This window comes from Papio anubis, chromosome 9 (genome assembly GCF_008728515.1).
Source record: "Papio anubis isolate 15944 chromosome 9, Panubis1.0, whole genome shotgun sequence".
NCBI lineage: Eukaryota > Metazoa > Chordata > Mammalia > Primates > Cercopithecidae > Papio > Papio anubis.
The window spans coordinates 24,573,691-24,717,869 of NC_044984.1; the positions used below are offsets into that span (position 1 = coordinate 24,573,691).

General features: G+C 38.2%; 2 long non-coding RNA genes across 2 annotated transcripts; both read right to left on the bottom strand.

Annotated features, from left to right (window-relative positions):
• Nucleotides 1-28,804: 28,804 nt before the first annotated feature.
• On the bottom strand, nt 28,805-69,453 carry LOC116268847. The gene is made up of 3 exons (XR_004176024.1): nt 65,414-69,453; nt 32,625-33,027; nt 28,805-29,027 (listed from the first exon to the last, which is right to left on the bottom strand). It is a non-coding gene; the product is annotated as an uncharacterized LOC116268847 (long non-coding RNA).
• A 140-nt stretch (nt 69,454-69,593) lies between these two features.
• LOC103875686 lies at nt 69,594-115,814 on the bottom strand. The gene is made up of 4 exons (XR_634575.3): nt 115,764-115,814; nt 113,111-113,288; nt 83,676-83,797; nt 69,594-69,632 (listed from the first exon to the last, which is right to left on the bottom strand). It is a non-coding gene; the product is annotated as an uncharacterized LOC103875686 (long non-coding RNA).
• Nucleotides 115,815-144,179: the final 28,365 nt, after the last annotated feature.

The following is a 144,179-nucleotide window of genomic DNA, read 5'->3' on the forward strand; positions in this document are numbered from 1 at the left end:
AGACATGATTCCTTACACTCAGGTGAGGAGCAGAGCCTAACACTTACACAACACTACAGTTAGAGGGATGGGTAAGTTTCAGAAATGGCAAACTTTGGTCCTCTCTATCTCCTCTCCAACAAAGGAAGACAAGGAACTCAGGAGCAAAGAATAATCAGGAGTATTTAAGAAGTTATTAGAGGATATAGAAAATCTGAAATGCCAGAAAATTCATGGGAAGAAGAGGTTCAAAGATGAAGTCCCAATTGGTTTTGTATCAATTTTCTCCTTTGGCTTCTGAATCTGGATCTCTGTCAGTGTCATTTACATCTCAGTTTTCTAATCGAAAGCATCTGTATGACTTAGGAGTATGATACGGGACCTGTGCTTTCCATACTTTATTTAGTTATGTTCTTTAGCATCTGATCTGAACAGATTCAGGGATTCATTTGACAGCATCTTGATTTCATTTTGCTTTCTCCTTCTCTCACCTCCGTTTTTTACTTTTTGATTCAGTTCTTAGATCTCAATCAGCCACTGTTCTGTCTTCTCAACAACCACAACTAAAGATCTTTTTCTCAATGTTCCAAGGGCCCCCAAATTGAATTTTACTGGATTTTATTACATTATATGGCTTCCTTGAATCAATCATTGTATTAAGAGAGGGATAATTGACCAAACATAGGTCATGTGCTCACAGACGGAATGAATTGATGGGTCGATGACATCCACAGTTCATGAAGCTTAGTGAAAAAGAGTAGTTTTCCTAGACAAAAGTAAGTGTGCTGTTAGCCACAAGAGAGGAGATGTTGGGCACAGAAATGGCAGCTGTCCACTGTACTCACTCAATCTAGTTCAGGTAAAAGTGGATTTCTTCCGAGGAAACATGTTGATTAGAACTGGGCCTGGACTACTGTTTTCAGGAATGAGACAACTCTAAAGACCATGCTCCCCTGCCCTTCCTTCTTTGCCTAGTTCCCCGTATCCTTTCTGTTTTTTTTTTTTTTTTCTAGAAGGTTCTTTTAGCTTAAGCACAGTTTTTTTGCTTTCTCCTACTTTAGTGTGGCACGGACCCAGCTCTCTCTAGTGGCATCTCTCATTGCACTCTTTCAGTTTCTGCATTGTCTTCTCATTGCCTCATTCTCTCCATTTCCTAATTCCAAATTTAAGAACAGAAAGCTGGTGGTTTAGGTTCATTGTATGTCCATGTCGGAGGTAATATGCCACACACTAGATATGGCAATCTGTGGCTTGCCTACCAAGTCCAGTGCTAATTCTTGTTCTAATCAGCTTGGTGGTGATAGATGCAGGAGGCAGATAAGGGGGAAGGTCCTCAGAGAATCTCCCACCGGTCTTCGCAGTGGGAGGATAGGGTGGAACCTCAGGAAGTTCACTCTGTTTACAGCAGGGAGGAGCCTGGCCTCTCCTGTTCCTGGGTGGTAACCTGGGATTCAATCAGTGAGGTGGAGAGCCCATTAGCAGGACTCCATCTTACTTTGCTCAGTTGTTTTTCCTTTTTCCTTTTTGCCCAATAAATTCCCCTTCTCACCCTTCTGTGTGTCCACAAGCCTACTCTTTCCTGGTCATGTGACAAGAACCTGCTTTTTCCCTACAACAGTGGGAATGGAAGGGAGATGTTCTTAACCCCCTTGGCCAGACCATGGGCTGTAATATTTCTTTCAGCAAGGGGTGTTGGAAGGACAGCTTTTGTTGAATAACCTCTCACAGGTGAAGTCCCAAGCACAGTATCAACGACATTTCCCTAATAACTTTACATTCCCACACTCCAAATCAATTACTTCCCACCTTCCAGGATCCTCTCAGCACCCACCCTCCCTTCATTCTTCCCAGGGAAAGCATATGCACTCTGAAAGGAACCACTCTATTCTCCTGTCCCTAAATCTACCAGCCCACGTTCTTATCTAAAAGCTGTCTACATCACCTTGGCTCTGAATTCTACCCCATTCCGTTTCCCAAGGTTTTCTCTCCAGCCATTATCAGTTTCCTAAGATATGTTACATGTTTCTCCCTGTATTCATTATCTGTGCCTTCCCACTTATGCCTGTCCACTAGAAAACAAGATCCTCGAGGCACGAATGCAGTATGTTTCATTTAACAAGACTCCCGGTCCCTGGATCAGCAGCCTGACACATACTAGGCTCTCGATTAATTTTTGTGGTCTGTTTGACTAATTTGAGTGTGGTAGTTCCTTAATAAATAACACTACCCCACTCATATTCCCTTCCTTTAACTTTGTTCAGTGTTTGAGAAATTTTCTGTTTAAAGAAACTTTCCTATAAACAAAATGTGAATATCAATCCTTTTGGTAGAAAAGCATCCTTACTTTGTTGGTACTGAAGATCAGTAACACATTGATTTGCATATGTTTTCCAGAAATATGAATGTGTTCTTCTAATGTCTCTTTCATGACTCATTCAGTTTAATTTATTAAGAATTCCAGAATGCCTTCCAACTGATGATGCATTTCATGGTACGTATATAGCAGAAATAAAATGCTTTGCTCTCAGAAAGCTTCAATCTATTAAGATAACAAAGATTGCATCTGCAAGGATGTTTATCACACTTTGGTTTATAACAGGAAAACTCTGAAGTAACCCGAATGCCTTTATCAACAAAGTAGTCAAATAAATTGTAACTGGCAAAGAAGGCTGCTTATTGCAGCAGTTCTGAAATAGCAAAACACTAGGAAGATTCCAAATGCCCACCAATTGTGGACAAGGTGAATAAACTAAGGTTATACCAACAAAGGGAGCACTATGCACCTGTAATCACAGATATATTGTTAAATGAGAAAAGCCATTTGTATTGTGTGTGTATGCTATGTCATCTTCCAGCTAAGGAAGAGGGACGCTACAGATAGTTACACACACACACACACACACACACACACACACACACATACACACACACACCACACACACACACAGCGGCTTACTTTAAAAATGCCGAGATAGGCTGGGCGCGGTGGCTCAAGCCTGTAATCCCAGCACTTTGGGAGGCCGAGATGGGCGGATCACGAGGTCAGGAGATCGAGACCACGGTGAAACCCCGTCTCTACTAAAAATACAAAAAATTAGCCGGGCGAGGTGGTGGGCGCCTGTAGTCCCAGCTACTCGGGAGGCTGAGGCAGGAGAATGGCGTGAACCCGGGAGGCGGAGCTTGCCGTGAGCTGAGATCCGGCCACTGCACTCCAGCCTGGGCGGCAGAGCGAGACTCCATCTCAAAAAAAAAAAAAAAAAAATGCCGAGATAAACTAAAAACTGAAAGCATGGGCTACCTTTAGGTCAGAATGAGAATTGGATGAGGGGATGAATATGACAGTTTTAAAAAATATTTTGTAGCTTTTACTCTGGAAATATATGTACATCATCAAAAAAATATGAACTTAAAAATCAATTCTTAGAATAAGAAAGCTAAAAGAAAATAATAAACCTAACTATTTTTGAGTTGGTGACTTAACCACTCAGAGAAGGCTTATTTCAAAGTGACTTTAAAACAGTAATGTTACCATATATCACTAGTGGGTTACATTCTAAGAACAAAAGAAGTGCAAAAAAGTCTCCTCAGTAATCGAGACTCTTCTCAGTAATCATAAAGTTAGTTTTAATATATTGTCATTCTGATACTATTATAATAAAAAGTAAATAAATATTTATATTATTTCATTTAGGAACAAAGGCATTCAGTGAAAGAAGGAAAAGATACAAATATAAGTTAAATAAGTAAAAGTCCTGCAACCAAAATTGGTGTTGGAAGTATTAGTACAGACTCCTGAACTATTTTTCTACCTTTGACCACTGAAAAGGTCTAGAGACGTTGATCAACTCAGCAACTAGACGAGGGATTCTAAATACCATTCTCCATTAAAAAGGAACTTTGTAGAAGGTCCTGATTCCAGATCTGGGGCTTCCAAAGACAGAACAATTTGATTATATAAAGGAATAATAACAGCAGAGGACTTAGCCTATTAAATATGTTTAAAATCATTTGCTTACCCTAATAATAATTTTAAAAAGCTCATTGGTGAATTTTGCCAGTTGTTAAGGAATAAGTTCATTATTCTAAAATTTTATTGTCAAAACTCAAGCATTTATACACCTTTTCTGTACAAAGAGCACTTCAAGGTAACCAAATAGTTAATGTAGGAAAGCCATTTTTTTCTAGAAGAATTCCAGCTGATATATGAAGAAGAAATTATAGAATTGGACTATCTCATTTTACGTGGTGAACAGCTACTAAAATTATTAGGTAAAAAGCTGATGAGGAACTTTATAAGGAAAGATTTGGCTGACATTACCCATCAAAAATTGATCGCTCTTAACATCATAAACAGGGAGACAACTTGTATTATGTTCCTCCTGATGTGATAAAATAGGAAGAATTATGTTCCTCCTGATGCAATGCAATATTGTGATCCAATAAGAAGTACACAACATCTATGAAATATTCTTGCAGACATTTTAAAAAATCAAACTTAAATCTGATTAATTTATAGAAATACAAGGGACTGAGAACATAATAAATGACACCACAGGGGTATAAACAAATCAGCAAAACCCACAATGTGATATATACTCCACAAGAATTTTTTCAATAAATAAATTGCAAAAAAAAAAAAAAAAAAAAAGGAAAAAATGAACCTGTATATTACAAGAATACTAGAGATATAACAACAAAATGTAATGTGTGAACTTGCTAGGGTCCTGATTTATGCACACTAACTTTTTAAAAAGAAGAGAGAAGCACATAATATTCTCAATACCATCATTACTTTTTTCAAGCATGATAATAAGTTTGGGCATATGTTTTTTAGAAAATCTCGTAACTTGCACAGGTTCATAATGAAGTATTTACAGATATGAGAGATGATGTTTGAGATTTACTCAAAAGGACCCAGTGTGTACAGGGGAAGGGAGATGAGGGTGGAGGTGGAGATTAAAGACTGGCTGTGTGCGGGTAACTGCTGAAGTTAAGTGACGGTCCCATGGACGATCACAATAGTATTATCTCTACTCTTTTAATACATGTGACATTTCTATAATAGACATTTTTAAAAGCTGGCTATATCTTTATTCCATTTTCTTTCAGTTCTTTCTGGAAAACTCTAAGATGACTTATGGAAACAATGAACTATAAAAATTCTTCTTCACAACAGTGTAAAATAATAATGAATTCAAAGGCATTAAATCTCTACTCTTCATCAGTTATTTTAAAAGAAGACTATTTCTCACATCAGCTGACATGATGTATTTATGTAATGGACTCCTGACTAGTAGGTTTTTATTTCATATGAAGGGATTACAATGTTTGAGTCAGAAAAATATATGCATTTTAAAAAAACACAAATTGTTTGAAATTATTTTCCCTTACAGTAACATTCCATTCGTTTGACATTCAGTAGGACTAAGTTCTATTTTCCAATTTGCCAATCAAAATTGCAATCAAAACAATAGAGCATCTTTCTCTAGACCAAAATCAATCCTCCAAATCTTTTTAATCTTGTTTTCCACAATGAACCTGTCATCAATCCTGTGCCTAAGCTGACAAGTTTTCACAAGGGTTTGGCCATCTCCCCAATCAAATGGACTGACAGCCCCGTCTTGAATCATGGCTAGATCTCAACTGTCCTAGGTAGCTGTAGGAATAAAGTGCTTCAGAAGAAGGAATGGATTGCAGCAAATAGCTCACGTGAAATAAACTTTACACAGTTCCATGTTTCTAGTAATCAGAAAAATAAAGACAACACTTAACAAATGAAACATGAGGTAGAAGAAGGATGGCACCAACATCTAAGTGTAAGTGTTGATAGCAAGTCTTGAAAATTGCCTATCATGTCCAAATGAAAGCAGAGATGTTAATTTTTTCACATACATGTGTACGTCTGTGTGAGCCTAATAAAGGCAACATCACAGAATCCCTGAGAGTTATGCCATAGTTTATGCTGGAAAATTCTTGGAAAGGCGATGCTCCCATTCTGCTCCACTGGCAACACAGGAATATGGTTACTAGCATATGTTTAGCAATCTGACTGCCTGGGTTCAATCACCAGCTTCACTATGAGCTATGTAAAGAATACAGTACCTTAGTTACTATAAACTAATTGCATGGCTTTATCCAGTATGTACTTCAGTCTTGTCATCTATGAAATGGACCTATTTAGCCTTGACACATAATAGTAGCACCTTCTTCCTGGGTTTTCATGAGGATTTTATGACGAAGCACTTAACACAGCACCTGGTACACTGTTACCAGAGGGGAATGTCCACACCACACTGACGTCTTAAATCACTGGATCTGGATTGAGGCTCTTCTTGCCAAAGCCCGAGGTGGGCTCCGCAGTAGATGCTGATCATTGTCTAGTCCATCATTTAGTGATTCCTTTCTCCACGATAACAGAATATTTGTTTTTAGTAGACCACATTGTCACCTGGAGTAAAAGATGACACTTTCCAGACTCCCTTGAGTCTGGGAGTGGCCATGTATCTAGTCCCAGCCAATGAGAATCAACTAGAAATGTTGTGTGGAACTTCTAGGAAATTTCTTTGAAAGAGGTGAATCTGCCCTACTCCCATCTCCTCCTCCACTCAGCTTCCTGGAATGTGGATGTCGTGACGGAAACTAGGGCAACCCAGCAGACCATGAGGCTGGGAAAGCGTCCATGGCCATCGTAACACTAGAGCTGCCTAGCCAGCCCCGATCTTTCCACTTCCAGACCACTTGCAGGTGGGAGATCAAGTTCCAGCTTATTTAATCACAGGGTTTTTGCTTTGATTTGTCTTGTTATTGTTGTTGTTTTGTTTTGTTCATGCAGTCAACCAAGTCCTTTAGATCTGGTCAGAGACAATAAACATTGACTGAAAAATACATGTTTCATTTACGAGTGTCTGTGCTGTTCCATGTATAAGTGAGAGGAGAAATACGACTTACAGAACCAAGTAGAGGGACATAGAAACCAAGTAGAGGAACAAAGTCACACAGTTTTGGAAGGATCACAAGAATCAATACATGGCTATGAATCATCGTTAATATATTGCAGTATATAAACAGCGTACAGAAATTTCTAGGGGACTCAAGACAAAAGCAGTAGATAAAATAAGAAGAAAAGACAACTAGAGTTATTGTTAATGGCTCTGGAGCAGGAGGAGAGGAAAAATTTATGCAATTGCTGGGGTTTGAGAATGAGCCAAAGTATTTTGGCAGCCAAGCCCTGCAAGTTGGTAATCTATAATAAATGAGACCCACTACACCAAAATTGTTCCTAGAATGAATCCATCCTGAATTTAATAAAGGAAACAGCTTCATCCATACTGAGAATTGTTAGTTCAATGGCAACTTCTAAAAATTTTCTTCATTTCTCCAGTCACGGGTCAAGGCACGCGCAATGATTTATGTTCTAAGAAATTGTCGGTTGTCGTCTTTCGTAATAGCAAATGCAAATCCAATGCAATCAGCACTAAAAATCCAGTCAGTCTGGCTGACCTGGAATTGTCTGTTAAAAGCTGATTGATGGGTTTCATGTTGTGCTCTGTGAACAACCAGAGCATGCCAAAATACTCATCTCTGCATGGTGGCTGACCCATCTCTTCAGTAATTGTTTAACAGATTTTAAATTGTGCAACATATCTTCCATACACAGTGCCTTGCTCTTTTCCAGTTATATTTCAAAGCTACAAAGAACCTTCACATTCATCTACCACAGCCCCTGGCTTCAGGTAGATGCCAAATCGAAAATAGCCAGGACTGGTGATTATATACAAAGCTTAAGTCAAAACTCCCACCAAATTTCCTAGAACCTCTTCTTTATACAAAGTAAAAAGGTACACGATTTCAATGTAATCATTTCCCTTTGTTTGATCCTCTGTGAACGCAGGAATAGTGAATTGGAATCTTCCCAGAAAACCTTTGCTATTCTTGAAAATGAACCAGTTTATCCTGGTCCTTCTAAACAATTTCAATTCTTTTGACTTTTCGTCATGTCAGTATTTGCATATTTGTAGTTCCCTTTTCTGAATCTGTTCCAGTGCCTCCACACTTTTTTTAAAGGTTTGAGCCAGGCACTGGTGGCTCACACTTGTAATCCCAGCACTTTGGGAGGCCAAAGCAGGAGGATCACTTGAGCCCAGGAGTTGGAGAGCAGCCAGGGCAACATGGCGAGACCCCATCTCTATAAAATTGCTTAGTTAGCCATGCATAGTGGCATGCACCTGTGGTCTCAGCTACTTGAGAGAATGAGGCAGGAGATTCACTTGAGCCCAGCAGGTTGAGGAGGCTGCAGTGAGCCCTCTTTGCACCACTGTACTCCAACCTGGGCAACAGAGCAAGAATTTGTCTCAAAAAAAAAAAAAAAAAAAGGTCTCATGACCTAAACTGCACACATTAATCTGATAAGTATCTGACTAACATGAATTCATGTGTGAAGGAAAAATCATTTCCTATATATGACACATAAACTTTTAACATATTTTCGTATCATCTCATTTGTAGAGCACACACACACATGCACACAGACAAACACATACACACCATGTGGTCATTGATGGAGCCAAATTTACTACTATACTTCTATCTAGCTGGTGGTCCCTGACTTGTGTCTGTGTGGTTTGGGGTCTGAGAACATAATTGAGACCTCATCTCTTTTCACTTCCGTTCTGCTTTCGTGCACGACTACAGTATTCAGATATGTTGTAATAAGATGGTTGTGAGCAGTAGCTGTGGTTTAGAAGCCTTCAAACTAGTGTGGATATGATTTCCAGGGAAAGATCAGGAACACATAACATAAAATTGGCTTTGGTGAAAGTGATAAATTGTGGTGGAGAGCAGCATGATGATTGCTAGCTTACTATGTGCCTAAGCACAGTGCTCTCCTAAACCTTGCAACAAATGCAAGGGGTAGATATTTTATTCCATTATGCAGATGAGAGAAATGACCTCCTTTAATTAGCCTAACTACAGGAGATAGGATTTCAGCCCACAACTGTCTGAAACCTAGACTTGTGCTCTTAATCATTAAGTTAAAATGGTTACCTATAAATATGGATATGTCCACATAAAGTAGAATTTGGGTGAGATTTCTCATACTAAAGAAACTGAGAAAAGCTGGAACATCTTCAAGAACCAAGCAATGGTAACTGCTTAGTCAATATGAGAGTTTTCATAGAACGCTTGCCCTTCGCTTGAAATGGTTTTAGCATCAATTCTAGAAGGGTGGTGCTCAGAGGCCTCTTGATTATTGTTTCACTGGTGACAGCATCTGGCTTTCTGATATAAGAGTTGAAGCGTTTTTGTAATTACATCATGGTTGTGCACTTGAAACTAGCCAAAATCTAGGCAGGGGTGGGGAATTAGTGCTATATAATAACCAATGGAAAAATACAGTTTTGAGTACTAGATGAAAAAAACCAAGGCAGACAATTCTGCTTCATATACACATATGAAACCTTCTGTGATTTTATTTTTAAAGTCTTCCCCAGATGGTTTGGCAAAGGAAAAGTATATGTAGAGAAAAGACTGGAATGAGTGAGGCCAGATGTTAGCAGTTAAGTTAGGGCTGTCAGATTCACCAAAGAAAAACACAGGATACTCAGTTAAATTTGAATCTCAGATAGACAACAAATAATTTTTCAATATAAGTAGGTACAAAATATTGTATGCATACATAACTTTAAAAATTATTTGGCTTTTTACTTGAAATTCAAATTTAACTGGGAGTCCTATATTTTATCTGTTTAACATTACAGTAGGTGAACCCAGATAGGTGTATATGAGTGTTCAGTGTTATTCATTGAACTCTGTGACTTTGAAAGCTTTTAAAATAAAAATATTAAAGTGATTTTCAAATGTTTATTTGTGTAATGATATTTTCACGGTTCTTAATATTAATTATAAATTTTATTGTGTAGAAAAGGAGAATGATTTATATTTTAAAACTCTATTTAGGCCGGGTGCGGTGGCTTATGCCTGCAATCTCAGCACTTTGGGAGACCCAGGTGGGTGGATCATGAGGTCAGAAGTTCAAGACCAACCTGGCCAAGATAGTGAAACTCTGTCTCTACTAAAAATATAAAAAATTAGCCGGGCGTGGTGGCGAGCGCCTGTAGTCCCACCTACTGGGGAGGTTGAGGCAGGAGAATGGCTTGAACCCAGGAGGCGGAGCTTGCAGTGAGCCAAGATTTCGCCACTGCACTCCAACCTGGGCAACAGAGCGAGACTCCGTCTCAAAAAAATATATATATAAATTAGCCAGGTGTGTTGGCGGGCACCCGTAATCCCAGCTACTCGGGAGGCTGAGGCATGTAATTGCTTGAACCCGGAAGGCAGAGGTTGCAGTAAGCTGAGATCGCACCACTGCACTTAAAAAAAAAAAAAAAAAGAAATAAAAAACAAAATCCCTATTTATAGCCCAGAGACATTCGGGTGAAGGTGGGAGGGTTGAAATTGGTCAGAGAGACCCAGCTATGGCAAGCAGCCTGACCTGGGAAGGCTGTGTTCCCGCAGGCTCCAGACTCTCCTTCCCTGTCCAGAGAGGAAATCCCGCTAGGCCTCTTCCAGACCAGGAGACACACAGCGGCTTAGCCTAGGGAAACCTCTTAACCCTCTCAGGAAGCACCTGTAGGGACCATTGAGAACCCCATTGACACCAGATAAACCAAGTCGACCAAAATAATGCCTTGAAGGCTCTGAGAATTAAAGTGTATCATACAAAGCACAACACAAAAGTAGATCAAGGCCGGGCACAGTGGCTAACGCCTGTAATCCCAGAACTTTGGGAGGCCGAGGCAGGTGGATCACCTGAGGTCAGGAGTTCCAGACCAGCCTGGCCAACCTGGTGAAACCCCATCTCTACTTCTCTACTAAAAATACAAAGATTAGGTGGGCGTGGTGGTGGGAGGCTGAGGCAGGAGAATCACTTGAATCTGGAGGCGGAGGTTGCAGTGAGCTGAGACTGCGCCATTGTACTCCAGACTGGGCAACAGCCAAGACTCTGTCTCAAAAAAAAAAAAAAAAAAAAAAAAAGTAGGTCAAGATCCATGTGCTAAACCTAAACGGGGTGATTTCCTGCTAAAATTAAAAGATTTCAATAGGATCCAGAGTCTCCGAACATAAGAGACAATACGTTTAGGACACAACAAAAAATCACCCGTCATACTAAGAACCAAGAAAATTGTGACTTGAATGAGCAAAGACAATCAGTTGACACCAATTCAACATGAATCAGATGTTGGAATTATGTGATGAAGGTTTAAATCAGCCATAAGAAAAATGCTTCAACAACTGAGTACAAATTCTCTTGAAACAAATGAAAAAAGAAAATCCCAGCAAAGATAATGTCAGTTCTCTCTAGGAATGTATCAGTGCATAATTTCCATTTCTTAAAGAAAAATATTTGAAGTAAATATAATGAGTAAATATAGCCAAAGTAATGTGATATAAACACTTAATCAAGTGTAATCAATGTCCAGAATAAAAGAAATGATGACTGAAAAGGCGAGCAAGACATACAAACTGTGCTTGCACGGAATTTCTATTTTTAGAGTACTAGTGCTAGGAACAGAGGAATAACTTCAAAGTTATACCAATCTAAGCAACTCAATTCTTACTTGCCTTAAGGCTGTTGCCAAGAATTTCACAAAAAGATTAAATATTAGAAGTCTAACACTAAAGAGCTTGGCTTTCCACATGTTGTTCCACAGCGGAATTGAAGCATTGCGGAGTTATGTAAATGATTCCCCAAGCCGTATTTTTTGTAGGCTCATGCCCTGTTGAAGTGAAATGATGTGAGTCAAGGGCAACATAGTTGTAGTCTCTAGGCCCCCGACGGCTGAGAAGGCATGTGCTTTGATGTGGGCTCAATTGAACTGAACAGCACTTATTCCAGAGAAGCATACGGTAACTGTAAATATGATTAAAACAAATATTTGCGCTTAAGAAATGTTCATAGCCCAAATAGGTGTTCCAATAACAATAAATCTAGCAGAAATTTACTGTGCACTTGCTATGTGCCAGACACTTGATAAGTTTTGATTTGTGTTATGTAATGCATATAGCATTCTTCATGATAAGTATTATTATTCTCATTTTACACATGAGGGAATTACAATTCAGAGAGGTTAAATAACTTGTCCAAGGCCACACAGCTTTGTCATACTTGCTTAGTAAAACCCCAACTCCCCTTTGAATCAAACTGTCTGTTTACTCTATAACTGCACTGCCTCCTTCCAGCTGAACATGGTACCACTTTAAATTCACATAGTGAACTTCATGTGTTCCTTTGATCTGCCAACATTCAGACTACATTTTCCTAAATTCCTAATGTTTTCACTTGTAGGTAACCATTCACAACCTCTCCTTTAATTTCAACCCCTCCCTCCCATCTTCACTCTTGGTTTATCTTTTTGCTTCCTGCTTTACTGAGAAAATACAATCAGAAGAGAAATTAGAATCCTCACACTGTGCCTTCCTGCTTGTTACTGTAGGTGAACCGTCTGTACCCTGTGCTCTACCTCAGGCAATCTCCCCACTCCTTTGTGCCTTAGGTCCCACCCTTTCCTATTCGACAGCATCCTCCAGCAATTCTCCCATTTCTCACTTGCATTATTATTTTTCCCTTTCTACTGAATCATGTCTGTCAGCATACAAACATGCAGTTATTTCTCCCATCTTAATAAAACAAAATGAACACAAAAACAGAATTTCTCTTTCCTCCTCGGCCATTGCCCATGCACTGGCCCCTTTGTAGCAACATTCAAGACTTGTTTATACTTGCTCACTCCAGTTCTTGTTCTCTTTAAAACCGACTCTAAATAGGCTTTTCTCTATCTTCCCTCATTCCCGAGGTGATCTCATCAAGTCTTCTGGTTCTATCTTCTTTCTGCCAGTGACTCCTAAATTCCTGTCTTTAGGCCTCTTTCCTGCATTCCAGACTCAAATATCCCACTGCCCATTCTCATCTCTTCCTTAACATCTCAGTAATTCCAAAACCAAATTTCTGATCTTCCTTTCATACCAGTCCTAATCCTGGCAAGAGAAACGAATGGTACACTTTAATTGGCTAATTTGAGGACAGTTTATAAAGAGGCTATTTACAGGGTGAGGAGAAACCACAGAGGGCAGTGCAGTGCCCCAGTGCTTAATAAAGGTGGTTATTGTCGCATCAATCTTGGAGGGGAAAGAAGTGAAGAGGGGAAGCGGTTGTCACTGATAGAGAGAGAGAAAGAGAGAGAGGTATGGAAGTAATTGACAGGAGCTGTGACTCCTGTAGGAGTGTAACCAGCTTAAAGCAACTCTTCCTTCCTTTGAATCTCATACCAGTGCCCCTCATTGGCTGAACATACACTGGAGACCCAGAGAGCACAACATCAGTAATGTACTCCACAGTAGGCTTACCGGGGTACAGAACAGAATGAGGACGGGTAGAGTGCCCGCACAGTGGTAAATAAAAGATATCCTGCACACTCCCAAAACAACTCCACCTAGGATCTTTCCCCTGTCAGTTGATGGAAAAGCTATACTGTTTGTTCTTCTAGGAAAAAAACAAGGAGTCATCTTTGACTCCCTCTTACATTTGACCTGTCAGATCTCATTGGTCCTCCCTTCCAAGTATATCCAGATTGACCACTTCTCACCAGGTCCAGTGCTAACCTTCTCACTGAGCCACCATCCTTTCTTGCCATTCACAGCTAACAGGTCTAACTATTTCCACTACCATGCCTGAACTATAAACACAGTAACCAGAAGACACTTTCATGTCTTTCTAGGACTTTATCCAGTTCATCTAAGTTGTTTAATTTATTGACATACAATTGTTCATAGTGTTCCTTTAGAATCCTTTTTATTTCTTTAAGGTTGGTAGTAATGTTCTGTCTTTCATTTCTGATTCCAGTAATTTCAGTCTTCTCTGTTTTGTTTTGTTTGTTTTTTTCTTGGTCAATTTAGCTAAAGTTTGGCCGATTTTGCTAATCTTTTCAAAGAATCAGCTTTTGTTTTCATTGATTTTTCTCTATTGTTTTTCTATTCTTTATAAAATTAATTTCCTCTCTAATCTCTATTGTTTCCTTTCTTCTGCTTGCTTTAGGATTAGTTTGATTTTCTTTTTTCAGTTTTCAGGTAGATTACATTTATGATTTGAGGTTTATTTTTTTTTTAAACATAGACATTCACAGCTATACATTTCCTACTAAGCACTGCTTTAGCTTCATTCTGTAAGTTTTTTATTTGCTGTCTTCATTTTTATTTCAAAGTATTTTGTAATTTCTCTTCTGATTCTTAATTGAATCATTATTTAGGAGTATGTTGTTTAATTTTTACGTATCTGTAGATTTCCCAAATTTCTTTCTGTTATCAATTTCTAATTCTGTTCCATTCGGTCAGAGAACACATTTGGTATTTTTAAGTTATTTCTATTCTTTTAAATTATTTCTATTCTTTTAAATTTATTGAGTTTTGTTTTGTGACCTAGTATATGGTGTATCCTGAGAAATGTTCCATATACACTTGAGAAGAATATATATATTCTGCTGTTGTTGGACGAAACGTTCTATTGAAGTCTGTTAGGTATAATTGGTTTAGACTGTGGTTCAAGTCTTCTATTTCCTTGTTGATTTTTAGCCTAGTTGCTCTATCCATTATTGAAAGTGGGCTACTGAAGTTTCCAACTACTATTGTTGAATTTTCTGTTTGAGTTTACACTTCATGTATTGTGGTGCTATATATATATACACACACACACACACACACATATATATATAAAAAATTGTGTTATCTTCCTGATAGGTTGACTCTTTTATGATTACAAAAGTTCCCCTTTATCTCTACTAATATTTTTGTTTTGAAATCTATTTTGTCTTGCACTCCAGATTTCTTGTGGTTGCTGCTTGCATGATATATCTCTTTCATCCTTTTAACTTTAATCTATTTGTATCTTTGAATCTAAAGTATGTCTCCTATAGGCAGCACATAGTTGAAACATTCTCATTTAAGGTAATTATTGATGTAGTTGGATTTACATTTGACATTTTACTTTTTGTTTTCTATATGTCTCATTTTTTTAATATATTCTATTCCTCCTGTACTGCTCCCTTTGGCATTTAGTGAATATTTTCTCATGCAGCATTTTAATTTCTTTAATAATTTTTTGATACATTTTTAAAAATTTTAAAATTATGCCTTTACTGATTGCTCTAGAACTTAACTTTTCAAAAATAGCTTCAGATTTATATTAACTTAATTACAGGTGTTACTTCTAATCCCTTTCCACGTTTTTCTTGTATTATTGTTATTCATTTTACATCTACAAATGTTGTAAATCCAAAATTACGTTGTTATGATTTTTTTATACATTTTGTCTTTTAAAAAATCGAGAGAAAAAGTACATAGTTACATATATATACATGTATATATACTTACAGCTTTTGTTATATTGACCTTCTTATTCATCATCCTCAGTTTTCTTTATTTATTCCTATGAATTTGTGTTACTAAATGGAGTCATTTCTTGAGCCCAAAACAGTTTTGTTCCTACTGTCCTTGGTGTTATTATTGGCAAGTATATTACAGTTCTATATGTTATAGGCCCCCAAATACATTATATGTGTATTATATAAAAGCTTTTTAATTAGTTAAGAAAAGAAAGGGGAAGAAATATGCATTTATACTGTCTTTTATAATTCATAATTATCTTTACCAGTGTTCTTTCCTTTTTTTAAATGTGGATTTGAATTGCCATATGATTTTGCTTGCTTTAAAATTGAAGCACTACGTTTAGTATTTCTTGTAAAGTAATTCTGCCAGCAATTCAATTCAATTTCACTTGAATTTTGTTTATCTGGGAATGTCTTTATTTCCATGTTCATTTAAAAAAAAAAACTGCTGGATACAGGATTCTTGAACAACAGTGTTTTCATTGAACATTTTGCATATATCATTCTACTGTCTTCTGGCCTCCACTGATTCTGATATGTCAGCTTTTAATCTTATTGGGGTTCCATCATAAATTACAAGTCATTTTTCTCTTGCTGCTTTCAAGATTTTCTCCATGTCTTTGGCTTTTGGCATTTTTACTATGACATGTCTGTTTGTAGATCTCTTTATCTTACTTGGAATTAATTGAGTTTCCTGGATTTATAAATTAGTGTTTTAAAATAAATTTCGTCAGTTTTCAGCCATTATTTATTTAAATATTTTAAAATCTCCTTTCTCTCTTTTCTCTCCTCCTGGCACTCTCCTTACATGTATGTTGGTGCACTCAATGATATCCCGTATTTCCCTGAGGCCCATGGTTACTCTGGGATGACACTGGTTCTGGTGGGGTATCCTTTAACTCTCTGTTCAACACCCAGCTTTTCACTCCCACTAGAAGCAGAATGTAATGAGAGACGTATTTGATAAGTGTGTGTTGGGCATCTGAATAATGTCAAGACACAAAATCTATTGAGTATGACTGATTAAGATACTTGTTTCAGTTAATGTTCCCCTTTTCAATGAAAACGCATTAGGCAGTGATTCTTCACGCCTCAGTGTAAATTGCTTTAACCCACAAAATATCTCAATTTTATTATTTTGTGTATCACTCTACTATATCAACTTTGGAAACAAAAGACAGCATTCTATTTATGGCATTCTGTTTTTAGTTGTGGTATTTCAATTTACAAAATGTAATGATTCTCTGTTGCTGAAAATGTCAAATCCTAGAAAGCATACCATTCCTATGTGTGATGTTAACATTGTTCTCAAACAGTTGTTGGCTGAAGATTCATTTGATTAATCCAAGTTTTCCAAAATAGATGATTCTGGTGTAGTTCTGTTTAGAAATAACTCCAATAGCAGTTTTTATATTTTATTTTCACATTGAAAATCCGTCAGATTTGCTTCAACCTCAGAGTGTGTTTATGTCAAATTAAATGAGGATGGACAGCGAGCTGCATTTTTTTCCTCAATGGGAAAAGAGTTAATGGACTTTCTATTCCTCTTATCCCTTATCCACTTACACAAGTGTTGACCTGTATAGAAGGCGTGGTGAGGCATCTGACTTCTGGAGTGGTATTTGCTTTTGGGAGTCTGTAGAGTATCAGAGATCAATGGTTCTCAGGGAGGTAAAGGAAAAGAAGCAGGAAGTGAGAGAGGAATTTACTCCAGGTACACACACCTCCTATCTGTCCCTTGATCTTACCAAGTTTAAGGCATCTGCTCACCCTGATGTTCGTGTGGCTGGTCCTTCTTGTCATTCAGATCTCAGCTTAGGTATCACCTCCCCCCACCACCAAACAGGCTTTCTCTGATCTCCCAAACTGAAGTGATTAGCAGTCACAACATTTTATTATATTTTAATTTAATTATAATAATTATAATAATTAGATTATTATAATTTAAATATATTATTATATTTTAATTCTCAAAAATACTTCTTATCTGATGTTTTTCTATATACAGTAGTTTGCTTAGTCTTTTCTCCCATTATAAGAAAACATTTTTATCTTGTTTACCTCTTTATCTCTAGCATCTAGAACAAAGATACATGCAAAATATTTAATAAATATTTGCTGAATCAAATTATCCTTTCTTCTCTTCTTGGGCTTCTCATCTCCTTCCACTTGCTCCTCATTAGAAGTGTTAAAAGAAATGAGCACAAAGTTATCATCATGATCACAGGCTTTTTCTATTTCTAGAACCTTCAGAACATTGTTCCTAGAGAACCATAAAGGTCAGTGGTGTAAGGGCACAGGAGAGAAATGGGACAGACATGTTACCAGCTCACAGAGAGGTTGATAGTGAAAGGAATGAAGAAGGATTGGTAACAAAAAAGAAAAGAGGAATTTAATGCAGTATCAATTGAAAGCTTTTATTTTAAGCTTAACTTCAGCTATTCATTTATATTCAATAACTCCTTGTTAGTCATCTGCTATGTGACAGAAAATGAATATTCTCCCATTTCTTCAAAAAGGAACAGCCTCTTTTCTATACATTCTGTGCTGGGCATGGAAGAATACTGTTTGGATCTGACATTTAAAGAAATAAGAGACTAAATGTATCAGAGGCACAGAATGCATTCAAACACATTTAGGCAACTGTGCCTATGTTGAAAGGCACTGAACAAATTGACTCAATATGAGAAAAAAAACAAGGCTTTTTTGTGTTACTTTCCAACATATAGGGCACTCAATATATATTTATTAAATGAATAAATTTGCAAGAAGAAGAAACAAATATTTGATGGTTCAAGGACTCAGGGAACTAAATGCCTTTTACCTTGCTCATGAATATTAGGATTAATGTTGTAAAGAATGTGATGATTCAGGTTTTATGTTTGTTTGGTTTTAGTAGTAAAAGAGTTGACAAAGAAAATCATAGAACTTATTTAGTGCTTTCAGCACATTAAGTTGATTTTATAGAATAAAATAAATGATAGAAGCTATATTGTCTTCTGTAGAAATAAGTCTGAATTCCTGAGAATGAGGAGAATGTGATTATCGTTGTTGATATGTTGAGTTTTGCTTTTCTTTTATGATTGATTGCATAATAAATGTCCAAAGAAATGATATCCAGGAAAAGAGAATTGAACAGTGGTTACACAAGCATCAGTGACACAAAGGAGGAGAAAAAAGAGCAGCCCTAGATGAGAAACACAACCAATTCAGATGAATGGACGCCCTCAAAGGGACTTGTTCTAATCAAGAAGCACAGATCTGCTTCTAATAGGTCCCATGGATGCCAGGGCAGGCCTCTGATTTATGAGCTGGTGCATTCATATTTGCATATTACATATATAAGTAACCGGCAGTGCAGGGAACAGATAACGGGAAAATAGGAACAGGACATTGAAAGGGCATGTTTATCCAGTTATAAACTAGTTGGAACACAACCAGATGTGAGTGTGTATAGACAAAGAAATATCTTTTTGTAGCTGGGCTCAATTCCCAAACCAGATCAATGCACAGCCCTTACCTGACCAGTCCAACACCTATTGCTGGAAGGTAACTTCCAAGCATCTTGTGTAACTATCTCCTTCACTCTCAGAGAAGTAACTAAGGCAGTTCAGACTTACTCAGCTGACATTTACCAAGTATATGCTATAAACTGTGCTATGATATGTAAGTGATAAAGGAAACATGGTATATTGTTCAAGGACTTTACCATTTAGAGTGGAAAGGAGACAGATAACTAGTTAAATTCTCTGTAATGTGGTAAGTGAAGAGATACAGGTTTGTACAGAATGCTGTGGGAGCCCAGAGGAGGTATGGCAGAGATGTAGACTATAGGAGAAGGAGGTTTCCTGGTACCCAGTTGCAAATCGTAGATACATAATCCAAGACAGCTTAATTTTCCGTGCCTACACCTGATATGGAGGAGATGTGAGGGGATTTGTTATTTCACTCTATGTTTTGGTTCTGTGTCTGCATTGCTCCCTTTAGAGTTGGTAAACTGGTGCTGAATTTCCTATTTTGTGATTAACTGAGAAACTCCATAAAAAGCCACTCCAAGAAATTTTTGCAAGACTTCATGCAGAATCTGCCTTGGGGCCACACAGCGTGTTTCCCCATCTGGATTTCTGGAGCAGCCCTGGCTAGGCCCCTGTCTTCAGTTACTCTTGAAACAAGAGATTGGGCTCTGTCCTTTCTATAAAGTGGGAAAGTGAAAGGTTTGCTTCTCTGTTTATAGAAAATAAAACAAGGTCATGTTGTCATATAACGAAGTTTATTCACACAAACTTCAACAATCATTAATTGAGCCAAGTCCTGTGGGAGGTGCTGGGGGTAGATACAATGGCACATAGGACAGGTAAGTTCTCTCCTTTGGAAAGGACTTTGTTGGAAGGAGGCTTTGCCTAGTGGTTACAGATAGATGTTGGAGCCAGACTGCCAAGGCTGGAATCCTGGCACCATCTCTGCACTTTAGGCAAGTTACTTCATCTCTCTACACTTCAGTTCCTTTAATTATTAAATGAAAATTTAATAGTACTTATCCCATAAAATGATTGTAAAGGTTGAATAAAGTAATCTACAAAGAGTACTTAAAAGAATGTTAGGCTCCTAGTAAGTCTAGTAACTATTATTATTATGGAGTTTAAAAGAAAGAAAATTAGCAACTAAATAAGTAAGATAGTTTTAGAGAGTTATAAGTGCTGTGAATAAAATAAAACAGGATTATGAAAGATAGCATAATTGGTATATTAGGGCATTTTCATGCTGCTGATAAAAACTTACACAAGGCTGCCTAATTTATGCAGGAAAAAGGGTTTAATAGACTTACAGTTCCACGTTGCTGGAGAGGCCTCACAATCATGGTGGAAGTCAAGGAGGAGCAAGTCATGTCTTACATGGATGGCAGCAGGTGAAGAAAAAAAGAGAGAGAGCTTGTGTAGGCAAATTCCTGTTTTTAAAACCATCAGATCTCATAAGACTTATTCACTACCATGAGAACAGCACGGGAAAGATCCGCCCCCATGATTCGATTACGTCCCACCGGGGTCCTCCCACGACACATAGGAATTGTGGGAACTGCAGTTCAAGATGAGATTTGGGTAGGGATACAGCCAAACCATATCAACCGGGAAAGCCGCTTTAGGTTGGGTCCTTAGGAAAGGCCTCCCACAGAGGTCACATTTAAGCTGAGTCCAGCAAATGAGGGGATCAGCATTCCACGCAGAAGGAATCATAAATGCAAAGGCCCTGAGGCATGATCACACTTGGGATATTCTAGAAAGAAAAGGGAGGCAATGTACCCAGTCAAGAAAGAGAGTGAAAGGTAAGCAAGTCAGAGAGGTAGGCAGAAGTCAGATGATCGAAGTCTGATTATGGACTAGAGATAGGTTCTTGTTTCTCTCGATAAATGGACTTTTTACAGAGAACAAGGCCTCAGAGGGCATGGGTGTGTACTCCACAAACAAGGTTCAATCCCAGCTTCCATTTTCCTCATCCCTAATAGAGGAAAGAAGGGATATCCCTCAGCCAAAAAGGGAGTCAAATGGGAAAACTCAACACTCCAGGTGGGGTATGCACAGAGAGGGAAGAGGAATTGCTAGGATTGCTGAAGGTTCTCAGGGACAATGCCCTCTCCCTGCCTGATGGAAGTAGGGCCCACAGTCCACCAGTGGGGTTGCAGGTCACCACAGCAGTGTGGCCTGGAGAGGAGGCTGTGCTGCAGAAATGGCCAAGCCCCTCTATCAAGAAGACAAGACTCAGGGCCAGGGCTGAGTAACACAGCAATTATTTTTAAATACAGCTAAAAGCCAGTCAAACTAAATCTAACTTTCTGCATTATAATCAAATTGCTTCAAGCTTTGCATTTGAGGCTTATCAACTTTAATTAAATTAGCAGGTGTTTCTCTCTTGCTATAAAAATTCAAAAAATTTTATTACCAAATTATATTGTTAGTATTTACTTAGGGTGGGAATGCTCCAGGTCACTTAAGTAGGGCAATTACATAATTTATCATCTGTTGGACACTTTTGAGAGTGAAAGGGGTGCTATTAATAATAATCTTAGAAAAACAGTATAAGCCAGGACTGTCCTGGACAATCTAGGACTCTATTAAGAAATTATCTTTCCATTATTAAAAGAAGTTCTTGAGATTTTACTTCAGTGAAATTGGAAGCTGTTGGCAGGTTTACTCAGGGGAGTTACCTGATCTGATTTATATTTTCAAAGGAATATAAATTGGTACAGTCATTATGTAAATCGTTTCTTCAAAAAATTAAAAATAAACCTCAATACCATCCAGCAATCCCACTTCTGGGTGTGTTATACAAAGGAAATGAAATCAGTATCTTGAAGAGATATCTGCATCCTCATGTTTATTAGAGTGTTATTCACAGTAGCCACAATATGGAAACAATCTGCGTGTCCTTCAACAAATGAATGGATAAAGAAAATACAGTGTATATATACAATACAATATTATTCATCCATTAAAAAGAAGGAAATTCTGCCTTTTGTGACAACATGGATGAACCTGGAGAACATTAGGCTAAGTGAAATAAGCCGGACACAGAAAGACAAATACTATATAATCTCAGTTATATGTAAAATTTTAAAAATCACATTTATAGAAGCAGAGAATAGAATGATGGTTGCCAGGGGCTGGGGGGTGGAAGGATAACGTGAAATGTTGGTCAAACGGTACAGACTTTCAGTTATAAGATGAAAAACTTCTGAGGATCTAATGTGGTGCCTATAGTCAATAATACCATAGTGTTTGAAATCTACTAAGAGACTAGATATTAAGTGTCCTCACTGCACACTCACACACACACACACACACACACACACATACACAAACAATGGTGACCATGTGTAGTGATGAATGTGGTAATTAATTTGATTGTGGTAATCATTTCACAATGTATATGTATAGATGTATATTAACTCATCATGGTGTATACTCTTTTTTTTGGAGACAGAGTCTTGTTCTTTCGCCTAGGCTGGAGTGCAGTGGAGCGATACCTCCGCCTCTGGGGTTCAAGCGATTCTACTGCCTCACCCTTATGAGTAGCTGGGGTTAAAGGTGTGCACTACCACCACTGGCTAATTTTTGTATATTTTTAATAGAGATGGGGTTTCACCATGTTGGCCAGGCTGATCTTGAACTCCTGACCTCAGGTGATCCTCCTGCCTCAGCCTCCCAAAATGCTGGGATTACAGGGCATGCGCCACTATGCCTTGCCTAGACACAGTTTTTTTGTTTGTTTGTCTTTTGTTTTGTCAATCATACCTCAATAAAACTAGAAAAGGAAAAGATCACTCTTGCTTCTGGGTGGAGACTGGATTGTAGGGGGCACAAGAAGAAGCAAGGAAACTTTTAAATGGTTTTTGCAGTAGTCTAAGCAAGAGATGAAAGACGCTTGAACTAGGGAAAAGGAGGGAAAATGAAAGGAAAAAATATAATAAATACATTGGAGGTAGAGCTAGCAGGACTTACTGATGGATTGGATTTTGGGAATGAGGGAGGATGGCATCCAATCGCTTGAGCTATTGAGTAGATGAAGTTGCTATTTACTGAGCTGATTTTCTTTAAGTGTCAGCAAAAATATATACTATGTTTTTAGCTTGATCAGATGCCAGTAAACAACAATAACAACAGTAAAAAGCAACCTCCTTTGATTGCTTATGTGTCAGATACCATTCTAAGTACTTCACATGTGTTAATGTAGCCCCATAATAGCCCTGTGAGGTAGGTGTTATCATTATCAACATTTTACACATGAGTAAGCTACAGAATGGAGAGATTAAGTGGCCCAAAGTCACACAGTCGGAGAACAGCATAGCCAGGGTTGCGTTTTACTGGTTCAGGAGTTTTGATTCCAGAGTCTGCCTTTTAACCCAATGCCACACTGCCTGTCTGTTAGTTTGACTCCACGACCCAGTCTAGATCCTCAGTTCTAACCATTTGCCTCCACGGATTCCTGCTGTTGGAAACAGGCATCTCAGATGATAGAGTGTGGGTTGGCTCAGTCTAGAATACTGACGGAGATCAGAGCACACATACCACTTCCTCAAGGATGTTCAGAAAGAGATACACTGAGATCAGAGCATCACACATTTATCCTAAATAGGGTTGAAATTCCATGGAGTAAATGAACACGAATCCTGTGTCTGCTACATTTTGTGAACTAGGAAGAGTTCATAAAACTCTTCCTTGCCTCATTTTACTCATTTGAAGTAATGGGGAGTACCATGCATTATTTCTCGGCGAGGAACCCTTGTACCATGGTTAAAAATGCTGTTCTAGAGTCAGATTCCTGGGATCAGATTTTAGCTTACCACTAGCTGGGTGACTTTGTATTTAACCTCTTTATGACTCAGTTTTCCTATTAGTAATGTGAAGATCATAACACTATGCCAGAGATTGGCTCATTTTTCACTAAATCCAATTCCCTTTCCTTCTGACCACAAAGATAGACTGGATTTCCCAGCTTATCTTGCAATTCAGCCTGGCTAGAGGATTCTGGCTATTAGGACAAGGGCAGAAGTAGTGGATGCTGCCTTCAGATCTAGCCTATACAGACCCTCCAAGTGACACTCCACACTCTCTCTTCCCTGTCTGCTGGCTGCATATTGAGGATCTAGCAGAGGACTCCAAGGCCCCAGGGGAAAGCAGAGCCACAGACTGGAAAGAATTTGAATCTCTGAATGACTGTGTGGTCCCACCAAGTAGGATCATCCACCTTGCGCTGCATAAACCAAAAGTAAATGTTCATTTGCTAAATCAGTAAGAGTTAGGAGTTTGTTTATTAGAGAGCGTGAATTTCTTATCCCAACTAGTATAATAAATACATACTTGGTAGGGGTACTTGGCATTAATGTATCTGTAAAGTGTCTGTGTAAATGTGCTCTCAACATAGGGAAAAAAAGTGTCTCCATGATTCTTTATTTCCAAATTCTTTGTTACGACTAGAGAAGAGTGTAATACTTCTTCAAGAATACATGAAATCATGGTTCCCCACATGAGGCATCTTACTGTGATTAACAACACAGCTTATTTGTATACAAAGATGGGTATAAACAAATTATATAAAATAAGCAGAACACAAGAGGTGGACAAATGTGACTTAAGAGAGTTCAAAAGATTGTTGTCTTAGTCCATTTGTGCTGCTATAACAAAATATCTGAGACTAGGTAATTTGTAAACAACAGAGTTTATTTCTCACCATTGGAGGGGCTAGGAAGTCCAAGATCAAGGAGCTGGCATGTTCAATGTCTGGTGAGGGCCTGGTATCTGCTTCACATATAACATCTTGAGCGTTGCATCCTTGAGAGGAGATGGACACTGTGCCCTCACATGGAAGAGGGCCAGTAAGACAAAGGATCTAGCTAGTCACCTCCAGCCTTCCTATGAGATTGCTAATCATGTTCATGAGGGATCTACCTCCATGACTTAATCACCTCCTAAAGGCCCCACTTCTTAATACTATCATGTTAGCCATTGTGATAAATTGCACCATAAAAATTTGCAGCGACACATTCGGCTGTGCTCTAAAGGTTTCTCTGATCCTTCCCAGAATCCCTATGACCTTAGTCTGCAGTTAGGCCTATAGGATCTGTGTAGCTGAGTCTTCCCAACATGATTGCACAGCCTCACTGGAGATTAAAATTAATAGCTTTATTGCAACCCAGTATCTCATCTTCAGACTCATCTTCAGGCTTGTCATGCTGTAGCACCCTGTGCCTCCTAAAGCAAGTGGACAGGAAAGGAGACTTTAAAAGTTAGAAAATTAGTTAATTAGTTAAATCATGTAGAATCAGGAATGCATGTTTAGAAAAGGAAATCATTCTTGAGAAATGCTTAGCTTTCCTTTTGAAAATCTTTTATTATTGCTGTATAGTCAAAGTCCCAGAAAACTTCAGAGATTCAAGAAAACATTCAGCAAGTGATCAGGGTCCTACCCACTAGAAATATTTTAAACAAAAAGAAATCTTAAGCCACTAGGTATCTCACTTCTGTATTTACTAGTTTCTACACATTCTGCCAAATTTTTTCTAGACTTATGTTGCCAAATAAATCTCTTGAAACTTGATTTTAATTTTTTCCAGTTCACCTTCAGGCTCTTAAGATGCTGTACTCTGTGATCATCACTCACCATCTTGTATCTCCAACAATATCACACATCTTATTTTATGATGTAGCACTGTCAGCAGATATACCACTCGGGTAACACAGAGAATATCTGTATTATGAGTATCTAAAATGGCCTTGTAGATAAATAAGTCTATCGGTTCAAATATATTCAGGTACTCACAGAAACCTATCATTATTGGCAATTTTCCAATGTTTCAAAATGTGTCTGAAGCAAGAAGCACCAGCAGAAAATTCTCATTATAAAAGCTTATAACTATCATGCTGATGTAATCCCCAGGAAGTCCTGATCATGTGGCTCAGTCCCAGAGAGCTGCTAACATTCAGAGAAGTACCATCCAGACAGGACATCCAATATTTATGTACATATTTCAACATCCTTAAAGAGGTTGCAACAAACCATTAAAATTCTCTCTTCTCAATTTTATAACGTCCCATCGCCAGGGAGTTTCTCACTTTTCTATCCCAGAATTGCTTATGCTTTCACATCATTGCATCGTCCAGATTTCTCTCTTCATGAAGTTCATCGTTTGTTCCCAGAGCCCCCCAGCAAAATATGTGCCTTGCCTATAGACCTCGGGACATTATAGTTTTTGGGTTTTTTCCATGCTTTTTGATTTTCTGTCAAAAATATATCTGCCTTGCTTTTTGGTTTTTTATCTTTGCCTCATTCCACCAATTTTGCATCACAAAAGCTCAAAGAATTGCCTGGAAATGGTGAAGCCTTCCTCTGTGTGCAGGATGGGGTAGGGAATGAGCTGGCCAAACCAGAGCTTTCCTCATGTTACTTAGTTTTATTTCATCACACCTATTAAGTATAACGCCAGCCAAAAAGTGTCCTAAATGTGTGCACGTTTACTGTACAGGCTCACATCCAAAGAACATTTCAGTTCAACAGCAACAGCAATGCTTTGTGGAAAATGAAGACAGCCATTTGCCTCTGGTAAAAGATTCAAGAAAGTTCAACACGATAGCACCATCTCTCAAAGGCTTCACACAGCTAAGCTTTAAGTAACATAAAAAGTCCTCTTCTGTTGCCTAGTAAAAGAAGAATAGCTTATTCTCCTAGCGGGACTAAATTAAAAGATGCATCTGATCTGTCATATTTAGCAGCATTCTCATAATGCACAAAAGCTTTTGTGGCACTGATTAAAAAGAGAACATATCATGTGGCTGGTAGAGAAGATCTGTGACTAAAACAAAAGTATTCTCACCCTTGACTAAACATTGACTGTCAACCATCTGTCTTCTGCATGTGACTGGAAAACAACACTACCAAATACACACACACACACACACACAAACACAAATGGTCTATTCACGATAAATCTGTTTCAAAGAACAATTACACAGGAATAATTTTCTTTGGCTTTTAAACTAAATGCTTTGCAAATGAACATCCGGATTAAATGTGCCTTCTCCCGTCAAGAAGGTTCACAGGCCACTTGTGCTAGTTTTCAACAGAAAAAAAGAGAGATTATTTTCTTAGCACATTATGATCATTATATTGCTCATTATTTCCACAAATAGGTTTCATTAATCCAAATTAACTGTCTGGGATCTCTACCCTATGCTTCGATTGACTGAAGGGCACAGACCTAATTTTTTTGTGTGTATGTGAAATATTCTTGCTGCAGACAAGGAATCTCTCTGTACCTTGATCTTCAAAAACTGGAGTGAGTTCATCCTAACAAAGTCATGATTTACAACAGTGTAGATTCTCTTTCTTGGGTTTTTAGTCTCATTTAAGTGAGATCCAAGTATTCAGTGACCTTGGATTAAAGACTTCTTTATTCTTTGTGACAACATAGATAAAATATTTCTTTGAACAATAGAAGACCTTATTTTGTTTTACTTCCTGTTAGAAATTCCTATCTAAAATATGTTAATGTTTTCACTATTCAGGAAGCTGTCATTATAATGTGTAATTATAATGATTTCAGTTTAAACCTTCTTATACATTGATGAAGTGTTTTCCTTGTGAAATAAATTAGAAGCAGAAAAGATCATGATAAACCAGTTTCATGAATATTGCTCCAATTTTCTTATTTTCCAATGGCTTAAGACAGTATTTCAAATATCATTCTTTCTTATTAATATGAATTATCCCTATACAAAGCAGGAAAATTATGTGTTACAGGTAGACAAGAAATATGTAATTACATATTATACTTAATATCAATAATTTCTTGATTGAGGGGTTTGCTACTCTATAACCTTCTATACCATTTAAAATTTCTCATTACTTTTTTCTGGGGCTCTTAAATCACACCATCTGATTTATTTTTGCTTCTCAGAAAGGAGGTTTTTAATGCATTTATTTGTTAGTATTGCCCCAGCATATGCAAATGACACCTGCAGATGCTTAATAAAATTATCTGAAGATAAATCTCAAACCATATCTGCTGCTCACATTGTAATGAGATGCATATAGGAATAAAGACAGACTATTCCTCCAAGACCTATATTTAGAATTTAGAGAGGCTCCCGTTAGAATAGTGGAGACAGTCTGGAACCTCACATTCAAAGAAGAGGGAGGTCTGGAAGCAATCCCAAAGGAAAATGACAAACATTTTCAATTATTGGGAAGTGGATCAGATGGGGAAAGCAACTGCTCTTGCTTAGCTTAGAAAAGAAACGACTTGCTCACACATGGTTCCCAAGCATGTAAAATGAAGTGTAGTTGTAAGGAGAAAGATGACTAGTTGTTTTTTTCTCTCTTTCTTTTTCTCTGTCTCTCTGTATTGAGAATAGACACAAGGAAATATCAATAGAAAATAACTACATTAAAATCGTTTTAAAGAGATACACTCAAGTTAGATGTGTCATAAAGAAAGGTAGGCAGTAATGCCGGCCCTACAGAAAATTGTCCAGTGAAAAGTTTATTTCTATTCTTTGGCTTTTTGTGCTTCATTACCAATTCAATAACCATTTTTCCCATTCTGCAAGGCACCAGAGACACTTGTTATTTTTTTCCCTTCCCTATCAAATCTACCTCAATAAAATATCCGATAAAGTAATCCACATTATGATATGTGACATGGATTGTTAACACTTTAAACACAGTAAATATTCAACACAATAAATATTTCTTGAGTTCCCACTGAGTATCAGGCTTTGTATGTCACTGCTATCCAAAATCTTCGGAAACAAATGAGCAATTCTGGGGGGCAAACATACTTACATTTGAAAAAGAGGGTAAAAATTATTGAGTCAAAGGATATAACCTTGGTTGTTATGTGACATTTTTATATAATGGTCTTAAAACTACTGACTATTAAACATTTGTTTCCCCACATACAAACGAGTATTCTTAGCTTCACAGATGAAATGATTAAATGAAATGATGCATGCCACATGTTGATTTTGCTATTGTTAGCATTACTTCTTCTTTACACCACTTTCTAGGTCCAGAGAAACTTGGAAAGGATCTGGGAATCTTTTCTGCCCCCAAAGTCAGAACCTGGGAAGGGAAAGAGAACAATGCAAGCATAGGTAAGTTTTCCTAACAGAGAGAGTGGCGGTACAAAAATAAATAAAACAATAACATTAATAGGAACTACCATTTTAAGTACTTGCAATGCACTAGACATTATGCTAATGACTTAATGTTTTCTTCTTTAACCTTCACAAAATTTTGGGAAAGGAATGTTATTATCATTCCCCTTTTTACAAATGAGGTAACCTTGGCTCAAAGAGATTAATTCATTCCCCAGGGTTACATAGCTAGTAACTAATGGGACTGGCATTGAACCCAGATGATCTGGGTGCCTAGCCTACACTTAAATATACAGCTTCCTTTTCCTGGACCTAATACTCAGTAAGCATGTATCAATTTCTGTTTCTACTCATCTTTGATGAGATTTAACTAATTGGGTTAAAATACATGAACTCGCTGGGCACTGGACTTTGAATACTATGAACAAGTTTAATTAAAATAATTTATCTTGATTGTATTCACGTTATCTCTTTGAGTATTAGACCTTATTTTATTAATTACTTTTCCAACAACCTGAAACTTAGAGAAAAACTGCAAAAACAATACAAAACCTTTTTTCGTGAACCAGTTTGAGAATTAGAGAGAATGTCCGATCACTCTCACGTGTTATATTGTATATTTATCTAAGAAAGGATATTCTCCTATATACAACCACGACAAACCATCCAACTCAGGAAATTCACAGTGATACATTACTAGCACTAATCCTCAGACCCCACTGGAGTTTTTGCAAATTGTCCCAATAATGTCTTTTATAGAAGAAAGATCCAGTCCAGAATCACATGTTGCCTTTAGTTATCATTTTATCTTGAACATTTTCTCAGTATTTCCTGGACTTTCATAATTTTGACAATTTCACAGATTACAAATGGTTGGTTATTGTAGAATGCCCCTCAATCTGGGTATATCCAATGTTTCCTCATAATTAGATTCAGATTATTTGGCAGGAATGTCACAATTCTTGTTTGTCTCATCACTGATGGTGACGAGTAAATACGTTGAGTAAAGTGTCTGTCAGGTTTCACCACTGTAGACCTATTTTTTTCCCCTTTGAAATAAGTAAGCATTTTGTGGGAAGATACTTTGACACTATGTAAATATCCCATTCTTCATCTAACTATCAACTTCATTTTTTTATTTATATCAATATGGACTCATAGATTTATATGCTATTCATTAGTTTTAATCCATTACTATAATTATTTCTTTTAAAGCTTAAATTGTCACAGATTGGGCCAGCAGGAGCCTCTTCAATCTGATCTCTGTGTCCTTTTGACATGTCTCCATCATTCTTTGAACAAGTCTTTGTTTCTGGCACAAAACTGTGTTCCAGAATCATGTAATACTTTTCCTGCGTTAAACTGGGGATTGGATATTTTTCCAAGGTGCCCTTTGTGCTAGGTGTGCTCTTTGTGAATACATATACATATATTTCTCTCTCTGTTTCTATATATTGAAAACAATGAGTCCAAACAGGCAATTCTAATTCCACTTCAAAGCCATAGATTTCTCTTATTTAATAGTAAGGAAGCTGGCTCTCATTATCTTTAATATATTTACTTATTGGATTAGTTCTGCATATGTAATCAATTTCTCACCGCTGCCCCTCCTCTCTGCTGACACAGATGTTCTCACTCCAAAACCCTAAATCCGGCTGCCCCCATGCAATTCCCTCCTCATCCTATTTGGATGACAATTCCATGCCTGGACCATCCTACCACTTGCCTACTTCAATCCCCTAAGCCTACTTTGCTCAGCCCAGTTTAATGGAATTGACTCAATTGTTCAAGAAGATGAAGAAAGTGAATGCAGCATTTTTGGATATTTATACTAAATCATGTAATTCTTTTTTATTTGTGGGTCGACTGAAAACAATTAGTAGCTCTAATGTAAGGTGCTGCTTGAGTTAGTCTGTAATCTACTATCTACATTAGGCTACTATGTACTATCTACATCCTAAATTAGAATAATTGATGCTGGGCTAGAGTAAGAGAAATTGATTTTATTCTCACTTTTCTAATTCCAACAGGTAAAATATTCCACTGTATCTTTTAACTTATCCTATGAAGATAACCCATAAAGCCAGTCAGGAGGCAATTTGCAAAAATATGAATAATCCTCCTTCAGGAAAGTTCACATTCATGTTTGCATCCAAGAACCTTGACCTGGCTGGTAGCTTATCATATTCTGATTGTATACTATGAATGCTCTGAAACTGCTAGATGTTTAGTCTACAACAGTCTGAAAGTAATATGAGAGAGTTCAAAAGCAACGTGTTATAAATTTCTTTATGAAAAGTCTACTGGAATGCTTAAAGACGACTTCATCTTATAAGGATTTCTACAAGATTCAGGGTGAATTGCTTGCACATTGAGTCAGTCATGCTATTTATGTAGAAAGGGCAAGTCTTAAAATATCAGCAACTAAATTACGGATGGGCAATAAACATATGAAAACATACTTAACCTCATGAGTAATCAGAGAAATGCACCTTAAAATAAAAATGAGATACTGCTACTGACAATGCCAATCTTAGCAAGATTGTAGACCAATGAAAACTCTTTATATGCTCTTTGTGAGAGTATAAATTGGTACAACTTTTGAAAACAATTTGACATTTTCAGTAATTATGAAGTTATATAAACTATAAACCAGCAACTTCATTCCTGGATATATACCCTAAAGAAAAATCACAAGATTATATAAGAACACACATAGTTGCATTGTTTACATTGGCAAAATAATGGAAACAAACCAAATGTTTATCAATAGAAGAATGGATAAATAAATGGTAGTTATATGATGAAATAACATAAAGTCATTAAAATGACTGCTTTGCAGCTGAACAACATGGAGGAATCTCACAAATACAATGTTGAGTCAAAAAAGTCAGAGTTCACGTAGTAAAAATCCATTAGTATAACAGTTTTTGAAACTAAACTATATCATTTGATAATACTGTATATGTAGTTAAAGAGAGAACCTCTAAATTCACATTACAGTTACCTTATAGGAAGAGGGTGAGAAGGGATTGGGTACAGTCTCATAGGAGACCCCAAAGATGTTTGTAATGTGATTAGCTAGTACACAGATGTCCATCTTATTCTATTTTTTTAAGAGACACGGTCTGGTTCTGTCACCCAACCTGGAATGCAATGGCACGATCATATCTCCCTGCAGTCTCAAACTTCTGAGCTCAAATGATTTTCCCAAGTAGCTGGGACACATCCATGCCACCAAGCCTGACTAATTTTTAATATTTTTTTGTAAAGACAAGGTCTCACTATGTTGCCCAGGTGGTAATGAACTCCTAGCCTCAAGCAATCCTCCTATCTTAGCCTCCCAAAGTACTGGGATTACACAGGCATCAGCCACTGCTCCCAGTCTGTTATTCTTAATATTTTACACAAATGTGGAATATTATTCTCTTGTTATTAATTATTTAATTTTAAAAAGTTTTTAAAAAGGAGCTGTCTCTTCGAGGCTCCTTGTACCATTATAACTCTATGGGTGACTATTTTGTTGTTAGGAGGAGTGAATTTTCTGAGGCCAAATACATACCAGGAGTTTTCAGATGTTATTCTTCTTACCCACTTTTAAGGTAGATACTTTACTGTCTTCTACAGATGAAGAAATAGATCCACAATGTGTAAATTATTTCCCCAGCATCTTGTGGCTGAGTAGAGATGGGATAAGAATTTGAAACAATGTCTCTCTGATTCCAAAGTGTGGGTGCTTCCTGCTTCACCAAATGATACCAACTTTTCTCACACAAATTATCTCATTTAGTTTTCTGAATAACTCTCTGGGGCAGGGTGGAATTAACATCTTCATTTTTAAGATGAAGAAGGGTCGAATGGCTTTTCCATGGCCTTGGCATACAAAAACTTAACTCCAAGTCTTTTGATTCCCAAATTCAGTGATTTACCCATCAAGAACGTTGTCATCTTCCCAATCACAAATCCTAAAATAAGTCAGGGGGAGAGTAGGATTTCATATTTAAATCAACATCCAATACATATTAGAAACACTAGAGTTATCTCATTAAAAATCTTCATCATGTTTTCAGTCTTTTTCCTCTAATGTACATAACCAAAGTAACATTTATAATTATTTTATATTCTGATAGCTTCAGAAGTGCTAATTTTCCTAGTCCCCATATTCCTAACTCACATGTCCTATTTCTTAGAATGGGAAACTCAGGCAGGAAGGGTAAATGAATTGCTCAAGGTCACAGAGAGACCTTGCAGCAGAGCTTCACCTTCCAACAGCCAGATCCAAGCCCTTATCATCTACATTGATTTCACTCAGCTGGGAAGGAATATTTCTACATATTTCTTCATGTCCACCTCAACCTTTAGTTTATTTACTTTATTTCACACAACATCTAGTACTTTATTCTGTCAGTCTTAAGAAACTCTTGATCTCTGATGACCAGAGAGCAGGAATACAGAATACACTCTGTACACTCTCTACCCTGGAATGCTATTTTGATTCCACTTAAACTGTGAGAGATTGCAAAGGTTGTGGCTGCTGTGACTCTCACTTTTCGATAATTTATTTTTAACACAAAATAATTCACATAAACAAAAATAAAATGTACCCCATCTTAGAACTGAGGTACAGTCATGGAAATTACATTTTCTTCTCTCTAGGACACTGGTGACTTCAAGTCAGTAAATGACAAGAAAGTGACACTGGGCACTTCAAGTCCAAAAAGTATAAACCTTAAAATTTGAGAGATTTTGACTTTCTTCTTATTTTGACTTAATTTGTATAAATGCAGAGGAATTCAAAGTCCCTGTCTCCATAGTTCTGGAAAGCAGGAAGGACACTTTGTGAGGTCTGAGGTGTGGAGAAGTGCAACATGGGAGATGCAGAAAGCTCACGGGAATTGGTTGGGAGCATTAGAATATAAGCCTCTGTTGGTCAACTGATCAGTTCATTAACATATATGCAGATATAAAGTATGCAAATATTCACATACGAAGAGTAGCTACAGACATGTGCTGGTGTATAGCAATGGAAAATGAAACACAAATCTCTCATTTTTCACACTGCAATCTAAGTGAAGGTGTTGCTTGAATTAGTCTGGAATCTACTATCTACACGACGCTTTACTTTAAATGTCTCATGTTTAGAAGTCTGAGCTCTTATTCTAATGTTGAAAGTGAACATTTTAAATGAGATTCTGTGCCATGTACTCAGTACGTTTTACAACATTCTCTTATTTAACCCTCATGACTTTCATAGGCGATAAGTACTGCTATTATCCCCGGCATTTATTCAGCAGAGCATCTGAAACTTGGAAAGGTTCAATGCCCAGGGTCAGAGAGCTGGTGAGTGGTGGAACCAGGTTGAAATACTTGTTCTTCTGGCTTCTCCATTGAAGTTCTTCCCCATTGTGCAGCACGGACACTCTGCTTTTACACCCAACAATCTGATTCTATTCTAGTTGGCCTACGGCTTTCCTGTTTCCATGTGGAAAGTACTCTGTACTTTGCAGGGAAGGAATAGTGATGTTGAGGAAGAGAAGAGGCTCTGCCTCTGAAAAATTGCTTAGATATTTTCCAGACTGTGTCATGAGGACAGCTTAGGCCCAGACCCAAAAGGCACTTAGGTGAGCCAGGATATCAGGGTCCTGGGAGAGGGAAGAGTCAGGCAAATGTTCCATATGTGAGTTACGGTCATTCTTCTTATGTATTTTCTGGCCTTAGAGAGCACAGAACAATAAGGTCAGCCAACCAGAAGTGGAGGCAAAGCTCACCAGGTGCTAACTTTCTCCAGACACCAAAATGAACATCAAAGGCAGCTTTGAAGTTCAAAAGAAGTCATCAAGACAGCCTGAAGAGCTGTGAACCTGGGAAGAGCACTATTTCCCTGGCAGTAGTGCTAGTTTTGAAAGGGGAGAATAAAGGGAGAGGTTATTGAGAAAAATGAGCATATTAGGCTTCGTTGTCTAATTCTCACATCCTTGATCATCTTACAAGATGATAAACTCCAAATCATAGCCAGAATCTAGAACTTCTGGTTTTATACTGTCTACCTATTTCAGAGCAGGTGCTAAATAAATAATAATTCATTCATACTTTGTTATATTTATTAACATTGATTGATCAATTGATAGAGCACCTCCTATGTGCTTCTGTCCTAACTTGGAGATGTGAAAATAGATAAACCAAAGTCCCTGCTCTTGTGGAATAAACTAATCAATATAAATATATAGCATGTTAGGTATTATAAGTGCTCATAAGAAAAATAAAACAGAGAAACGAGAAAGAATGAAAACTAACACAGAGCCAGGAGCTAAACAGAGAAAGATAGTGATAAAGACAGTTATCTAGAGAGACAGAGATAGATATGGAGAGAGCAATAGAGATAGAAAGTGATCAAGAAAGACCTCTATTAAGGAGGCGTTTAGGCAAAGAGAGCTGAAAAAAATGGAAGGAGTGACAGGGCAGATATGGAATAACAATCTAACATAATCAATTAATAATCTCAATTTCCTAATCCTAATGCCTCCAACCCCTACTTACTTGAGTGCAAGAAGTCCAAAGTCTGCCAATCAGGAATGTCCAGGAATCATCGGGTGCATTGTCATTTGTTCATAAATTAGACTTGGTCACTGGCTTAGTAACCTGCTACCTACTACATGCAACTATATGTCATGGTTTTTGATATCAACTAGTGAATACATTTCCATCTCTGCTTGTTGGCCATTTTCCTAAAAGGTGAATGGAAATACTATTTCCCGTTTCTTACATCTAAGGGAGCTACTACACTATTGCATATAACTGAAAAGAAGTTTGAAGTCTTTACTTCCACTTGATGAACTGTTTCAAGCTGTTCTAATGGAGTATTAGAGAAGTTTTAAGTCATAATAATCCAGTGTTGAACAATACTTTTTGGCTGCCGCTGATCAGGTATTTAACTTTTACTCTGATTTTTGAAACAATTTTGCTCTAAGGGTCAAAAGTAGAATGCCCTAAGGCACAGGAGTAACAGTTGTTCAGTAGAGCCACCACCTGGACAGTCAGTAGGCAAGTGGTCAAGTTCTCCCTATGTTTCCCAAAAAAAGCGTATTATTCCTGGGTATGACCAAGCTCTATTTGATTCAAATCTAGTGGATCTTTATTTAGTGCTTTCTCTATGTAAGGTGCTATGCCAGGTGCTGTCACACAATTTTTCCCATTTATTCCTCATAGGAACATGCAGATCTACCAAGATGTCTTAAGGACACAGAGGTTTAATATTTTAACAGAATAGAGTGAATACCCTATTTTAGAATGTTTTGTACCCATTTTCCATTTCCATTTCATACTTTTCTTTAAAGGAACAGAATTTAAATGATTAAAAGTTTTATTCTTTCCTCAGTGATTCTCATTGTTCTTAAGAATTACTAGGTTGGGTCTGGTGGCTCACACTTGTAATCCTAGTACTTTGGGGGGCTGAGGCAGGCAGATTGCTTGAGACTAGGAGTTCAAGACCAGCCTGGGCAATATGGCAAAACCCTGCCCCTACAAAAATACAAAAATTAGCTGGGCTTAGTGACATGTGTCTGGTAGTCCCAGCTACTAGGGAGTCTGAAGCAGGAGGATCCACTGAGCCCAGGAGATCAAGGCTGCAGTGAGCCATAAACATACTACTGCACTCCAGCCTGGGCAACAGAGAAAGATCCTGTCTCCCTCCATCCTCTCCCCCTCCCCTACACACTAAAAAAGAATTACTAATTACTATACAGGGTTGTATTTACAAAACCATTTACATTGTACTTTGTGGATGATTTAAGGAATTTCTCCAGGGCAATTTTGATTATAATTAATTATTGGCTTGCTGGCTAACTTAAGACTTTATACTCTTAGGTAAGATGTGACTCGACTCTACATTTGAAGTTAAAAACAGATCCAATTAAAGATATCTGGTCAAAATTAGAAGATAAGAAAAAAGACCCAATTAAAACTTTCTGGTCAGAAAAAGTATACACATTCCCTTTGGACCCACTCACAGACATTTGAAGATCTGTAATTTTAATGAATGAAACCTGTGATCCCACTGCAACTCTGGGCTGCTGCTGCTGTCCTTTCCTGGAGCTCACTCATGCCACGGATTTTATCATGCAGATGTAATGGACAAGTATTGTTTGAATTAGGCAAACAATTGCATTTATACATCAGGAATGTTGTTGAGAGAAAACTAGCCCTTAATAAATAATTCCCAACTCTCTTCTTTAGTGTTGAAAGTTTCCACATTATACTTGACCCACATCCTGTGTTCAATAGCTCCCCACCCATCCCCAAATGGCATGTTTTTAAGTGCCAGATGTAGAGGCACTCAGCTATAAGGGAAGGTATAAAAGTCAGTATATAAATGACTAGCACACGCGATATCTTTGTTCACTAAATTAAATATTCAAGTAAGATTTTGTTTATCTAGAAAAAATTTACTAGCACTTGTTTGACAACCATCCAAGTTATCAAGAATTCTTCTCAATGTTTCTCACCTTCAGATGATAAGTAGATAAGGACAACATTTAAATTTCAGGAATGTCTCACTTCAATAGATAGTGAGAGGAAACGATGTCCAGGCTTTGCCTCATGGGTGGAAAGGTATATGAGAGAACAAAGGGGACCCAGGTCATGTTTCACAGCATGATGATAGAGAAGAACCAGTTTCTGGTGAGGAAAATATACCACCAGAAAAACTATGATGAACCAGAGAGAGCTCTGATATTCTATAGTAACTCAGTGGCTCTACCTCACTCATGAGTCATTCTACAAGGCCAAACCCTGTGTCTGCCCTGTGGGAGTACAGGGCTACCATGATAAGGGAAATGCAATTATAAAATACATTCTTAGGTGATCATAAATCCAGGAACATTTGATCCAGAGATTATTTGGAACAGTCATGATCCTGACATCTCTTCCATTAAATGGCACCTAAGACATCTATCATGCCACTTTGATTTCTGACAAAAAATGGACACATTGACTATGAAGTAAAAATTCCGTATAGCATACCAACAAGAATGTCTGTGCTGGACACTCTACATAAAAATGATGTATGCGAGCTGTTGAATATAGAGATGGTGCTAGTAAAGCATCGTCAGTAGGAAATGGGTTTTGACTATTTATTTATTTATTTATTTGTTGGTCAGCCGGAGATATATTGCGATCTCTTACTCATCCTTTCTGTAGGACCAGTGTGAGATGTTGAGCATAATTAGGAAAATCATATATTACACAAGCTCCTTTCACAGGTGCCAATAGAATTCTGTTTGATGGTAGGCTAGTAAATAAGCTTTTAAGGAGACAAATTCATTAGAGAAGTCTGTATGGAATGTTTAGTATGAGGATGCCTTTCCAAAGAAAACAGTTTGGACTGTGCCAACAGATGGAGCTTTAAATCTCAGCTCTACTATTTACTAGCTGTATGACTTGTATGAACTAGCCTGGGCTCTGTCTTAACTACAAATCAAGTTCATAGTATTAATCTCACTTGGTGGTTGAGACAATGATAACAGGATATAGTGCCTAAAACATGGAAGCCCTCAATAAGTGTCAGTTTCTACTTTCCTTTGAAGATCTATTTGTCATAATATTTCTAAATATAGTTAATTCTGACTTTCCTGGCTAGCCAAGGTGAAGTAAAAGGATATGGATTTACCATCCCACCTAAAACAACTTTGAAAATGGATGCAATATACGAAACAATGTCGTGGAAAAAATAACCCTCAAGAGAAGAAAAACAAGCAAGGTGAGCCCTCTGATTGCCACAGCAATTGCTTGGAGAACATGGCCTGTCCACAACACAGGGAAGCAAAATCCAGGCAGGGGCTGGCAGTCTCCCTGAGGTAAGGAGACAGAGCTGAGGGTCTGGGGATGTCAAGGTGGAGCTTCTCGGAACACAGTACAGGAGAGGGAGACAGCTTCACAGAGACAGAACTCTGGAGAACTGTAGAAGGCCCCTGTAAGTATTCAGTAAGTATTCAGCTGAGTACTGATTAGCCGTGTGTGTAAATCAACTATCAAGGCTGGGTAAAGATCCAGTAGAAATTATTAGGGGAACAGTGTCGGAAGCTCACACAGGGGCAGGAAGAGTGCTTAATTCCAACAGCCAAAATGGAAAACTTCATGATTCATGGGGCCTCAGTTGGAATACTAACCAGGGTTTTGACTCAACAGTAGGGAAAATAATTAACATTAGACTAAACATTGCACTGGTCCCTCTTAATAAAGTTTAAAGGCATGATCCAGGAGGATTAACTATTCCTAAGTAACTTAACCATGTCTCAGAACAAAGCTCAACAACTATTATGGGAATACAAAAACACCCAGCACCCCACAGGGCAAATTACACAATGTCTAGCACCCAATTTTTAAAAAATCACAAGGCAGACAATGGAGGAGAAAAATAAAATGCACAATGAGAAGAAATGTCCATCAAAATTGACCCCCAAATGACATGGGTGATAGAAATAGTAGACAGGAGCATTAAATCAGTTATTATAATGATACCGCATATGTTAAAAAAAGCTAGCAGAAAGACTGAACATAAAAAAAAATTATATATTAATATAATTTATATTATATTAATATATATAAAACATATAATATTAAATAATGTATAATATAAAATAATATGAAATATAAAATATATAATATAAAATAATATATAAATATATATCATAATATATAAATTATATTAAAAAGACAAAATAGAATATTTAGAAAGGAGATCTATAATTTTGAGATAAAAAAATACTCTAAATGAAATTAAGAGAGAAAAGATGAGTGAACTTGAAAACACAGCTATAGAAACTATCCAAAATGAAACACAGAGGGACAAGAAAGCCATCAGTGAACTATGTGGTAATTTTAAGTAGCCAAATATATGTGTAATTGGAGTCTCCAATACAGTAGGAGAAAATATTTGGAGAAATAATAGCCAAAGTTTTCCAAATTTGATAAAAATTATAAACACACAGATTTAAGAATTTCAACAAACTCCTAGAATAATTAATGAAAAGAAAACTACTCCAAGATGAATTTTAATAAAATTCCTTGAAGACAAAGAGATAAATCTTAAAAGCCACTTTTGTGTATGTGATGCAGAGTGGGGAAGGAATGCTACATAAAGAATAAAGACAAAAAGAAAAGCAGATTTCTTATTGAAACAACACAAGCTGGAAGGTAGCGGAGCAACATCTTTAAAATATTAAAGGAAAAAAGTTGCCAACATAGAATTTGTTAGCCAGTGAAAATATTTTATAGAAACAAAGATGAAATAAAGAATTTTTCAGACACATAAAAGAAGAATAAATAACCAGACCACATATCTATAAAATATGTCAAGAGGAACCCTTCAGGCAAAATGAAACTATACTGATAAAAACCTGGACATACAAAAAAGAAAAAGAAAAAACCAAAAGTGGTAACTGTCTTGTAAATATAAAGAATGTTTTTCTTGGCAGGGCGTGGTGGCTCACGCCTGTAATCCCAGCACTTTGGGAGGCCGAGGTGGGCAGATCACGAGGTCAGGAGAGAGAGACCATCCTGGCCAACATGGTAAAATCACATCTCTATTAAAACTACAAAAATTAGCTGGGCGTGGTAGTGCATGCCTGTAGTCCCAGCTACTTGGGAGGTAGGAGAATCTACCTGAGATTCTCTGAGGCAGGAGAATCGCTTAAACCCGGGAGGTAGAGGTTGCAGTGAGCCGAGTTTGTGCCACTGCACTCCTGCCTGGGCGACAGAGTGAGAATCCATTTCAAACAAAACAAAACAAAAATAATAAGTTAATCAACAGATTGAAGCAAAATATTACTAATACATCATGGAGTTTATAACCCATATAGAAGTAAAATGTATGAAGACAATGGCACAAAGACCAGAAGAGGAGAAAAGGAAGTGTATTTTGTAGGGGTCTTATACTTGAAGTAATGTAATAGTGCTGGAAGTTAAACTGTGATCAACTAAAGATGTATAATATAATCCCCCAAACAATAACTAAACTAGCACAAAAAATTATTTACAGCCAATGCACAAACAATGGAGATGAACTAGAACCATAAAAAATACTGAAGAGAAAGAGAAAATGGAAGTACATGTGTGACAATAGAAAATAAACAGTAAGATGGTAGATTATAATAATCACATTGAATGTAAAAGGTCTGAACATACCAACTAAAGGCAGAGCTTGTCAGATTAAATAAAACTGACCCAATTATATACTTTGTTAGAAGATACAAATAAGTTCAAAGTAAAGGATACAAAAAGATATAGTATGCTAATGTGAATAAAAAGCAAGCTGGAGTAGCTACATTAACATCAGAGTAAACAATGTAACAGACAAAGAGAGGCATTTCATAATGAAAAAGAGGGTAAATTCATCAGGAGGATATAACAATCTTAAACATTAAGACCTCCAATAACAGATCTTCAAAATATCTGAATCAGGAATAGATGGACTGCAAGGAGAAAGAGATAAATCTATAATTACAATTAGATATTGTTTATGAACTCTAATAGTTTTTTGTGGGTTACTTAGGTAGACAATTGATTGACATGTGTATAAAGGCAATCCAGTGGATAAAACAGAGATTTTTCCACGAGTGGTTTTGGAAAAATGGAACATTAGCATCCAAAAACAAAGCAAAATAAAAACTCCAATCTATTCTTCGTACAACATGTACAAAACCAAAAAAAAAAAAAAAAAAAACAGTCCAATGGACTTCATCAAAATTAAACATTTTTGCTCTCTGAAAGACACTGTGAAGAAAATGAAAGGATAAATCACCAACCGGGTGACAATGTCTTCACATGACATATGTGGTAACGAACTCGTATCTCAAATATTTAAGGGACTCTCTAACAACCCAATGCCTTGAAAATGGACAAAAGATTTGAACAGACATTCCTCGAAGAAAATATACAAGTGGCAAATAAGCACATGAAAAGATGCTCAATGTCATTAGTCATTGAGGAATGGAAATTTTTGAAAATGAGATACCACTACACAACTAGTAAAATGAATAAAATTACCAAGACTTAGCATACCAAGTATTGACAAGAATGTGGAAGAACTGCAACCCTTATACCCTGCTTGTGAGACTATAGCATGGTACAATTACTTTGGAAAACAGTCTGTAGTTTCTTCAAAAGTTAAACACACATCTACTATATGATTCAGCTTTTCTACTACTATGTGTTTAAGAGAAATGAAAGCATATATGTATACAAAAACTTACACATGACTGTCATAGCAGCTTTATTATAAAAGCCAAGGACCAGAGACAATCTAAATGCCTGTTAACATGTTAATGGATATGAAAATAATCGTATATCCATAAAATGGAATCTAGTCAGCAATGAAAAAGAATGAACTACATATGCAACGGCATGGATGAACCTCAAAATAGTTATGTTGGGTGAAAGAAGCCAGAACAAAAAGAGTACATGCTTTATGTTACTCAGTTCAAACTACTGTAACGAGTTATCATAGACTGGGTGTCTTAAACAATGAACATTTATTTGTTATAGTTCTGGAGGCTATGAAGTCTAAGATTAAGGCACCATGAGATCTGATGTCTTGAGAGGGCCCATTTACTGATTTGCAGATGGCTGTCTTCATATTGCATCTTCACACATAGAAAACAGAGCAGAGAGAGCAAGCTTCGGTATTTCCTCTGATTCAAACATTGATCCCATTATCTAATTACTTCCCAAAAACCCCCGTTCCCAATACTATCACATTGGGGATCGGGATTTCAACCTATCAATTTTAGGGGAACACAAACACTCGGCATATAACATACTATATAATTCCATTTATAAAATATTCTAGAAACGTAAACAAATCTATGGTTGTAGAAAGTTCCCTGGGAATAAGGTTAAGGAAGAATGGAAAAGAAGACTTGCAAAGTGATATAAAGAAATTTGGGGGGGTTGATGGATGTGTTCATTATCTTGGCTGGGATGATGGTTTCACAAATGTATAAATAGGTGTCATTAAATTATCCACTTTAAACATGTGTGATTTATGGTAAATTAACATTTTCAATAAAGCTATAAACAAAGTTGGATCCTATTTGTTAGAAATAAAACATTCTATAATTGCATTACGCAGCACTTTTCTAAGCATGTTACTCAGAAGTAATGTTCCACAGATTTTCATAGGTTTTACTGAAAAAGAAGATTCTGTGGTTTAATAATTGAAATAGGCTGGATTAAACACAGTTAATAGATTTGTTTTGGACAGGACTTCTGGGAGATTTTAATATGCCAATATGCATTGTGAAATTTCAATAAGGGACTATTATTGAGTACCGTATTTCCCTAATTTGACCAGAAACTTTCTTCCAAGATGACTTTACAGGATTAACATTCCTCGGGCTTTTTATTTGGAAAATGCTGGCATAAAGACATTGCAACGACTTAACAGTAAATACAGTCGATGTGGTAAGAACTTTGGCCTCTCTTTTCACAAACTATTAAAATGTATGACTAGGCCGAGTGTGGGGGCTTGCACCTATAATTCCAGCACTTTGGGAGGCTGAGGTGGGAGGATTGCTTGCTTCAGCCCAGGAGTTCAAGACCAGCCCGGGCAACACAGGGAGACCCTGTCTCTAAAAAAAAAACAACAATATGACTTATGATTAGACAATATAACCTTCATCTAAATTCAAGCATTCGAGCAAATTGCAAATTTTAGAAAGACTTTAAAAATTTGTCCACCAAATTAGTAACTGATTGCTCTCCAATGAATGTTTTGCATGGGATCTTTTTTCTTTTTTTAATTAATAGACTTCTTTATTTTTTTTTCTTTTGGCAGTTTTAGGCTTACAGAAGAAATGAGTAGAAATGTAAAAAGAATTCTTATATCTCCTTTACCCCTTCCCCGATTTCCTGTATTTATTAACAGCTTGCATTTTGTAGTACATTTGTTGTAATTGATGAACCAATATAGATACATTATTATTAACTAAAGCTCACAGACTACATTAAAGTTCACTCTGTGTTATACATTCTACAGGTTTGGGCAAATATATAATGACATGTGGCCAGGTGCTCACGTTTGTAATCCCAACAATTTGGGAGGTTGAAACAGGAGGATCCCTTGAGTTCAGGAGTTCAAGACTAGCCTGGGCAACATAGCAAGGCCATGTCTTTACAAAAACAACAACAAAAAAGAAAAATTAGCCAGGCACGCTGATGTGCAACTGTAGTCCTAGCTGCTCAGGGGGCTGAAGCAGTAGGATCATCTGAGCCCAGGAGTTTGAGGTTGCAGTGAACCATGATGGCACCATTGCACTCCAGCCTGTGCAACAGAGTGAGACCCTGTCTCTAAAAACTCAAAACAACAAACAAAATTACATGTGTCCACCATTACAGTGTCATGCAGAATAGTTTCCTTGCCCTAAAAATTCCATGTATCCCACTTTTTCATCTCTTCCTGCCTCCCCCAACCCCTGACCTGTTTCACTGTCTCTGTAGTTTTCCCTTTTCTACAATGTCATATAGTTGGAATCATTCAATATATAACCTTTCAGATTGGCTTTTTTCATTTAGCAACATGCATTTAAGTTGTCTCCATGTTTTTTCATGACTTGCTGGCTTGTTTCCTTTTATTGCTGAATAATATTTCATTATATAGATGAACCACAGTTTCTTTATCCATTCATCTGCTGAAGGAAATATTGGTGGCTTCCAAGATTTGGCAATTATGAATATGGCTGTTATAAACATTTATGTACAGGTTTTTCTGTGAACGTACGTTTTTAACTCATTTGGGTAAATACCAAGGAATGCAAATTGCTGGATCATATGGTATAAATATATTTAGTTATGTAAGAAATTGCCAAATTGTCTTCCAAAGTGGCTGTACCATTTTGCATTTCCACCAGCAATGAATGAGAGTTCTTGTTGTTCCACATTCTTGTCTACATTTGTTGTTGTCAGTGTTCTGAATTTTAGCCATTCTGATAGGTGTGTACTGGTGTCTCCTTGTTTTCATTTGCAATTCTTTAATAATATATAATGATAAGCATCTGTTCATAGGCTTTTTGCCATTTGTATATCCTCTGTTAAGGTGTCTGTTCGTATCTTTTGGCCATTTTTAAATTGGGTTATTTTCTTATTGTTGAGTTTTAAAAGCTCTTTATATACTTTAGATACTAGTCCTTTATTAGACATCTGTTTCGCAAATATTTTTTCCTACTCTTGGCTTGTCTTTTCATTTTTTTAACAGTGTCTTTTGCAGAGCAGAAGTTTTAGATTTGAGTTAAATCTAACATCAATTTTTCCTTTGATGGTTCATGTTTTTGTGGGATATCTAAAAAGCCATTACCAAATCTACATTTTGTCCTATGTTATCTTCAAGGAGTTTCATAGTTTTGGGTTTCCATTTAGGTCTAATGATCCATTTTGAGTTAAATTTGGGGAAGGGTATAATGGCTGTAGGTAGATTGACTTTTTTTTTTTTTTTTGTCCATGTATATGTCCAGTTATTCTAACACCATTTGTTGAAATGACTATGCTTTTTCCATTGAATTGCCTTTGCTCCTTTGTCAAAGATCAGTTAAATATATTTTTCTATTTCTGAGCTCTCTATTCCATTTCATTGATTTCTTTGTTGATTCTTTCACCAATACCACACTTTCTTGATTACCGTAGCTTTATGGTAAGTTTTGAAGTCAGTAGTGTCAGTTCTCTGATTTTTTTTCTTCAGTATTCTGTTAGTCATTCTGGGTCTTTTGCTTTTCCATATAAATGTTAGAATAACTCTGTTGATATCCATAATAACTTCCTGGGGTTTTTTTTGTTGTTGTTCTTTTTGTTGTTGTTGTTTTGTTTTTAGAGAGGGTCTCACTCTGTCACCCAGGCTGGGAATGCAGTGTGTGATCTTGACTCACTGCAACCCCTGCCTCCTGGTTTCAAGCGGTTCTCCAGCCTCAGTCTCCTGAGTAGCTGGGACCACAGGTGCATGCTACTACACCCAGTTAATTTTTGTACTTTTTGTAGAGATGGGGTTTTTCCATGTTGCCCAGGCTGGTCTCAAACTCCTGGCCTCAAGCTATCCACTCGCCTCAGTCTCCCAAAGTGCCGGGATTACAGGTGTGAGCCACCGTGCCTGGCCAACTTACCGGGATTTTGATGTTGAACCTAAAGATCAAGATGGAAAGAACTGGCGTCTTGACAATATTGTCTTAAATATAGGATCATTAAATAAATGAATCATGCTAAGTACCATAACTTCCTTCTTGTAGTTTTTATTGTCCTACTTTCATTCTTTCTCTCTCTACCAAGACTTTTTCCAATATGTTCTTTTTCCTCCCATCATTTGCCTTTTTGCACTTTAAAACATGATTCCTGCCCAGAAATTAGACAGATTTCTCATTAAGTCAAACAAATGAGAAGGTCAGGGATCAGATAGAGAGAATCGAGGTAGTAAGGATATGAAGGAATATTGTGGAATGAATAATAGGTGCTCCATTACCTATACAAAGCCTTAGCATCTGGCATAATGCCTTGCCAAGGGACTTAGTCAATATTACTTGAATAAATGTGTGAGTAACTTGTAAATATGACATGTTAAACATCCATCAGTGACAGAATAGATGGTATTTTGATGACATAATTACTATATGATATCTGTGGGTGGATCTATGACTTAGGGATTAGATTTTCTTCTCACTCAAGGAGTTTTTGATGAGATCTCTTAAAACTTTGCAATGATTTTCTCATTTTGATTAATTATTTTCCTTTGTAATATACTAAGGATCCATCTTTTTTTCCTACTAAGTGGTAAAGTTGGGCCATCCAGGATGATGTTCTTGTAAAAAATCCTAAAGAAAACTTAGAGGTAAAGGAGGAAGATGCACAATAGACAAAACCTTCCAGTAATGTAAAAAAGGCATCAACCTTTCAGCAGGCACATTTATTGAGTTAATAACAAAACTAACATCTTAAAATTGTACAATGCTATCTATTTTCCAAGGTACTTTTCACGGATGTAATTTTACTTAATAGTTGCAAAAAACCTGTGAAGGAGAGACTAAGTGAGCCCAAAATCACAAAGTGGCTGACACTATCTCAAGCCTAATTCCCATGTATTCTTTTCCCTACCTTTGAGCCTTCAAATTACGTAGCTATCACAAAGTCATGCATCTAGTAGATAAGAACTATATAAAGATCCCAGATGAAAATGTTAATTTTGAACTATTCTCATATTATTTCCTCTCTTATGCCAAGAAAAGTTATGTGTTTCTCCATTTGGTTGGCAATTAAACTTCTTACAACTTCAAAGTAGTGAAAGAAGAATTAACCATCCTGTGCAATGAAACAGAACAGGACTCGTCTTTCTATTTTTGAGACGAACGAGGCTTATGTAAATAAGAAATTTTGAGATCTAGGGGGAAAAAAAGCATGTATTTCTCCCATATGACTTGCCCTCCCATGATCCTCAACTCTGCACTGAGCTTTATTGCTAGAGTGAATCATGGTTCAAAATTATGGGAAATCCCAACTACAAGAAGTGAAATGTGCTCAACAAACATATGTGTAAGTATTTGTATCTGTGTGAACACACGACACGTAGCACTAAGTTCTAATACTGAGAAGGCTGTGCTGGAGCAGAAAAAATAAACAACTATAGATAGTTGTGTATTAACTGTTCAAAGTCAAATGGAGGGGAACTATAAACATAGAATGTCTAAGTACTTAAAAAAATTAAGCCAGGTGTAAGCTTTAATGCTTTGAGATTGAGCTGACTTCTACTCTTTTCACATTATGGGACAAAAACAATTGATATCTTTGGGCAAAGTGTTATAAAAATGGTATACTGGTTCTTGAGAACTGGATGTTAGGCCTGGATCCACTACTAAGAAACACTTTGTAATTAGGTACAACATCCAATATTTCTCAGCCTTAGCATCCTCACTTGCAAAATGGTCAGTTGTGACTAAGGTTTTTTTCATCTCTGATTTTCTATCATTCCAAATTACTTTTTAAGGCATTCCAACTAGTAATAGAACCACGCCTGATGTGCAAAGAACTTTTTCATTAGAGTGTGGTGCTCTCTCCTTCCTACCATGCTGAAACTGTGAATTATGTACATAAATAACATATTGTGAAACAGAGAATACTTGATCTAGAAAGATTAGATATCAATAATGCAAACTCTCATTTCACATACAAGCAAATCAAGACCCAGAAAGGGCAAGTGATTTTTCCTTATTACGAATATGTTTTCTCCTTTTCACACTTATTTTAAATGTTTAAACACCTTCACTTCATGTATGTGAATAGGCACTAGGTAGAGATCTATCTTATAGTTGATCCTTTCACTATAAGGAAATGTAACTTATTGTTTTTCCATTGATTCCTTAATATTATGTGTTCTACTAAAAATGTTTTCAAATAATGAAACACTGTATTACACTAAGTTTACAAGGCACTTTTTATGTACAATATCTCATTTAATCTTATTCTAGCAATGGTGAACTAGGATAGGCACATATGGAGAATCATGCCTATCTTCTATCTCTACTAAGACTGAGAAAAATGCATATTCATGACCTTTCAGTATTGCTGGTAAAGAAAAGTTATAAAATTAATGTTCCTTGACCCCAGGGAGCTATGTCTCAGATATACAGCTAGATAGGGAAGAGAGTAAATCAAGGTACATTGAATGAAATAGGTCTTTGAAATCTCCAGGATAATTTCAATGTAATGGAAAAAGCTCACAACTCTTGAATCATAAATGTGCTGAATCAATTAAAAATTTTCTGAAAAAAGGTAGGACCAATTTGCATATAAATTTAGATCGCATTCTTTGGATGCCATCTGTTCAGTTTCTTGACTTTGACACTACCACATTTCTTAAATTTTGTATTGAAGTGTAACACACATACAGAGAAGTTCATAAATAACAAGTGTATAGCTGGATGAGCTTTCACGAGGTGTACAGCTCACGTACCTGGCACCCAATCAAGAAACAGAACATGTGTAGCATCCCAGAATTGCACTTCTGTGCCCTCTTCTGGTTATCAGACCCTCCCAAAACAATCACTGCCTGTTTTTTAATTTTATGTAAATAGAATAATCCAGTAACTCCTTCTTTTGCTCAACATGATATTAATATTTCCGAGCTTCATCTATATTGTGTGTGTGTGGTAGTTTGTGTAGTCTCATTGCTGTGCAGTGTTCAATTGCTATGTAGTTTCAATCTACTTGTCCATTCTAATGTTGATGGGCGTTTGAATAGTTTCCAGTTTCGGGCTAGTAGGAAGAGTGCCCTTATGAACATTCGTATACATGCTTTTTGTGGATGTATATGCATTTTTATCCTTGCTGTATCAGTGGTATGTATATATTAATTCAGCTTTAGTACATAATGAAAAGTGGTTTTCTGAAATGGCATTCCCACCAGCAGCATATGACAGTTCCAGTTGTTCTATAACCTTGCCAGGACCTGTTATTACCAAAACACTTAATGATGTTGTTTTTATTTATATTGCATACCTGTAGTTTTTAAAAAGTGACTTCGAAACAGTGAGCTTTTATATAAAAAAGGGAAAAAATTAAGTAGGGGGTGAGAAAAAATAAAAAGTGAAATAATCCAATTAATCTTTGCAGTACGGCTAGATATGCTAAATCTGTCCTGACTCAAAGAAAATTTTGAGAAAGATGCAAAACATATGGAACCACTCTAAGTATGCTGTTTGTATGAGAAAGCACTGAGTAATATAATTGGTTTAATGTGTGAGTCAGAATCAATGTATAATTTTTAGCTGAAGAGTTCTGATACTGGTTTGGAAGATATGTGAGTTCAGGAGCATGAGGAAAGTTTGGATACTTTGAAGGTATGAGAAATAATTTCTCTACATTGGGTAAATGAAGCCCAGGAAGGACTCATTTTTTGAGATGTTCACAGTTAGGATTTCTATGTACTTTATAATGTGAAAATAAATGGGCAATATTAGCCTATTAAGCTATCAAATGTTGATTGTTTGTGACCCCAGATGCCACAATTCTTTCCTACTTCACTAATAGAAATACAAACAATGAAATTTACAAGGAAAATCAGTAAAACAAAAGATACATCTGCAGCTCATGTTATATTTTGGTTTATAGAAAAATTACAATAATTATGGGTCATTTACATTTCTGTTTTAAATTTAGAAATGATGAAAACCTGTAGTTGACATAAGAATGATTCCTCCCTCAAAGTGGGCAGCCCAGAGGTATGAAAATCCAAAGAGCTATTTGGTAGTGGTGGTGGTAGGAAACCTCATCCTTGCAAACCCAAACCTACTCTTTTCTTTTCTTTTTTTCTTTCCTTTTCTTTTCTTTTTTCTCTTCTCTTTTCTTTCTCTCTTTTTTTCTGTCTTTCCTTCCTTCCTTCATCTTTCTTTCTTTTCTTTCTTTCTCTCTTTCTTTCTCTTTCTTTCTTTCTTTCTTTCTTTCTTTCTTTCTTTCTTTCTTTGAGACAGGGTCTCACTCTGTTGCCCAGGCTGGAGTGCAGTGGCACAATATAGCTGACTTCACCATCAAACTCCTGGGCTCCAGCAATCCTCCTGCCTCAGCCTCCTGGGTTCCTAGGACCCCTAGGCACACATCAACATGCCCAGCTACTTTTTTTTTCTTGTAGAGATGGGGTCTCACTATGTTGTCTAGGCTGGTCTCAAAGTCCTGGGCTCGAGCAATCCTCCCCCCTTAGCCTCTCGAAGTGCTGAGATTACAGGCATGAGCTACTGCACTTGGCCTTTGCAAACCCTTTCTAACTGGCTCCATCAGTTCTCTGTTTTTCCTATCAGCTGATCTCTAATCACCTTGTATCTGGATTGTTACCAACATCAACTTCTCCCTCTCTTACCTATTGCTGTAAAATTTTTCTTCAGAAAAAACTATGCAAAGATATGCCCATATATTTTGTCACCTATAAATCACCAACTTCTTTTAGTCATGCATTTTTTTTTTTTTTTTTTTTTGAGATGGAGTCTTGCTCTGTGGCCCAGGCTGGAGTGCAGTGGCACGATCTCGGCTCACTGCAAGCTCCGCCTCCCAGGTTCACGCCATTCTCCTGCCTCAGCCTCCCGAGTAGCTAGGAATGCAGGTGCGCACCACTACACCCAGCTAATTTTTTTTATATTTTTAGTAGAGACAGGGTTTCACCGTGTTACCAAAGATGGTCTCGATCTCCTGACCTCATGATCTTCCCCCTTCAGCCTCCCAAAGTGCTGGGATTACAGGCATGAGCCACTACACCTTTAGTCATGCATTCTTTTATGCAAAAAACAATTGTTGATTCCTATATAGAAAAGTCTGAAGATAACAATATTTTATAATCACCAATGTAATCTGATGAATAAAATGCCCTCATATAAAATTAACATGAAGCTTTTAAAACAGCTCTTTCTGCATGTCTCTCCTTATAGATTAAACTTCTATCTGATGGGAAAAGTTGTGTGATATACGACATCTGAATTTCTTGAGAGTATGAAGATTTAGTGAGCCAAATAAGAAAATCATTCTCCTCCCTTGTGTACAGAGAAGTGACTCATGTCTGCCTCGCATTAAGATTGTAAACTCCTAGTGGAAACTAACCTCCTGTGTATTAATCATCTCACAATATCCAATAAAATGATACACATATAAAGTTATATAATGATAATCGTCTGATTATTTGTTAACAAATAAACTTAAAAAGATAACAATAATAGCTGACTTTGACTATGTTCAGGGTATCAATCACTACGTACACATTTTTTTTTCACATTTATTGTTAACAATATCCCTAGATAATGACTCCAGGGGATCTTTATCCCCAAATACAGATGAGGGAGCTGAGGATCTGATAAGACAACTTGTCCAAGGCCACTTGAACCCAGTTCCGTCTGTGCCCTTAGTCACCATGCTTTCCCGAAAGAAAGTGCCTTTGGCAAAAAATTTAAAAATTAAAAACAGGGAAGAGTGTTATCACAAGAGCTGACTGATCATCAACAAAAGACATTTTTCAATTTCCACCTCAACCACTGGCCACTGAAAGCCCCGCAGTAAATTAGACACCCACTTTGAGGCATTCTCCCGACCACATTATCATGATAACAGAGTTGTTTTCTTTCATCTCCCATCATTTCAGGAAGAAGTCATGTTCTGCAAAGAAAAGCTTTGTTGAAAAGATATACAGCACTAGGCTTTCTCAGTGAGAATTTATGTCCTATAAGGACTAAGGCCAAAAATGGAGATGACAGCCTACATTCTGCGCCTAAACCTGGGGACCTAGATTATGCATTGGCAGGAAGGTCCATCTTTGCATTCAGAACAACAAATATTTAAAATGCAAAATGCCCACAGTAAATTCCACAAATATAGGGGCAGGAGGCATTAGTACACAATCCATCACAATCTTAAAATGTGAGTCCCCATAATGAATCCAAACAAAATTTTATGGCAGTTCAAACAAGGAAAATACTATTTGAGCAGGTGTTCAACCTTCAAGCACCCAGCTTAGGCACTCCTTTGTAACACTGTGTCCCTAGGCTTTAGGTCTATTTCGGAAAAGTGATTAAAGACAAGTTCTTCCCTGAAATTAGGGCCTGGGGATCACAGCCAGTGAGGCCTTCTGTCCCATGAGCAAAGACTGGGTGATGAAGCCTCAGCTGTTTCACCAAATTGTAGAATCGGAGTTGTTATTTTACTGATTAATGACAGTTTCCTATTTCCATCAAAGTCAGTCAGAAGGAAGTAGATTTAAACTGCAAGAGGAGTGATTAGGTACTTAAGTGAAAACAAAAAAAAGTCCTAAAATTAGCAACTAATGAAAATAGTCACCATTTATTGAGCACTTGCTGTTGGTCCAGCACCACTTAGGCACTTTTTTTTTTCCTCCTTTTTTTTTTTTTTTTTTTTTTTATAGACAGGATCTCACTCTGTCACCAGGCTGGGATGCAGTGGTGTGATCCTAGCTCACTGCAGCCTTGACCTTCTGGGCTTAAGCAATTCTCCCACCTCAGCCTCCTGAAGGATTGCTTGAGCTCAGAAGGCTGGAATTACAAGCACACACCACCACACCTGGCTAATTTTTAAAAATTTAAATTTATTTATTTATTTATTGTAGAGATGGGGGTCTCACTATTTTGCCAGGGCTGGTCTCGAACTCCTGGCCTCAAGCAATTCTCCCACCTCAGCCTCTGAAAGTGCTGGGATTATAGGCATGAGCTACTGTACCTGGCCTGTTAAGCACTTTCTAAGACATACGTTAATACTCATAAGACTCTGCATGAGTAAGTAATTCTCCTTTTTTTGGATGAGGACATTGAAACTTGAAACAGTAAGAATTTTGTTCAAGCTCAGACTTGCCACTCAAATTGGTCAAAAAGTCATATTCTTTTTACCACAGGAAATGTGTCAAGTGGTAGACTTTGGAACACTGGCTTTATACAAAAATAAAAGATATTGTATTTGAGGCTGTGCGTGATGGCTCACACTTGTAATCCTAGCACTTCGGGAGGCCCAGGCAGTTGAATCATTGAGCCCAGGAGTTTGAGACCAGCGTGGGCAACACAGTGAAACTCGTCTCTAAAAAAAAAAAAAAAATTTGTCAGGTATAGTGGCATGCACCTGTAGTCCCAGCTACTCAGGAATCTTATGTGGGAGGATGGGTTGAGCCCAGTGGACAGAGGTTACAATGAGCCCAGATCATGCCACTGCACTCTAGCCTGGGTGAGACAGTCAGACCTTGTCTCAAAAAGAAAAAAAAAAATTACATTTGGAATAAATATGTTTGAGAAATACTGGGTTAAACAAAGTTTAAACAAATTACTTCACTATCAACTTTTTCAAAATGTCCTGGTAATGTACATCATGAATCCCCAAGGGAGGATTCTACTGTCTAACACCTCACATTTTCCAAAACTATTTTTGTTACAGAACACCTTTATTTCTGCTATAACTTAAATCTCTAAAAATTCATATTGTGTAGGACAGAATTTAGGAAAATCTGTACTACACAAACCTGCCTTGAATTTTCCTTCAGTAAAAACCTTCTGAAAAGTAAGATCATTGGTTCACAGAATCACAGAAACATGACAGCTCAAATTCTCAGTGGCTGCGTGATCTCCCACATTCCCAACGTGTAGTAACACATTCCTGGTTTGTCTGAGCTGGTGAACACCCCGATGGGTGACTGATACCATGACCACACAATTCCTGAATGTTGGGAAACTCTCTACTTGCTAACCTGTCTCCTTTCCCCTCCAAGTTATTTCCTGAAGTCAATTCTTGCCACCAAAGAACAGTGAAACAAGTCCCTCACTACAACTAAGCCACCGTGTATTGCATTTGCTGACTCTGCACATTGAAGCCATTCTTCACTAGCTTGAAGGTTGCAGGTTGTAGCTACTCAATTTCTGGATGTAGTTAGGTGTGAAAAATAGGAGGGTGAGGAAATTCTAGATTAAGGATTCTTTGTCCACACCCCAAGGGCACAGTAAATGACTCTATCCAGTGTCACAGTGTCCCGGACCCTCTGCCCTTGGATATCTCTCACACCCGTCTTTGTATGCATGAAAGGAAGACTTGGTGTAGTCACTGTGGAGGTAAGTAGCATGGCTCCCACACCTGTGCGAGTGTTCCCTTCAGCTGCTTTGTGATGCAACCTTCAAAAGCAATGCTGACATGAATGATGCCCAAGGATTAAGGGAGGATGTGTTGCAAAATAGACATGATTTGCATTGTATCAACCAAAAGAAGACTGCAGGTTCCCCGCTGCGCCACACAAACTTTCTTTTTAGTGGTAAAGTGTTTCCCTACAAAAATGCTCTACAGATGCTCCTCCACTTACCATGGGGCCACATCCCATAAACGCATTATAAGTTAAAAATACCGTAAGTCGAAAATGCAGTTCCCACATCAAAGCTACAGAACATCATAGCTTAGCCTACCCTATCTTTAAATGTGCTCAGAACACTTACAATTAGCCTGCAGTTGGGTAAATCGTTTACCACAAAGCCTAGTTTATAATAAAGTGTTGAATAGCTCATGTAATTTATCTAATACTGTACTGAAAGTGAAAAACAGAATGGTTGTACAGGTACCATGATAAAGTCCAAAAATCGTAAGTCCAACCATCTTAAGTTGCGATCATCTGTATACTTCATTACGCTTTTTTCTTTTGTGAGACAGAATCTTGCTCTGTGGCTCCCAGGCTGGAGTACGGTGGCATGATCTGGGCTCACTGCAACCTCCATCTCCTGAGTTCAAGGGAGTCTTGTACCTCAAACTCCTGAGGAGCTGGGATTACAGATATGCACCACCACGTCTGGCTAATTATTTTTGTATTTTTAGTAGAGACGGAGTTTTGCCATGTTGGGCAGGCTGGTCTCAAACTCCTGGCCTTATGTGATCCGCCTGCTGTGGCCTCCCAAAGTGCTGAGATTACAGGCATGATCCACCACTCCTGGCCTTGTCTATATATTTCCCCTCTTTGATAATAAGGTAATTGCAGAAAGGAAACAAACAAATGAAACATAATGTAGAAATAACTGATGTAATTTGTTCTTTGCATGTCTGAAACCTGGAAGCCTATAAGTATAATCCTACACTTGTCCATAGCAATTTCCCAGAGGTCAGTAGTTTTGTCATTTATGTCTCTAATCCTTGCAGTTTCCAACTCAGTAATTGGCACTTAGTAGGCACTCAGAAAAGGTGAAAATGAGTAAATGAATTAAATTACCCCAATTGCTTGATTCAAAAGTAAAAAGTAGAAAAAAATAATTGTTTAATAAATAGGCTTTCACCAATTTCAAATAAGACCTCTTCTTGGATACAATTTAGGTATTCTATAAAATCTAGCATGACTATTAGTGCTGTGGAAATACAATATTCCATTTAAGATTCTTAAGTAGGAATTTAGTAAAAGTGACTTTCTGCCTTCAATACAGAACTTGCCCAAATTATCCTACACCTATGTTCTCTTTTTTTTTTTTTTTTTTTTTGAGACGGAGTCTCGCTGTGTCGCCCAGGCTGGAGTGCAGTGGCCAGATCTCGGCTCACTGCAAGCTCCGCCTCCCGGGTTCACGCCATTCTCCCGCCTCAGCCTCCGAGTAGCTGGGACTACAGGCGCCCGCCACCACGCCCGGCTAGTTTTTTGTATTTTTAGTAGAGACGGGGTTTCACCATGTTAGCCAGGATAGTCTCGATCTCCTGACCTCGTGATCCACCCGTCTCGGTCTCCCAAAGTGCTGGGATTACAGGCTTGAGCCACCGCGCCCGGCCCTGTTCTCTTTCTTAGAACTAAAAATATATTGACACTCTAATTCATGATTATTTTTAAATAAGCAGAGAAAAAAGAAACACACTTATGCACACATGGCATCATCCCAAACATACTTACATGAGGATGTGAAAGGTATTTCCAATTAATATTAAACAATATTTCTGACATAGGTGTTCATGATATTTCAAGGGCAATCTGAGGCCATGAGATTTTAGGCTGGCAACTTCCATGAAGATCCACTCATAAGCCCTCTCCCTCTTCATTTAATAAGCAAGGGAACGGTAACCTTCAGGGGTACACTAACAAGCTAAGGCGACACAAGAACTTACTGGGAAATTCAGGACTGAAACCGAGTTTCCTAGTTTCCAGCACAGAACCCCAAGTTGTTTATCTCCAGAGTTGACCTTCCAGCTTTTCCAGACCAAATCAACTCCACTCCTGTTGACCTTAGGAGCCACTTCCAGTGGATCAAAGAATCAGTCTTATTAGAAACAGAGCATTTTTGTTGTGGTTTGGTTTGGTTTTTCCTGAAAACCCATTGCTTCATGGCATTCCTTCTTGGAGCTTTGGCCGTAATACATTTGCCTCTAGCAAACAGAGATCTTATTTCTGTCCACAAGAAGCAAGACCACAAGGCAACTCTTTGAAAGTGAACCTTGAAAGGAAGGTTTGCCTGATAACCACATGTGGATAATGAATAGAGTAGTAGCTTTAATAGTGAATTAATCCTTCAAGAATCTCACTAGAAGCACACCAGGCTTTTCTTCTATTATTTAAATAACTTTTAAAGGTTTAACTAAATCATTTATAGAACATTTCCCATTATGTTTTAGCATGATAAAATATCTTAAACAGGCAACTCAACAGAGCTAATCAAATTAGATGGTCTTAAAAGGCAGAGTAACGAAGTTATGGCAATAAGGAAGAAAACAAAATGCTTCATCCAGGACCCAGACTCCAACTATAGCTGTATTTTTTCTTTTTTTTTTTTTTTGAGACGGAGTGCAATGGTGCAGTATCGGCTCACCGCAAACTCCGCCTCCTGGGTTCAAGCGATTCTCCTGCCTCAGCCTCCTGAGTAGCTGGGATTACAGGCATGTGCCACCACGCCCAGCTAATTTTGTATTTTTAGTAGAGACGGGGTTTCTCCACATGGGTCAGGCTGATCTCGAACTCCCAACCTCAGGTGATCCACCCGCCTTGGCCTCCGAAAGTGCTGGGATTACAGGCGTGAGCCACCACGCCTGGCCAGCTGTATTCTTAATAACAGTTCACTTGGTGGTGACTTTAATAGTACAGTAACTTACAGAGAATCGTAAGGTGGTGCATGATGAGAATATTGGGTTTAATGTACCCATTAAACAAGCTTTATTTATTTTATTAACATATTTATTTGGTTTATTTTTGCCACATACTGTGGTATTTTATCAGAATTGTTTTTGCCAGAATAAAGACAGCCCTAAAATAATCTAAGTAACATCCTTAGTGAGGAAAAAAGAATTTTTCTTGAATTATAGTATTTCCTGGCACAAAACAAGTTAATGCCAGGGATCTACTGCTTCAGAGATATTTTCCACCTCTTCAGGTTTAAAGGAATCAACAGATGGAGGGAAAAGAGAAGTGTGGCCAGAAGTCCCCAAGTCACACCAGACCTGCATTCGGAGCCCTGGCGTCCCTTCCTACCTGGGAAAGAAGGATGGGCTTGGCTGATGCAGCGGGACAGGTCAGTTCTTCGTCCGGTCACTTAATGTCTGCCAGCTGGGGCAGGACTCCAGAGCCAGCAGTTTATCAGCCATGAGGCTCTTGGGAGCTCTCACCATTGAGGAATGGGCCCTGAGGGAACAGAACACTATCAACTCCACCCTCTGACTTCTGCTTCCTATTAGGACTCCTTTTAACAGGAGAAATGACTTCCTAGCGGTTGGGCATGTTCTAATTTATTCTTTATTTGCTGGCTGTTGAATTGAATGGGAAAATCCACCATGAGAACACCGTAGCAACACTGAAAGGTCATCTGTCTCATCAAAGTCTGTTCTTTCATACACTCTCTCTACCTAGAATTTCTCTAATTATTACTTAATAATCCTAGCATTTGGTCTCTGCATGAAGCACCTGTTTTGGCAAAGTTCAAAAGGCCTCTGTCCTCACTAAAAAGTGATCCATTTGGAGGGGTTCATTTCTGGTAATTACAAAGTTGTTATTTCCATTGTCAGCATACTCAATTTAAGCAATTGTGAAACATGCATATACATTTTAAGAGTCCAGATCTCCAAGGGTCACTTTGAAGAAATTTTTCAGCAGAACTGCATAATTTCCATTGAAGCAGAAGAATACCTTTTCAATAATAGAGTACATACAATCGTATATTTTTTTCCTGAGGAATAATGTTTATTTTGATAACTACACATGATTATGGATAGTATTATGATTACTATCCATATAAAGCTACATTGATTTTAAAATCTGATTCTAAACAATAGTCAAAGTTTTAGTTGCAGAATAGATCATATGTATTCAGATGCATTTCTTAATGTTCATTTAATTCCTAAGACCTTCAATATTTATATTATGTCTGTCGTCTTATTATTATAAATATATCTAGTTTGACTTTATCTTTTTACTCCATCACTCATGTTTATGGTTATTCGCACATTTTAACTCATTTTGAAATATGGCGGTCAGCTCTGTATTGTATAGGATGTGGACCCCATGAGGGGTCACCGTGGCACAAAGTTAACAGATTCAGATTTACAGCTGGACCGGTCTGCAGGTACTTTTAGGCAGAAGTCCTTCTCTGGTCCCTACCACTGCTTTAGCATCCTGTGAGGATCCTTGACTAGATGCCAACAGCCTAATAAACTGCAGGTGCCAGTATGTGACACAGGTATTTGGCAACATCTCAGATGAAGGGAGCAAAGCACAGTGGAATATGACTTTGAAGTCAGACTCAGGTTTAAATCCTGCTCTGACACAATCTGCAAAAGAACCTTGGGCAGGTTATTTTACAGTTCTCTGACTTCCTGAGATAAAATTAATCATAAAGAGTTATAGTTGGATTTAATATGGGTGGCTGTACAGGGCAGTGGTGAAAGACCTCGCTTCCTAAGTTCCAGTCCTGCTTTCCCATTTTCTAGTTGCTTCACCTTGGGCAAATTAACATAAATCACTCTCAGTCTTGGTTTCTTCATCTGCAACATGGGGATAGTAAATGTTACTTCTCATAGTGTTTTAGAAAGATAAAATTTTTTAAATGAAGGAAAACCATGTTTCACATGGCACATAGTAAGCACTCAATATTGGCTATTTATCTTTTACAAACAATTATCTTAAGTGTCTAGTGTTAGTAGCTATGCAATACCCTGGCGTCCAGTGTCTCTTTCATGACCCTACGGTGTCTCAGTTCTCTATCTGTTTTCTAAGACCAGGAAGACATAATTACAAGGATAAGAATAATTGCAGAGCTGATGAAAGGGATTTATATTTATAAAATGTTTTAGAAATACACTTTATTGTTCAACTACATAGGTCTTATTTTTAAGCCTTTAAAATTATTTCTATATTTGAAATATTAAATCCTTAGGCCATGTATTCTGAAAAAAGTGTACTTAAGTTATTTTCTCTACCTAAATATCTATGTTTATTTTTTACTGAAAGAGTTGTAGCTGGTATAAACACTTAGCAATCAAGCTACTTTGAAAACGTTTTCTATTTTCATTAAATAGTGTTTATCCTAAAGAGAAATGCTTAATGCCTTCAGCATTACTTTTAGAATAATACATATTTATGACATAATAGTATGCCACTTTTGGAACTTTTTTACATTTATGTTTCCAAAAAATGCTATTTACATAATTTTTCCTCAAGCATTTGTGTAATTCTCTAAAGCACATTCTTTGATGATTTTACATGTACATATTCCTTTCATCTTCTAATAGCAGATTTGTTTATCTCTTCATTCAATCAGAATATTTTAGATGAATATTGAAATAATTATTGGCTTTAAAAAAAATCATGTAATCAACAGCAGGGTATGGCTGCAAATTATATCCATATTTCATCAGTTTTAAAATATACTCATTCTTTATAGCAAATTTCATACAGATAGCTTTTTAAATTACCTTTGACACGTAATTTAAGTTTATAAATGACACATAGTTTAAGTTTATAAATAAAGGTGGCTTAACTCTGCTACTATATAAAGAAAACTTATCACCATTTTCTAAACTTCAGAAATATGGAGGACATTTCTATTTACTATGGTACATGATTTATGTATTATATATATTACTTGTGCATATTATATATATATTATATATTAAATTAGCATCAGGATATGTTATTAATGTCTTCAAGGTACCATCTTTCTTTGATCCATGTTCAAATCATCATCTCTTTTCATCCTCTCCCTTCTGCCATCATCACTACTGGCCATGGTTCTTGTACCATTCATAACCCTTCAATAATTATTATAGAAGACACTAAGGCATTCTGTGCTTCTGTGCTCTGCATCCCTTCTCAAAGTCTCTCTACCCTGTCCTAGCCTCCATCCTTATCCCAACACACACACATACACAGCATTTCCTCACGTCCATGGCTACTGTGAGGGTTGCCTTAACCATATTTAAAAATGTATGTGTTGGCCAGGTGTGGTGGCTCACACCTCTGATCCCAGCACTTTGGGAGGCTAAGGTGGGAGGATCGCTTGAGCCCAGGAGTTTGAAACCAGCTTGAGCAACATAGTGAGACCCCATCTTTCCAAACACTTTAAAAATTAGCCAGGTGTGGTGGTGCCTATCCATGGTCCCAGCTACTTGGGAGGCTGAGACGGGAGGATTGCGTAAGCCTGGGAGATAGAGGCTGCAGTGTGCTGTTACTGCACCATTGCACTCCAGCCGGGGCAACAGAGTGAGACCCTTGTCTCAAAAAAAATATATGTTATTTGGTGTTGTGTTTACACATAGGTAAATTACACATATATAATAAAATATATACATATTAGTTTACACACACATAGATCTTGTTGGGAGGTCCTAGCCAGACAGCAGAAAGGCTTACATACCCTTGACTGAAGAATGATCCTTCTCTATCAGGAAAGGCCATCCTCTTTGACCAAGCAGCCTCAAGAGAGATACGCATGGAGCTGTGAGAAAGGGGACACCCGCCTAGCCGGCCAGATCTGCTGAATCAACCCTGGCCATCAAATGGGTGACAGATGTCTCAGCCAGATGACTCTCACATCCACATCCACATACATCTTTCCATATGTTCATGTGAAATAATGTAATCATATGATATACACACAATTTTGTTCCCTTCTCTTTGGTCAAAAATTGTATTCCTTCCAGATATTAATATGGTACTAGAGGAAGCTAAATGCCCTTTTCTCAATGACCACTGCAGCCTGAGAGCAAATTGATGTTGTTCACAGACACTTTTTTGTGTACATATTTAGTTGGTGTAAATACTTTTGCACCAACCTAATAGTATTTTCCAGAACATAACTTGGAGCAGGGCAGGAGATGGAAATAGAGGAAGGGCACACACTCTCTTGGGTATTTCTTTATATGTACAGCTTCAGCCTCCATAGATGTTAGGTTTGAATGTTCTTCTCCACTGCATTTAGATTATGTCAAAGGGAGTCAAAGTTAGTAAACATAGACTGTGAGAAAGTCAATCTCTTTTAAACATAAGTGCAGAAACCATTTTATCCCTAGTTCCCCAGATAATCAGCACTCAATAAATATAGATCAGGTGACTGACTGGATGAATGAATATAGTGCAATTTTGGTCCAGGTAAAAATGAAAAGTGGAGAGGGAGAAATTGTTCTTCATTTTCAGAGATGCATGGCTATGTATTCTGAAGACCGAGAAGACAATCTGGTAGCCTAGAAATTGACAATCATGAAAAAAGGGAACTTGACAACTTTTCCATTAGGGACTCAGCATCGCGATCTGGTTTCAGAACCCTAGACAGGGGCTGAGATCAAATAAATCAGTTCAGGAGAGATCAGTGACTCTAAACATACTCCTACTCCTTAATCAGTAAGCTTGCAAACCAATGAAAATTTTGTGCTTAACTGTGACCTCAGTCTACAGAGAAAGCTGCAGGCTCCACAGAAAATGTGTAAGAAATGGGTCTTGTAATGGTATTATCAATATTCCACTGATCACAGTGACCTTACCTTGTATTAATGATTGCTTATGATGAATGACATACTAAAGGTCAATAAAAACATCTTCCATGTATAAACTTCATTGGGAGCTACTATCACCTTTAAAGAAAGTGTCATTCAGCAATCTAACCTTCTTTGTAGTCCTTCTGGAAGTGGGTGGCCACTTAAGACTATCTGGACACAGGAAGCTTAGGATACAATTGACCAGGCAGCTCTTTAGAAAATAGAAATCTGGCTGACCTTCCTGATCTCCGTTGACTCTGAGTTTGTTTAGACTGATGCATTTGCATACATTCCATGCAGCTTACTTTTTTCCCCCTAACTTGGTAATAAAAACATGGCAAGATGGAAAACACACTACATTCATGCATTTTAATGTCCTAATATTTGTTAACTTGGAATGAAATATAAAATATATCCAGTTTTAGCACCCTAGCAAGCTGAATGCCTTGGCCATCTGTTCATTTCTTGCTTTTATACATCTTAGCCATTTCACTTCTGCTTCTAATTGTAACTGCCACTTTTATGCTGATGGCACAAATCCTGAGACCCTTTTAATGCCACTTTCAGGCCTCCTTGGCTCATCTAAAATGATGGCTTAATCTCAATTGCTTTTAAATTTATTTTAAACCCAAGGGGTTGATCTAAATAAACAGGTGTTCTTGAATAACACAATTCCATTTTCTTTATCTGACTTCTTGTTTTATTTTTCACATTGGCTACCCAAGTCCATGATATAGTCCATGGTCCTCAGGACTATATCATTTTTCTTTCATGTCTTACTCTCTCCATTCCACTGCAGCTGAAGCTTTCAATCACATTATCCTATTGCACATTATAATTTTGCTTTCACACTGCCATGTACTCTGTTTAATTAAATAATTTGTTGACACACTCAGATTTCTATTTACCCTAGTCTGCGAGTTCCAGCCAAGATAATTACATCCAGGGCTTCAGGACCTCCCTACGGTAAAATGTTGAAGTAGGGAACATTTGTCTTTAGCTGTCTCCCACAGGATTTACCAACTTGGTATCTTCTCTTCTCTCCTCACGTTCCCTCCTCCCTCCTTCCCAGCATGTGAAGTGATTATCCATTTTGGCTCTTCCTATCCATTCCTGATTTTAAATCCTTTTCCCCATTATCTTTAAACCTAATTGTAAGTCTATGTCTCTATCCAGCTTAAAAATACAGGAAAATTAGCAAAACTCCAATCCTCTGATTCCCACTAACATATCAGTAAATAAGAAAACTGTTGGTTCTTAAGCATTTGAGCTAGTTCGACCATGTTGAGGGAAAAAAGTACTTACCAAGTGCTAACTATATTCAAGGCACCATGGTAGGTGCTAGGAGTGTGGCAAGGGATAAGGCGCCAGTCCCTGAACTCCCAAAGTGTGGAGTCTCCTAGAGAAAACAGACACAGGCCAGGCACAGTGGCTCACACCTGTAATCCCAGCAGTTTGGGAGGCCGAGGTGGGCAGATCACCTGAGGTCAAGCATTTGAGACCAGCCTGGCCAACACGGTGAAACCTCATCATCACCAAAAAATACAAAAAATAGCTGGTTGTGGTGGCGCGTGCCTGTATTCCTAGCCCCTGGGGAAGTTGAGGTGGGAGGATTGCTTAAACCCGTGAAGCGGAGGTTGCAGTGAGCTAAGATCGTGCCACTGCACACCAGCCTGGGCAACAGAGCAAGACTCTGTCTAAAAAAAAAGAAAAGAAAAGAAAAAGAAGAGAAAACAGATACAGACAACGAATATTACAATATTGCATGATGAGTTCCGTGACAACACATACACCAACTTTGGATGCATAGACAATGGCCAACTGCTCTCAGCCACCCTCCATTCATCTATCTAGTCTGTTTTCTTTTTGAAGTGGGTATTTTTTTTTTATTAAGACTTCAATGAATAGCAATTGCTAACAGTTACTGAGAAAATATTATGTACCAGGGATTAATCTAAATATACTTCATATATTAACTCATCTAATTCTCATAAATTAGCCCAGTAAGTTGATGCTTATACCCTCATTTTGTAGATAATAAAACCAAGGCACAGAAAGAGTAAATTGCTTTCTCAAAGTTAGACAGTGAGTGTTAAAGATATAACTCAACTTCAGGCCAGGTGCAGTGGCTCATGCCTGTAATCCCAGTACTTTGGGTGGCCAAGGTGAGCAGATCATTTGAGGTCAGGAGTTCTAGACCAGCCTGGCCAACATGGTGAAACCCCGTGTCTACTAAAAATACAAAAATTAGCCGGGCACAGTGGCGCGTGACTGTAATACTAGCTACTCGGGAGGCTGAAGCAGGATAACTGCGTGAACCCGGGAGGTGGAGATTGCAGTGAGCTGAGATGGCACCACTGCACTCCAGCTTGGGCAATACAGCGATCACTCATTCCATTTGACTCTAGAACAGTGCTGTCCAAAAAAACTTTTGAGTGATGGTCAAAATTTTCCAAATCTGTTTTGCCTAATACAGGGGCCATTAGTGTGAACATCTGAAATGTGGTTATTGGCAACTGAGGACCAGAATGTTTAATTTTATGTAATCTTTGCTGATTTTTTTTTTTTTTTTTTTTTTTTTGTGACGGAGTCTTGCTCTGTCGCCCAGGCTGGAGTGCAGTGGCACGATCTCAGCTCACTGCAAGTTCCACCTCCTGGGTTCACGCCATTCTCCTGCCTCAGCCTCCCGAGTAGCTGGGACTACAGGCGCCCGCCACTGCGCCCGGCTAATTTTTTGTATTTTTAGCAGAGACGGGGTTTCACCCTGTTAGCCAGGATGGTCTCAATCTCCTGACCTTGTGATCTGCCCACCTCGGCCTCCCAAAGTGCTGGGATTACAGGCGTGAACCAACGCGCCCGGCCTAATCTTTGCTAATTTTAATGGACATAGCTCCTAACCTGCAGGTCTCCTCCTGGTCACTAGGCTCTACTCCTCTGCAGGGCATAAGATGAGGTGAAAAAGAAGGAAAAGTCCAGGCAAAGACATCTAGTGGGGCTTTCCATCAGAGATGTCAACAGCAGAATGGTCTGGTCTAGAAAACACTTTAAGACCTGAAAAAATAAAAGGTGGCATAATGAGTATGGACTTGAAATTTAAAGGATGACACCTCATATCAGTGACCTTTCATCAAGGCACTTTCATCTACCAACAAAAGATACAAGTTAACATCAGCCTTGTTCCTTCTGACACTTAAGAGAAATCATGGTAAGGCTCTATAATTAGACCTTAAGAGTGGAATTTAAATACTATATTTTATTTTAAGCACTGTGAATTCCCAGGCAAACAGAGACAAATCCAAAATACAAGTTTAAAAAGAAGATAGATGAAGCTCTCAATATGGGCATAATAATAAGATTGATCCTGATAATATCATTTATCAAACATCTATAAGTCTAGTAAGCAACTTCAATACATATTGTATTAAATTATCATTTTGTCCCTACAAGTCTGTAAGATGGGAATTACTGTTTTCATTTTGCAGATAGAAACATAAAGGCACAGGGAGGTTATGGCATTTATGCAAGGTCACATGTCCTGTAAGTAGTGGAACCATGATTTGAGCCTTATCAGTCTGGGTCCAAAGTCTATGCTTTCTCCTCTGTGTAAATAATCTTTTTGCTAAAATTGCCTCACAAAGCATTGATATCTGGGTGTCCAATCTCAGTCTCTAGTCTCAGCTTCAGTATCTGTCGCCTGGCTTACATGGTAATACTAATAGAAGACATTGAAAAGATTACCCAGGAGGTGCTCTATAAATGCTAATTTTCCTTTATAGCTCATTTTCAATACCCCAGATCGACCTCCTTGTTACAAGGTTTCATCCTTGTCACTGAAAAATTCTAAAGAGTGCTGGTAGGATCAGGCGTAAATGCCCCAATCTGTCACAGAAGTAATCTGATTCCACCAGTTCGCAGAGGTGCATTGAGTGGTCAGTGTCAATGTAAAACCTCCACTGCCATTCTGCTGCCTCCCTCACCACCCGCAGGCATGGGCAGACCCCTGCCTTATGCCCTTCTTGGGTCTGGAGTTCCCTCATTTCTCTCCACCTATCCAAAGTCCATTTGTCTGACAAAATCCAGGTCAAATCCCTTCTTCCACAAAGCCCCTCTGACTACTCCAGCACCCACACTCTCTCTCAGGCGAGGACCCTGTCACTAGTTAGGGTCATCGTCACACATTTTTATACTTAACCCTATGTTGTGCTGTTATCAAGTTCTCTCATGCACATATTTCTTGACTCTCCAATGAAAAACCACAAGATGCTGAAGAGCAGGAATACACTTTTAAAAATCACTTTGAAAGCTACAAAACATATTTGGTATCCATTTGGAAATCAGGGAATATTACAAAGAGCATATGCGATGACCAGGAGGGTAGGACTGACCACAGCCTCTAGTTTGTGTCTTCCCATTCAACTGTGATCTTTTCAGGAAGAGTGCATTCCTGATTGATTTTTGTACTTTCCTAAGTGTCTCCAGTATCTTTCTAGCATTTTCAAATAGTGAATGCTCAGTAAGTATCTATTAGTAATATTTATAACAAATTGTGTGCCAGGCACTGTAGAAAAATGATGTTTATGAATCATCTCACTCAATCCTCCCAGGCAGGAGTAACAGGTACACGGGGCGCTGTCCAGATCTCCTCTGAAAAACTGAGCCTCTCATTCCCCGGCTCCCAGCAATGTTGCCGGCTGCGTTACTCTCCAGGAATTGCACTCAGCTGTCACTCAGCGTTGGTTTTCTTCCCTCACTGACTGATCCCAGGGTTTAAAGGTCCAGCCCACTTGCCTCAGGTGGGCGACTCTAAAGGGCCCTCTTAGCTCCTCGATGCCACATGGGATCAGCTGGGGCTTTTGTGGGCACTGCATTGTAGTTCAATTCCCAGCTCTACCGAATCCTGCTTCCTTTATTCCCACAGATGTGGATTCCAGGGCATCCACACCGAACCCCCTGCATGCAAATCTCTACCTCGGAATCTATTTCCCAGGGAACTTGCCTAAAACAGTAGGTGTTACTAGTATCATTATTCTCATGATACAGATGAGGAAAGAGAGGCTTAGAGAAGTTAAGTAATTTGATCAAATGTAAGCACATAGTGCAAGGGGGTGCAGGGCAGAGCGGATGAGCCAGCCCTGAGCTCTTACCAAGATGTGCTGCCTCAAGAGCCCATGCGTGCACAAACTCAGTAGTTTTCTATTTAACCTAACTAGACAGAGGAGATGGTTGTAAATGTACCCATGCAATATCTAGGATGAACAGGAAAAACAACTTCTTGATGATGAAGAAAGATTGTGAGTCATTTTTCTTTTTATAGAGACAGGGTCTCACTAGGTTACCCAGGCTGGTCTTGAACTCCTGGGCTCAAGCTATCCTCCTCTCTTGGCCTTCCAAAGTGCTGAGATTACAGGCATGAGCCACTGCACCTGGCCCTATTGTGAATGATTTTTAAGCACAACTGTTATTGTGGAATCTTTTCCTTTGAACGAAACAATAATCACGGAAGTCAGGGCTGGGTGTGGTGGCTCATGCTTGTAATCCCAGTACTTTTGGAGGCCAAGGCAAAAAGATAGCTTCAGGTCAGAAGTGTGAGACCAGTCTGAGCCACATAACAAGACCCCATCTCTACCAAAAAATATACAAACCCGCCAGGCATGATGATGTGTATCCATAGCCCTAGCTACTCAGGGAGCTGAGGCGGGAGGATCACTTGAGCCCAGGAGTTGGAGGCTGCAGTGAGTAGTGATTGTACCACTGCACTCCAGTCCGGGTAACAGAAGGATACCCTGTCTCTAAAATGATAATAATAATTATCACAGAAGCCTACAAAGTATTTGGAGGATAATGAAAAATATTGAGAACTCACACCAAGTTCTAGAAACTCTGCATGTGTAGAAGTTCACCTCACTCCCTTATAGATGTAGAACAACTGTGTCTAGAGAACTTGGAAAGGAGTTTGGGTTGAACATTTGCGTGATTTCACAAGGTAAGGAATGGATCCATATCCTTTCAAGATAGTGGTACCTTAAATAGCTAGCCTCTGTACTTAATTTGGATTGAAAAAAAGTTAGGTGCAATAATAGGGTTCTCTTTCCTATGTCTTCATTTTTTCAATTTATCCTGCTCTGTTAGTGTTTATGTGTAGGAAGGAAACAGTTATTTTAATCTAAGAAATATTTATGTCTTATAATCTAGTAATAGAAGAACACAAAAAAGATGTGACCTTGAAAAATATGAATAATTAAAATCAAATTTTGTGGGCCGACTATTTTTCTGAGCATATTTCTGTGTGTGTGTGTGTGTGTGTGTGTGTGAGAGAGAGAGAGAGAGAGAGAGAGAGAGAGAGAGAGAGAGAACGAAAGAGAGAAAGATAGGTGGAAAGGAGGGAGAGCCTTTTTTCATAACCATTTTTCCTAACTTAATATTTTAATTGAGATATATTCTAGCACAATTCTACACTAGTTTGGATAAAATACATACCTGACAGACATGGGAGATGGTAAAAGGCCTTCTTGGTTAAGTACTTTCTAAGAGGAAAGATTCAGCTGACTCTGAAGCCCAAATAAAATAATGCTTGCACCCTACAATATTTGTGCCCATTTTGAATTTACATAAATTCTTTAATACCATGCCTTAATTTATCTTCTTTTCTTAAAACATTTCACAACATTAAGATCATTTTTTCCCTAATTTCAACCCACGAACTAATTCAACAAATGTGTGTTATCTCCTACATGCCAAGCACTATACAAAATGGTTGAAAAAACCTTCACACCAATTATGGCCTAAAATTATAAACCCAAAGCCACTTAACCTCTTTGGATGTCTGTATTTATATCTTCAAAATAATGGCCGGGCATGGTGGCTCAAGCCTGTAATCCCAGCACTTTCAGAGGCCAAGGCGAGTGGATCAGGAGTTCGAGACCAGCCTGGCCAATATAGTGAAACTCTATCTCTACCAGAAAATACAAAAATTAGCTGGGTGTCATAGCACTTGCCTGTAATCTCAGCTACTCAAGAGGCTGAAGCATGGGAATCTCTTGAACTCGGGAGTCGGAGGTTGCAGTGAGCTGAAATCGCACCACTGCACTCCAGGCTGGACAACAGAGTAATAACCTGTCTAGAAAAAAGAAAGAAAAAAAAAGAAACTTACTCTCTTCTGGGTTTTTTAACATTTTTTTTAACATGAAACCTTCTCGAATTATATTTTTTTCTTGTTTCTGACAGAGTCAGAAATATTTTTCTTTCTTAATCCTACAAGAAAAAAAAATACAAACACAGTGACCAATACCAACAGACAAGAGTATTGCCAGCCCACAGGGGAGTACCAGGGTGGCCTCACACTACAAGCTCAGCCGCACCTACAGGAGTACCTGCTACCATGGCTGGTGTCTCCCACACCGAAAGACAGGCCCAGTGCTGCCTCATATTCCAAATTTTCAAGAGAAGCCCAACATATAGATTTTTCATTTGAAATATACCCACTTAGAAACTTTGGCAACCAATTCAAAAAAGTATAAGAACTTGATTTGGGTCATTACTGTGGAGAACAAACAACATACAATTGAGGCAGCTTCGGCCTGGGAGTTGTCAGTTTGAGACTTTGGGACTAGGTGATCTCTGAGATCTTTTTCTACTTAAATAGTTCTATGGCTTTCATGAGAAGGCCTTGAGGCTTGGAACAGAGTGGCATGAAGCCAATTAAAATCACAGCTGCAGCTGCCAGAAGAGACAGTCTCAGTGTAATATGCATCCTGAAAAAAGGATCGTCCTAAGAGAAGCCATTCATTATGTTTAATAAAGTGGTTGGTAACAAGAAGTTAGGAAGAAGATCATTAAATCTAAATTAGATGATGTGTATTTTTAGGTGTGGGTTATAATTCTCCTGAGAACTGTGGAACACCAGATCTTTGATATTTGATATTAATAGGGATTGAAATTGATATATCTTCTGAAATGGAAAGACCACTTTGGTACATTATTGATCAAATTTTTACATCATCAGCATTCACACAATCTCACATCACAGAGAAAGTGCAGAACAGGTCCTTGAGAGCACTCACTGGACCATATTACATCACTGATCCCATTGGTTCAGTAGACACATGGCTTCCATTGTGATATGCATCCACCACTGTGTTAGCTTAAGGCATCTCAAACTAAAGAGAGGCACCTAGTTTCAGAGTTCCAGAGAACATGAATTTATATCTTGGCAAAACGTTTATTAGTCGTGTGACCTTGGACAAGTTACTTAAATCTCTGGATTCATTTTTTTCACCTGCCAGATAGAAATTGTGAATATGAATTAATACATGCATGTAGATCCGGGCACAGTGACTCACCCCTGTAGTCCCAGCACTTTGGGAAGTCAAGGCAGGAGGATCGCTTGAGCCCGGGAGTTGGAGACCAGCCTGGGCAACATAGTGAGACCCCGTCTCTCTCTCTCTCCCTCTCTCTCTCCATATATATATATATATATATACACACACACACACACACACACATATATATATGTACACACATGTAAAAGACTGACATAAGGTAGGTATATTCAGCAAACGTTGCAAATGTTGGTAAAATGAAAGAATGTAAGTAACCAATTGGTTTTGTTTAGAAGATTCCAGAAAATCTAAGACAGAGTTTCTCATGAGAATATCCTAACACACTAGAGGGTCAGACCAAGGGTAGGAAAAGGCTATAGCTAGGGTCTGTGCATAGGAAATTACACATAACCCAGAGCTTATTTTATCTTTGCAGCAGCCAGCCTGTCAAAATCTGAACAAACCCATGGAGGTGTCAAACATACTGAGAAAATGCAAAGATGCTTTTCACGTCTCCAGAAACAAAATCCTTTATTATTTGTGCACTTTGTTGTATCTCAAGTCATAACTAAAGCCCAGCTGAATAAGCCCACTTTATTCTATCACATTATTCGGGTAGAAATTAAAGCAGAATGTATACAGCTAAGGGGTAGCAAGGCTGGACACTCATGCTGTCCAAGCTCCGATTATGCCAAGAATTCAATTTAGTTTATGAAAATGTCAGAGACTGTCTCTGTCACAGCTACTCTGACCTCATGAGATCTTCTCCATTGACAACTCCATAAAATCACTGCAGTGGCTAGTTTCTAGGCCACCATAATCCTTTAAATAATAGCTAAAACAAGACACAAGAACATTTATCAAAAGTAGAACTGAAGGTCAGGAGGAAATTTCTGGCTAATGGATCCTGTGACCCTTTTTTTGGTGGTAAAGGAGAGGGAGACTTTCAAAATAAACAATAATTTAAAACTTCTGATATTCTGAGTTAGTGCTAATATTTAGAACGTAATATATTTTTATCTTGGATAGGTGTCCCTTCAGTGCTGATTTTGATTCTTCTAAGATTTGCCTCTAGCCTTCAGCTCATTTACAATCTCCCCAGCCTAAAAGATGGTGTACAGATTGCCTGAGATAGGGACTAACAGCTGTGTTTTTTCTGGCAATTCAAGCACTTTGAATATAGGTCTTGGCATTTGAAATGCTAGCCTGCAAACTCTGCACTGAAGTTCTCTGAGAATTTATCAGTTTGTGCTTAGGGACTTTTCAAATGGAAAAATGAAGTTATTCATGTTTTCACAGGCAGTTCCAAATTCCAAATTGTGTCAAGGGTAAAATGTTTCTGTGTTTGAAAGGCCAAGGCAGAATTGCGTAACCCAGAAGAGGACGATATAATGCTACCCAAGGAACAAATTGCAAGGCTTTAAATATTTGCTATTATAATTCTATAAATTTATGCAATAGGAAGTGGTTCTTTCTTGCCCCTTAGGGGAACTGAATTTGGTTTTCATAATAAATGTGCAAGGCTCTGAGAATTAGAAATTCAAATAGTTACTATAAAGAAAGAATGTTTTGCTTTATGTGTTTCCACACTTGGGAAGCTGTTTCTGAGTTTTGCCAGTGGCATGCTGTGTGAGTTTTTCCATGTTGTAATAGGTAATTGAGATTTGGGCAATTTTTATCTTTTCTCTTTTTAAACAATTGAGACCTCAGAGTCTGTGAAGCTGGACCGCCATATTGGTTCCCAGAATTCATTGCCCAGACATCTTTCCAGGCCATGTACTTCTGACCACTCATTTTTTCACTCATGTTTTAAGCTGCGGAATGGAATATGGACTACATAACATGAAAACTAAGAGAACTATGAGTGCATTGTAATGATTGAGAAGTTGTGAAGTGTGTAGAAGGATTTCTATTGGCAGTAAGAATTTTTATATTTAAGTTTGTACGAGAGTAAGAGTTTCTACAAAACAATACACCAGTTAAACTAGCAATACTAAAGAAACCAGTACCAAGTTCTCAGTTAGTTTGAAACTGAGAGTTTCAAGAGGTAAATTCTAAGTAAGGACATGATGTGAAATGAAAATATAAACAAATAGGAAGAGAGGACCACTGAGAAAAATACCCTGGTCTAGTGGCTCTTAATCCCAAAGCTCAGTTTTCCCACATCACTTGTGCTGCATTCTGTCTGCAACTATTTTCATTTGGAAACCAAGCAACTGATTTCAAACTATAGGTATATATCTTGGAATATTTGCAAGCAATGGACTCGGTGAGGAAGGGTAGTTAGTTAAAACACACACACACACACGGACACACACACACAGAGAAAGAGAGAGAGAGACAGAGAAATCAAGACAGCTATTCTTGTAGGTTCTATGTGTCAAGATTGTTTTGAAAGCTAACATTTTTTTCCAGAAACTCTGGTACGCACCCTAGACAACCACAGTAAAAGCATAAGATTTTGTAAGATCTTAAGAGGAGAATGATAAAGGACTTAGAACTCGAACTCTCCCCAGAAGTTTCTTTCATCCAAACAGAACAAAATCATCAAAATTATGTAACCAAATACTTTTTTTTTAAGGGTGGGACAAACTGTTTCTTTTAAAAGCATATAAAGTCAATCCAATTTATATTCAGGCTGATATTATTTGTTGTGATTTGTTTGGCTTTATGGCGAGCACAGGTGTACATGTTCTTCTCTGAAGAGCCTGAAGATGGAAGATAGTGTGCTTGTTCCATTTCCCATTAGAAGGGCGTACCATCATTCTATCCATCCTGGCAAGAACTTAATATTTGATATAACAGAGTAATAGGTATAAATCTTGCAAAGGTAAATGTATTAAACAAACAGAAGATAGCAGCATACGATTGCCTAAAATGATTATGCTATTCTACCCACTTTTTTGTTTCTTTAACTAAAATGACACAAAAGCCATCTATGTTTTTTCCTTGCAATGTTTTGATTTCAGAGCATATTTCTCCACATTGCAATGTTCCAAACAAAGTTCTTTCTTAATCTGGCTTTCTTAGCAAATGAGAAGAAAAACTTAAAAATTAGTAATACATAAAATTTATAATCTGTAAGAATTGGGTGATTTGAAGTAAATAAGTTTGATCAACTTGTGTGTTTGAAAGTTCAATATAGTGCACATAGGTCTGCAGGTATCTGAACAGGTGTGAATTTCAGAAGAACTATAACTTTTAATTTTCACCCAATTTTTTAATTTAGCCATATATATTTTAATTTACCCAATCAGATAACAGCCTACCAATTAATTCATACTTAAGAGGTAACATTCCTTTCACGAATATTTACTAAGCTTCTGACATACGCTAGGCAATAACTAGTCATTAGGCTATGATGGTATCTAGAATGAATCATTGCCCTCCTCAAACCTATAGTGATCCAGCATAAAAGGTAGGCAATCAAACAAGAAATAACACAGAGGTGCTAAAGTGTGATGACACAGTGCTTACAGAAGAGCACATGTCCAGTTTAGGTGGGATAAAGAAAAGCTTATAGGAGGCACCACACACAAATATCTCCCTTCTGGTATTTGCCAGCACCTAAGCTTATGCAATTGTTGGTTGCCATGTTTATCATGTCTGCTCCTGCTAGCATGGAAGCTTCTTAAGGGCAGTGACTATTTTGTTCATTGCTGTATCCCTAGGACCTAAAGCAAGGTCTGGCACAGAACAGGCACTCAGTAAGTACTTGCTGACTTAATGACTGACTGGTTGGAAAAAAAAAAAAAAAATTGGTGCTGGGGAGGGAGCCATCTGAGCCATATTGAGGAGTTTAGACTTCATCCCTCAGCCAGCGGAAAGTATGGGGAAGTTTTCAGCAGGGCAATGGCACAATCTGATATAATGTACCACACTAGCTCCAAAGAGAAAATGAACTGGGCAGAGAAGGGCAAGGCTGATGGCCTTTAGTCAGGGAGCTACACCAAGTGTGGTTCAAAATTAATTGAGGATGGTCTAAAGATCGTGATAGTGATAGGGTTGGAGAGAAGTGGGCAGATTCAGGAGATGTTTAGGAAGTGTCTGTAATTAGACGTGATGGAGGCAGAAAGGGGAATAGTCAAGAAGGTTTCCCCAGGCTTGAGTCACTGGCTGGTTGGATAATGTTAATATTCACTGAGACTACTGAGACAGGAAGCAGTGGAGCAGGAGGGGATTTTTTGGGAAAGATTAAGGGTTTAGTTTTGAGCCTGTGTACTTTGAGGTGTCTGCATGACACCCAAGTAAAAATTGTCCAGTGGATAATCTGATAAATAGTATTGAATTTCAAGCTAAGAGTGAAGTCTGAAATGCAGATGTAAGTTGAACTAACTCAACGCAGAAATTCAGATGCACCCCAAACTTGTTAGGGAGTTACAATAACCAGAACAGAATTTTTGTCTTTCCGTTTTCATGACACTTGATGTGCCTCACTTGCTAAGCATTAGCTGCTGATGATGACAACTTCTTGGTGTCAGACTCGTCTTCAAGTTGAAGTGCCGAACTGCATTGACAGGGACCTGGACGAGTGCAATTTCCAAATTGCTTGGCAGCCAAAAGAGGTGAAAAACTCATTACCAAGCCATCTGTCCTGAGATTCTGTCCTGGTTTCTAGGCCAGAGAAATTTGAATAATTTCAAAAAAACTTAAATAGCACACACAAATTAGTGTTCATTCGCTATCCGCCCCATATCCTAGTTTCTTGTGCATGAACAAATCCCTCAGAAACTTGGGCATGGTGGCAGTATTAGCAAGTAGATACCCCAGCTGCAGCCTTCATTTCTATAGAAAACATAATTTAACAGAGGATCAGAAGCCTTTCCATTAAGTATGCTACTTTTGGAACATAAGTAACTTTTGTTACTAGTATTATTTTTATTCCCAATTCTACGTTCCACTTTCAATCCTGAAATAAAATATTCCTGTACAATAAAATTAAAAGGTAATAATAGCAATGAAATTTATCTAATGGTCAATTTGATTCACTTGTAGAAAAACTTTGCTGGATTTTTATTTATTTTATTTTATTTTTTTTGAGACAGAGTCTCGCTCTGTCACCCAGGCTGGAGTGCAGTGGCTGGATCTCAGCTCATTGCAAGCTCTGCCTCCCGGGTTTACGCCATTCTCCTGCCTCAGTCTCCCGAGTAGCTGGGACTACAGATGCCCGCCACCTCGCCCAGCTAGTTTTTTGTATTTTTTAGTAGAGATGGGATTTCACCATGTTAGCCAGGATGGTCTCGATCTCCTGACCTTGTGATCCGCCTGCCTCGGCCTCCCAAAGTGCTGGGATTACAGGTGCTGGATTTAAATCTTTCCTCCCCTCTTCCTTTTCTTTCCATTCTCGCTCTCATTTTCTCTCTCTCTCTCTCCCCCCTCCACTCCTTGCTTCTATTTCTTTTTTTTCCCTTTTGAACCCAAAAGCATGTGAGACAGGTCTCAAGCAATTTAGAAAGTTTGTTTTGTGAAGGTTAAGGACACACCCATGACACAGGCTCAGGAGGTCCTGACATGTGGCCAAGGTGGTCAGGGTACAGCTTGCTTTTATACATTTTAGGGAGACAAAATACATCGATCAATACCTGTAAGAGTTACATTAATTCAATCCGGAAAGGCAGGACAACTTGAAGTGGCAGCTTCCAGGTCATAGACAGATTCAAAGATTTTCTAATTGGCAATTAATTGGTTAAAAGTTATTATCAGTAGAAAGGAATGTCTGGGTTACAATAAGAGGTTGTGGGGATCAAGGTTTTATCAGGCGGATGAAGCCTCCAGGTAGCAGACTGAGCGAGAATAGATTGTGAATATTTCCTATCAGACTTAAAGAGTCTGTTCTATCAGTAATTCCAAAAGGCAGGAAAGTATAATGAGGCATGTCTGGCTCCCCCTTCCCATCATGGCCTGAACAAGTTTTTCAGGTTAACTTTGGAAAGCCCTTGGCCAAGAGGAGGGGTCCATTCAGATGGCTGGGCGGGCAGTGTGGCGGCTTAGACCTTTTTTGTTTGTTGGTTGGTTGGTTTACACTTTGTATAATAAAATAACATGAAATTTTGAGTCAGACAGAACTAGGTTTGAGTCAGGTCTCTACCTTATTTTAATGGAATGGTCTGAACCTATTCCTGAGTTTTAAATAATAATAATATTGATTATTTAAAATATCACAGGGTTACTGTGAGGGTTAGATAAGAAAATATAGACAAAGGACATTGCAGAAAGATGACTCACAGGATGTATTCCACAAATGTCATTTATATTCCCTTTTCCTCCAATATAAAATGTCATTTATATTTCCATTTTCCTCCAGCAAAAAGGCTGTTGGGTATCAGCATCATGAAACTTGCTGGAAATAGTTCAATTAGTTTCAGTGAGTGGAGGAAGAGAAAACCAGGCGGCAATTGATTCAAAAGTAAATGAAAAATAATGATTTGTAGATAGTAAGTGAGGCAGCCACTCTGTCAAGAGGCAGAAGAGGGTATAAGAGTGGAGCAACCGTAGGAAGGAGAATCAGAGTCAAGAAACATTTCTTGTTGCCAGTGGTTGATTGCTTTTTTAGGATGAGACTTGAGTATGCCCATAACAAGAGAAGAGGGCTGAGAGAGAGGAGGAATATAAACATGAGAGAGACCAATGATAGAGAAAAACCCTGAAGGAAATAGAATAACAGCAGCACTGATTAAAAGTAACTGTAGCTATGAAAACAAATTGCCAACTGAACACAAGCTCCCCTTGGGCAATGCAAGCAGGACCTTTGGAGACCTGGGATCACTATGATCCTGAACTTCATTCAGACTTTTTCTATTAGCCAGCAGTGCTAGGGCCCTCAGTGGATCTGTAGTTCAGGGATGAAGGGTACTATAGGAGTCCACTGGAAGTAGCTGCCTTCCCCTGTTACCTTAAAAGGTAATTACTCATTGTATATCGTATATCAAGTGATGAAGAATTGTAGAGCTTAGATAAATGCCTGTTTGTGGGAAGTATAGACTACAGTTTGAATACAAGCTCCATCATTTATTATTTGCATGATCTTAAGAACAGTTTTGAAATTTCTCTAACTTTCTTTAACTCTAAAATAAGAATAACAGCTCCTAGACAGGAGAACTGGAGATAATGTATGCCAAGTAACTAATAATGATTAGCATACAGGGACCACTTTTTTTTATTGTGGGGTGTCAGAATACTATAATTTGCCTATTTGCCTGTTATTGAATAGTTCTTAGTTTTGTTTTCTTTTCATAAACCTTTCAGCACACATAATATAAGGTGCTTGCAGAGATTTAAGCTGTTATCACTATTATCGTTGTTACTCTAGGGTAGTCAAATGAAGAGATTGTCCCAGAATTCTGAATGTGGCCTAAACCAACAGACCTGTGACATTCCCCAGAAGAACCCAGGCCTTTGGTGCCACAGACACACGTGATGCAAAAATTACCATGACACCCAGTTTCAACAAGAGAAAAGAAGGGACATTTGTATTATAGCTGAGGGCATTCACTTGAAGAATCTTTCCTAAGACTTCAGCATCTATTCCTTATTTTCATCAGATTTAAAATCAGTATGATTCTTCCCAATGTAATAGTAATTATGACACCAACAAATGCACAAACTACAGAAATGCAGAGGTTAAAAGAGTGTCTAATTTTATTTCACTTAAGAACATTATTATTGTTATTATTATTAAGTATTGTATTTAGCCAGTAATTTCAGCTAAACTAATTCTCATTATGAGTAGATTTTTAATACGAAGAAATCGGAATGTCTGAGGCTTACTTCATAATAGTCCTATTTTTGTGCTGCCTTTCCTCAATCCTGACTTCCTGTTCCAGTAGAAAAGGCAGAATCTAAGATGTATTATATAATTACATTGAATAGTGAAGAATCCTTGGAAAGATTTAAAGGGATAGGGCAAAGGTATGGGGTAAGTAAAGACCATATGAACCGATCCTTTGGTAAAGTAGAGAAGCACTTTGCAAAATGGAGTGTGCACATAAGTCAACTGGAGATCTAGTTACAGTACAGATTCTGATTCAGTAGGCCTTTGGTCGGGCCTGTGGTTTTGCATTTCTAACAAGCTTTCATATGCACTGCTGCTAGTTCCCCTCCCTCTCCCTGACACTCTGAATACTGGGGAAGAACCTAAAATCCAGTCATGAGTGGGAAGGAGCAATGACATGTGCCCTCCTTCCAGCTCAGCATCACAGAAAGTGTCTGAAAACTTTAAGCACTGGCCCCTTGCCATTTGGAGTCTCTCACGTTGTAACACAACAGCTCTATGACACTTTGATGTTAGCAACCGACTTATACCCATCCAAGGCAGAAGGCGTAGGCTATGGAAACACGTTATCTAGAAACCTGACAGACATTGGTCAAATAGCCAGAGGAGTAGCAGTAACAACATGACATCATCTGTGGAGGACACACAACAAAATCAGGACCAGGAATGTAATTGATCACCTTTCTCGGAACCAGGCCACCCACATGCGGGCCCAATAGTGATTCTCAAAGTAGATCTTCTGGGAAAAACCATCGCAAATCTTTCTCCTGAGATTTTTTTTTTTTTCTGGTGGGCCCATCAACAGAGGGGTTCCTCTCCACTTGCTTTAAAATAAAACAAACAGACTCACAAATTATTATATACTAAGCATTTATTTTAAAAAGAAACAAGAAAAATATGTGAATAAATCAATACACTAGAAAGGCCCTAATTTCTTTTAGAATCATATACTTCAATGACAATGCAAGAATTATAGTGGAAATCCATACTCCAGTTTATCTCCTGTTAAGGGTGTCTTTTTATTAGAATATTTCCTTTTCTAAAAGCAGACACCCTTTTGGGGCAGTGGAGACAGGCCAGTTATACCTACTTGCTTTTCATTGTCAAAGGTAGTACGCATCCTATAATGATTTCAGGAAAGACTGGCAAAGATGTACTGTGCATAATGATGTTTACTCAACAGTGAGCTATTACAAATGTTTCAGTGGTTTTTTTTTTCTCTTTAACATTCTAATAGACTATCAGAAGCCTCATTTCCTGGATAGTCAATAAGCATCCTGCTGTAGGCTTGGATGAGCACTAGGCACTCTTTCCACTGCTGAGTGAGTGATGGCTGTACTGTGACAGCTGACACCTTCACTAAATCATTATTCTTGGAAACAAGGCAATCTATAAATTCAGGGGCCAATTTTGCTGGCTAGGTGTTTATATCTATATTTGCTACCTTGGGAGCACACTAACATTATTTCAGGACAACTTGTATAAGTAGAGGTATATCCTAAATTTTACAATGGAATAGCAGCTTCTTCTGGGGGTTTCCTGGTGTGTTTTTTTGTGTGTTTTTCTTTTTCAGTTATTTCAGTTTTGCCTTCTGGGTGTCTTAATATAAAAGAACCCCTGAAAGGGTCTTTCAGATTTATCTTCTTAAACTCTGCTCATCCTCTGGGCTAAAGAGTTGTTGCAATTGCTTCACAAATGGAAGCACTGATTTGTATTTCACAGGTATTTTCAAAGGTGCTGCAGCACAGCGGGACCCACGTCCACTTGTCTTCATTCCCTTGATAAGTAGGAAAGCATCCTGGAGGAGAGGCAGGCACAGGCTGTCACTGGGAAGCTGGAGTTCTTGTTCCCTGTGAGAGTCATTCATCCCTGCACTAACATCACACCTTGTTTAAACCACCCAGACAAAAATAGATCTCCACTTGAGCTGGAAAAGCAGTGAGATGAAGAAGTACAGAGCTACCAGTCTAAATACTTCAGTCCTTTCTGTAAAAATGACTGCCTGCTGGCAGGTAACCTTGGTCAGGTCAGTTCACTTAAGGCTGCAAAGAACTAATTCTCGTTTGCTGCCAACCCAGTGAACAAACACTTTTTAAAATAATGAAAAACATAGACAAAGAAAATGCAGCAAATTAACTTGAAGCTGATAGGATATGAGGTTAAAATATCACTGATGACATTTGGATAGGAAACAAGTACTGAACAAAGGCACACTTGCTTTTTTTCTTTTTTTAATAAGCAGCAAATCTTGAAAAAATAACCAATTTTAATTAATAATAGTTTTACTGTATCAGTGAACTCTTTATAGGATGTAGCTATTAAAATAAAATCAACAGTTTGACAATTATCTTTTCTTCATTACTCTCCAATTGTTTTATAGGGATTGCTTTCTTCCCAACTAGATTTTAAACTCTTCAAGGGCAGCAATAATATCTTTTTCATTCGGGATTTAAGATCAGACCTTTGTGCTACCCATGTGCTCAACATTGGCAGAGAGGTGGGAAAAAATTCCAGTCTGGCCCCTAAAGAAGTGCTCCATGTATAATAAGAGAATAAAATGTGCTCTTGAGCTACTGACTTTCTAGTTACTCCATTCTGACAGTGGTACAGCTGGATCAAACCGGAAGTACCATGGGGAATGGTAGGGCAGATGGAGCAGGTGAGGACATTTTGTACTCTGGTTCCCCCTTATGGGTATTAGCCCTGGTACTGTGGCAACAACTCACTATCTTGCTGCTCTTAAATCTGAGATCTCATTGGGGTAATTTTTACCTTTCCTTGAGTTTAAATTTCTACTCTTTTGTTTTAACAAAATTGAAATATCTATATACAGTGATTCTTGGCATAGCCATTTATTTTACAATGGTAATCCCACTAATAATTATCATTTATTGAGCACGTATTAAATGATGGGTACTGTAAGTTGATTTTGTAATTAAATCTACTCAAATCTCCTCTGCAGTAACTATTATTAATCCCAATATAGAGATAAGGAAGTGGAAGCCTAGAGATCTTATTCCTGGAAAATGAAGGAGGAGGTATTTGAAACCAGGTCTGTGTACAACGCCTGCACTTTCCTAATACAAAAGTCTTGAATGTCTGTAACTTATTCTTATCTTGGAAAGCAGGCATTTATATATTTGCCAGATTCTATGGCTACTGAATAAACTATGTGCAGCGGGCTAGGAAAATGGATGGAGTAACCATTTGTTCCAGGCACAGTTAAAATACTACCATAAACATTGCTTAATGATGACTGAGATGCAGTTGAGTTTTGAGATGTAGTTGCTGCCTTCAATCAACAGAAATACAAACTCAGCCTTCTAGGCTGATAGACGCTGTGTGATTTATGAGACGAGACACAGATTGACTAGACTGCCAAAACTGTATCTTTTGTTCTTTCCCTCATGATTTCATCCATAACAGAAATGTAAAAAATTGTCGATGCAGACACCAAAAAGAGTGAAAAGAAAAGCCACAAACTGGGAAAAAAAGACTTGCAATCCACATCACTCACAGAAAGAACTCCACAAATTAATTAGAAAAAGACAAAGGACTCAATAGAAAAATGAACAAAACGCTTGAATAGGCTCTTCACAGAAGGGAAGACAAAAATGGCCAATAAAAAGGAAAAGATACACAGCCTCATTAGAAATCAGGAAGTTGAAAATTAAAACCACAGTGAGCTATCATGTTATATAAACCAGATAGGCAAAACATTATAACTCTAGTGAGAACATGGAGTGTCCCAGCACTTTTACAAGGCTAGTGGGTATGTAAGTGGGTAAATTTGAAAAGTAAGTTAGCATTATCTAGAAAGCAATTTGGCATTTTCTAGAAAAGTTGTTTTGCTCTTAGGTATATGCCATAGTGACAATTTTTGTCCATATGTACAGGGAGACAAATGGTTCAAAGCAATACTATGTGTAATAACCAAAAAAAAAAGAATAAAATGAGAAGCAGCCCAAATGCAACCTCAATCAACAGATCGACAGTAAATGGATAAATAGATTGTGGTATATCCATGTGATAGAGCAGTGAAAACATATAAAGTATAGCTACATATAACAATATAAATGAATCTGGAACTAAAGATTGAATGAAAAAGCTGTTGCAGAGGGACACATAGAAGAAGATTCCATTTATAAAGTTCTTTCATGTGCAAGACTTTTGCTATCTTTGATAGCAAGCGAACGGTAACACAAAATTCAGGTCAGGACAGGATGGGCTGTGAAGGGACCAGGAGATACCGGGAGGGCACTCATAAAATGTCAGAACTAAATGTAGTGCTCTTTTTATTAAACTTGTGCCCAGGTGATCATTGCATAATTATTCTTTCTTTGTGTTTTTTTTTTTTTAAATGGGGTAAAATATACATAACATCAAATTTACCATCTTAACTGTTTTTGAATGTATAGTTTAGTGGCACTGATTACATTCACACTATTGTGCAACCATGATAGTAATACTTGAATAAAAAACTTCATAGCAGTGTTTGGTGATAATATCATCTTCATATCTTTGGTAAATTTTAGCCAGCTCACAATCATAAGAAAAGTCTCTGATATTGGTAAATTTGTACAATGAGAAACTTGGTTTTTGTCACTGAGAAAAGCATATTGCGTTTGGTTTGGGGGGAATCAGTATAATATTCGAAAGAAGGTTAAGTTGTTCAATCCCCTGAAGTCATTAAAAAGCAGCAACATATTTTCAACGGCATCTGAAAGTTCAATGCTACTTGGAGTTTAAGGAGTTCTATCTACAACTTGTTGGATCAGTTATAAAATTTATTTTATGTCAGATAGTGTTTTATTACATTAATTCAATTTCATCTCTCCTAATTATTTTACAGCCCAAAAGTTAAAAAAAGAAGCATGACACATTTATATCTGGACATTTTCCAAATATTACATAATTAGAAATGGCAAGTAATTGTTTTATAATGATTTTCATAATACCAACTTGTCTTGTGTTCTGTGAAGAATGAAGATAAAACAGCAGGTATGAAACCCACAATGGAGTTATCTCAAATTTGTCATCAACTCGCCCATTTGAACATTATTGATCTCACCTTTTTTGTTAATGCTGGGATTTCAGACCTAAGTTCAGCAATTTCTTCTTGCAGTTATTTGTTCTCTGTGCCTGTTGCAGCATGACTTGATCATTGTTGAAATGCATTTGTAACTCCAGAAACTGAGGGCCGAAAAAAGGGAGGAGAAGCTGTGTTAGGCAAGAATTCTGCTTTATAATAAAAGAAGCCATTGAATGCCCAAAGCTGATTATGTAACAAACTCCATTACGATCTGCAAATTTCCACCAGAGAATGAAGCATGATGGGAATTTTCAAGTCAGTTCTAATTTCTTTTCTGCCTTCAGGAGTTCTTTGCTAAAAGCAATATATTAACTCATTAAAAAAAAAAAAAGTCTGGCAAGACTCCAAAAAAGTAGTCTAATCTGCTACATTTTATGACATTTTATAGCCAATTCATTGTTAACAAGTTCATTCACTTAATAATTATAACAGATTATCTGACACGGTGATCTTTTATACAATAGATTTTTTCTTATGAAATAATATTTGTTAATATTTTTAAAATCTCAATTTCTTTGTAGCACAGTTCATAAATATTTACAATGTGTGATATTGTGTTACACAGTTATTATGGAAGCCTTAGCCAACAATGCACCATGAATAATAACAGCAATAGCCTTTGCTGGTTCTGCTTCCTTAATTAAAAGTAAGCGCATGACATAAAGAAGGCAGCCTATGGATGATTTGTGACTAACGACATGGCAAAGTAATTTAAGATTGTAAACAATTGTTTCACCATCGCAATACCTGAGCATTCTCTGAATACTGAGAGGCAGCAGATGCTAGTGCAATTCCTTTGACAATGCATGCAGATTTTGATTTTCTCAGTTGTAAATTGAAATAACACCATCATCAACTCACCTTATTACAGAATGAAATGAAACTCTAAGTGTAGTGTCTAAACGTAATGATAATATGCTGGGGGCATTCACTTAAGCTTTTTCTGGAAACCCATATCTAAGGGAATACATACAGACCCTATTTGATAACGCTGCACACAGTGCTAACTCAAATGTCTGTAAGTCTCTGAAATATTTTTCTTTATAAACTAACGTATATGTGTGTATATATATGTATGTTTGTTTATCTATATAAAGCACCCATACACAATACATATACATTATATTATATGCATACACATACATATATATGGCTACACATACATGTATATACATATACAGTTACATATATTACATTATACATATACATATATATATGGCTCCCCCACGCTCCACACCATGCTTTAGGTGGTATCTTCCACACACTCTACCTTACATTTATTGCCAGCTAAGAGTATTAGTGCATCATATTGCAAAGGGATTCTGCCAAAAAAAAACTCTACCTCATTTTCCTGAGTTGCGTGAGTTCTAAAACACATTTGTTCACTTGGCTGTGGCTGTTCTTGCTACTGTTTATTTTGTGTTATGGTGAGCAGTTTTGACCCATCATGTATGATAAAAAGTCAAAAAGCATCCACATGATACTTACACTCAAAAAAGGTGGTAAAGGAAGTAAGCAGACCACAGATGTCTGAGGAAATGACTAAGGAACCAGAAAGCAGAGATCAGTAAGCATTTAATGATTTTTGGCAGTCCTCTGACCTTCCTAAACATCATAAAACATCACTGCATGCTGGGGGACTGACCTGCAAAGGGAGCTTGTTAATGTTGATGATCTAGGGAGCACCTCACTGGGGCTCTCCTGGAACCAGCCCACACAGAAATCATCCGGCCATTTCTGAGAATGTGTCCCCTGAAGCGAACCAGCTGTGTTGCATCCAAAAGTTTTCTGCAGACGTGGTCTCCTTTGGAAAGCAATTTTTAAAATATAGTTTTTTGACGAACGAAGAGGTGGTTAAGAAACTGACTTAATCACATGAGGCCCATTGCAGTGTGAAGAGATGGACCACATCTGGTGAGAGAGTAAAAGGCTATAAAAAGGTTGAATGTATGTCAAGAAAGAGAAAATAAATATTAAACTGATCTAAGTTTAAATCTCATGCCTAACCTGGCACACTAAATACAAAGTGGAAGCCTCTCTTACTAGGGAGTTGAGAGGTCTAACATGGCAGAAGACAGGGAGTAAACCAGTCCATAATAATTCATCTGACTCCACCAATGGTCCCTGGTATATTTATATACTAAGTAGTGAGTGAATGGATCCACAGATGGTCCACACCATCCAAGTAAAATTAGCCTCTTAGTAGAAAGTGAAGGCCAATCATTTTTCTAGGTGGTAGGGTAAATGTTACAAAAATTGCACAAGCAGGAAGATTCCACACCAAATATACAACTTATTTCTTTTGATATTAACAAATAAGGCTACATTTAAACTCTCATAGCTTAGTTATATATGTAATCAGAAGACAAAGGCTTCTCTCGTACCTGCTTACTCAGGGAAAAACTTTATGAGAAACCATAAAGGGCCTTTACTAACATGTTTTTTTCCCAATCTCTTTACTAGGCCCACTTTACATAAAATGAGTCCATGGCAATCAATCAGATTGATTACTGGAAAAAATACTGCGCTTCCAAGAGCTGGACCTGCCTCCAAAATATTTGTTTAATATTTTCTACAATCATTTTCACCTTCTCATTTCTACATCTCACAAATTGGGAGAGAAAATATGTGAACTCTTTTCCATCCCCTTCTGCATCCCCACCTCTCCTATACACACATGTATTTGGGGGAAAACCGTTAAATAAATACAGTGTAAAGAAATTCTCTCTGTTGTAAATGAAACAGAGTGTTTTAACCCCTGCCTATCATTTTTACCGGCTCCTACTGAATCATCAGAGTTTTCAGGGCTGGAGTATTGAGAGAAGAGGCAGAGGAAGTGGAAAGGACCCAGAAGCAGTGACGAGTTCACCCTCCAAGCAGTGACCAGTGTTACTCACAGACCCACAAATAGATACTATGGTCCATAAGTCACAATCCCTGTCACCATGGAAGTTTCATTCTAAAGGGAGAAAAGCTAAGAAATAGACAATAATCAAGTAAATATAAAATCGGGAATGTTATGAAAGAAACAAATGAAGCCTGATGGATAATCATGGCTGTCTTGTGTACTGGGCGTGAAGACCTGCTTTAGACAGAATACTCCTCAAGGTGGAATGAGAAGGAGCTGGCCATAGAAACAGTAGAGAAGCGTTTCCTGGGAGAAACTGACCAGCATAATTGGTCCTGAGGTGGAAAGAGTGTGAGAGGCAACGAAGGATTTTGAGCAGAGACCCACAGTGACCGATTTCCTTTCTGCAAAGATTGTGCTGATTGACTTATGGAGAACAGCTGCTGGAGGCCAAGCCAAAGGGTAGGGTTCGTTGTAGGCATCTTGATAAGAGAAGTGGGCAGCTGGGACCAGGATGGGACAGAGGACAAGGAGAGGAGTGACAAGATGTGACTTGCTGATGGAGTGGGTGTGAGGATGCCCAAGAAAAAGGAAGAAGCAACAATGGCTCCCAAGTTCCAACCTTGAGTATTTGGATGCTGATATGTACAAAGGTAAGTAAAACCAGAGACTAAGAAACAGATTTGGAGGGAAGGATAGGGTAATTAAAATCTGGAATTCCATTTAATTCTCTTTCTATGAATTGACAGTATGCATTTACTGTCAGAAATGTTCATGAGTAGAAATTCAGCCATGAATAACCTTATCACTGATCCTGTTTGAGCCATGAAATATCTACTTTATAAAATGAGGACATTACAAAGCTAAATACGGCAATTATTCTTTTAAACTTGGTACAACAGTGACCACTGACTTGACTTACTTGACCACTTGACTCACTTACTTGACTACAATGGGTTTCACTTAATGCAAACACATCCCAAGGTTCTCAAAGGAAAGTATTGAGACATATGGAAGCCTCATTAATTTATTATCCAGGAATGTATTGCTGAATGCAGTAGTGCTAAAAATAAGGTAGAGGTCTCCACAGAATCAACTTAGGTGCCCATCAACAGTGAATTGAATAAAGAAAATATGGTACATATACACCATGGAATAGTATACAGCCATAAAAAAGGACAAAATCATGTCCTTTGCAGCAACATGGGTGTATAGGGAGGCCAGTATCCTAACGGAATTAACACAGAAACAGAAAACCAAGTATCACATTTTCTCACCTTTATAGGAGAGTTAAACATTATGTACACAAGGACATAAAGATGGGAATGATCAACACTGGGTACTCCAAAAAGGGGGAGAAAAGGAGGAAGATAGGGGTTGAAAAACTACCTATTTGGTACTATGTTCACTATTTGGGTGACGAGTCCAACAAAAGCCCAAACCTTAGCATTATGCAATATATCCACGTAACAAACCTGCACACGTACCCCCTGAATCTACTATTTAAAAGAAGAAAAAGAGTAGAGGTCTAAAATTAGTAACACAGCTTCTTCCCCATAAAATGCTTTCTCTAAATGTTTAGCAAATGATTGTTGCTCCTGTTCATGAATCTTGACCTAGTTTAAGAGTCTGTGAGTATCAAAACAAGTAATTTGACAAAGCACTCAATCTGGAAAGTTATTACTGCCTTGTTGGAGTAAAGCCTGTCATATTTTGACATGAGAGTCTTCCTATTTTCTTTGGATTTCTGTGCCATTGGTGTTGAGAAGATTCCTAGAGGTTACACATGGTTTTACTTAGTTTAAGAACTTGTCTAGAGAAAAAAATTATTAATTGTACTACTGTTTCAAGGGTATGAAAGATTACTAATAGAAAGCTACACATGGCTTTTCATCCATATCAGCTGTTCCATTGCATTGAGAGTTTAATGTTTTATATGAAAGAGTATATGGAGTAACAGATATTACCTGAACTTAGTTGTCCCCTGAGGCATCCATCAACTAACCTTCAAAGATTTGAAGTGATGGGATAAATAGTTTGCCCTAGAATATCTCTAGAGAGTAAGATTTCCCGATCAGATCAATTCAATAAACATTAAGAGAATGTGTATCACGCACCAGAAACTGTGCTAGAGGCCAGTTAATAGAACATGCATGGTGTTTTTGCAAACTGTCTCAAACTATCACTTATATTTTTTCTAAACATGTATATAGGGCACTTACTGTGTTCCAGTGTTTTAAAGGCGTCACCTGTTAAGTGGTTTCAAGGAATAACTCAGAGCCAGTTATTTTGCTCACAGATTTTTTTCACATGTAAGCAACAGGACGACCAATTTGTTTCAGTTGGCCTGAGACTACGCCCACTTTATTTTATTGAGCTGAAATTTGCATAGCATAAAATTAACCATTATCTTTGGGAGGCTGAGGCAGGTGGATCACGAGGTCAGGAGATTGAGACCATCCTGGCTAACATGGTGAAACCCCGTCTCTACTAAAAATACAAAAAAAAAAAAAAAAAAAAAAAAAAAAAAACCTTAGCCACCCATGGTGGCAGGTGTCTGTATTCCCAGCTACTCGGGAGGCTGAGGCAGGAGAATGGCGTGAACCCAGGAGGCAGAGTTTGCGGTGAGCTGAGATCGCACCACTGCACTCCAGCCTGGACAGCAAAGCAAGAGACCATCTCAAAAAAATAAAAAATAAAAAATAAATAACCATTTAAAGGGAATGATTTACTGGCATTTAGTACATTCGCAATGTTGGGCAACCATAAACTCTCTCTAGTACCAAAATATTTTTATCACCTTGAAAGAAATTCCCTACCCTGATAAGCAGCAACTCCCTGTTCCTGTCTCTCCCAGCCACCGGCAACCTCCAATTTGCTTTCTTTTTCTATGCATTTAGTTTTTCTGGATAACTCACATAAATGAAATCATACAGATCTTTGTGTCTGGCTTCTTTCACTTAATGCAAGCACATTGCAAGGTTCTCAAAGGAAAAGTACTGATACGCATGGAAAGCTCATTAATTTATTATCCAGGAAAGTGTTGTTGAAAGCAGTAGTGCTAAAAATAAGGGTAGAGGTCTCCATGGAATCAACTTAGGTGCCCATCAACAGTTGAAAAAAGAAAATGTGGCAAATATACACCATGGAATACTATACAGCCATAAAAAAGAAAACAAAGTCATGTCCTTTGCACAATGTATTTGAAGTTCATCAACATCGTAGCATGTATCAATGCTCCATTCCATTTTACAGCTAAGCAATATTCCACTGAATGTATATGCCACACCCTGCTTAGTCATTGTCCATGGATGGACCCTGGGTTATTTCCACCTTTTATCTATCATAAACAGTGCTTCTATGAACACTCATGTACAAATATTTGGGTACTTATTTTTTGGTTCTTTTGGGTATATTCTTAAAAGTGGAATTTTTGAGTCTTATTGTAATTTCATGTTTAACTTTCTGAGGCACCAACTATCAAATTCTTTTCCACAGTGACTGCCCCCTTTAACATTGCCACGAGTAACGTACAAGGGTTCCAATTTTTCCACATCCTTGTGAACACTGGTTCCCCCCATCCCTTTTTTAAAAAAAATTATAGCCAACCTAGTGGATTGAAGTGGTATGTCTTTGTGGTTTTGAGTTTCATTTTCTTAGTGCCTAGTGATATTGAGCATCTTTACAGGTGCTAATGGACCATTTGTCTATCTTCTTTGGAGATATGTCCTTAACGAGTACTTTGCACATGTTTTAATAGGATCTGAGGTTGCTTTGGGGATTCAACACAAAGCACTTAGAACAGTGCTGGGCACAAATATTAACCATATTTCCAAGAAAAAAAAAGTAAAAATACACACGCTACTCTTTTATACAAAAGCTACTGGTTTTTAAAGCATTGGCTGCTATGGTTTCCAGTCTTAGCAGGGGAAGTATGTTTACCTGGACATGGAAAATTCGCGGATTTAGAGGGATTCCTTTCATACACTGGCCACTGGTTTACACTCGAACTTATTAAGACAATGACTCAGAACTGCCACCCTCCGACTCCCTAGTTGCTTCTATAAGTGACTTTGATTCTCTGTGTCCAGCTCACAAGGAACAGATGTTCAAATGAGAAAAATAGCACCAAAACAATTTCCCCTAATTAGTACCTTTGTGAGCAAACTGAACAAGAAGATTGAACAATCCGAGAAACTAAATTACCCTCTCATCTGTGGGCGACCCTTCCAGTGCAGCAGGATGAGTCACGAGAGAGCAGAGATGGGCCTTGCGCCTCTGCTGTGAATAAATGGGGCTCTCAGTCTTCAAGTCTTTTAAGGCTATAAATCTGACAACTTTTAAGAGCACTTTAAGCTTTCTCTATTTTTAAAAGCTGAGGTTTTCATACCATCTTTCTTCTTACTCTTCTCCTTTTCCCCTTTATACAAAGTGAGATAACTACACTTTTTATATGAAGACACAACAATTCTGTTATGTTTTTATGAGTGTCTATCAGGAGCAGCATAAACATATTTCCAAGTTAACAGCTAACACAGTAAACTTTAGGGCAAAAAAGAAAGGTGAGAGGAAGGGAAGAGAGAAACTTCTTTTACCACAAGAAGTTCCCAGGCAAAAATTAAACAATACCAAATGATTTGGGTTGTTCTAACATGAAATCCAACATTCATTTGAGAATACTATTTTATTCTACTCACCATTGGGCATCCCCTGACAGATGAACTTTAATATCATGAGAAGAGGCTCCAGCATCTTCACTGTTTTATTTGTATGCTATGATTTCAATATGATTCACCCTTGTCAATTTGAAGTCCAGGGGCCCAAAGGAAATGTGTTGTGTCACAGAACTACAACGTTTCTTTCTCTGTCATTAAGAACCATTTATTCTTGAAATAAACGTATTCTAATCCAACTTGAAATCTACAGCCTTTATCACAGATTCTTGGAACTGAAAGAAAACTTAAGGGCCCCAGTAGTCTAAGCCAGATCACCTTTAGAATCCATTGGGTGGAGGGATTTCAAGCCCAGTCTTAGGATTCTCTAAGGAAGAAAAGTTTATCAAATCTTCCAATAACTTCTTCCATAGCTTTGACTGTTCAAGGTGTGTCCACGTAATAATGAAACATATTCCCATGAATCAATCTTGAAACTCTTATTTCATAGTTACATTTTACAAAGGGAATTTCCTAGGTTATCCGACGAATATCTTACTTTTCACGTAATTTTATACAAGTTGTTAAAATGAAAATGTTAATTATTTCACTCTTTAATTAACCTCTTTCTTATTTTCGTACTTTCTTTCCTTGAGTACATTTTAACAGATAATGTAATCTTTCCCCCAAAAAATTATTTTGAGTTAAGAAATTTCTGTCTTATACACTCTTAAGGGGAATTTTTTAAAAAGAAATTTATGGTCAAACGTATTGTCTCTTTGCTAATCCTTGATCATCATAGTCTGCAATGCCCTAAAAAGGCCCATATTCATTCTCTGATGTAGAAAACAAAACAACAAAGCCAGGCGCTGTGGCACAAGGCATGGTGGCAGGTGTCTGTAATCTCAGCTACCGAGGAGGCTAAGGCAGGAGAATTGTTTGAACTTGGGAGGCAGAGGTTGCAGTGAGCGGAGATCACGCCACTACACTCCAGCCTGGGACAGAGTGAGACTCTGCCTCTAAATAAATAAATAAATAAATAAGATTTAAAAATCCAGGTGTGGTGGCCTGCACCTGTGGTCCCAGCTAAGCTACTCAGGAGGGTCAGGTGGGAGGATTGCTTGAGCCCAGGAAGTTAAGACTGCAGTGAGCCATGATCACGCCACCATACTCCAGTTTGGGTGACGGAGTGAGATCCTGTCTCAAAAATAAAAAATAAAATAAAACTTTAAATTAAAAAGATGTTTATAAATACACAGACACACAAAAGTGCTTGGTCCAAGGTCATAGCTAGCTTGAATATTTTTGCTGCAGGAACACTAACTGAACCAATCCCTTTTGGAATTACGTACAAACACAAGGTTATGAAAGTCTGTTTTGTAGCTTGTTAGATAAACATTCCTTTTCTTTAAAGACTCATAGATGTGTTTAGTTCACAAAGAATGTTTATCTTCCTGAGTTTCTTTCATATACTCCCAAAGAGTACACGATATGGTTTTTGATAAGTATTTATAACCAGGCAGGCACTGTCTTCAAGAATGGGGATGCAAAGATGAATAAAACTAGGTCTGTACCTGGTGAGGGCCGCCATCTTTCGGGAGCCACCAACACGTGACATATTATTTCTGGACAAGTGGCAAATGCCATGAGGAAGATCTCTCTACTTCCTGTGGGGGCCAGAGGAATGAAAAGTCAGGGAAGACTTCCCAGAAGAGTTGCTCTAATTGTTTAGTTATATGATTACATTATAAAAATTTTAATTTAGTCTTTAAAGAAATATTCTGCATAAAAGAAATTTTTTTTACAGAGAATCTGGGAGGGCATGTTAGAGGATAGCAGAGAGAAGGAGGCAAAATATTTGTCAATTGCGTCACTGAAAAAGGGAAAAGCTTTCCTCTTTAGAATGTGAATGCAGATTAGGTGCACACTCACAGGTCGGCTCCAACTCTGCTTACTGTTTGTTCCCACACCAGACTAGGCATCATTATCACAGGGACAGCTTTCAACAGACAATCTACCTGAAGCCACACCTACAGAGAATGAGGTCTGGAGGGCATCCTGGGATCCTTTTCTTTTTTAAAAAAATTTTTTATTTTTTAGGCAGGGTCTCACTCTCTTGCCCAGGCTGGAGTGCAGTGGCAAGGTCTCGACTGACTGCAGCCCCAACCTCCTAGGCTCAAGCAATTCTCCCACCTCAGTCTCCCAGGTAGCTGGGACTACAGGCGTTCACCATCATATTCGACTAATTTTTAAAATTTTTGTAGAGGCAGGGGTCTCACTGTGTTTCCCAGGCTAGTCTTGAAGTCCTGGGCTCAAGCGATCCTCCCGCGTTCGCCTCCCAAAATGCTGAGATTACAGGCCTGAGCCACTGTGCCCAGCCTGGATCTATTTTTAATACAAAATCCCCAGATGATTGTTTCATAATGAACTCTCGCCTTACCTCTGCTTGAACCAGTATTTAGGAATCACCTTCTAAAGCAATGACTTGAATTTTGGTGCAGTTTAGAATAAGTAGGGTCTCTGAGTTGTGTCTGGAGCCATTTTTCTATGAGATTCTGACACTCACCTACTGTAAGAAGCCCTGATCAAGACAGAATGTGATTAAGATTAAGCTCTTTTTCGGTGCCATCTACATGTATGAGGAACTGGAGTTTCTAGACAAAATAGTAATATAAATAAAGCACTGCCATATTTGTTGTTAAGTTTTGAAACACAGGAGACATTGTCAGCCCCCCACCTTTACTTTCTGGCTTTCGATGTGCTTGAGCCTCTTCCAGCTGCCAGTATTTCCATCTCCAGCCTGAGGACTTTTCCCAGAACTGAGGACCAATCTCACCATGTACCTAACTAAATGGAAATGGAGCTGGGTGTAGTGGTTCACACCTGCAATCCCAGCACTTTGGGAGGCCGAGGTGGAGAGTCGCTTGAGCATAGGAGTTGGACACCCGCCTGGGCACAGTGATGACCATCCCACTAAAAAATAAAAACTCATCCAGGCCTTGGTTGCGCGACTTTGTGACCCAGCCACCAAGCACCCGCCTTTGATCCAGGAGGCCTGATAATTTGGCGAGCCATCAACTGCAGCCCCATGACAAGACCATCAAGAAAGAAAGAGGAAAGAGAAAAGAGAAAGAAAGAAGGAAAGAAAGAAAAGAAAGAAAGGAAAAAGAAAGAAAAGAAAAAGAGAGAAAGAAAGAAAAGAAAAAAGATGAAAGAAAAGAAAGAAAGAAAGAAAGAAAGAGGAAAGAAAGAAAGAAAGAAAAGAAAGAAAGAAAGAAAGAAAGAAAGAAAGAAAGAAAGAAAGAAAGAAAGAAAGAAAGAGAAAGAAAGAAAGAAATAAATGGCAGTGGAAATTTGAGGAACCCTCTTAAAAGCAGCCCCAACTCCAACGGCCCTGGTCCATGTATAAATGTCCCAGCTCCCTTGCCTCCTGGCAGGGTGATTCTGAGAAATGTGTTTGCACTGTTTCCTACAGTTTCCTCATAAGAGTAAGTCCCAGTCACTTACTATGGCAGCTGGCTTCTTTCATTGGCTGCCTTCCCTTGCCTCTATAATTTTCCTTCTCCTTCTCCCCTGTTGGTGCTTGCTACACCTCCCAAATATTTCTTGTACTCAAATTCCTTTTTTTTTTTTTTTGAGACAGAGTCTTGCTCTGTCACCAGACCGGAGTGCAGTGGCACAACTTCAGCTCACTGCAACCTCTGCCTCCCAGGATCAAGAGATTCTCCTGCCTCAGCCTCCTGAGTAGCTGGGACTACAGGTGCACGCCACCATGCCCAGCTAATTTTTGTATTTTTAGTAGAGATGAGGTTTTACTATGTTGGCCAGAATGGTCTCGATCTCTTGACCTCATGATCCACCCGCCTTGACCTCTCAAAGTGCTGGGATTACAGGTGTGAGCCACAACGCCCGGCCTCAAATTCTTTTTTTGTATATTATTTTAACTTGATTTCTTTTATTATTATTATTATACTTCAAGTTCTGGGATACATGTGCAGAACATGCAGGTTTCTTACATAGGTGTACAAGCACCATGGTGGTTTGCTGCACCCATCAAAATGCTATCCCTCCCCTAGTCCCCCTAGTCCCCCATGCCCTGACAGGCCCCAGTGTGTGATGTTCCTCTCCCGTGTCCATGTGTTCTCATTGTTCAACTCCCACTTATGTTCTTGTACTCAAATTCTTATCTCAGGGTCTACTTCTGAAGGGCCCCAAATCCAGAGGATATGACCCATTCGATGTAATAGTATCATTAAGTTCAAATAGCATTTTATAAGTACTTCCCCTCAAAAGTAAAACTACAATGCAGACATAATAAATAAAACAGATAAGCCAACTTGACACCTATGTTTTACAAGATATGTTGAAAATAGACATTTGTTCAATTGCATGATTTTTATTCCGGAAGCAGTACCTGGTTTGCACATACTTGGAGGAAAACCACAGTTAGGACTGTTAGGAAGGAAGGACAAGTTAGTCATCATTCTAGGTATAAGGCCAGATAATGGGACAGATGGACTGAGGTTTCTACTTCCTAGTAACAAAAATAAATAAATTTATTTAAACCTGTGATCAATGGGTCAGGTGGAAACCTGAAGAGCGGTGCTAGGTTTTGAAAAGTATGTAAATATACATACTGAAAAATCCAGGGGTCCTGCAAAATGTTCCATCTCCAACTGACCCTGATCTGATTGTAAATGAATGAAGATTCAGTGATGTGCTGGAGCTGGCTCATACCAATCTGTGAGAGCCTGAAAGCCACTTGTGAATTTCAAGAATTTTGCAAGCCAGATAACTTCACTTCATGGCTTAAAATAGACCATAGCAGGAGTATTTACACCACAGAAATGGGCAAACACTATACATCTGAGTTTCTTCCTCCTCCTCCCCGTAAGAGCCAGTTGTGAGGCATTTTCCAGCATAGCATTGAATCATGAAGTTGTCATGATCCACCTGTTCTATTAAGAGTCAACCTGGCTACAACAAGGAGACCAAGGACTGGGCATAGGTCAAGACTCATTCTCCTGATGCCTTGTAAAATTGTACTCATATGTGAGAGATCAGGAAAAATATTGCCTAGAAAGGTGGTCCTTCATTGGGCTTTGCAGATGCACAGGGGTTTGCATACACAAACAGTTTTAAGGCATTCGGTTTCCAGATCTTCAACTTCCAAATATGCTTTCTAAAAACTGAGTTGCCTGAGAATGAGACCACCTCTCCACAGTCCCGCTTCCCCTTTACGGCTGTAAGGACCGTCTTCTCACACAAGTCAATTCTTACTACTGCACATTTTCCTGTGGTGTAAAAGGCTCCAAGACCCCAAATGAAGGCATATGAGGGAAATATAAGTTTGGGAAAAGATTCCTTTCATAAATACATGGGGCTCCTACCTTCCCCTGTTTGACACCTGTATCCCTTAAGGTGAAGCTTGGCATTAAGAAGGAAGGTATTTGAGCTTATTTTGTAATTTTTCTATATTCAAAATAACTAGAAAAATACAGATTTGTGACAATCATTCTTTTAATTCTAATGGGAGTGCTTTACACTACCCAAAATTTTTAGATACTTTGGAAAACCCCCAGGCTACAAATCTTGCATGACTTCTTTGTTGTAACACCTCAGCGTGCTGCATTTCATAAGGTAGTTAAAATGCACTTAAACCATATTGTAAAATATTTATCCAATGACAGTCAATCTTCATCTTATGTCATTTAATAAGATGTTCAACATTTTCTACATCCTAGTAATACAAATAAGTAAATTTATTTGAACTGGTGATTGAAATACTTCTAGAAGTCAACTTAAAAATGACTGAAAAGCTGCACAGTTTGTTGAAGTTTCTTTAGTGGGCACATGAGCAGAGAAGTCTGGCACTGAGGTGGGGCTGCTCTCACAGCCCTCACCTGCAGAATTTGCCCATTCGCAGGGTGTATAAACATTTTTTTAGCATACCCAAAGTAAAGAAGAGGAAAAAAATCACTGAATAATTAAGTTGTCATTTAGCAACCCTAAGTAATGTATAAAAAAAAAGTTTGCAGAAAAAAAACCTAGAAGACAATAGTCTTAATGCATCGTGATATTCAAATATATATACATATATAAGTATATATATTCAGATATATCTGAATATATATATCTGAATATATATATTTGAAATAAAATTTCAATATCAGAAAATATATATATATTTCTCTGAATATTGACTTTTGTCATTTCATTTAAGAAAACTATAAACCAGGAAAAAAAAGAAAAACCTCTGATTTTTATAGTCACTAATCCTCAGCCAAGAATAGATCTCATTGCTTTGTTTCCCCATGAGTATCCAAAAGTGAGCTTTTCTTATATCCTATGATCTAAATGTGCCTGATGTAAGCTGTACTATGGAGTCATACCAGATAGTAAATGTCTATATTATTAATAGTATCAAAGCAATAAATGTGTTCCTGACATAGGCTAACCTTTGGATATTTACGAGACACCTGCACAGTCTTTTAAGAGTTCATGTTGGCAGAATATGTTGAATTGTTTCTTCTAAAAGCATGTACTAAAAACAGTCCTTTTCTTATTCTTTATTAGGAACTCCAGAAGTTATAGTCTCCTATAAAATCAAAATCACGTGGGAGTAAAATTTATCTTCTTCCAGAAAGTTCCTTCCAGCATTAAAGATGTTGTATTTGTAGAACTTCAAACTGTGGAGGCAGCAACCATCTATGCCGGATTCCAAGAGAATTATCAATTTCAAGGTATCTTGTTTTGGCAACTGATGACTACATTCAGCCAGATTGGAAATGGTGAAGGCAGATGAAATATCCTTGATCAAGAAAACAGAAAATGTGGTGTTGTTGTTGTTGTTGTGGTTGTTTTCATCAAAAAGCAGACAATCTCAGAGGCAGCATTTTATCCAAATGACTGCAGACATTGCCTGACTTTTTTGGCATAAACAGTGTAAAGAATGGCAAGAAATAAACTGTTTTGGTGGAAATAATCTATTCCTATTATGTTTTCTAGAAACCCGAGGAATAATCTATCCAACAGTTCATCTATTTGTGTGCCTGGGGAAATTTATTCAAAAAAATTCTTTTCTCTTGCAAATGTGTGAGGTAGTATTGATTTAACCACCATTTCTAACATTTGAGGCATAAAATCAAATGATTACTTATATGCATGAAGAGTAACAAAAGACTTAGAAAATGATTCCTGCTAAATTACTCGAAAAAAGCCAAAGGGACCACATTTTAGAGAACAAAGAAAGGGGAATAAAAATGATTAAAGATTTTGGTGATGAAAGGAGCTATGCATGTTTGATCCAGAGGAAGACACTTAAATGACAATCATGAAGAGGGACAGCCATCGGTTTTGCTTGTTATTCAATGATTAGACACAGTGCAGTAGAATAAAGAATGCCCCAGCGACATGGGCACCGTGGAGGGCAGTCCCCATTACCGCAGCTTCAACAAGCCCTCCACTCAGCAGAAGCAGATGAAGGGCTGTGCTTGCCCCTCCCTCGTCTATTTCCTCTCTTTGTTTTCCTTCTCTCCCTCCCTTCTGGGTCGCACTCACATTGCCCGTTGCACAGTATTCATTACACTCCTGAGCCCGCTCGGTTCTATTTACTGAGGAGCCGCTATTCATTGTGGGTGTAAACAGAATACATCCTATTTTGTCCAAAAAATAGCTGCCTCCAAATATTTCTGTGGATCTTCTCCCTTCCTCCTTGCTGATCAACTTCTTGAGAACATTTTCAGCTATTTTTTTGTTATTAAAACCGTCTAATGAGTGTTTAAGACATGGTACTATTTGTTTTAAAAATTTCAATGTCGCTGGATTCAAGCATTTTTTCCTTTCCTGTCCTTGGCTCAGGCAAACTCACTGTATGTGCACGTGTGTGGTGGAGACAGAGGGAGGGTCCTAGGGAGGAGGTAGGTGTTGATCTGCCCTCACAGGGCTCCCCTCTTTCCTCTCCCAGGTGTTGGCCCCTCCAGTGTCAGGGCAGTGAGGAGAAAGAAGAGACAGGCCAATGCCTCCTTACTCAGCTGGCAAGGTGGGGTTCTCGTTGTGATTACTGTTGCTCTGTTACTGTGACCTACAGACATGACTTTGTTGCTGTTTTTGTGTCAAGGGCTCATGCACAGGTCTCCAGGAGAACACATGGGGTTATTTGTAGGGTCAACCTTCCCCCAGAAGGCTTCTGGACCTGCGTAGTGTGGGTTCTGGCCAGACCACTCACCCGCTCTTAGCTCCTGCCACCGGGCACCAGCCCTGCAGCCTCTTTGTGCAGGGAACTCTTCCAGAAAGTAACCTCCCCCCATCCTAGGGTGTCCATGCCACTCTCGCATCCTTGCCACTCCTCAGGGTGGGAGCCTAGCTGCATCTGGGCCACCTGCCCCCTCGGCCTGCCTCTTTGCTGACCTTCTTCGTTTATATCTCCGTGTCCCAGCAGTAACGAGCACTCAGCAGCTCCAATGGGTCATGACTTTCAAAGAGGACGAGATCCTTTGTTTCTGACTCTGTGTGAAAGAGTCACCCACCCCCGCCCCGCAGACTTTCTTGGCAATTATCTTAGACACCTTCCTTGTCTTGGAAGGTGACAGTATTCTCAGCACTGGCACCTCTCACTACACTGTGGGGAAAGGTGACTGGCTCACTGGCTGGTGTCACTCCAAATGTAGAATGTGAGGCGCATGGTGCCTTTAACTCCCCATTAGCACAACAGGGAAAATCCCTTTTGACATTCTGTTACACCCACACTGATCTGGGTAGGTGACTGAGGCAGCTCCCTGGCCTTTGGCCACTTGAGAAAGAGTCCTGGCCTCTGGTCCCTGCCTCGTTCAGTCCTCCCGACAGATATTTGGCACTCATCAAGCAGTGCATTGGTCCTTGTCAGTCCCAGAACAGTACCTGGTACATGGTACATTTCTTCTTGTATTCACAAGATAAGAACCAAAATCTCTTACTAACTCAGGTCGCTAGTAACAAGAATATACAAGAGACTGAGGAGGAGAGACCCAGGGACAGAATGTCCACTGAGAGTGCAGCTCCTCTTGCCATTTTCTGAAGGACATTTGCATGTATCCCAGCTCATCTCCCCCCACCCGCAACTGTCTCTGTGTATCATTTATTATATTCATCAGAATATTCTGGGATTATTCCCTACCCCTCCCAACTCCGAAAAAAGGAAGCAATTGGATTTATCTGATTCATGGTACTTTCCACACTTACGCTTTTCATAAGTATTCAAAAGTAACAGCTCCCTTTCAATTTCATTGACTGTGTCAGATTATCCAATTCTCAATGTCTCAAGGCAGAAAGCCTGCTGACAATGTTTCAGCCGCATCATTCTAAATTGTGCCAGAGTTAAATGTGTAGAACTATCATTATCACAGATATCAAAATGTGCACTTCTTTGTTTGTTTGAGACAGGGTCTCACTTTGTCACCCAGACTGGAGCACAGTGGCGTGATCACAGCTCACTGCAGCCTCGACCTCCTGGGCTCAAGAAATCCTCCTGTCTCAGCCTCCCAAGTAGCTAAGACTACAGGTGTGCACCTCCACACCCGGTGAATTTTTGTATTTTTTTCTAGAGACAGGGTTTCTCTATGTTGCCCGGGCTGGTTTCTAGCTCCTACAGTCAAGCGATTTGCCTGCCTCGGCCTCCCAAAGTGCTAGGATTATAGGCGTGAGCCACCGCACTGGGTCCAAAATGTGTATGTTGATGCAAGACCAATGAGTGGCAAATCACAGGCAACTACTCAAGACCCTGTGCTCGGGAACCACAAAAAAACACCAGTGTCTGTGTAGCAACTTAGAAGATATCTATTGGCGGAAAAGTGACAGTTCAGTAATTGTTGGGGAAGGGATGACATAAAAATCTTGAACACATAACCAATCTGTAATTTCCAACATAAAAATCTTAAACACACAACCAATCTGTAATTGCTAAAAGTATCACCAAGGAAAAGGGATAAGACTGTCCCTCCTCTTAGGCACACTCTCCAGGGAGTCAGTTTGTGACTTTTTTCAGCCTTCTCCCAACCCCTGCAGTGATTATAGCATTGTCCTTAGTGGTTTTGCCACCAAGATTCCATCTGGCTTCAGTGTGAACAGGGAAAGGAAAATGAATGAAGAGATATATTTGCCTGGAAGTAACTTCAAAACTTCCAAATTACAGAAATGTTACAGATGGGCATCTCAGCGAATATAACTCCGGAACTTTTTCAGTTCTTTGATTCTACAGGCAAGAAGCTTGTCCATGGCCACAGACATACAATTGGAAATAAAAGTAAACTTCAAAATATGTCTCTCTTTTCTCTAAAGATTCATGTCATGAATGAGTAAGGGAGAACTAGAACTGCCTAAGAAAACTGTGACCTGGTCTGATCTCCTTTCTAAATAGTGCGAATACAATGTCACCTCATTTCTCAATTATATTCTTGCCTACAAAACACACTGAAGGTTTGTTTATGGCTTTGATTTCTTAATTTGCCTGTCTTGATAACAAATTCCTATTGCTATAAATCATTGTATTACATAGTATTAATCTCTAACTCGATCTCTTGGTGGCATAAAAGAACTAATCCACTTTTCTTTTTCTTTTTCTTTTTCTTTTTTTTTTTTTTTTTTTTTTGAGATGGAGTCTCACTCTGTTGCTCAGGCTGGAGTGCAGTGGCGCAATCTCTGCTCACTGCAAGCTCCGCCTCACAGGTTCATGCCATTATCCTGCCTCAGCCTCCTGAGTAGCGGGGACTACAGGTGCCCACTACTGCACCCGGCTAGTTTTTTGTATTTTTATTAAAGATGTGGTTTCACTGTGGTCTCTCTCTCCTGACCTTGTGATCTGCCCGCCTTGGCCTCCCAAAATGCTGGGATTACAGGCGTGAGCCACCGCTCCCGGCCCAAACTAATCCACTTTTTCCTGATTGAGTGTATCAATGATTCCCTGGAAGTAAGTTGTCATTCATAAGAATATTTAGAGAGAAAATGTTCCGTAGGAACTTAAAGAATAACTTTAGGCAAGTCACTCTGTCTTTCTAAATCTTAACGTCATCATACATGTGATAGTAATAATGATGCTGTATTATAACCTACAATGACTGTTCTAACAATTTTTTTATTTTTTTATTTTATATATTTATTTTTGAGACCGAGTCTTGCCCTGTCACACCCAGGCCGCAGTACAGTGGCTCACTGTGACCTCTGACTCCTGGGTTCAAGCGATTCTCCTGCCTCAGCCTCCCAAGTAATTGGAATTACAGGCACCCACCACCATGCCTGGCTAACTTTTTGTGTTTTTAGTAGAGACGAGGTTTCACCATATTGGCCGGGCTGATCTCGAACTCTCGACCTCAGATAATCTGCCTGCCTTGGCCTCCCAAAGTGCTAGGATTACAGGCATGAGTCACTGCATCCGGCCCCAATAATTTATAAACTATAAAATCTGATATAAATATTAGTTATCTACAAGATCCTGCTATAGGGCTCTGTACTACTCCACCTCACCCTGTAATATTATTTATTTACTATTCTGGTAATGGAAGGAGACAGAGCAGGTAAAATGAACTCGAGAATGACTATCAACTAGATAAGCATTTCCACATGTATGATTATACACATGGATCGTCACAAATTTATTTGGATCATTTCTTAACATTGCCCTTAAAGTCGAGCTGTATTTGAAAGCACTCGACACATTTGAACTACGTTAAGAACCTCCAGCTTCAGAGCATCCTGTAATTCTTGTTGTAGAGCTCAGCCATTGCTAACTGGAAGCAGAAAGAATTGGATTTTATGATGCAAAAGTCATATCAGGAATTAACAATGTGCTCCAGGCACACAACTCTGACTTTTCCAGAGAAGCAGAAGTAAAAATAATATCAAGAAGCGGCTCCATGGAGCCCTTTCAACTTGTGACAGCCGCTGGATAACCCCTCCTTCATTCACAGCCAATGTCTTCAAATTAGCCTTGACCCATCCTGCACTCCTACTCCTGACCTGCTCCCCCAGGCACAGTGCTAAAGAATTCAATGAATTTCCACTTAACAACAATTTTTTACAACCATTTTCCTCTTTTTAGAGATGAGAAAATCCTTTTTTTTTTTTTTTTTTTTTTTTTTTTTTTTTTTGAGACAGAATCTTACCCTGTCACCTAGGCTGGAGTACAGTGGTACAATCATAGCTCACTGCAGCCTCCAACTCCTGGGCTCAAGCGATCCTCCCACCTAAGCCTCCCTAGCAGCCAGGACTACAGGTGTGAGCCACCATGCCTGGCTAGGTTTTTCTTTTTTGTAGAGATAGGGTCTCTCTATGTTGCCCAGGCTGGTCTCAAACTCCTGGGCTCAAGCAATCCTCCAGCCTTGGCCTCCTAAAGTGCAACAATTACAGGTGAGAGCCACCATGCTTGGCAGAAAACTATTTTTTAATGAGAAAGGAGCAGGGACTGGCACTCATGACAGCCCCTGGATATCCTCTCCTTCATTCACAGCCAATGCCTTGAAATTAGCCTTGACCCATCTTGTACTCCCTCTCCTGACCTGTTCCCCAGTACTGAGCCCTTAGCATAGCTCCACCTTCTATCACCCACAGGCTTCTCCCGGACTAAATGCAGTGGTTCTTTCCCAGCCGGGTCTGCACTGCTTCTGGCCACTCTGTTAGACGCAGTAGATGGAGGTGATGCCCTTCCAAGCAAATGTAAGGGTGACATTAACCTATTTGTTTATCAGGCTTTTGCCTCTTTTCACACCTACGACTAGGAGAGAAAGAAGAGAAATCACAAAGCAGGTAATTTTTCTATTGTAGATCAAGTTTTTAAAAGGTTTGCTCAAGAGGTACTTCATAGTCCCAGTTCTGAAAGTAGGCTGGGATGCCTTCCAGATTTAGTCTGCTTTGTCTGTGCTTAACACTGAGACTCTTCCAAATGGCAGCTCCCTCAGGAATATGTGAGCAGCACACACTCTCCCTAACATTTGTCAAACTGTGTTAGCAACTAATGCTTCATTCCCAGTAATATTTTGAAAATTTCCCTGATGTTAGAGTGAAGGGCCTTTTTCCCCCATCAGCAACACCCCAATCTTAACAGCCCACCATGCATTTTTCTCTAAGTGTCACACCAAGGCCACGTGACATTCCTGTGCCCAAGAAACTAGAATGTATGTAAATAAACAAGTAGGATAAAATATAAAGCCACAAGATCATGGAAATTTAGAATGAAAATTTAGACGGGGTTTATTTACTTCATAACTCAGCCAGGAGTTCTATTTGCCTAGACACAAGAGATAACATCTTTATCTATTGTTGTGTGACAAATTTTCTCAAACTTAGCAGCTTACGGCAATGTCGACTAATTATCTCACATTTCTGTAGGTCAAAGTCGGGTGGTCTTGGTTGGTTTCTCTGCTTGGAGTCTCATATCCCCGAAGTCCAAGTGTCAGCTGGCTGAGCTCTATCTGGAGGATATAGGAAACAATCCGCTCCCAAGCGCATTCACACATTCAGGTTATTGGCAGAATCCAGTTCCTCGTTACAGTAGAACTGAGGTTTCCATTCCCTTGCAGGCTATCAGCCAAAGGCCATTCTCAGCTTCTGGAGACCGTCACCGGCGTTCCTCATCATAGCGCCTCCTCCATCTTCACGCCAACAACATCTTGTGAAACCCTTCTTGTGTTTCATATCTCTCTGCCTCCCTCTTCTGCCACCAACAGGAGAAAGCTCTATGCTTTTAAGGGCTGATGTGTTTAGATTAGGCCTACCTGGATAATCTCCCTCTTAGAAAGTTAACTGGGCCATATAACACAGGTTTTGGGAATTACAGGACATTTGGGAATTACAGGACATGCAATCATGGAGGACCATTTAGAATTCTGCCCACACACCCAGCAAGTAGAATTAATACAAAAATTAGCTGGGTGTGGTGGCGGGCGCCTATAATCTCAGTTACTCGGGAGGCTACTCAGGAAGCTGAGGCAGGAGAATCACTTGAACCCAGGAGGCGGAGGTTGCAGTGAGCCAAGATCGCTCCACTGCACTTCAGTCTGGGCGACAGAGCAAAACGCCGTCTTAAAAAAATAAAAACAAAAGTAAAAAATACTTTTGCTGTATCTTCAAAAGATAAAGGTGTTGTAAGTACCTTTATCTGTAAGTTTTAACAGTCAGAAGCAGTTAGAAATAATACTGAGAATGATGTTTAAATCCGTGCACGTGAAAGTTTAAAAGTTAGACTGAATTGGTCTACCGTACGCACACCAAAGTATCTTTTATTTTATTTTGTGTTTGTCCCCCCAACTTTTATTTATTTATTTATTTTTAATTTTGTGGGTACATAGTAAGTGTGTATTTTTATGGAATACACGAGATGTTTTGATAATTGATGTGAAATAAATACATCATGGAGAATGGGGTATGCATCCCCTCAAATACTTATCTTTTGAGTAACAAACAATCCAACTACACCCTAAGTTATTTTAAAATATACAATTAAGTTATTATTGACTATAGTGACCCTGTTATGTTATCAAATAATTAATCTTATTCATTCTTTCTCAAAGAACTATCTTAAAGAAACAAATTGGCATCCTCCGAAGAAGGTACCAATAATACTTTAGCAACCGATTTTTCTTAATACACAATTTTATAAAATATTCTAAAATATCCTATCTTGTTCTACAAAAAATTTGAGGCCATAATTGTCCTGCTGACCCCACACCTTTAATTTGACAGCCCCTGGATATCTACCCGTTCATTCACAGCCAACGTCTTGCAATTAGCCTTGACCCATCTTGCTCTCCCTCTCCTGACCTGTTTCCCAGTCAGTGAGCCCTTAGCACAGCTCTACCTTCTATCACCCACAGGCTTCTCCAGGATTAACTGCAGTGGTTCTTCCCCAACCAGGTCTGGACTGCTTCTGGCCACTCTGTAGGCAACCTGTGAGGAGGTCCAGTCACCGGAGTTTCCCCCTCTCAGCATCACACTGCCTGTCAAGGAAACCTGCCCTATGCCCCAGGGATAACTGCTTCTTCCCTGGCAAACTTGTAACTCATGAATTCCCCTTGTTTGCCGCCTCTCCATTTTAGTGCATATTCTTCTTCCATTTAACTGTGATTTTAAGGATATACAATTTATTATTTTACTAATGGCTTATTTAAAATCACTTGTATATCCCTTATGTTTGGGTCAATATTATCTCTCTTAGATTATGCACCTTCACAGGTTGGTAAAAAGGTACCAGCAAGTGTTAAAGTGCTTTGGGAAGTATTTGCCCAGGAATGTGGATGATCATGGTGTTGAGATGTTCTGGGCAGATAGTCCCAATTCAATGCCTATGTATCACCCCATATGCCAAAACTTTCAAAGTTAAGATAAGCCCAGGTTTATACATGGACCATATTGTTGAAAGCTGAGAAGTTGGAAATAAGAATTTTGAGGTGCCTTTTCCTGTGTGACTGGAACAAAAGTTGTTCCCACCCAATTTCCTGGTATGTACAGCCCCTGGGTCCGGTAGACTCAAACCCATCTCAGAGGCCAACGTCAAAAAATTATTTTTTTCTCACTATTGAATATGAGTTTTTAATTTTGATGAATAATTGATATGTTTGTTCAAGTAAAAGAAAGTCTTCTTCCTTATTCATTGCATTCAATTGTTTTTTTAAAGTGTTGCCAGGTGTGGTTGTATGTGCCTATGGTCACAGCTACTTGGGAGGCTGAGGTGGGAGGTTCACTTGAGCCTGGGAGGTCGAAGCTGCAGTGAGCTATGATGGCACCACTGCACTCCAGTGTAAGTAACAGACTGAGACCCTGTCCAAAAAACAAAAAATGTTGACCTATCTTGGCTCTCTAAATTTAAATGCAAACCTTGTGACTTTCCATACTTTTTTAAAAATGGGGGAACTTAAAGCAGAAAACTTTGCTTCAGAAATAAATCTTGGGAATGTAAATACAAGCATACTTTATCAATTTTTTAAAATAAAAACCATTTCTAAGTACTGCATGCAGTCTTGGCTACAGACTGAAAATAGTCTCTAACATCTTTTAAAATGTTTTGTTTCTTTTTTACTCTCTGTCATTAGGTACATTATCTTTGGTCCCAGATAACAAAAATGAAGCAGTACAACAGCAAGGGAACCATTTTCTGATAATATTTCCAGGATCGTCACAATCAACTCGGGGAACTCGGTGTGCAGAAGCCCTGCGGGAAGGAAGGGGCTGTCACTCATCAATGGTGTCATTCAGACCTTTGCCCCGGACTTCACCCGGCAAAATCCCTGTCACGTCTTTTTTCCTCCTTCTGGATTCCAATTAAAGCTTTGTGGCCAAAATATGCAGTGACAGATGGCTCATTTCATTGCTGCAATGTCAGCCTTTGGGTCTCCAAGGGGATGATTCCAGGAATAGAAAGTGGAGCACATACAGGAGTGGATGTAAAACAGAATCTAAGACAAGCGGGGTCCTCTGGTTCTCAGAGGAATAAGGAACTTCCCTTCTAAACTCATCTAACAACAGGGAGCAGTCCCTCCTCTCTCTCAATGTGGTAACTTGTGCATAGACTGAGACTTGGGTTCAGTACCTCCTGTGAGCCTTAGCAGCTTGGTTTTGAACATGCTCCTTCCTCAATTTTCTCACAAGTAAAATGGACATCATCATTGTACTTATCTTCTAAGATTCTTGTGAGGTCTAAATAACATCTGAAATGAATTCAGCTAAGTGCCCCGCCCTAGCTAAGCACTCAGTAAATGGTAATGCTACTCTCCTCCCACTATTAGCTTTGTTTTATATGAAAAACAACGCATAATGTAACATAAAACAAGAGGCACAACATAGAAAGCGTACTAATCGAAATGCTATCTTGTTAAAATTCCCAATTCAGATGGGACTTAGACTAAATTAGACTAAAGCCAGCATTTTATTGTGTTATTATAGAACCAGGGGGTTTTCCCACTGAAACAGGCCTGGAGAGACAATTAGTTTTTCATATCACAGTTGAGGTCTCTAAAGCTAAGACAGATTGTGGTGTACCCATAGTTAGATCTAAGAAGCTTCCCTGATAACAAATGTCCCATGGTGCTCATCGGAATTGGCCCTAATTTTCCATTTTTGTTTGCTTCCGTTTTTGAGAAAACATGTAACGTTTTCTATCACATGCATTTACAAAGCTATCATTTATGAAGGATCCTGTTTTTCTCTCATTTGGTATATCCTGATCTTTTCCCTAGAGGTCTGTATTGGTGCTGCTGTTTTCCAGTTTGTCAGTTTGTCAGTTTGTCTTGGCATCGGTGCCTCACCATTTGGCACCTGACTCAACATAGTTTTACCACCATTATCTAAACAGTACCACCCCATCTGAATGTATTTCACAACCGGCCATCTCCGTGCCATGCCTCTGCCTGGGTCTGCTTTCCATTATGTTACCCATCCATCTGCTCCAAAAGAATGTCAGGAGGGAGTGATGCCGCTTTGTGTAGCGTGTTAAAACCTTGACCTTTACTTGGATTTAGTCGCTGTGCATCACTGGATTCCTAACTTTTTTCCTTCGAGATTCTTTCCACACTGAGAGTCATGCAAAGTTCATCAGATTCATAGTTTCTGAAATATCCTCATAAGCCTCCTCTCCTATGATTAATGTGAGTTTAATACCAATTATAGTTAACTACTGGGTGCCACAATCTTTACATACATGACTTTTAATTCTTATAATAGCCCTATGTGTTCCTAAGTGCTATTATCCCTGTTTTATGGATGTGGAAACTGAGATTTGGGGAATTCAACTGACTTCCCCAAGAGCCCACAGTAAGTGGTAGCCTTTCCCGCTAAGCCAAGATGCCCAAGAGGTGCCTTCGAAGGGCAAAACAGTTGTTCTCAAATGTTGGCTTGCATAAAGTTTCCTGGTATTATTAAAAGTATACCCCACAGAAGCCGGGTGCAGGGTCTCACACCTGTAATCCCCACTACTCGGGGGACTGAAGCAGAAGAATCACTTGAGCCCAGGAGTTCAAGTCCAACCTGGGCAACATAAGGAGATTCCTCTCTCTTAAAAAAGTATAGCCCATAGAGTCCATCCCTTAAATTCCAGGCTCTATTCCCCAATTCTGATTCCAGGCTCTTTCTTTTCTGCACACACTCCTGGAGATTCTGATGCAGACCATCTGTGCAGCACACCAGCTCAGGTGAACCACAGCTTGGCTCTGCGTCCCCAGCTATGCACCAGCTCCAACCGAAGCACCACAGTTCCTCCCTTCCTTCTGCTTAAAGCCATAAATTAATCAAGTGCTGAGATTCGCTTTTATAATAAAACGTAAGCTCAATGAGGTTTTCCGGAATTCAGGTTCTGTTGGAGGCAGAAATCTAGCCTGGGGATTAATAGAACTGGTTTCTTTGTCTCTTCCCCTTACTGACTTTTTGTATGTCATTTGATAAAATAACCTCATTGTGTTTTTATTCTTCTCCTCTGTAAATGGAATGTGAAAATCCATGTCTACTACACACCATAAAAGACTCTAAGGAGCAAGAGGAAAAATGTGTCCATAAGAGTTGCATGCAAAGCTCCAGGCAGAAATCATAGTGTGAGTCCTCAGGATCGAATTACTCTCTTATACATATTGGACATGTTGATTTTATCATGGTTGCTATTTAGTTCACAAAATACAAGGGATAACACATTTGGTTGGAGTTGGTGAGACTTGAACGTGCTGTCTTTCAATGCACAGGTTTTGTACTCTTGGGAGAGTTATGTATTGTCTATGTACCTCATCCTCTTAGTGTGTGAAATGAGAATAATAATAATACTATTATCAACTTCATGGGGTTATGTCACTTAGTGATTTGCATAAATGAACTGTAACAAATTGCCCAGCCCAAATATTTTCATTCTCAATAGCCTGACTTCAAATTATTGACAATAGCAACATATTCATTCTGAAGTACGTGCTATACCTGCTGCAATATTAGGTGCTACAGAAAACAAATATGCCATTGTTCCTGCTCTTAGGAGAGTTACATTGAAGTAGATGAGATGCTCTTACCTGATACCTAAAGCTACTGACTTGGGGGGGGATTTTCGCAATGTGTAGTTAAGGGTGAAGAGCCAGGTGCAGAAAAATACATATAATATAATGTTAGTTTTTAAAATCATGACCAAGTCTCCCTTTTTTTTCTTTTAGAGACAAGGTGTCTCTCTGTTACTTTACTCAGGCTGTGGATTGCAGTGGTACGATCATAGCTCACTCCAGTTTCCAACTCCTTGGGCTCAGGTGGTCCTCCTGCTGTCAGCCTCCTGAGTGGCTAGAAGTACAGGTGCCACCATACCTGGAAAACTTTTTATTTTTGTAGAAACAGGGTCTCACCATGTTGCCCAGGCTGGTCTTAAACTCCTAGGCTCAAGTGATCCTCCTGCTCCAGCCTCCCAAGGTGCTGGGATTATAGACATGAGCCACTGTGCCCAGTCCCTCTGTTTTTATATGTATATTTATATATACAGATATAAAATATTATATATTATATATAATGTACTAAATAATTTATATTATATATAATGTACTAAATATATGTGGATAGATTATGCATAGAGATGTATCATTAATATATGTTGTTTAGGACAGAGAATAAAGGAATAAAGAAAAGGAGAGACACAAGGAAAAATCACAAGTAAACAATAAACAGGACTGTTCATGGTTAAAAAAAAGAATATATATGACATGATTACATTTAAATACATTAGTATCTGTGTTTGTGTGTGCGTGTGTACATAAAGCAATGCACAAAAACATAGTCAAATGCCAACAGTGTCTAAATCAAGGTAGTGAGATTTAAGTGATATCAACTCTTTTTCTGTATTGTTAGACTCTTCTCTATAATAACAAATGTGATTTGTAATAACTAAAAACATTTTAGGGAAGACAGACCATGCCAAATACATTTATTATTGTACATGATACATTGTTTTTATCTTTTTAAAATTGTCGCTAACAGGTATGAATTATTTTTGAATAGGAAAAATGTTATTCTTTAAACAAATACTCTCAGTAATCATAAAATGCAGTGGAACAGTTATTCTAAATGGAAAGTCAAAGCTCCTTCAGTTACCCAAATAAAGAAAAGTGCACAATGAACTTGCTTTGCAAGAAATAAATCGTTACTGAACTATTTTTTTCCTTCCTTCTTTTCCTTCTCTAGACGTTTCAATTATGTAATTCCTGGATTTGTTGAAAGAATTTCAATTTTAAGAAAACTTTACGATATGATTTGACTTATGTTTTTCCAACTCATTATTATTTTCTACAACTCAACATGTCCCAAACAGAGCTCATTGTCTTCTCTTCGACCTTAACCAACTTCTCTTCCCATCTCCCTTTCAAAAGGAATGTCACCACCATCCTCCGGTCACCCAAATTGGATATCTGGGAGCCACCATGGATATCTTGCTCTAGTTCTAGGTCCTCTGCAGACAATGAGTCAATCATTTCTGTAGATGCTACATCCTAATATGAGGTCTCTCCTTATCACATCCCTTCTTCTCCATAGCTATTATGCTCATTGATCCCACCTAAATTGTAGCAATTATCTTTAAATCAGCCCCCCGTCTCTACTTTGAAATTTTGATCAAGAAACTCCACAGAAGAATATTCAAACTTCTTCACTTACTACGCAAACAGTTATGAGTTGTCTGCCCAGATTCACATCCTTCAAAGAACGAAACTTCTCCAAAATGTGTTATCCTGGGGGCTATCGGTCACAGTACCCTCACTCCCCATCATATTATAAGCCAGACGGTGAGCGTGCTCTCTCTCCATAGGCCCAGTAATTGCTTCAGAGTTCAGAGATAGGCATATGTAAGGGAAGCATCAAGCATTCTGCCCCAAGTCTTTTCTGCTAGAGTTAGAGGGAGAACCCTCTCTTGCTTTTGGTGGGTTACAGGTTAATTTAGCAAACTCCTTTGTAAGACTTATTTCCTCGAACTTTCTGGGAAAGCTCTAGTATGGAAACACAGAGCAAGAGAATTATTTTAGTTGTCCTATAAATAGGACATAGATTTTCATCCAGTTTAGGAACCAATCTCAATTCTAGAAAGGTAGCCATGTTTTGTGGTGCTTTATGGTGAGTTCTACATTATTGTAAATGTGGTGGCTCCAAAACAGGGAAGCTATTAATTCTAACTATATTTTCAACTAGGATATAAATGTATTTAGGTTTTTACACTATACATTATACAACTGCCATAAAATTGTCTACTTTTCTGTTCTTTTTGTTGATTAACAATAGGCATAAAAATTACACATATCTTAAGTATACAATTCAATGATTTTCACAACTGAATGCAATTTTGCTACTGTATCTTTTTCATGTACATAACTAAATTTTAAGGTAGCTAAGGTCAGGACCATGTTTTCACTTTCCAAAACACCTAGCTCAGTCCTAGGTCCAGCAGTAATGCTGCCCAATATTGATGTTGTTGTCTTTTACTTACCAGACAGGTATTGTGTACCAGAAAGTCATTGGGTATAAAGGTAGAAGGACTACTTCAGCATAAATTCATTTAAAACAATAATTACATTAATCTCTAACAATTATCAAGGATTTAAAGGTTTTATTATTATTTCTGTTTTACAGATTAGGAAACTGTAATAGAGAGAGATTAAAAAATTGACCAAGATTAATTAGCCAGAAATTGAAGAGCAAGACCTCTAGATGAAACTTCATTTCCAAAAAATAATTTAAGCCATGTAGTCTCTCCACTCTGATAATTCTCTTTTTCTTTGAGGCTGAGAAAAAACTCAGTCATCTTTCTTAAGACCAAGGAATAGAACACACTTTCTTTAGTAAACATTAGTGATGATTCAGCCTTGGAGGAGGAAAGAAGTTGAAGAAACTGTAGTAGCATTTAAAATTCTGCAGAAAAGACAGGCAAGACCACATGTTAGAAATGACAGACTTACTTTTTGATTGAAGGTATCTTCCCTTTCTTCCTGGATCCAGATCACCTCTGCAGCACTGGCTTCTTTCCATGCTGTTGCTTGTGTGTAATTGCTACGATCCTTAATTTGGGCGCTCTGCCTGATGGGTGGAATGATGCTTTTGAGTGGGCAGCAGACTGCTTCTTATCTCTTGAAATGCCTGTCATTTTATCACAAGGAGATGGATGAGAAAGTGAGATTGTCCTTGAGTCCACTGAGACGATATCCACCAAAAAACTCACAAAATCGCATTTGTTTAAATTGTTTAAGGTAAGAACATTTTTCGGATTCTTGAATTATATGTTTAAAGTAATCCAAGATTTTTCTTGGAGATATGTAGTCTGGAAAGCTGTATATACTACTAAGAGAATTTTTGATAACATCTTTATGTTCTGACTCAGAGTATATTGTCAATATTTCTGTTAAAAAATTAAAAACAAGCAACAGGCATTAAGGATTTGGTAACTAACGTTCTTTGGCTATATTTTTCCTTAATATAGCTAAGACAAAGAAAATCTTAGCGACATTTTAAACATAGTCAAAGTGAAGAAAATAATATATATGCTAATTTGATGTCACTGCCATGTAATGCTCTAAATAGTACAATAGAATTGACATATTTGATTCTGAACTAGTAGAGACTACACATGAAGAACATGTAGATTATGAATCTGTAGACAGGAAGATAAGGTAGAATTAAAGAACGATTTTGAAATTCTCTTATAATTAAAGTTATGCATCACTTTAGCTTTGAAAGCAAAAAAGAAGTCTAATATTTAAAAAATTATCTTTTTAAAGTAAGATTTCCACTTTTTCATTACTAAACAAAGTATGGCAGTTGTGAAAGACAACGTTAATCCACACTAGGGAGAAACATGGCCTTAACCTTTCACAGATATCTCTTGGTCTTTCTACCTCTGTTAATGAATGTCTTTCAAACAAAACAGTAGAAGCACAGCAGCCATATCAGTGTGCGATTGTTTTAATAATTTAATGATCTGAAGAACAATCACTCTTAGTGGAGTGATAACTCCACTAAGCTATCAACCCAAACTGCCCTGCATATAGCCCTATAAATTACCAGGAAAGTTATATTTTTCCCGATAACATATTTTTGTAACAAATATTCCTGATGGATTGGGTTGAGAAGAAGGCAGAATGAGTTTGCAATTCTCTTTAAGACTTGCATGGTGATAAAATTTTAGAGCTTAAAGGGACTTTAGAAGTCATTTCATCCAACTTTCTCATTTTGCAAATGAAGGAACTGAGGCTTAGAGAAGGTCCACAACTTACCCTGAATAATTAAGTAAATTCATAGTAGAATCATAACCCCAACCTTCCTCTATTGATTCTTAACAATATTAACTAACAGTTTTAAGCACAGACTGTATACAAGCACTGTGCTTAAGTGCTTTACATGAATGTTTATTGCCCTATGAAATTGGTGGTATCATTATCTCCATTTAACCCCAAGGCTCTGGCCAAAGGGAGTAAATGAGAAGTAGACCACTCTTCACAGAAACAAAAGCCTGACTTCAAATCATCTCTGAAGTGGAATTAATGTGATCCTTTATCTCGATCCTTTATCTCTACTGCTTCTGGCCACTTGCCAGTAACCAAGGTTAATCCTCTCTGAGAGAAGATAGCATCTTAGACTTCAAATTGTTTTTACAATTTTCAAATCAATGGCTAGCATGTACTCATAAATAACCAGATGTATCAGTAGCCAAGATGACATGCCCACAAATCCAAAGAAACAATAGATGATAAAAACAGAGTTCAGGAGAATCAGGCTAATGTTCAAGGAAGTAAGATACAGGATTGGACACTTTGGCAGAGAGCTGGAAACTACAAAAGTAAATGAAAATCTGGAACTGAAAAATATCACCTTAATGGAGATTACACAGTTGATAAGAAAATTAGAAAGCTAACTAGAACATAAGTCAAAAGAAAATATCCAGATGAAGGAGAGACATAAAACGATGGAGAATCAAGCAAATAATTTAAGAGACATAGACAATACCATGAGAAGCTCTAATTCTTGTTATTGAAGTCCTAGAGAGAAGAGAGAAAATAGAGTAGAAGCAATATTTAAAGATAAAATGATTGAGAATTTCCAAAATTGACCAAACACAGAAAGATTGAAGAACTCTAAAATATTCCAAGAAAAACAAATAAAAAGGACAACCCTAAAGGTACACAACAATAAAACCACTGAAATTCAAAGACGAGGAGAAAATCTTAAAAGCAGCCAGAGAAATAAAAAGACAAATTGACTTTGAAATAGCAACTGCAACAATGGAATCTACAAGGCAACAGAATATCATTCAAATACTGATAGCTGTCAACCTATAACCAGCAACATGTACTTTAAAAATGAAAAAAAAAGACATTTTCAGACAAACCAAAAAAGAAAAATCACTATAAGCAGACTGCACTAAATAATAAATATTTTAAAATATTGTTTAAATAGAATCAGAATAAATAAAGTCTACATTTTTAAATTTCTAGATTAATCAGCAAATAAAAGGATAGTAAAAGAGTATATAGCCATCAAGCTAATGATGGAATAGATCATAAAGAAAAGAAACAAGAGGAAAAAGAACATGAACAGACTGGGCACAGTAGCTCTCACCTGTATGTTATCCCAACACTCTGGGAAGCTGAGGCAAGTGAATCACTTGTGCCCAGGAGTTCAAGACCAGCCTGGGCAACACAGTAAGCCCTCATTTCTGAAAAGAAAAAAAAGAAAAAATATATATAAACAAGGTGAGACAAGAATAAACTAAATATTAAAATGGCGGCTTTAAACCTAAGGATAGTGGCAATTACAATAAACATAAATGTACAAAATCTTCTAATTAAAACAGAAAAATTATTAAGAGAAATATTTTAAAATACTACTAAAAATAGCAATATTCTGTTTCCAACATATACAAAATACAGAAAGGTTGAAAGTAAAGGGATTTAAAATAATATACTATGCAAAAATATTTATCAGACTGCCAACTACGGTATGGTACCTGATAAGTACTCGGAAGTCCTAAAATCAATTTCCATTCGATTGGGAGTAGTGGAAATCTGAGAGATCATAAATGATCTCAAATCACAGTTAAACAAACCTAATATAAACAAATCTGGTCTCAGTATAGAAAAAAGTTCTCTATTAACATAGCATTAAGCAAAACCCAGGTAGGTAAAGACATTCAGTCACAAGTTAAAATTGACACCCACAATTTAGCACACTTCTGTTCTTACGCACAAATCAGGATCACACTACATAATAAGTTTTTAAAGTTTAGAATTAACATTTATCACATAACTTTCTTTATGAAAAACTATTAAAGAAGTGATTACTATAGATGTCACAATAGTATTTAAGTTTAAGGCAGGAAAAGGAATTGCTGTTGAGGAGGACACATGAACAGTCTCTGGAGTGCTGGCACTGTTCTGTTTCTTTGTCCAGATAGTGGTTTCATGAGTTTTTCCATTAAAATAATTAACCAACTTGTATATACATTTACTATTTTATAAGTATTTAATATTTATGTAAATATGTGGTCATATATGTATATTAATAAATACATATTAAACGTTTTTTTAACCACAAGAGCCATTTTCTTGATTATGCTCCTGTTTTCAATTAGAGCAGGATCAAGTTAGGCCAAGAAAAGTCCCAGAGGCATATTCACCACCCCAGCCTGCCCTGCCTCACTGCATCCTCCATCTTCATGACCACGTGATATCTCAAACTTCATCTTGCTAAAGTCTCAAGGTCACATTGATTGGTTTCTATTCATTTCTTAAAAATAGGTTTCTTTTAATATGCCTTTTTCTCTGATACATAGTAATTTTTACATTATCATAAATAGGCACTAAATTTCTTTATCTTTCTAAATCAATAAAACCAGGTAAAAGTCCTCATCATGCCCAGAATAAATTTAACACTTGCTTAGGCAGAGTGAGCTTTCTGTCAGTACAATACTAAGCCATTAAGCAAAGTATTAATAACAGGTAGGTAAAGACTATATTGATGGTTATAAGATTGTTCATATTAAAGAAATAATATCGGCTGTTGAACATTCACTGTTCCATGAATTATGCTTATCTGATATCTCACAACAACCTATGCGTTAAGTACAGTTGTTTCCCCAATTTTACAGGTAAAGAAACTGAAGCCTATAGGATTTCTCAGTGACACTGGTAGTAGCTTGAAGAAGAAGGATTTGAACCCAGAACTTCTTGGGAGTTGAGTTAAGACATCCTCACACAGAAGGCTGTGCATGACAATAGTCCACCACGAAGCTATGCTATAGAGAAGGGGGAATAGTGGACTTTTCTAAAATTTGTGTCTATGAAGATGTTACACAGGGAATTTATCTAAATTCCATTATGGAGTAAAGTAAAATAAAAGCTAAAGAGCATGGAAGGCGGTCTTCCTTCAAAACAGTACTCATGAGGTAATGCCCTGAGAAACCCCACTAAAGGTCTTGCCTTTCTTTTTATTTTTAGTTTCTCATCTGTGCTCCTGCAAGCGTGAAATTGAACGGAGAGATGTATGTATATTTCCAAACACTCGCATTCCCAATAGACTCAAATTCCTTATCTAAATTCCCTAGAATATCTCCTCCTCCAACCTCCTTATTTTTATTTTATTCTTTATTTGGTTCCACTGCTTTCTATAGCAAAGCAATAAATAGTTAAAAGCTTCCCTTTCAAGTCTCTAAATCTTCTTGTCTTTATTGAATTTCTCCTCACTCTATTCTGATGTTTTCATTTTCATGGTCCATCTTGCCCTGTATTTTCTTCTGTGACTGTGAACATTATAAATACTCCTGCCTCTGTCCCTGTGAATATTATCAATCCTTCTGCCTGCATCATTTTTATTTTTCTGCCCTTCTGACTGGCTTCGCTAAAATAAACTTCACATTTACATTATAGAAAATATTTATACACCCTTTCTCATATATATTTGCCAAAGATATAGTTCTTAATTCATGGATTTATGTGAGGTTGAGATCGTAGTGTTTATTACAGAATACAGATTAATTATATAGATTCACTGACATTTAATTACACACCTAGCAATGATTTTTTTTAATCACTAGAAAATGAATTATAACAAATGGTAGATATGCAAGAACCTCCTATAATCATGAAAATTATTGTTACGGTAATTTGTGATATTACCATTATCACACTGATAATGATAAAGGTAGTGATGATGATGATGGTTATGATAAATCTATGAATTAAATAGCACTACATTTGTATACACACACAGAAATTCCATGTCTTCCCAGGTGGTAGTAAATAGAACAAGCCTACAGTGATAGTTAGACTGTAGTCAGGCCACTAACAATTATTTTTTGCACAAACTCCTGTTTAGTTATTTTGAATGTATTGTATTTCCAAAGGCATTGCCAGATGCCAATCAATACCTAAAGAATATGAAAGAAGAAAAATAGAACAAATGCCTTGAAAGATTATAAAATATCAACATAATTTTCTATTGCCAACTTCTAGAAAGCAGAAAAGCAATTCCCATTATACCATGAATTGTAGATAATCTAGGTTTACATCTTACTTATGTAACTGCTTTTGCCAAGTTGCTCTGTTATTACTATTTATTATTTAGGAAGTGCCAACAGGATTTTAAGACCTTGTCCGTATTTGTTGAGTTATGCACTATCTGGATAGGACAAAAAAGATGACTCATAAAAACCCAGGAGTGGGTGGGCGCAGTAAATTCTCATTTTCTTTTTTGTTTGCTTCTATGTTGCTTTCTTAGATGACAGAACAAAAGCATCACTGTCCTTCATCAAAGAAGGAAGGAAGGAAAAAGCAGAAAATGTGGCCAAAATCAAGACAAGTCAAAGAAATGTGGAAAATTACCTTAATTCATCCATTACAATTCTAGCTTTAGTAGGAATTAAAAAGGGATATTGTTCTTTTAAGTCTCAGAAAGAAAAAAAGAAGGCTAAGAAATGAATTTGTGGAGTCAAACTAAGAAAATTAATGAGTAAGAATAGCCAAGGTTTGCTTTGAAGCTTGATCAAATGAATTTTACCAGTGCTTTCTTTTTACAGTAAAAAATACTTAATTCATACTCACTTGCCATTAATTTGACCAAATAATAAAGACAAATAAAAATAAAATTATGATAGAACTGAGAAATACATATTGTGGTCCATGGGTCATTTTCAATACTAGAGATACAGTAAGATCCAGGATTCTAGAACCAAACTGTTTGGGTTCAAATCCTGGTTTTGTCACTTACTAACTGTGTGACCTTGGGCAATTGAACTAACCTCTCTGTGTCTTAGTTTCCTCATTTGTAAAATATGGAAAAGAGTAATATGTACCCTGTAGAGGTGCTATAAAGATTACATTAGTTCATAAATGAAAAATTTTTAGAACAGTGCCTTCCATATATTAAGCACAATTTAAGTATTTACTGTTATTTGAAAGTCATTTTCAGAAAGACATTTGGTTGATCATAACACTCATTTCCGGCTTTAAAAATACTCATAAAGCTAGGAATAGGGAAAAAAAAAAAGTTTTCTTAACTTGTACCAGTTAAGAAGGTTTCTGGCAGCTCATGACTATAATCCCAGCACTTTGGGAGACCAAGGAGGAGGATTGCTTGAGCTCAGGAGTTTGAGACCAGTATAGGCAACATGGTGAAACTCCATCTCTACTAAAAATAAAAAAATAAAAAAAAATAGCTAGCTGTGGTTGTGGTGCGCGCCTGTAGTCCCAGCTACTCAGGAGGTTGAGGTGGGAGGATTGCTTGAGCCTGGGAGATAGAGGCTGCAGTGAGCCGTGATCACGCCACCACGCCGCTGCATTCCAGCCTTGACAATGCAGCAAGACCCTTGTCTCGAAAAAAAAAAAAAAATGCTTCTGGTGGAAAGAAACAGAAAACTATGAGTAGTGGTTTAAGCTGTAAAAACATTTTGTGTTTATTTTACAAGAATTTCGGAAGCAGACAGTCTCAGAACTGGGTCAGTGAGCCAAAAATATAACCCAGGACTCAGGCTCATTCTAGCTTTGTGTTCTCACCATGCTTAGCTGTCTGCTCTTCATTCTCACATATTGGTTGCTTACAATCAGAAGGGTTGCCGTAGCTCTAGGCATCAAGACTGGAGGTTGGGAACGAAGAATACCAACGAGGTCTCCACTCACACAGGCTCTGATACCTATCCCTTAAGAGGCTTCACAATCTCTCTCCCCCATAAGAAGTGGGTAGACTGCCCTTTAATGGAGGAAGTAAGTATCTAGCTTTCCATCATCTACAGTGGAAGGCCACAGAACGGCTGTTGGGTTAGCCCACTAGCTGTGTCTGTTACTTTGACAAAAAGAATGTATCAGTAACCAACAAGAAATGTCACACATATGGTGAGACCCTCAAAGTGTTTTGATTAAAATTCAGAAAAAAAAAATCTGCCTATTCATAGCTATTATTCAATATTTTTATAAAGGTCCTAACCAATGGCTATCAGCCAAAAAAGGTGACTGCAAATGCAGATTTGAAATGAAGTAAAATTAAAATTCAATTCCTCAGTCTCACTAGCAACATTTGAAACGCTCAACAGCCACATGTGGCTAGTGGCTACCATATGGAACAACACAGATAGAAAACATTTTCATCCTCTCAGAAAGTTTGATTTGACAGTGCTACAGTTGGAGAGACAGTTGTCAGTATCTATTTACTTTTAAAATGTGAATATTTGTTGAATGTACAACAATCTCTTCTGAAATACACAAATATACATAAATATATGTACAAGATGGCAGCATTATTAGCAGTACTCACAAAACTGGAAATGATATAAGTGCCCATCAACAGAGGGAGAATTTAATAAATGATAATACATTCATATTACATTGTATCATGCAACTATTTGGAAGAATAAGTAGCTTCTGGATAGTTAAATTTACGAAGGTGCCTGAGAGTGGTGCACTTGGCAAGGGCGTGGAAGTTCTGCCTTCGTTCTCTCATATTTTGCCTTATACAACTCTTCCATCGTGGTGTTCACTGAGGATAGAATTTTAAAATATGTGCAAAGCTATGGTTTCATATAACCAAAAATTAAATATCAAGACTGAATGGGGAGGCTGGGTGCTGTGACTCACGCTTGCAATCCCAGCCCTTTGGGAGGCTGAGAAGGGCAGATTACCTGAGGTCAGGAGTTCGAGACCAGCCTGGCCAACATAGTGAACCCCGTCTCTACTAAAAATACAAAAATTAGCTGGGCATGGTGGTGGGCACCTGTAATCCCAGCTACTTGGGAGGGAGAATTGCTTGAACCCGGAAGGCAGAAGTTGCAGTGAGCCGAGATCAGGCCACTGCACTCCAGCCTGCGTGACAGAGAGAGAATCCGTCTCAAAAAACAAACAAAAAGACTGAGTGGGAAAAAATGGAAAGGGAAAAAAAGAGTGACATTGATGTATGTATTGTCTCAAGGCAGGTTGCTTGTCATGGATTGTGGAGTGACTCAGTTAAGTTACGGATCACATGCACAGTGTGATCTCATTTTGATTTTAAATATATTCTATATAATTTGTATAAATATGTGTATGTATATTTGCGTATGTTTAGGACCAGGACTAGAGGTGCCTGGGGCACAAAGAGTAAGGCACTACCTCTCAGTGCCTTCTTAAATTTTATACCCTGGAGTCCTCATTCACAGTACCCTAGCCCCAGCGCTGACATGTTTGCATGCACATAGAAAAATGTTTGAGAATAATTTCATCACACAAAAGTAAAAGAGTATTTGCATTTTGACCCTATTCATCCCTAGTTTTTTATTTTTTATTTTTTTTTATTTTTTATTTTTGAGACGGAGTCTAGTTTTGTCACCCAGGCTAGAGTGCAGTGGCACAATCTTGCCTCACTGCAACCTCCACCTCCTGGGTTCAAGTGATTCTCCTGTCTCAGCCTCCGAGTAGCTGAAATTACAGGTGCGTGTGACCATGCCCGGCTAACTTTTGTATTTTTAGTAGAGACGGGGTTACATCATGTTGACCAGGCTAGCCTTGAACTCCTCACCTCAGATGATCCACCCGCCTCAGCCTCCCAAAGTGCTGGGATTACAGGCGTGAGCCACCACTCCCAGCCTTGCACTTTTTAAAGAAGGGATATGACGTGAAGCAAGTCATTTAACAAGGGCTGTACACAAGGGACCAATGGAGACTTACAGCAGCAGTAAAGATCTGCTTTAGCCCAGGGATTCCTTCTAGTAAGCAAAATGTTAATATTTGAGCTCCCTTCAATATGTTCACTTCCGGCCGGGTGCAGTGGCTCTCGCCTGTAATCCCAGCACTTCGGGAGGCCGAGGCGGGCGGATCACGAGGTCAGGAGAGAGAGACCATCCTGGCTAACACGGTGAAACCCCGTCTCTATTAAAAATACAAAACATTTAGCCAGGCATGGTGGCGGGCACCTGTAGTCCCAGCTACTAGGGAGGCTGAGGCAGGAGAATGGCCTGAACCCAGGAGGCGGAGCTTGCAGTGAACCGAGATCTCACCACTGCACTCCAGCCAGGGCGACAGAGCAAGACTGCCTCAAAAAAAAAAAAAAAAAGGTTCACTTCCACATCACTTCTAAGGATCTTCATTTATCTTATTCCTTCTCTAACTCTTTGAACAAAGGAAATACTGCCAGCACTCTTATTGTATAAATAGTCATACTTGTTCCTATTTGTATTTTTTTCATGTTGTAGTCTCAGGGCTTATTAGTAATAGCTCTTTTGAATCACAGTTTCTGTATAATTACATGCGATAAACTGAGAAAACATTAATGACTTTTTAAAAACACAGAAAATGCTCAGTTATTTGGCAAACATTTACAGGAGCTCTATGTACCAACATGGCTGCTAATTCTGAAATTTTCTACATGAATATGAGTGACTTCAGTCCTTTTCATTCAAAGTCTCTTTGTATTTCCTTCCAAGTAATATTCATACTCTTTGCTGTTTTCTTTTTTCTGTTTTTAAGTTTTACATGGTTATTTCAAAGACACTTAATAGCCTCATTTTTTCAGGAGACCCTGTTTGCTGTATCCTGTTACCTTTAGTAATTAAAGCTAACAATTAGCTCAGCTTTATTTTCATTACGTATACTCTCCACCAAAGGAGTCTGTATCTTAAGATAAAGAGTAGGAAGCGTGCCCTGTGTTTTAGACTTATAATAGCACAGTCCTTTTACTATTTATGTATTATCTCCATATGATGTAAACTATTTCCATTGTGTTTTCTTGTTTTTCAGAGATAGGGCTGATAGTTTCCTTTTCTCTTTTAAAACCTTTCAAAGCTGCCCATAAAAAAACCCAACCCATAATTCCACTATTCAAATTCATGATTATAAATGAATGAAAGACTGAAATAAATTTAAAAAGTATTTCAAAATGTAGATGATTTAGTTTTTATTTTTCCCAAGTGTAATGTTTAAAGACAAATTCAGTATCTCCAAATCCTCTGTTGTGACTCCAGTGTGTCACATGGTCAGTTTACAGAAGACTGGAATCTTTATCTAAGTCAGCCAGCTGTTTGGTCTCCATGATGCCAAACAATGGGTTTGGTCATTTTTCCTAATGACTTGATAGACTTTGGTAACATGAAAATACTGATAGTTGCTTAGAAATTAAAGGTAAGATGATGCCAATCCATAATTTTAACCAAAGGTTTATTTCAGTCAGGTGTTTGTTATTCCTTTGAAGAATAAACAAACTAGATTAATAGTTTTTAAAATCAAAAACAATTTTTATTACAACTGTCAAAGAAAATCAAGATTAAGCTGCATTACATGATGCTGGCTTATAGATTAAGTATACTTCATAGATGACATATTTAATTCATGACAGTTTTTGCAATCCCTGCACTAAGGAAAGAGTTTACAAAACATGTACTACTGAATAAAGACAATCATGGAAATATGAAGACAGAGTGGAAAATGCATGTTAAAAATTTAAATAAATATCTGTCCCTCAAAAACAGTTGTTCAGAATTTCATGCAATTAAAGCCACCTAAATAATATAATTTCTAGTGCCCACAGTTTATAATTCAACTTTTTTAAAAAGCAAATTATCTCATCAGTCCAGTAACAATCCTTTACTCTTGTTTGTTCGTACCACATGACTTTCAGTCACATAAATTTAACTCTAAAATAATTGGGAGTAATTTAGGTATAGACTAGTGTCAAGTCGAGATGGACTGGTCTGTAATGAGCAGCGTTCACAAAATAAGTCAATATCCCCAAGTTTACAGAGAAACATATACAAGTAAATCTCAACTGAAGAAAATTAAATATATAAACGTTCTATTTACAAAATAGGCAAATCCTGCTTTATTTTCATTGTGGAAGGATCTATCGCCACTCCTTCCAACACAGCTAAAACAGGTATTAGTTATTAAGACAACAGGGAGATTTACAATCAAATTTCCCAGGTTCTAGTGAATATTTTATCTGAAGAACTTCTATTCTTGATTGTTGACTGCATTTTCTGTTTTAAAAAGAATCTTCTTTCATCTCACTCTCCCAAAAAAGTTATACTCCTGCCTAAATTTCTAAGTAAATTTGAAAAGTATCTTCACATATGTGGCATTAAAATATACACCGATTCTTCAAACTTAAAGTATCAAAGAAAATGTTCTTTCCACTGAACAACAAGCCCAAAGAACAGGCTACCCTGGTCGCCAATCTTTAGAATGCATGAAACTTTCATAGGACCCCAGAGGGATTTTCCTGAAGAGGCTGCTCCTGTCTTTCAGTTCAAAGAAATATTTTAATACTGAACAAACTGGCTCATATTTTTAGGTGCATATCTGTTCGTAGATTTTGTCTACATTTCTTGGTTGAAAGAAGGGTGAAGTCACACTTAAGGAAAAGGAATAAACTATTTCTAAATTAGATTCATTCTATTTCATTCCTGTGGTTCTTTTGATTGGATTAAATTGGATGAAAAATGGCATTGATTCGGTTGCTTTCTTTTTTTTTTAACTTGTCACTGACTTGAAGCTCATGGTTTCACTATTGGGCATTGAGAATTTTAAATTTTTTAAGCTCCTTCAGCAGGTCATTACTTATTTCCATTATTATAATCCTATGGAAGCATTTATCAATAAGCTTTATTAAATATTTTAGATGCTTCCTTCTGGACCTCAGTTCTCTTACCTATAAATTTAAAATTAGAAGGTTGAAAGAATTAATCTCTACAGGACTAAAATCCTATAATCCTACCTAAATTTTGAAATAACCTAATAAAAATATATTCTGCTTCTCGTGCTTTTTGATGTGCATTTTTTTTTTTTTTTTTTTTTTTTTTTTTGAGATGAGATCTTACTCTGTTGCCCAGGCTAGAATGCAGTGGCACGGTTGTATCTCATTGCAGCCTCAACTTCCTAGGCTCAGGTGATCCTCCTACCTCAGCTTCCCGAGTAGTTGGGACTAGTGCACACCACCACACCCGGCTAAGTTTTGTATTCTTTTGTAGACATGAGGTTCAGGCTAGTCTTGAACTCCTGGGCTCAAGCAATCCTCCTGCCTCAGCCTCCCAAAGTGCTGGGGTTACAGGCATGGGCCACCATACCCAGCCCTGATAAGCATAAATTTCTTTGTTTTACAATTTCTACCTAATTAGCACATTTTTCTGTTACTATTATAAATTACTTACTTATTGCTACCACTATTTGAGTTAGGTGTATTCATGAGGCAATTTTATTTGGGAGGGACAGTAACACAATTTCACATTAGTTTAAGCAAAAACAAAAATTAAGGCCCACATATTTGGATATTCAATGCATTACTAGCTTTGACAGAGCAGGATCCAAGTGTTCACGCATTTCAGGTGCTTGTCTCTCTTCTCCTCTCAACTCTTCTTCCTTCCTGTTGGATTCATTTCTTAGTATATCTCCTATGAGTAGCAGTTAAAATGGCTACCGTCAGCTTCATTCATCTGTAGATCCTATGAATTCAGCAATCCCATTGTTGAAAAAGTGCACCTCTTTCCTGACAGCTCCAGAAAGTCTAGGATGGATTCTAATTGGCCTGACTCAGGTCATGCAGCCAAATCTGAATCAATCCCAGGAGCCAAGAAATATTGTGTCCTCCTTGCCCAGGCCTGGATCTTGTACCCTATCACTGGCATCAACTATTATAGTCACCACAGTCAGCCTGACTGGAACCACGTGCACTCAGAGTGGAGAGGTGTTCTCCAAAAGGAGTAAGAGTGTTATGGTTAAAGAGAAGAGATTCCAAGCAGACAAAACGCCAGCTGGCCACTGTGCTAACTCCTGAGAACATCCTATCAACCTGAGTTCCTCAACAACGTATTTTAGTATTCAGTCTATTCGTGCAGCTATTGTTCATGCAGTGGAGTCAAAAATGTTTATTTTATGTCATTGACTTGATATTTTCCATAATATAGTACTTGAAACTTTTTTTTTTTTTTAGACGGAGTTTCCCTCTTGTTGCCCAGGCTGGAGTGCAATGGCGTGATCTCGGCTCACTGCAACCTCCGCCTCCCGTACTCAAGCAATTCTCCTGCCTCAGCCTCCCAAGTAGCTGGCATTAGGGGCATCATCGCCACGCCTGGCTAATTTTTTATTTTTAGTAGAGACGGGGTTTCTCCATGTTGGTCAGGCTGGTCTCAAACTCCTGACCTCAGGTAACCCACCTGCCTCAGCCTCCCAAAGTGCTGGGATTACAGGCATGAGCCACCGCGCCCTGCCTTGTGAAGAAACATTTTTAAAAACAAGTGTAGAATACATTCTGTGATACAAACTTATTTTATTAAAATTTCACACATTGTTTTCAACTGTTTTACTTCTGTGTTATATACTTTATAATTTAACATGATAACAAATCAGGCTGGGCATAGTGGCTCATGCCTGTAATCCCAGCACTTTGGGAGCCCGAAGCTGGAGGATGTCTTGAGCCCAGGAGTTCAAGACCAGCGTGGGCAACACGGCAAGACCCCATCTCTAGAATATGAACAATCAGCTGGGTGTGGCAGCAAATGCCTGTAGTCTTAGCTACTTGGGAGGCTGAAGTGGGAGGATTGCTTGAGCCTGGGAGGTTAAGGCTGCAGTGAGCTGTGATCACAACATTGCACTCCAGCCTGGTCAACACAGTGAGATCCCATCTAAAACAAACAAACAAAAAACAGATCAGTAAGCATTATTCATTTGTTCACTTTCAAAAGTTCTACGTTTGAGGCCCATGAAATTTTCTACTCATCCTAAAATTATTTTATTACTAATTCTTCATAGGGGAAATAAAACAGCATTTGTTATATTTGCTATTATATTCTCTTCAAGGATCTTCTTTCTGTAATTCACTTATAACATCTACCTACGTCTTCTTTTTTTTTTTTGAGATGGAGTTTCTCTCTGTCGCCCAGGCTGGAGTGCAGTGGCGTGATCTGGGCTCACTGCAAGCTCCGCTTCCCAGGTTTACGCCATTCTCCTGCCTCAGCCTCCCGAGTATTTGGGACCACAGGTGCCCGCCACCACGCCCGGCTAATTTTTTGTTTTGTTTTTGCATTTTTAGTGGAAACGGGGTTTCACTGTGTTAGCCAGGATGGTCTCGATCTCCTGACTTCGTGATCCACCCTCCTTGGCCTCCCAAAGTGCTAGGATTACAGGCGTAAGCCACCACGCCCAGCCAGCTTCTAATAAAATATTCATATTATCATCAACTTGTATAAGGTCCAAGATAGAAATACATTAGTCAGCACCTAGATTCTAAGATGCTTACAACTTTTTAAAAAATTAATTTTGGGCAATTATATCTTTTAAATAAGTTTCTTTAATACTCAAAATTGTCAATAACAAAACAAATTTAGTACACTGGTTTAGAGCCATAATTATACTTTCCTCAGCATTTTAATTGTATATAATTGAGCAACTTCATAACTTACAAAAAATATTTTTACTATTAAGTTAACAAGTTCTTTAAAGAACTCTTCATACGTGAGCCTCTTCAGACAAGATCTACTGCATTTGAGGTAAACAGTATTATTTCAGATGCAAATGAGAACAGATTGGAGTCTAAAGCAATTCACAGAGCCAGATATTCTGAGCCTCCAAATACTTATATGTTGTAAATTTTTTGACACCTTTAGGCCATTAGGGGACCAATTTACCAGGTTAGTCGTCATAAATAACAAGTCATATAATCTTTTCCCTTTCTCTTGACTTTTTAAAGAACATGTCACTTATTTCTCTTCGCAGTTAATCAGGTTCTGAGTGGGTGATTTTTTGCTTTTTAGGGTAAATAATGTAAATGCATGCAATAAACCAATGGCACTAATTCAAAAAAGTTGTGTTGGATAAATGCTAGCCACCTTCTATTCATGGGATTGTAACACTTTTATGGAAGCAAAGGTAACATTCATTGTTTGCCTTTAAATACTGTATATATGGTCAGGCACAGTGGACATGCCTATAATCCCAGCACTTTGGGAAGCCAAGGAAGGGGGAATCACTTGAGGAGTTCGAGACCAGCCTGGGCAACACGGTGAAACCCCACCTCTACTAAATATATAAAAATTATCGGCCGGGCACTGTGGCTCACACCTGTAATCCCAGCACTTTGGGAGGCCGAGGTGGGCAGATCACGAGGTCAGGAGATCAAGACCATCCTGGCTGACATAGTGAAACCATGTCTCTACTAAAAATACAAAAAATTAGCCGGGCATGGTGGCAGGCACCTGTAGTCCCAGCTACTTGGGAGGCTGAGGCAGGAGAATGGCATGAACCCAGGAGGTGGAGCTTGCAGTGAGCCGAGATCGCGCCACTGCACTCCAGCCTGGGTGACAGGGTGAGACTCGACCTCAAAAAAAAGTATCCAAGTGTGGTGGTGCACACCTGTAATCCCAGCCACTGGGGAGGCTGAGGCACGAGAATCGCTTGAACCCAGGAGGTGGAGGTTGCACTGAGCTAAGATCATGCCACTGCATTCCAGCCTGGGTGACAGAGAGCAAGACTCTGTCTCAGAAAACCAATAAAACAAAATAAATAAATAAATAAATACTGTATATGTGCATGTCTATATATATAATCAAATATATATGCAGGTGTATATACATGCAAATATATATGCATGTATACACATATATACACACGCATGTATATTTGATTATAAAAATGTGGTGTGATCTGAACTACTGAATATGGAGAAGGCTCTTGGGCCCTTCCGATGGGAGAAATTTGGGCAGTCGAGTTCAGCCCTTTTGCAAGAAATGAGTTCTCATTGGAATAGCCAGAAGGTGACCCTAACTCTGACCCCTTATCCAGCGGGAATAAGAACAGATTGTTGCTGAGAGAGATGAACCATTGGAATGGTCCTTCTACCAAAACCAAAGGCAGTGCGCAGCCAGGTATGCTTTGATTTTCCAGCCTCTCCTGGGTTCTCCCCTTTAGGGGGATTTCCCTAGAAGTCACATACCCTGGGTGTGTACCCATGGTCAGGGGGACTGCTTCCCATAGTGGGAAGTAAGAAAGGGCAGAGATGCTCCATTTCACAGACTGGGTAGGCAGGATCTGACTGCAGTGGGCAGCCGCCCAGAATATGCCCTGGGACTCCACCCACAGTGGAAGCATGGAAGAGTAAATAGAGTGCTTGAGAGCCTAGACTCTGGGTCAGACAAACCTATGATCCCAGAGCGGCTTTACCCCCTCACCAGCTGAGTGACTTAGGAAAGTTGTCTCACATTTCCACACCCCACTTTCTCATCTATAAATTGGAGATTGTAAAATAGATGGTATCAATCTTGCAGGAATGTTGTGAGTTCCTAGCATATAAGTATCCAATACAGAGTAAGGAGAAAATGGTAGCCCAGAGGACTAATGGAGAGTGGTGTTAGAAAAGGTGAGACAGGGAAGGAAGGAACAGAATAAAGAAATCACGTGTTCCTTTACTGAAAACGGCCACATTGTCACAGCAGTGGGGAAATGGGCACCTGTCCGTGTCTGCCCTGGATGGATGGTCCATTAGTCAACTGACCATCTTTCTCAAAACAGAGCATGGAGCTGCAGTGCAGGATACCACCAAACAGATGTCAAGATTCCTCCAGCAAAGTTTAAGCATAGATTAAAAAATAAAATAAAGCAAACCCTCTGGTTTGAAAATAATTTCTCAAAATTGTCTGGTCCATCTTCCTTTCACTAGGCAGACTTCAACTTAAACAACTCAAAAGATACAACATGACTTTAATTTAAAGTGTCTGTAGAGAAATAATTTTCACAACCTCCCTTGACAAACTATTTCAATGGGTCACAATCTTTACTTCAGAAAGATTTTTTTTTTTTTTTTTTTTAATCTGAGTGGTCTGGTCAGGTGGGGTGGCTCATGCCTGTAATCCCAGCACTTTGAGTAGTCCAGGTGGAAAGATGGCTTGAGCCCAGGAGTTCGAGAGCACCCCAGGCAACATAGCAAGATCTCCTCTCTATAAAAACAAAAACAAAAAATTAGGCAGGTGTAGTGGCTTGCACCTGTGGTCCCAACTACTCGGGAGACTGAGGTGGGAGGATTGCTCGAACCCAGGAGACTGAGGTGGCAGTAAGCCGAGATAGAACCACTGCACTCCAGTCTGGGCAACAAAGTGAGACCCTGTTTCAAAGAAAAAAAAAAAAAAGCTGAGTATTCATTACTAATGCATAATGACATTCTGTCTCTAATGGTCAGTCATTATGCTTTCTGAAGGGTTTTTTTCCTTGACCAACTTTTGGGTTAGTAAATTGATTCCCTAATGAAGAAAATGTACAATATTATGAGAAGTTAGAGTTCCATATAAAACATCATATTTAGAATATTCAGATTTGAGCCCTTAGAAATGATTTAAGTTCCAAGCTTATCACTGTAGTTCAGATTGACTCTCATAAAGGGTGCTAGTGAAGGTGGTTTCCTATTGTTCCCTCCATAGCATCTCTTGGATTAATTGTCCTTCACCCAGCTGCCCATAAGAATCACCCTGGGAACGCTGAAAAACTGCTGATGCTAGGGCCCCACCCCCAGAGATTCCGAGTTAGTTGGCCTGGGATGAGGCTTGTCATTAGTTTATTTTTTAAAGTTCCCAGGTGACTGTAGCAGATTTGAGAGCGAGTACTCTCTGCAGAATTATAAATGCAAAGACATGAAATATTCTTTCCTCTTTCTTTTGTCCTTTAGTTTCACAATGTAGTCATTTAAGAAAGATTATGATATGAACATAATCTCTTTAGTTAAAAATACTTAAATGATTGCATAATGATTCTGTCTTTTCATTTGAGTGATTTAGAGAGGAATGATATAGTAACTCCTACATCTACTATGAAATGGTCTCATAAATTGCATTTGAAAATTATTGAAACTATGTTCACCAGCTAATGAATCTTTTTTTTTTTTTTGCTATAAACCAAGAAGACAAAAATTTCTATTAAAGTAGTTAATAAGCATTTTTCACCTTTCCTTGAAAGATGCCTATTCTGTTTCTAATAAAGCCACCAGTTTTTCAGATATCCATATCTTAATCTTGCCACCTCTACCACAGTGCCTTGTAATGGGCAAACAGTGAGCTGTTTTTTTTTTTAAATTTTTAAATTTTTATTTTTATTTATTTATTTTGAGACACAGTCTGGTTCTGTCACCCAGGCTGGAGTACAATGGTGTGATCACCGCTCACAGCAACCTCCACCTCCTGGGCTCAAGAGACCCTCCCACCTCAGCTTCCCAAGCAGCTGTAACTGCAGGCCAATGCCACCATCCCTGGCTAATTTTTGTATTTTTTGTAGAGACAGGGTTTCGCCATGTTACCCAGGTTGGTTTCAAACTCCTGAGCTCAACTGATCCTCAGGCTTCAGCCTCCCAAAGTGCTGGAATTACAGGCATATTTTATTTTCAACGTATAAATGAAAATACCCCATTGGTGGTGGTGAGGGTGCAGGGAGGGGTCATTTTCCCTCTCTGCTTCAGAGTGGCTTTCATCTGTGATCCTCTTTGTGAACCTTTGTCCCTGCCCTTTCTGGAGCTCTCCAGGTTGCTGCCTCTCCATGTATTCACTGAAACTTCATTTAATAAATCTTCATGAGGACCTTGATATGTGTCTGGCACTATTTAAGACTGTGGACCTGTGGCAGTGAGCAAGACAGGCAAGATAAGCCAATTCTGTCATGGAGATTGCTTCAAAAGAGGAAACAGAGAATTAAACAACAAATAAAAAGAAAATAAATATCAGGCAATACAGAGAATGTAATATATTGCAACCTTGTATTTCATGCAATACACTTAGTGCAATTCTGGTCTATTTTATGCATCTAAGTAAAGTTGCCCCCCATCCCCCGTTTTTCGTAAACTAAAATGGCTTTGTTATTTTCTCCCAAGAAATCTTTCATTTTTCTCTTACTAACAAACTCCTATAGAATTATATCTGGCTTCACAGTTTCCAGAATTTCATCCGTTGAAAGCTCACTCAGAATATTACTTCTTTAAGTTCAGTAGAGAAATGTTGAACAAGGCATGACTATAAAATTTCAAGTGAACTTACTCTTGCTTGGAACTCACAATATGTTAATTTTCTCTTCTTGCTTCTTTGTCACTTTCTGATGGCTTTGACTCTAGATTTTCTTTATATTCTAGATCTTACATTGACCAAAGATGAGATTTTCCAGCTCCTTCCACATATTTGGATATTCGTTCTCTTAACTTAGCTCCTGAATTCAATTTGCGATGTGCCATTTTCACTCTACACTTCTGAAGTTTTGGTGGAAGGTCCAGTGATGCCCCAGTATAATGACTCAGAGAAAAAATAAATGCTACTCTCTACTCTATTGATATAACAATTATTCAATAAACATTTCTTGAACATTCACTGTGCACTGTGTTCTAAGAGCTGTATGATGCACAGGGATTACAAAGATAAACAAGATACGGCCTCCTTTTCTGAAGAATCTTACAATAGAAGATCTGTGGTCAGTTGTTTAAACAAAAAACTCTATTAAAGTGGACAGTCTCATTCTTAAGTTTCTCCATGTAAAAAAAAAAAAAAGTGGATACTCATAACACATGCATAGCTGAAATGTTTAATTTTTAACTTTAAACCCTTAAAGATACATTCACTACTCATCAAACTTTAGAAATAGGGTCAAGGCCTTTTCTTTGATTGATGATTGAACTTTGCATGGTCTTTCTTGCATAGCCATAACATGCCATTAATAATTTCTAATTTTAGTTTGTTTAAAATAGAGAAAGAATGTACCACCACCGTAGAAGTGGCTGAATACTAAAATCATTTAGATTTCTGTGATTTTTCCCAAGTCTTATACAGTTGCCTTGCTCATATCTATTCTAACAGCACTTGTTTTAGCATCTCATGTTTATAGTCTTTCCAAAGTATTAAAGTAAGTTTTCAAGAAACAGCAACTCTCTGTCACTCTACACTTCATATTTCATCAGCCTAATAATATTTAATTCAATTACAAGTTTTGAAAGATCAAATACAACACACATAATCAGGTTTGAGTATGAACTGAACTGACTCTTGGTAAGCACACACTCCATATGGAGGGAGACAAGGAGGACAGGAGAAGGAGCCTTCCCAATTGGGAGCCTTCAGTGTACATTGGGTCTCTATCCGTACATTCCCCAGACAGCACAGAATGCTCTGTGTAATGTGACAAGTTGCTTAAGAATATACTCATACTGCATTATTGTAATATGATATTATTAAATTAAGTTTCACCTAAAGCTGCCTCCTTACATATTCTAAGTTTAGCCTAAAGGTTTCTCGTCCACAGGGAACTGTAACCCAACTGGATGTGTAAACAGACCAGAACCTACTCTTTTGCCGATCACCAAGTTTCAGCCAAAGGTGGCCAACTGTTCAAACCAGGTTCAAATAAGGCAAGTGCTGAACTGTTATCAACCTGGCTGTTTCTGTACCTCACTTCCATTTTCTGGATATAACTTCCTTTTTTCTGTCCATAAATTTTCTTCCACCATGTGGCTGCACAGGAGTCTCTCTGAATCTGCTGTGCTTCTGGTGACTGCCAATTCATAAATCATTCTTTGCTCAGTTAAACTCTGTTCAATTTAATTTGTCTAAGGTTTTTATTTTAACAAAATGAATGGTTTAATAAAGGCTTGGGCAAAGGCTTAACAATATAAATTGTTTAAAAGGCTTATGCAAAGTTTTTGTTTTTGTTTTTTTGTTTTGTTTTTGTTTTTGTTTTTGTTTTTGTTTTGAGACAAGGTTTCACTCTGCTGCCCAGGCTGAGTGCAGTGGTACAATCATAGCTCACTGCAGCCTCAAACTGGGGTCAAGCAATCCTCCTGCCTCAGCCTCCCAAGTAGCTGAGACTACAGGTTCGCACCACCACATCCTGCTAATTTTTTAAATATTTTGTAGAGTCTGTTGCCCAGACTGTGTGCAAAGTGTTACAGTATATCTTAAAAGGATCCTCCCCTGTTACCAGCATAAATATTGTTTTGGAATTTTCTCTTACATTTTTTTCGTCTTTGATTATTTTAATTTTTTTTTTTTTTTTGGATATGCAATGCAATTGCATAGTTCAACATTTCTAAAGTAAAACAAACAGTGAGAAGTGTCTCTGACACCCCTGGCCCCAGCCACCCAGCTCCCTGTCCCAGAGGCAAGCAGTGTCACCAGCTCCTCCATGCTGAGATTTCTTACGGAATTTTTTTTTTTTTTTTTTTTTTTTTTGAGACAGCTGTTGCCCATCTCAGCTCACTGCAACCTCTGCCTCCCAGGTTCAAGCAATTCTCCTGCCTCAGCCTCCTGAGTAGCTGAGATTACAGGCGCCTGTTACCACACCCAGGTAATTTTTTTTTTTTTTTTTTTTTTGGTAGAGATGGGGTTTTGTCATGCTGGCGAAGCTCATCTTGAACTCCCGACCTCAAGTGATCTGCCTACTTTGGCCTCCCAAAGCGCTGGGATTACAAGCATGAGCCACCGCGCCTGGCCTCCTTACAGAGATTTTTTAAATGACTATAAAAACATATCAGGTGCATAATCAAATTCATTATCTTCTATTTTCCTTTTCATAAAAATACAGAGTGTTAGCACACTAGCTTCTGCCATTTCTAGGATGAGTTTTGACTTCATTCTCTGGGACAGAATTGTCATCAAGCAGGTTAATACTTGTCAGATGCTCTGAGTTTCCCTGACTAAGTCTCCAGCAAGTGGCCAGATTACGTCCTAATTACTACCATATCTTGATTATGTCCCCCGTTTGTAACATATATCAAGAAGACATTGTGTGTTTCCTCTCTTAGGTCAATTAAACGTCATTTCTCCCTTTTTTATTTATTTGAAAGCAGGTTAGTATATATTTTGTGGATTTTCTTAAAGGTGTATCTTCTTGACATATATAGTACTGTTATGTTTTTCTTACTATCAAATTTTTACTTCTTTATGTATTTGTTATGTGAACAAACTATTCCATGATAGCATGTCCACTAAATTCTGGTATTTCCCCTTAGATTATTCAGATATATACATGTTTCAATGTGTATTCATTTTATTTACAACCCATGTGCTTTATGTTTGCCTTGATATTTGAATTTCTAAGTAATTCTTTCAGTGTCTTCTAATGATTCTCTCATGTGAATCCCTGAGAAGCTCCTTCAGTCTTATTTTTCATTCTGTGTCCTATCTGTTCTGCCCCAAAGAAATCAGCCTCGTGGCTTTATCCAGGAGCTTATTTTGCTTTCTCTACATTTTCAGTGGTGAGCCCCCTCAAACAGACCAGCTAACTTCTGGGAAAACATATTTGTTCTTCCTCATTTTTGCAATATGCATGTAACCCCAGCCAAGAGCCAGGATATTAAGTCATGGTTCAGGTATCTAAGCCCATTTCACCAACACTAACTGCATTGTCAGTAGTTCCCTCCCCAGAAGTTTCTCTATCTTTCAGATATCCTACTCCAGTGAAAAAGAAACAGTGGAAACACGGCCTCTATGCCACTAGTTTCCTGCCTAGAAATGCACAGTCCCTGATGATGTTTCCCCAATTTTCTGTGGGTCTTTCTTCTGTTCAAGAATGAACAGTTTGCTAATTTGCCAGCTTTGTTAATCAATTCATTAATTTATCCAACAAACATTTAGCACCCAGGAATGCGTGGGTTTAAATTAATTTATTAATTTACTAAATCTTACAGTAATTTATTACTGTATGGCTATCCTGGCTATCATTTAAATTGATAAGCATCACAGAAAAGTGTGTTACAAAAGATACGGGAGCAATGAGGAAGAAGCCCATAACTCTTCTGGGTAGCACAGCAAATAAGAAGCGAATAAGAAGGCTTACAGAAGAGAAAATGTAGGACTGAGCACAGTGGTTCATGTCTGTAATCCCAGCTCTTTGGGAGGCCGAAGCAGGCAGTTCACTTGAGGCCAGGAGTTTGAGACCAGCCTGGCCAACATGGTGAAACCCCATCTCTACTAAAAATACAAAACTTAGCTGGGCGTGGTGGCATATGCTTGTAATCCCAGCTACTTGGGAGGCTGAGGCTTGAACCCTGGAGGCAGAGGTTGCAGCGAGCTGAGATTGTGCCACTGTACTTCAGCTTGGATGACAGAGCAGGCTGTCTCAAAAAAAAAAAAAAAAAAGAGAGAGAGAGAGAGAGAGAAAATGCAGGATTTTAGAAATAAGTAAAAGCCAGTCGAGGGGGAAAGTGCATGCAGACAAACAGGATTTTCTGCAAAAGCATGGAGGTGTGAACACACACGTAAAGTCTAGACTAAGCCAGGCATGGTGGCTCATATCTGTAATCCCAGTGCTTTGGAGGCCAAAGTGGGAGGATCATCTGAGCCCAGGAGTTCAAGGCTGTAGTGAGCTAGGATTGGGCCACTTCACTACAGCTTGGGTGACAGAAGAAGACCCTGTCTATAAAAAGTAAAAGAAAATAAAGTCTAAACAAAGGCAACATCGGTACCAATCAAGAGGTGAAAAGGAATTAGGAGACAGTTTAGAGTTATAATTTGTAGGATTGGTTGGACATGGTGGCTCACACCTGTAATCCTAGCACTTTGAGAGGCCAAGGCGGGTGGATCACTTGATGTCAGGAGTTCGAGGCCAGAATGGCCAATATGGTGAATTCCCCATCTCTACCAAAAATATAAAAATTAGCCAGGCGTGGTTGCATATGCCTGTAATCCCAGCTACTCAGAAGGCTGAGGCAGAAGAACCGCTTGAACTTGGGAGGCGGAGGTTGCAGTGAGCTGAGATTGCACCACTGCACTCTAGCCTGGGCGACAGAGCAAGACTCTGTCTTAAGAAATATATGTATAAGGTTTTATATATATATATATATATATATATATATACACACACACATACACACACACACACACACACACACACATACACACACACACACGTAAAAGATTTGTTGACATTTAGGATATGGAAATGAGAGAATGGTAAGATTTAAGAATAACTCTGAGTTTGGGGTTATGAGTAGAATGATGAATGGTAAAGCCTGAGATAAAAAACTCAGGAGATGGAACAAGTTTGCATGTTGGATTGATGATAATGAAATCAGTTTATATAAATTGATTATATAAATGTTGCACATATAAATGTTGAAGTAGCTGCAGGCTATTCTAGCAGAGGTGCCCTCTGAGAAGTATTGGTCTAGCCCAAGGCAGAAGGCCAAATAAAACATAAGTTTGGACAGTTGTTAAGTTCATAGGAGTGACATTTTCTGTGGACTGAGAGATTCTTGACAGGTAAGTGAAACATCTTAAACATTCTTCCAAATGAGAGGTAGAACTGCCAGCAATTTTTTTTTAATCCATTGATCTGTCTTAATGGGCTAGTAATGGGAAAATATACTGCAATGGAAATAGAAAACATTAGTAATAGAAATGGAAAAAACTTTGACCCCTAACAGAAAATAGTAATAGAAAAAAATATATGACAGTGTGATCTAAGGTTGTCCTTTGGGTCAAGAACACCAGTTCCAGCTCACTTGTTGTTTGTGACCCCAGTTCTGAATCATTCTTTTTAACTTTTTTTGGCAATATTCCACCAATCAAGTCCTCCCTGGAAATTAGAAGAAGGCTAAAATCAATATGACACTTCAGACACCTCCAATTGAATTGTCCAAATCATTGGACCTGTTCACTAATTTAACACATGGTCTGCAAATTTCAGTTACTGCTATGGTGGTGAACTAGCAACTGGCTACTGTGGATGGATATTTACACTAGAGATTTGTAAATGCCAAAGGAATAATGGCCACAGTGAGTCATATGACTCCTTATTACTACTAAGAAACTACTCCATTTACCCTACAAGTTGATTGCAAAAGTGATTTGTTATTCAACGCCTTGAGTTTTCTCACTAAGTTCAATGTAAATTAAGAGGTTTAATATGTCCTCAATCTGTCACTCTATGAGTTGGAAGTAGTATCACTCGCTTTTTAAATTTTGTAACCAACTATAAAGTGGCCTAATTCAATAAAAATTTTCAAATAAATTTTATAGCATGTCTAGAAATTCCAACATGACACCAAAACCTATATACGGGAGAAGGAATTCAGGCAAAGCAGAATTGTAAAATATTGTGTGGAAAGTAAGTAGGTCTCTGTTTCATGAGGAAGCACCCTCAGGGGAAGAGCTGGTCTGAGTGAAGTTTTTTTTTTTTGGTTCAGTTTGGGCTCTCCAGCGAAATTGTCAGGGGTGTGACAGAAAGCTAAGTTTTCAGATTTCTTCCACTTCTCTGTCATTTTCAAGAGCAAATTAAACCGTTGAATAGTTTGGTTATACCATTTCTACCATCACACTCATTTATAGAATGGAAAGAGAAGACATTCTAATACAAAAGGTCTGAGGGCAGAGAGCTTGTTTAATTTAAAATTATATCACCAAGATCTAGGTCCGCACCTGATCACTATAGCTGGTCAAATATTTGTTAAATTAAATGAACACATTTTGTTATCCCTATGCCCAACTCCACTTAACTGTCATAGACTTTGATGACTCCCTTGCAAGCCTGCACTGGAATCCCAGGACAACTGACTGGAAGACTTTAAATCAATGTCACAACAGCTATTAGTTGGATGAACAATTCTTATTCTTGTCTAACTATCAAGAGGCTACTGCGATACCTTCAAACGCTTTGGAATTTTAAGGAAAAAAAAAACCATAAATATGCAGATCTAACAAATGCATATGTTGTAAAAATCTTCATTTGAAACACCAGGGGCTATGATGGTAAAAGAGCAATCACTTGCAAGTTCTGCTTAATATACTTGCATGACATATACTTTTAAAAGCAGCTGATCAATTCTGGGCAAGAGAGAGAGCTAACCCAGTTTCTTTTGCCTCATAGGACTTCAGTCAGTTGTTAGCATCTTTATTCCACTTCTGTTACAATCCAGGACAGCGTTGATGTTTACATTACAGACCAGTCTCCTCTCCTTACTTTCTTTATGTTACTTTATCTCCTCTAGGGATCATTTATTTATCACCTACCATATGTTAGGTCTTGGAAATACAAAGGTGAATAATATTAACATTCTCTCTTCATATAACTTATAAGTCAATGGAGTAAACCAGCAGTTATGATAATTGCAAAATGTGCTGTGGTTATATATAGGAAAGGCAGACAACCCTGGCTTCTTAAAAGAGGTAGCACCTGGACTGAGTCTCGGATGACAGATAAAAGCGAACCAAGAAAGTAGCATGTGCAACAGCATGAGATCAAGGGAAACCACAGCATATTCAGGAAGCTGTACGTGGTCCTTTACAGACAGGTATAGACATTGCGAAATGAGATGAGCAGACTAGATAAGGTGGGCAGGACCAGGTGAGAGCGTTACACCTCTGTGCCATCCTAGGGAGTCTGATGTTAACTGCATTTCTATAAAAGAAAAAGTTCTCTGATAACACAATTGAAAATATATCAAAGGCAAAGCAAGAAAGCAGGCAGAAAGACAGGTCAGAGGAAGCTTGTTGTAGTCCTTTAGAAAAAAAACCAATACCTTAACTATGGTATTGGCAGAAGGGAAGTTTGGTTCAAAGCATCTAAACCAGTTAGGAAGAGATTACCTCAATCCTCCAGGGAAGAAATGATGTCATGAACCAAGGAGGTGGATTTAAGAGAATTAATCTCTCTCCATTTCTATCCAACATGCCAATTGTTCTGCATTTTTCCGTAGAATATAAGACATGTGAATAAAACCTGTTAGCCTTCTGATTCCATGGACTGGGAAAATGTCGTCTAATGTTACTTTCATTTGTGGTTATCTTAAATTAAGATCTCTATGTTATGTGCATTTTAAAACATATTTTATCAACTGCTACCTGGAAGTACACGCTTTAAAATAATGTAATGGTCAGTCTGATCCCTGGTGAATCAACTTCTTAAATGGATGACAGCAGTTGGTAGAGGAAAGAGCTTGAAGAATGATCCTCTTAAAATGTAAGTCAAATCATCTCACTCTTCCTCAAAATCCTTCCGTTCTCCCCATCTTGCTCTGAATAAAAGTCAGCCTTTACAACGACCCACAAGACCAAGAGCAGACTCCCAACTCCCTGACCTCAATTCTTCAATTCCTTCTACTCTTTCCCCGTCACTCATTTTGGGACAGCCACGCTCGTCTCCTTCTGAACCTTTTCCCCAGTTATCCTCCTGGCTTGCTCCCTCACTTCCTTCAATTCAGGTCTTTTCCTTCCCTTTTCACTTTACTAAAAAATAAAATACTCCTCCCACTCTCAGTACTCTCTTCACAACTTATATTTTTCTTAACACTCACCACAATCTAACAAACTTTTTATTTTGCTTCTCTTGTTTATTTTCTAACCACAACTAGAAAGTAAGTCCTAAAATGGCAGAAGATTTTAATGTTTTGCTGTATCTCTAGTACCTAGAAGAGTGTCAGTGACTATTTGCCCAACGAATAAATTGCTATTTCAGTGTGACTATCAGTCACGCAAACATGGTGTTCCAAGACCTCACCGATTGACAAGCAAAATCATTACCATGGAAAGAACCCTGCAGTTAGTTATTGTTTTTTCCACCAGGAAGCCTCTGGCAAAGTCAGATATAGTCTGAACTGTTTCCATCAACACAGACATTTGTATAAAGCACTATAATTAGGGCATGGTTTCTAAGAATAATTAATTTATAGCCAATCTTCACCTGATCCTTAATGACCATCAAGCCGTATTAAATTCTTTAGCATAACAGAGAATGTGTACTTATTCAAAACCACAACTTTCAATTATATCTGGCAGCAACAAAATGCTCTTTGTTCATTACTATAGAGAAAGGTTTTTGCTGAGAGTGATTCCATTGCCTTCAGCTTTATAGTTAAACATCTTCGAGGCTTCACTTGAAGGTGACCATGTCAGCCAAAGCAATCATCACAACTAACAAAACCAAATTACTGAGTAATATTTCTAAAGACTCTTTTCGTGGTCTTAAGTTTTGGAAGGTTTCTATTGCTACTTCATTTTGTAACACATAAATGATTGCTCATTGTTTAAAATAAATCAATTATTACAGACATAGATTGAGTTTAAAAGAACAAGTTTACCTTTAACCTTCTCACCAATTCCACTCTCTTCCCCACAGTAAAAACAAGTTAGCAGTTTGCCATGTGTTTTTTAATACTTCTTTCTATCCATTTACACAAAGATGCACACATAGAGTTTTAGTATTGGAAGATTAAAAGTTTACATACATATTTGGTAAAGTACTCTCTTTTTTTTTTTTTTTCTTTGAGACAGAGTCTTGCGCTGTGTCACCCAGGCTGGAGTGCAGTGGCGCGATCTCGGCTCACTGCAAGCTCCGCCTCTCAGGTTCACGCCATTCTCCTGCCTCAGCCTCCGAGTAGCTAGGACTACAGGCGCCCGCCACCACGCCCGGCTAGTTTTTTGTATTTTTAGTAGAGACGGGGTTTCACCATGTTAGCCAGGATGGTCTCGATCTCCTGACCTCGTGATCCACCCGCCTCGGCCTCCCAAAGTGCTGGGATTACAGGCTTGAGCCACCGCGCCCGGCCTAAGTACTCTCTTTACCTAACAATGTGCATTGAACATTTTTCCACATCAGTGCATACCGATTTCAGTGATCATATTTTCAGGTTTATCCTATTTTCCTGGATTAATTATTCATGGTGCCATCTTTCACTATTAAAAGTAACTTCATTTGGACAATAAATTATATGGTCCCCTAATAGAAAGTTATCTGATTAATGAATTCATAGCAGTCTATATAACTACAATTTTTGTAATCATTGCCTTATAAACGAACATTCAGATATAGCCTTTTTTGGTATCATGAACAAGACTGCAAGGAACATGGATATACATATATATTTGCACATATGTGTGAATATAATTACAGGATAAATTCTGTAAGTCCAGTTGTGAGTTTAAAGGATATATGCATTTAAAATTTTAATATAGTCTCAAGTTGTTCTCTAAAAAGTTATATTGTTTTATACTTCCATCAATAGCACCTATGTTCCCATAACCTCATAACTAACACGGGCATTATACCTTTTTATGCCAATTCAATGGGAAACATACTATTTTATTATTGTTTAAATTTGTATTTCACTGATTACAATTGAGATTGAGCAATTTTTCATGCAACAGTATATTTTGCCTATTTTACAATGAGGTTGTTTTTTCTTATTAATTTGTAGGTATTCTTTTGTGCTGAATGTAATATGTGTAGGTTATAAATATTTTTCTCACAATATCTCACACTGTTTTCCCATTAATATGGAAAACAAATGTACCAATTCCAAAGCTGCTACACCCACCAATTTTTATATTCTCAAAAAAAAGGTTAAAATACATATAACTCAAAGTATAATGTCCAATTTTCTTATCTTCCATTATATGTGTGTGTGTGTGTATTTATCTCCAAACCATACACAAGTATTACAATCAATGGACAGATATGGTCTGCCATTGAATATGTTGTGAGTCATTTTATTTCTATATAATATTTCTTCAGTTTTTTTCCAAAATAAATATTTTAATTACAATTTTGAGTACAACAAACAAATATGGATGCCTGTGAATCACTCTGGCTCTTATGCTTAAAATCTCATTTCTTTAGAGAAAGCAAAGCTTAACCAAATTGTTTTGTGTTTTTCCCACTTTTACTATAGTTCCTAATTTTATCAGGGTTGAGTTAACCTTTACCTAGAGGTCACAATGGATTGCATGTATGTCATCCTAGCATGGAACTGACACCCGCAGTGTTAGTCATCTCATTTTTTTAAATAATTCATGAAGTAATGGAGATAACAAGCTTTCTCAACTGGAGAAAATGTTTAATGATTTCCAGAGGAACAGAACATGAGCAATAAAAATAATTTTCAGGCTGGGCACAGTGGCTCACGCTTGTAATCCCAGCATTTTGGGAGGCCGAGGGAGCAGATTATCTGAGGTCAGGAGTTCAAGACCAGCCTGGCCAACACAGTGAAACCCCATCTCTACTAAAAATATAAAAATCAGCTGGATGTGGTGGCACACACATCCCATCTACTTGGGAGGCTGAGGCAGGAGATTTGCTTGAGCCAGGGAGGCAGAGGTTTCAGTGAGCCGAGATCATGCCATTGCACTCCAGCCTGGCTGACACAGCGAGACTCTGTCTCAAAAAAAAAAAAAGAAAAAAGAAAGAAAGAAAAAAAAGAGAAAAAAATTTTCAATATTTTGTAGGCAAAGAGATTTCCCCCCCAAGACTCTCTGACATGGATACAGGCTCACGACAGTTGCTGCTGTTGGTTGTCATATAGGTTTTATCTTTCAGTTGTATGAAAAAGCTATTTAATGAGATACTGTCTTTTCTCTGAATAAACCACACAGTCTGTTAATTAATAAAAATTAAAAATAAAAACAGGCATTGGCAGTCAGAACTCTGATTTGATAATCTTTATCTTTTCGATATAATAGGCCTTGTGTTTTCTCAAAATCCTCTTGCAACTAATAACAGGCATTATTTCAATATTTTCATTTCCATATTTTCATTTCAGCGTTTTCATTATGACCTGATTTATGTCTAACAAGGCTTTATCATT